This window comes from Euprymna scolopes, chromosome 3 (assembly GCF_053919585.1).
Source record: "Euprymna scolopes isolate OS-2025 chromosome 3, ASM5391958v1, whole genome shotgun sequence".
Classification (NCBI taxonomy): Eukaryota; Metazoa; Mollusca; class Cephalopoda; order Sepiida; family Sepiolidae; genus Euprymna; species Euprymna scolopes.
In genome coordinates this window covers 46,743,013-46,845,512 of record NC_136484.1, presented here as the reverse complement: position 1 = coordinate 46,845,512, position 102,500 = coordinate 46,743,013, and the positions used below count along the sequence as shown (strand labels likewise).

The 102,500-nt window shown below is 33.3% G+C and overlaps 1 protein-coding gene across 1 annotated transcript; it reads right to left on the bottom strand.

Moving 5' to 3' along the window:
* Positions 1 to 18,097: 18,097 nt before the first annotated feature.
* LOC145254720 (coiled-coil domain-containing protein 22 homolog) lies at positions 18,098 to 84,138 on the bottom strand. The gene is made up of 18 exons (XM_080113445.1): positions 84,114 to 84,138; positions 83,177 to 83,271; positions 61,198 to 61,369; positions 60,849 to 60,981; positions 59,886 to 60,016; positions 54,629 to 54,713; positions 51,513 to 51,682; positions 46,324 to 46,524; positions 45,036 to 45,098; positions 40,634 to 40,873; positions 36,126 to 36,242; positions 34,811 to 34,912; positions 31,567 to 31,674; positions 29,784 to 29,879; positions 28,202 to 28,261; positions 24,421 to 24,495; positions 20,859 to 21,009; positions 18,098 to 18,384 (listed from the first exon to the last, which is right to left on the bottom strand). The coding sequence occupies exons 2-17, from the start codon at positions 83,227 to 83,229 to the stop codon at positions 20,899 to 20,901; spliced, it is 1,917 nt and encodes a 638-aa protein (XP_079969571.1). The 5' UTR covers positions 83,230 to 83,271; positions 84,114 to 84,138; the 3' UTR covers positions 18,098 to 18,384; positions 20,859 to 20,898.
* Between the last annotated feature and the right edge of the window lie 18,362 nt (positions 84,139 to 102,500).

Below are 102,500 nucleotides of genomic sequence, written 5' to 3'. Positions count from 1 at the left end.
GTCGTTGGTGGTTCATGCAAGATAATGACCCAAAGCATTCGGCTAAACTGACTAAGAAATGGCTTGAGGACAATCATATTAATGTTTTGGAGTGGCCATCACAAAGCCCAGACCTTAATCCAATTGAAAATTTATGGAGAACATTAAAATTGAGGGTAATGCAAAGGAAGCCTAAGAATCTTATTCAATTGGAGGATTATTGTCAGGAAGAGTGGGCTAAAATTACTACTGAAGAGTGCAACAACTTGGTTGTAAACTATGAAAAGCGACTGAGGAAGGTAATCAAGGCCAAAGGCTATACAATTGATTATTAAATAAATCGTGCCAATAATTTTGAACAAGGGTTTTTTGCAATTATGTTTGTTGTTCCTTTGTTATTTATTTTTTCTAAAATCCGATTGCTGCATCGGAAAGGCCAGTTAAAAATACATAATATACTTTGTTATTTTCTTTAATTTAATCCCTTTTTTAGAATTTATTAGACAAAATTTAACTTTTATTTTACCGTACCAATAAATATGATCATCACTGTGTGTGTGTGTGTGTGTGTATATATATATATATATATATATATATATATATATATATATATATATATATATATATATATATAGAGAGAGAGAGAGAGAGAGAGAGAGAGAGAGAGAGAGAGAGATAATGGTTAAGAGTCTTGACTGTTGTACAGACGGTCGGGTTTCAATCATGGCTTGAGGTAGTTGCCTGTCTAGCCGCACTAATGAGCTGTGAAATAGCACCGTATGTGGATGACTATATATATATATATATATATATATATATATATATATATAACTACTTTATTTACTCACATAAATTAATATATGAAAGTATAAATTTATGCGTAAACTTTAAGTATTTACTTGAACGGTGCTCAATACGTAGGTAGAGTTTGTTAGTAAGTTTTAAAATATGTATGACAATTAAGCTACACTGAATATTCTTCAGGCTTACGCAAGAATTTTGTGGTTGTCATATACAAGCAACTACTTCAAGCCAGGATCGAAACCCGACCGCCCAAACGACAGTCGGAGCTTCTGTCGCGCTAAATGGCTGCTGCTATACGTTCAGTGAATTAACAATGTTTTGACATTTTCCAAATACCTAAGCTCAATTTGTTTACACAACGAGCATTGCTTAATATGCTAATGGTAATTTGTATATCACTTCCCAATATGCTCTAAGGCCGCCCGGCGTTGCCCAGTCGTGAAATATAGATAAATATTATATTTTAATTCATACGGAAACTGAGACATGTTCATGTGAGTACAGTAGAAGTCTGGATACGGTTGCCCTAGGATACAGTTTTTCAGGTTAGAATGTGGAATACGGTGTTTTTTCCGGCCCCTGTTTACAGTATTTGAGCCACCTTACGGTGTTATTTATAATGTTATTTGATTATATACATGTGTATTATATACTGTACTGTATTTTGTTACCAATTTTTAATGCCGTATCATGAGGTTCTACTGCATTGTTTTTCTAGATATTCACTTGTAGTAAGTAAAAAAAAATACTCGAGCTGAATCTGAAAACAGTGAGTGAAGTACGATAACCATTAGGCCAGCTTGGCAGGATCTTTAACATGTGTTTCCAAATCTACTTATTCTTAACATAAGGTATCTGATATGTGATCATTCATGCATGTGCATTTGTGAAACAGTTGGCAAACAGATAAAAATCTGATACCCCCACATACCAATCCGCTATCAGCCCTTTTTTTCTGGGTAAAAACTGATTAAAAAATTTTCCACGTATCTGAATACCCTATATACCAAATTTCAAGTCTGTAGATCAAAAATTCGTTTAGTATATAGGTTAAGTGTCTTCACACACACACACACACACATGCATTCTCACTCTTACATATTTTTGTGTAATGTGACATGGCCGTTACTTTTTAAGTGTCACTATAGTTCAAACCTCTCTCGGACGCCCACGCCATCTAGCACTGCCGCAAAGGAACAAATAAATAAAAAAGAAAAGAAACAAAATCCAGGTCGGCATTTTTTCTAAAGATGCAAACGAAATGCATTTATTCATGATTCTTCAAAAACAACACATTTCATTATTTTTCAAAAGCCTCTTCCCACACACACGTGATTTTCTTAAAAGTCTCCGTCACCGCTATCCAACGCCAGCGCTTTTTTGCACGTGCTGTCCTTTTTTTCCTTTTCTTGTGACGCTAGTTCGCACACACAAATTTGCATATGTACTTTAACAGCTGTTGTTGCTAATATTTTTTGCTAGATATCTATCCTTCGGCTGTTGCTAATATTTTTGATAGCTTTCTATCCTTCGGCTGTTGCTAATATTTTTGATAGCTTTCTATCCTTCGGTTGTTGCTAATATTTTCGATGGCTATCTATCCTTCGGTTGTTGCAAATATTTTCCAAAGCTATCTATCCTTCGGCTGTTGCTAATATTTTCACTAGCTATCTGTCCTTTGGCTGTTGCTAATATTTTCGATGGCTATCTATCCTTCGGCTGTTGCTAATATTTTTTGCTAGCTATCTATCCTTCGGCTGTTGGTAATATTTTCACTAGCTATCAATCCTTCGGCTGTTGGTAATATTTTCGCTAGCTATCTATCCTTCGGCTGTTACTAATATTTTCACTAGCTATCTGTCCTTTGGCTGTTGCTAATATTTTCGATGGCTATCTATCCTTCGGCTGTTGCTAATATTTTTGATAGCTATCTATCCTTCGGCTGTTGGTAATATTTTCACTAGCTATCAATCCTTCGGCTGTTGGTAATATTTTCGCTAGCTATCTATCCTTCGGCTGTTACTAATATTTTCACTAGCTATCTGTCCTTTGGCTGTTGCTAATATTTTTGATAGCTATCTATCCTTCGGCTGTTGCTAATATTTTTGATAGCTATCTGTCCTTCGGCTGTTGCTAATATTTTTTGCTAGCTATCTATCCTTCGGCTGTTGGTAATATTTTTGATAGCTTTCTATCCTTCGGTTGTTGCTAATATTTTCGATGCCTATTTATCCTTCGGCTGTTGCTAATATTTTTTGCTAGCTATCTATCCTTCGGCTGTTGGTAATATTTTTGATAGCTTTCTATCCTTCGGTTGTTGCTAATATTTTCGATGCCTATTTATCCTTCGGCTGTTGCTAATATTTTTTGCTAGCTATCTATCCTTCGGCTGTTGCTAATATTTTTGATAGCTATCTGTCCTTCGGCTGTTGCTAATATTTTTTGCTAGCTATCTATCCTTCGGCTGTTGGTAATATTTTTGATAGCTTTCTATCCTTCGGTTGTTGCTAATATTTTCGATGCCTATTTATCCTTCGGCTGTTGCTAATATTTTTTGCTAGCTATCTATCCTTCGGCTGTTGCTAATATTTTTGATAGCTATCTATCCTTCGGCTGTTGCTAATATTTTTGATAGCTTTCTATCCTTCGGTTGTTGCTAATATTTTCGATGCCTATTTATCCTTCGGCTGTTGCTAATATTTTTTGCTAGCTATCTATCCTTCGGCTGTTGCTAATATTTTTGATAGCTATCTGTCCTTCGGCTGTTGCTAATATTTTTTGCTAGCTATCTATCCTTCGGCTGTTGGTAATATTTTCACTAGCTATCAATCCTTCGGCTGTTGGTAATATTTTCGCTAGCTATCTATCCTTCGGCTGTTACTAATATTTTCACTAGCTATCTGTCCTTTGGCTGTTGCTAATATTTTCGATGGCTATCTATCCTTCGGCTGTTGCTAATATTTTTGATAGCTATCTATCCTTCGGCTGTTGGTAATATTTTCACTAGCTATCAATCCTTCGGCTGTTGGTAATATTTTCGCTAGCTATCTATCCTTCGGCTGTTACTAATATTTTCACTAGCTATCTGTCCTTTGGCTGTTGCTAATATTTTCGATGGCTATCTATCCTTCGGCTGTTGCTAATATTTTTGATAGCTATCTATCCTTCGGCTGTTGCTAATATTTTTGATAGCTTTCTATCCTTCGGTTGTTGCTAATATTTTCGATGCCTATTTATCCTTCGGCTGTTGCTAATATTTTTTGCTAGCTATCTATCCTTCGGCTGTTGCTAATATTTTTGATAGCTATCTGTCCTTCGGCTGTTGCTAATATTTTTTGCTAGCTATCTATCCTTCGGCTGTTGGTAATATTTTCACTAGCTATCAATCCTTCGGCTGTTGGTAATATTTTCGCTAGCTATCTATCCTTCGGCTGTTACTAATATTTTCACTAGCTATCTGTCCTTTGGCTGTTGCTAATATTTTCGATGGCTATCTATCCTTCGGCTGTTGCTAATATTTTTGATAGCTATCTATCCTTCGGCTGTTGGTAATATTTTCACTAGCTATCAATCCTTCGGCTGTTGGTAATATTTTCGCTAGCTATCTATCCTTCGGCTGTTACTAATATTTTCACTAGCTATCTGTCCTTTGGCTGTTGCTAATATTTTCGATGGCTATCTATCCTTCGGCTGTTGCTAATATTTTTTGCTAGCTATCTATCCTTCGGCTGTTGGTAATATTTTCACTAGCTATCAATCCTTCGGCTGTTGGTAATATTTTCGCTAGCTATCTATCCTTCGGCTGTTACTAATATTTTCACTAGCTATCTGTCCTTTGGCTGTTGCTAATATTTTCGATGGCTATCTATCCTTCGGCTGTTGCTAATATTTTTTGCTAGCTATCTATCCTTCGGCTGTTGGTAATATTTTCACTAGCTATCAATCCTTCGGCTGTTGGTAATATTTTCGCTAGCTATCTATCCTTCGGCTGTTACTAATATTTTCACTAGCTATCTGTCCTTTGGCTGTTGCTAATATTTTTGATGGCTATCTATCCTTCGGCTGTTGCTAATATTTTTGATAGCTTTCTATCCTTCGGTTGTTGCTAATATTTTCGATGCCTATTTATCCTTCGGCTGTTGCTAATATTTTTTGCTAGCTATCTATCCTTCGGCTGTTGCTAATATTTTTGATAGCTATCTGTCCTTCGGCTGTTGCTAATATTTTTTGCTAGCTATCTATCCTTCGGCTGTTGGTAATATTTTCACTAGCTATCAATCCTTCGGCTGTTGGTAATATTTTCGCTAGCTATCTATCCTTCGGCTGTTACTAATATTTTCACTAGCTATCTGTCCTTTGGCTGTTGCTAATATTTTCGATGGCTATCTATCCTTCGGCTGTTGCTAATATTTTTGATAGCTATCTATCCTTCGGCTGTTGGTAATATTTTCACTAGCTATCAATCCTTCGGCTGTTGGTAATATTTTCGCTAGCTATCTATCCTTCGGCTGTTACTAATATTTTCACTAGCTATCTGTCCTTTGGCTGTTGCTAATATTTTCGATGGCTATCTATCCTTCGGCTGTTGCTAATATTTTTGATAGCTATCTATCCTTCGGCTGTTGGTAATATTTTCACTAGCTATCAATCCTTCGGCTGTTGGTAATATTTTCGCTAGCTATCTATCCTTCGGCTGTTACTAATATTTTCACTAGCTATCTGTCCTTTGGCTGTTACTAATATTTTCACTAGCTATCTATCCTTCGGCTGTTACTAATATTTTCACTAGCTATCTATCCTTCGGCTGTTGCTAATATTTTTGATGCCTATTTATCCTTCGGCTGTTGCTAATATTTTTTGCTAGCTATCTATCCTTCGGCTGTTGCTAATATTTTCGATGCCTATTTATCCTTCGGCTGTTGCTAATATTTTTTGCTAGCTATCTATCCTTCGGTTGTTGCTAATATTTTTGATGCCTATTTATCCTTCGGCTGTTGCTAATATTTTTTGCTAGTTATCTATCCTTCGGTTGTTGCTAATATTTTTGATGCCTATTTATCCTTCGGCTGTTGCTAATATTTTTTGCTAGCTATCTATCCTTCGGTTGTTGCTAATATTTTTGATGCCTATTTATCCTTCGGCTGTTGCTAATATTTTTTGCTAGTTATCTATCCTTCGGTTGTTGCTAATATTTTTGATGCCTATTTATCCTTCGGCTGTTGCTAATATTTTTTGCTAGCTATCTATCCTTCGGTTGTTGCTAATATTTTTGATGCCTATTTATCCTTCGGCTGTTGCTAATATTTTTTGCTAGTTATCTATCCTTCGGTTGTTGCTAATATTTTCGATGCCTATTTATCCTTCGGCTGTTGCTAATATTTTTTGCTAGCTATCTATCCTTCGGCTGTTGCTAATATTTTTGATAGCTATCTGTCCTTCGGCTGTTGCTAATATTTTCGCTAGTTATCTATCCTTCGGCTGTTGCTAGTATTTTCGATAGCTATCTATCCTTCGGCTGTTGCTAATATTTTTGATAGCTATCTATCCTTCGGCTGTTGCTAATATTTTCGCTAGTTATCTGTCCTTCGGCTGTTGCTAATATTTTCGCTAGCTATCTGTCCTTCGGCTGTTGCTAATATTTTCGCTAGCTATCTATCCTTCGGCTGTTGCTAATATTTTCGCTAGCTATCTATCCTTCGGCTGTTGCTAATATTTTCGCTAGCTATCTGTCCTTCGGCTGTTGCTAATATTTTCGCTAGCTATCTGTCCTTCGGCTGTTGCTAATATTTTCGCTAGCTATCTATCCTTCAGCTGTTGCTAATATTTTCGCTAGCTGTCTATCCTTCGGCTGTTGCGAATATTTTTGATAGCTATCTATCCTTCGGCTGTTGCTAATATTTTCGCTAGCTGTCTATCCTTCAGCTGTTGCTAATATTTTCGCTAGTTATCTATCCTTCGGCTGTTGCTAATATTTTCGCTAGTTATCTATCCTTCGGCTGTTGCTAATATTTTCGCTAGCTGTCTATCCTTCGGCTGTTGCTAATATTTTCGCTAGCTATCTATCCTTCAGCTGTTGCTAATATTTTCGCTAGTTAGCTATCCTTCGGCTGTTACTAATATTTTCACTAGCTATCTATCCTTCGGCTGTTGCTAATATTTTCGCTAGTTATCTATCCTTCGGCTGTTGCTAATATTTTCGCAAGCTATCTGTCCTTCGGTTGTTGCTAATATTTTCACTAGCTGTCTATCCTTCGGCTGTTGCTACTGCTTTTTTCACATTCACTCATATGCGCTTCGTTATTCCTTTCCCCCATTTGTGAATTATTTCACAGATTTCTGCCTTTTGGATTATTTTGAGCCATTTTCTAATTACGCGATTCCCTTGGATTTTACTTGTGGGAATGGAAACTTAACCAACTTTTTTGGATTTTGATTTTTGGTTTTTACCGTTATTGGATATTTTACCCTTCACCTGACTATCCATTCACATGAAATTACCTTTCCTTCACTATTTGTTACCAAGTAAGATCTATGACTTACTTGTAGTTTCATTAAATACTTTTGTAAGCAAAATCCGATCTTGCATTTTGCTAAATCCTACTCTCTGATGAGAAGGAAAGTATTTCTTCGAAACTCAGCAGATTAAGGACTATCTACTTATTTTGTGCTTCGTTTTTAAAATTAAATATGTTTTAACTCTTTTTCAAAGTGTTTTTTAACATGTTTTATTAACTACTTGTTCTTATATATATATATATATATATATATATATATATATATATATATATATATATATATATATTAAACTTACATATTAGTTGGATTTTGTTTTGTTTTGCAGAAAGAAAAATACCAATTTTGACAGAGTGCAATGTTTATTTGTTCAAAACAAAATTTCTTCTTGGCCGTAATGCAGCACCAGCGTATTCATGTTGAAATATTTGTAAAAAAAAAAAAAAAAAAAAAATTTTAAATAAATAAAAAAGTATGTACAAAAACAGGTTTCAATAATATACAACTATTCAGAATTGTCTCCAGCTAACGGGATGATAGCTGTAGCAAGATTGAATACAAATGTATTAAAATGTCAAAAACAGAATTTTCCAAAAAAACATTTAGATCAAGTGGAAATTGCATTAGAAGTTAAGCGAGCATTAAGCTACGTTTAAGGAGATATATATATATATATATATATATATATATATATATTCTCTTATGCATCCCAAGCAAGGTATATTGCAACTCGGTTCCAAATAGCAACCCCTTACATCCATGTCAATAGGGGCATTATGTAGGGAGTTGAGCAGCAACATGTCTGTTCATATTATATTTAAATTTCTGCATGATATTACAGTCAAGGAAGCAGGAAACAGGGAAGGAATTCCAAAGTCTAGCAATCTGAGAGAAGAAACTATTAAAAGTAGATGACTTTCCGGCCCTCTGCAGTAGGGAGGATTAAATAGTAACGGAGTGATATTTTGCTGCATGTCGGTTTAGTTGGGAGTATGTCCGTCGACGTGTATCAGTGCTATGAGTTCATCAGAGCACGTTCCATGAAAGTACTTATAAAACAGATACAGGGATGCACCGTTGCGGTGATGGGAGCTTGATTGATAGTTCAGGGTCTGGAGACTCTTTTTTTGGATCCTGTAAGAGGGAGAGATTAGGAGTAGATGCACAAGTCCAGATGTGGCAACAACACTCCATGCATGGAAGAATGGTGACTATATAGATATAGAATACATTTAAGGGTGAGTATTTTTTTTTTTATCCCAAACAGGAAATCGTCAGACACACATAGAGAAATAAGCTGATAACCTTTTTCTGAACAGCAAGAAAGCACTAGAGTTTTAAATAGTCGCCCTCTCTCCACAGTTAATACATTAGAAGTATTACGTACGTATACTGCAAAGTGGAACACTCCAAAAGCATTGTTGTTAAGGTGTGTTTGACTAATAATGGGAGTATGACACCAATGATTACGCCGATCGTTTTTATAATCACGCTTTTGACCATAAACCAATGAAAGGCTTCCAAACGTCATTATAAAAATATCGAATTTTGGATTCAATTCCAAAAGTAATTTTCCTAAGAAAAAGAATAATATTATCTGCTATAATTGTGGATGACAAAATTACAACAGTTTCCAATGTCGATATAAAAACTCAAAAATGGACTCCATCAAAAACGTTGAGAACTTTGAGGAAGAACATATATAACCCTATACGTCCTCTGAGCCGCATCCGTCAGATCCTGGTTCACGGGAGCATGCTTGTGATGTACCCCTGGCCGTGTTCATCGATCCTGGCTCACAGGACCATAGATGCAATCCAGCAAGGCTACACTCTTAAGTGTCTAGTGGGCCCTTCAAGGGTGACCAGACTTTCACTGGTCACCAGAAAATACTGCTCTGCTGCTCAGGGCACGCTAAGTCCATGTGGCAACACTGTCTATTTCAGCCATCACTTTGACTTTGTGCTGGATCTGGTCTACAAAGAGACGAATCGGATGCTCGAGGACAATAATAACTCTAGCAATATCATGAAGTTCAAAAATGCTTCTCACATCCTAATTACACATCTCACTGCAATGTTTTCCCTAAAAGAAATTTTCCCAAGAAAAAGAATAAAATTATCTGCTATAATTGTGGACGACCCAATCACAAGTTTCCAATGTCGATATAAAAGCTCAAAAATGGATTCCATAAAAAACGTTGAGAACTTTGATGAAGAACATACATTTCTATTCACATGTAACTTTGACAACACGAAAAACGGTAAAAATCTTCTTGTAGACTGTGGCGCTACAGCACATGTTATCACCAAGGAATCTGATTTTATTAATTTTGATTCAAACTTTAATCCACAAAGTCATTTTGTCGAACTTGCTGACGGTAGTCAAATAAATGATATAGTCTTGAAAAGAGGCGATGCTAAAATATCACTAAAAAATAACAAGGGCGAAATCTGTAACTGTATTCTTAAAAATACTCTTTTCATACCTACATTTAAGAAAGACATATTTTCCGTACAGGCTGCTATTAAACAAGGCGTGAATATAAAGCTTGGCCATAACAAGTCAAAATTGATGTATCCAAATGGAACTATTTGACATAAAAGAAAATGGCCGACTATATTATTTAAAAAGTATGGTTCGCTCAAAAACTGCCTGTCACGACTTGAAAAAATCCTGGGACACTGCAATACAACTGATATTAAAAAGTTACCAAATGTAGTCGAAGGCATGAAAATAATACCTTCAGACGATCTCCCAAATTGTGATCTTTGTGCACAGGGGAAAATGACAAAATATATAAGCAAAACACCAGACAAAAAGGCCATGAAATGAAAAATAAATCAACAAAAAAGATGAGGGAATAGAATGAACTACTGCTATGTGTCATCTATCCAACAAAACTATATGTTAGTGTGCTTCTTGGCAATATCCAGAGCTGCTATCGTCATCCAAAGCCAAGGATCATGCAATGACTCCATATTTTATTAATTTTTATCTTTTTTATTTCTTTTGTTTACTTTTTTTTTTATTAAGTACTAACAGTTCAGCCCGGCTGTGCTCAGACCGTATATAACTTTATGTGCATATGTATATGTGTGTATGTATATATATATATATATATATATATATATATATATATATATATATATATTAAAAAGTTTGACTCATGTCCAGGTAATCTACATCTAAAATTTCAAGTGTTCAGACCCAAACTTGGTGGAGGAGTTTGGTAGAGTCTGCAAAAGTCAACTCTTTCAACTTTGATCTCTTGGCAACGAAATTTTCATTTAAAAAATGATTAGAAAACTTGCTGCATGTCTAAATACCTTTTATGTGAAATTTCAAATATTTAGACTCAAAATTGGCTGAATATTTTGCTAGAGACCGCAAAGGTCAAATCTTTTGTATTTTGACTCCTTGGCAGCCAAATTTTCGGTCAAAAACCAATTAAAAAGTTTTCCCCATGTCTGAATACACTTTATGTAAAATTTCAAATGTTTAGACCAAAAATTAGCTGAGAGGTCAAATGTTTTTAAAATTTAACCCCACTTTTGACCCCTTAACATCATTGTTTTGGGCTCAAATTAAGTTAAAAAGTTTGATCCATGTCCAAGTAACCTATATCTAAAATTTCAAGTGTTTAGACCCAAAATTTGCGTAGGAGTTTGGTAAAGTTTTCAAAAGGTCAAATTGTTGAACTTTGACCCCTTGACAGCAAAATTTCTGGTCGAAAACTGACTAAAAAGATGTTCCCAAATCTCAATACTCCTTATGTCAAATCTGGAGTCTGTAGACTGAAAATTGACAGAATAATTGGGTAGGGAAATGTACACACACACACACACACACACACACACACAGAGACAATTTCACGTTTATTGTTATATAGGTAACACGTTTTAATAAAGGACCGGTTTCGTAAATTGCAATAACCCATCTTTATTCAAAAACAAAAAAAATATTCCTCCTTGATTTGTTTATATCGGCCATCTTTTTCCTGATTGACTTATTTTGTTTTTTGTTTTTTTTCTACCAATAGCGTGTACGATTACTGATTGTTATAAATTTTAAAGGTTTAATGTTATTTCTTTTATTAAAACATGATTTTATGTAAAAACTAGACCACCTGACTCGTCAGTATTTGTTGTATATATTAAATTAGGAATGTGCAATGGTGAAATCTGATAGGACTTGTGGTTTTCAAAGCTTATAATCTATTATAGTAAAGTCGTTTTCTTGATTGTTTGTTCACAATTTGATAAGCATATACAAAAGGTACATTGTTTCAAATTAATTTTCATACTAAAAACGGACTTTTATCCATTTTTATTCCTGCATGATTTCTATATACAGTGGCGTCCAAAACTAAGGGACAAAATTTTGAAACCTAATATTTGTTAGAAATAACTGTGAAAAGCTGAAATTTTGACAACTGGTAGTCGTTATCATCCATAATAACATACTAAAATTTGAATCATTTGCAAAGGATAGAAAAAGAATTATAACAATTTTTTTTTTTCACAATAGGAATGTCCAAAAGTAAGGGACAAAATTAAGGAAAACAATGTAAACAGCAAAAAACAATAAAAATACATGTAAAATCAATATTTAGTAAATGAGCCCTTTTGCTCTCAATGACAGCTGCACATCTTCGACTACAAGAACGAATCAGTTCTTGACAATCCTCGAATTTTAGACGATTCTTCTTGAACCTTCACCCACAAATCCTCCATGTTAGTGGGATTTCTTTCCATAACTTTCACTCCTAAGGTCTTCCAAAGATTTTCTATTGGATTTAATTCAGAACTTTGTGGTGGCCAATCCATAATTTCGAAATCTTGCTCGCTAAGGTAACTCATTACCACTTTTGCCTTGTGACATGGGGCATTATCTTGCATAAAGGTAGCCCTATTGAAACCTGAATTCTGTATGATTGGCACAACATGATCTTAAACAATGTTTTTATAGATCTGCGCGTTTACTCGAGTTTGTAACCGGACAAGAGGCGTTATACCTTGCTAGAAAACATTCCAAATACTATGACGCTTCCACCCCCAAACTTGACAGTTTTCTTACTACACTTTGCACTTAATCTTTCACCAATACGTCTCTTTACATTGTTTTTCCATCACTTCCAAATAAATTAAACGTGTTTTCACCACTGAATACTGTTGCCCAATTTTCATTTTATGTCCAAATTACATACCTGTTTCCAAACTCTAATCTCTTCTTATTCTTCGAACTAACAAGTGATTTCTTCCCTGAGGTTCGATTAAACAGCCCTATTTTTGCAGTCGTCTAGAAACAGTCTTTCTTGACACATTGACACATGGGGTACTATTCATAACCTTTTTAATTTCTGTGCAAGACTTAAAAAGGTCCTTTAATGACATACGCTGCATTATTCGATCTTCTCTTGCCGAAGTTTTGCGGGGTCTGTCGGTTATAAAAGCACTAACTATTTTGCCAGGATTTAACAACCCTGCCTACAACATTCTTGGAACGTTTCACTTTCTCTGAAATCTCTCTAATGGTGTGATTTTCCTTGTGTAGCTTCACAATAGCTTGTTTCACAGAGTAATCAAGTTTTTGACGTTTCACCATGGTGTGTCGGCTGATGCAACATTTACAAATGACAAAGTAAAACTTATTCTTTAGAAGAAATCAAAAAGTTTGAATAGAGCATACTGTTTACATTGTTTTACTCAATTTTGTCCCTTACTTTTGGACGTTTTGAAAATAAATAAATAATTGTTATAATTCTTCTTCTATCCTTTGCAAATGATTCAAATTTTAGTATATTATTATGGATGATAACGGTTACCAGTTGTCAAAATTTCTGCTTTTCACAGTTGTTATTTCTAACAAATATTAAGTTTCAAAATTTTGTCCCTTAGTTTTGGACGCTACTGTATACTATCTATTCAAAGGAAATCTACACTCAAGAGGAAATTACATTTAAAAAAGGAAATCTACACTCAAGAGGAAATTACATTTAAAAAAAAACTATTTTAATAATTAACTCTGTGTTATTAATTGCTTATTGTAATAGAATTATTTTAATTATTCTATTTAGAAATATTATTTAAAGTGGATTTATTTAATTTATTTTTAATTATTATTAACTGACACCAGTTGTGCTTAATAATGGAAGTAAGTTTATTTATTTAAGCTATGAGAGTTATTTCCTGTTTGATTTTCATAGACCAAAATGAGTGTGTTTTATGCTTCCATAAATCCAACATATGGTCCACTTTCAGGAAAATCACAGTTTTTAACTTGTTATATCTTAAATAGTATATGACCAATTAGTAAAATCTTGAGATACTGAATAAAAGAAAAAACACCTTGTTATCACTGTTTGGTGGTCTACACCGGTCTCATTCATTAGTTTTTGGAATGCAGGCAGAGAAGTACTGTCAACAAATGAAAGAAATGCATCAGAAACTTCGACAACACCCAGCAATTAATCAAAAAAAATTCTCTACGACAAAGCCCAACTGTGTGTTGCTATTGAAGTTGAACAAATTGGCCTACAAAACTCTGCCTCATCCGTCATACTCTCCAGACCTCTCACCTATCGACTACCACTTTTTCAAGAATCTCGACAACTTTCTGCATGAGAAATGCTTCAGAAACTTATGCGATATCAAAAACACCTTCAGCAACTTCATCGCCACTAGAATGCAAGATTTTTATGTCACTGGTATAAATAAACTTGTTTTGCGTTGGCAAAAGTGTGTTGATTCTGATGGTGCTTATTTCGATTAATAATTTTTTGTTTGAGCCAAGATATATCCATATGAATTTAAAAGTTAAAAACTGCAAGAACTTTCTTGTCAACCTGATTATATATATATATATATATATGACTACTTCTTTTAATCACAAATTAATACACGAAAGTATACATTTATCCGTAAACTTTAAATAATTACTTCAACAGTGCTCAACACGTAGGTAGAGCTAGGTAGTAAGTTATAAAATATATATGGCGATTAAGCTACACAGAATATTCCACGCTAGGATTCATCAGACTTATGAGCCTGATGAATCCTAGCGTGGATGAAACGCAGAATATTCTATGTAGCTTAATCGCCATATATATTTTATAACTTACTAATATATATATATAGTAGTGATTTCAAAAGTTTAAAATAAAAATGACAGGTGTGCCATCAGCTAAAATCAAAACTAAAATATTTAACGCTTCAGCCAGATGCCCTACCATTTGAGCTAACTCAACAAATAGATAAAAAAGATTTTAAATTACACCACTTCTAGTTATGCATGAATTTGTGCATGCATAAAACTAACAGAAATATGTTGGCAAATTGAAATGAACGTTTTGTATTTCAACTTGCCAACATATTTCTGTACACGTTATTCATCCAAACAAAGATTGTACTTATTAGAAACCATCTTCAGTGTATTATTACTATTTCCTGTTAATTTCAGGATTATGTGACCAGTAGTTTGAGAGTTTATCGGTAAAATATTTACACATACAGACAGCCGTTTTATTTATATGGAAAAAAAATTACAGATTAAAAAAAATACAAAACATTTCTGTTGTGAAAACATCGTTAGTTTTAGAAATTAATTTTTCTTTGATTTGTATCAATTTCATTAACATGGACTTTAGGGGCTTTTCTTCATCATATTCCTGAAATAATTATAAAAAATTTTTGTTAACTGTCTATGATGCTTTATTTTTCAAAAATAGCTAAAATAAATCCAGTAGTAAAACTTTCTTCACCACTTCCAAAAGCAAGTAAGTTTCTACAGGAAGGTGTTAATCTATATATATCTATAAAAGTGAACGTGCCTGTGTGTCTACATTTCCCAACACGATAACTGTCAATTTTTAGTCTACAGACTCGAAATTTGATATACAGGGTACTGAGATTTGGGAAAATCGATGTGATCGGTTTTGGGCCAGAAATTTGCCTATTAAGGGGTCAAAGTTCAACGATTTTACCTTTGAGAACTCTACCAAACTCCTCCGACAATTTTGGGTCTAGACACTTGAAATTTTAGATATAGGTTCCTTGGACATGGATCGAACTTAATAACTTGATTAGAGCCCAAAACAATAAATGTTAAGGGGTCATAATAGGGGTCAAAGTTAAAAAAATTAACCGTTTTTTTTGCTCAGCATACACCTCCAAACACCCGGGCAACGCCGGGCTGAAATACTAGTATATCTATAAAAGTGAACGTGTCTGTGTGTATTTCCCTACGAAATAACTGTCAATTTTTAGTCCACAGACTTGAGATTTAATATACATTGTACTGAGATTTGGGAAAATCTATTTGATCAGTTTTCGGCCAGAAATTTGCCTGTTAAGGGGTCAAAGTTCAACGATTTTTTTTTTTTTTTTTGCTCAGTATACACCTCCAAACACCCGGGCAACGCCAGGCACACATGCTAGTATATCTATAAAAGTGAAAAATGTCTGTCTGCGTATGTGTGTGTGTGTCTGCGTACATTTCCCTACCAAATAACTCAATTTTCGGTCTAGAGACTCGAGATTTGACATACAGGGTATTGAGATTTGGGAAAATCTTTTTTTTAATCGGTTTTCGGCCAGAAATTTGGCTGTCAAGGGCTCAAAGTTCAATGATTTGACCTTTGAAAACTCTACCAAACTCCTCCGGTAATTTTGGATCTAAACACTTGAAACTTTAGATACAGGTTACTTGGACATGGATATAACTTTTTAAGTTGATTTGAGCCCAAAACAATAAATGTTAAGGAGTCAAAATTGGAGTCAAAGTTTAAACAAATTTGATCTCTGCGGTCTCTAACAAATAAGTCAGCCAACTTTTGGTCTAAACATTTGAAATTTTACATAAAGTGTATTCAGACATAAGGCAAGCTTTTTAATCTTTTTTTTTTTTTTGCTGAAAATTTAGCTTCCTAGGGGTCAAAGTTCAAAAGATTTGACCTTTGTGGTCTCTAGCAAACTATTAAGCCAATTTTTGGTCTGAACATTTGAATTTTACATAAAGGGTATTCAGACTTTCAGCAAGCTTTTTAATCAGTTTTTGGCCGAAAATTTGGCTGCCAAGAGGTCAAAGTTCAATGATTTGACCTTTGCAGATTCTACAAAACTCCTCCACCAGTTTTGGATCTAAACACTTGAAATTTTAAATGTAGGTTACTTGGATATGGGTCAGACATTTTAATTTGATTTGAGTCCAAAACATTAAATGTTAACAGTCAAAATTAGGGTCAAAGTAAAAGAAATTTGACGTCTGCGGTCTCTAGCAACTTTTCTCTATGGTAGTTAAGGAAACCTATTATATAGAAAGGCATTACCATACATATGCATATAAAGTTATTAACAGTACATAAGGCCCAAGCAAAGTCGGCCTGAACTGCTAGTATTTCTTAAACAAGTTTGACGATTTTTTAATGAAACAAAGTTTATAACATTAGGTAAAAATGCTCTAGCAAACCAACTAAAGACTTGTCTTTTAAAAGTTGATTTTTAGAAGCATTCCACTTTTACCTAATGCTATAAACTTTCTTTCATTAAAAAGTCGTCGAACTTGTTTAAGAAATGTTTTTGTAATATTGTTTTGCATTGGTTTTAGCGTCTCAAATTCTCGTATGAGAAAATGAATTAAAAGTTTTAAACTAAAATGTATGTTTACAGAATCTAAAATTTAAATAATTTAAAAATAAACAGATAAATTAAAGTGTTTGCATGGAAAAACCTTCAAATGTCAGCCTCTTTTTGTTTGTTTCTTTTAACTAAAAATTAAAATGATTCTAAAAATAACTAAATAAAAATTAAAATGATTCTAAATATAACTAAATGAAAATTAAAATGATTCTAAATATAACTAAATGAAAATTAAAATGATTCTAAATATAACTAAATGAAAATGATTCTAAATATAACTAAATGAAAATTAAAATGATTCTAAATATAACTAAATTCAAAAAGTTATAAATTGTTCTAAAAAAAAAAAAAAAAAAAAAATGAAAATGAAAGAAAAACTAAATTTCTCATTTGTAACAAATGAGTTTCTCCAGTGTTTGCATTTATCCTTTTTGCACAGTGTTATCCTCATTTTCAGTTGTTATTGTTTCACCACATTTCAGCCAACTCATCCTCTGGCCTTCTTCAGATAATTAACTGCAAAGGGATAAGAACCTGTGGTACAGTGGATAGAGGCATTGAGTCTTTATACTTCCAGGTGAGCATTGTCTGATATAGCGATTTCAATCCTACCCAAGCAGGTCAGAGGATTAGCTGACCAAAATGCGGTGAGAAAACAACAACTATGGAAGGCAGTAATTACTGCGGATAAGTTACAAGACTCAGCATTCTTATCCCATTGCGGCTAATCACCTGAAGAAGGCCAAAGGATGAGTTGGTTGAAACAAGAACAGCTATAAAGACGAGGATAACAGTCTGCAAAAAGAATGAATGCACAAATTATGAAAGAATTCAAAAAATAAAAATAAATAAATAATGAGCTTCTTCAAGTTCATCTTTTCAAACGTGGAAACCTGATAGTCGAACTCAAGAATCTCGACTTAAACATAAAATTCCTAACATTTTAAGTGGAAGGCTTTATTGGCTGAAAAGTTGTGACTGTAACCAAGATGAGAATAGTAGTTCGAATAAGCCAAATTATCACTCCTCATCTAAAAAATTTCCATGGCATAAAATGTGTTCATTCGTTCTGCACTGAACAATACCAAATGTGTCATAGTTCTGCAATTGAGGATCTCTGCACCAAAACAAAACAAAACGTAGACAAGAAACACAAGGGTAAATAGTGTATAATATATTTCTTTATTCTTTTGTAAACAAACTCTACCCAGTCAGTCACGTGTACGTGCGCAAGTAAAATGTCTCTTCATCTGACATCCAACAACGCATGATTAGAAGAAAAAAAAAACTCGTTAAGTAGATTAGCAACTGTGAGTAGAAAATTTTTATCAAATTTTGGTCCATCGTTTCATATACTTTTGATTTGACTTGATGATAATACGTGATGATCGTCTTCAAACATTTCACAGCACATCTCACTTCATAAATACGTTTGGTCCTTTGGAAGCCACTGAAAATAATGAAAGTTTTAAAGTTTTTAAAAAAAATATATACAATTCAGTTAGAATCTTAACCCTTAGGCTATGCTGGCTGTTAATTTTTTAACACCTAGTTTTATTCTTACAAACAACTGCAACAATGGTGTCTTCAAGGACTATGGAATTCTTCTTTGCCCTAACTGCATTAATCAATGAATGAGATCCATGTTTGAATGTTTGTATTGTTTTTTGATAAAAAACAAAATATTATTTTTCAAAGACCTTAGACGTAGGCAAGAATGTGTAAAAATACCATCATAGCCCAAGAGTTAAATAAAGTAAAAACAAAATGGTTTTTGATTAAATTTTTACTTCTTTTTCTAAATTTTTGGTAAGGTGAAAGAGAAATACAATACAAAGGAGACTAATTATTTTTTGTTTTGTAATCTCATATTAAGAGAAAACATTACGGATTAAAATTTTTCTTGTAAATCAATTTTTTTATGCACACGTATTGACTATGAAAAAGAAAAGTGCCTTCCTGAAAGCGAGATGTCTATATATATACAAATATACATATAAATATATAAGGGTTGTTCCAATAGTAAAGCCTCCTTTTTTTTTTCTTTTTTTTTCACTCAAAAAGTTCAGCTATGAAGATGAGAGTAGTACCATCAAAACGAGCAACCTTTTCTACATAGTCACCATCATTCTCAATACACTTTTGCCAGGAATTTCATTAAACTGACCAATTTGAAACAACAGGATTAGTGAAAAAGGATATTAATTGCAGGTCGTTCGGCCACTTGACAGATCAAAGCAGCAGTAACAATTTGGAATCGAGATGACCAAGTTGGAGAGACATGTTAACAACTGCTCAGGGCGCTCCAGGTGATAATGAGAACATTGTAATTCATTTTGAACAAGATCAGAGATGAACTGCAAAATCCATGGCATCGTTAATGGATAATAGATAAAAGGTTGTGCTCATGCTTATATAAAAGTAGGCCTTCAAGAGGCACACAGTCAGTCAGAGAGACTGATTTAATGTTCTTTCTCTGACAAAACCCAGATCCACTGCTGCCAAGTGTCTTTAATTTATCGCCTGGGTTTAGACTTCATGTTTGCACCTCAAGTTACATTATCAAGAAAAACTTTTACTAATTATCGAATGAGTGTCGCATATGAACAACAGTGGCAAGATTTTATTATATACTAGCAGGTGGCCCGGTGTTGCTAAGGCATAAAATACACTTAATTATGATATTTTAATTTATGCAAATTTTGTATTTATTATTACAGAGCCAATACTCTATTGATTATTATATTGTACCCAATATATAGTAGCTATTTCAAGTTTTTAAAAAAAAATATGTGTTGGGTGCCAGCAGCTAGAATCAAAACCAAAATTCGCTACCATCTGATCTAAGAACACATGGATATAAAAACTTTCAAAATTAATGCAGTTACACATAGCTGTATATTTATGCATGCATAAAGGATACACATTAAGTTGACTTATGTTTGCCAAGTTCGAATTTTTACAATTTTGACCATATTGCAGCTATTTTTACCGACTAAAAACGAAATAGAATTTGTTCCGAACATTCAAATCCCTTATACATTATATATATATACAGTCATCGACAGATTGTTCCGCTGTATCACAGCTTTTCAGTGCAGCAAAACTAGCACTCATCCTGAACCAGGAATCGAACCTACAACCATCAAGTTAATAGTTGGCAGTTCTACCCTCTCGCCCATGGGGCCAGTGCTCACAAACGACATTATCAAATGTCTATTTATATAAACATTTGATCAACACTTTTTACAGTGCTCAATTTGTTTGTTTATTTACAAAGAGCTTTGCATTACGCTAAGAAAACAGTGAGTTAATACTTTTTGATTACATCTATGATGCCAACAATTTGAACTGTCTCTTCATTAGCCTTACAATCCTCACATGTCATCAAAACCTGCCACAAATCAAAAACACAACATGAGAGAACATGTGATTGATTGTCGACAGTCTTGGACCAGTCTTGGACCTTGACACTGAGATGTTTCCAGGACAAAGGTGACGCAATGAGAGATACAACATCATCTATATTATATTTCTCTTGGTCTGTTAGTCCGCTCCACTTTTCCCCGGAAACTACCGGGCGGATCTGGTTGAAATTTGTTATAAGGTGCAACTGACTAAGTGCTATGGTATCCATTCGATGCATGGATATAAATTCAAAGGATGCAAAAATGAGCACAAATTTAACGATATTCAACCATCAATTCGGCATAAAGCATTCATTCTAAGTCAATAGGCTATAACTTTTTGCCCGTTTTAACAGACTAAAAAATAATTCTGAAAAAAATGTATGTATGGTTCCTATGACAAGCTTTGAAATACACTACAGTATTTGTTACATTATTGTTTTTCCAAAATTTGTCACAATAATTATGAAATACAAGAGTAAAATAGAAGAAAAAAGAAAAAAAAAGTATTATTTACTCAGCAGTTTTGTTCAAAAAAATGAATCACGGATGAAACATCACTTTTTCAATTTTCCCATCAACACAGAATTTTCTTTCTTCATTTCTTGTAAATCATTTGTAATTTTTTCCAAGTTAGCCTCAATTTTTTTATTACTTTCATTTTCAATCTGAAAAAAAAAAGAAAAGAAAGAAAATGAGTATTTGTACAGATTAATATATACTTATGTGCAGCTCATAACTTAACTTTTATTCTGCTGGCCATAGAATTTAATTTTCGATTTATTTTTTTTCTTTAAATATGTTTATCATTGTAGACTACAAAAATAATTTTTACAGTTTATGTGAAAGCAATATATATGAACTACTGAAATCAAGTTAATTTAATGCAAATATGCGATAAAAATTGAATTTAGAATAAATTTATGAATTCTATACTACTTCAAAATTATATTCCGTTTAAGGAACAATGGTAGGAAAAAGGTTAATGGCTAAATTTAGACTTCAGTCATTTTTATGAACATTTTTTGATTCCATTTATTGTAATTAGTTATCTTTTCTTGTTGTGGTTAATGTCTAATACAAAGTGACCCACCAAAAATGCCATTCATAGAATCGTTAATAAAATTAACAATCCTTTCTGCAATCCAACAAAATTTTGTACAAATAAACTTCAGTAATATGCATGAATTGTCCATCAAGTTTCAGTCATAAATGTACAACAGTCTATGTTTTATCACTGTTTAGTGATATATGGAAGAAATATTATCAATGTTAGCATTTAAAAAATATTCATGTATCATAATGGAATTTTTTCAATTCTGTGAACAAATAAACAATTTTTATAAACAGACACAACAATATATTAGAGTTTTGTTTCATTCATCTACTGCTACTGCTGTTTGCATATGGAATAAACATGAAAGAACTCATTATCGATGTAACTTTCCTGAATAACTATGGCATAAATAGAACTTATAAAATACCAGGACATCAAGATTTACTTCAAAACATCATTATACTGATCGTGGTAGTGGTAACTAGTCAAAAAAAAAAAGAAAGACATCACTGCTTGTAATCTAAGCTGCTGTAAAGTTCAAATAGCAGGTCTAAGACAATGTAAATCTTTAAAAGAACCCTTGGATAGAAATGTAAATCCTAAAGAAATCAAGTTTTAATCCCAGGAAAAGGCTCTTTGATTTCTAAAAACTAATTGATCTGAAAAAAAAAAAAAAAATTTTTTAAATGCATTACAATTCAACTTTCAGTTCTCTAACTTCTTTTCTTTTAATGGATACATGTCATTTTTAAGGAATTGCAGCATATTATTAAACTATTAATTTAATTTAGCATATTATTAAACTATTTTTAAGGAATTGCAGTAGATTATTAAACTATTAATTTATTGAGATTTTCAGTGGCATATTCTGATTCCTTGCACAAAAAAATACACTTATATGGCAAATTTCATCGCTTGATCTTGTGTGTTAAAAATGATACAACATTTTAACTAAAAAAATAATGTAAAAAATGTGACAGAACACAGAGGGGAAAAATATCCAAACGTGTAAAACAAAAAGAGTCAGAACATTTTTTAAAAAATTTAACAGATTCTATCTTCGCTCATCAAGCTCTTTGTATGTATGCCATTATTGAGATATTTTATTCATCTGATGACTTTGGCTTGTTTGTTTATAAAGTCAATTAAATCATATGGAATAAACATGAAAGACATGACTGCTTGTAAACTAAGCTGCTGTGAAGTCCAAATAGCAGGTCTAAGACAGATAGTCGCAGGAAAGGGTTCTTGGATCTCTAAAAACTAATTGATCTGGAGAAAAAAAAAAATTATTTAGGATAAAATGCATTAATTCTTTTCATTTATCTATTTTTTTTCTTTTGGTTTTCAGCCTATTCTTATGCGAATCTGGAAAAATCCTCAAGGAATTCAAAGTTTTCTACGTGGAATCATTCTTTGTGCCTTTGGTTCATTTTTATTCGGTTGGCATGTGCATGAAAAGGCCATCCTGTTGATTTTAATTCCATTCACGTATGTAAGTGCTCGTTCATTTCAAGCAAAAGGTTAAGGTTCAAAGCTGGAGTTTGAGTAAATCTATTGCTTTAGGAGTTTGATTTACTCGGATATAAAAATTGTTTATACCAATGAGTATAAAAAGAACATTATATTTACAAATACATTTCTCATATTACGGGAATACGTTAAATAGATGTTGAGTCTCGATAGTAAAACAAATTCCAGTCCTAAAAAAAAAAAAATGCATTTCTTTTATCAAATTTGTTAAATCGGTTTTGAATTTTAAATGGTTTTTACAAAATCGGTGTCTCTTTGTTTATTTGCATACATTATACTCTTTGATCCGTCAAAGTATTTTTAAATGTAACCTCTTTAACATCTCTTTGTTAATTCATTAACTTTTTTATGTTTCCAAATGTGTAAAGATTCTTTTGTATGAAAGGTTTCGCTGCGAATTCTTATCTGATATGTAAAAATGAAAAGAAACCTCGCACAGTAAAGTGGATGGTGGTTACTCTCGCTTTTCTTCACTCATGATAGATGCATAGTCAGTATGTGTGGGTTTTTTGATACAGGTATGCATAAATAGCACTCCTCCTACAGTTCAATCTTTCTATGCCATTGTAGAGGCAGTAGAAACCGTGTCAGGGCTACTTGGATAACGAGGCTCTCGTGAAAATCCAGGATTCAATATCAGTATCAGTCAATCCTCTGGTCGTTTCTATGTCTTTGGAAAGCAAGGATATATCAATTGCAAAACTGCAAATTCATAGAGTAAGAATAACAACATTGCTTCCCTTGTATGTTCTTGGACCAAAACCTTCCCAGACTTTGTATGTAATCATTGGGCCTCTCTGTTGCAGGTATAACATATAGCATCAATCGATGTGGTAGATGTCATTAAGACTAGACAATCCTGAAGCATGATCGCCTTAAGAATTGTGCCAAAGTTTGATTTGCCCGACAACAAAGCATCAGCAGTGCCCCACCCTACTTGATGGTAGTGTCAGTTGCCCACCTAACAGGACTCTGGTGAAAATCCAGGAGGAGTCAGCATCAGGGTTCATCATACTCAGGTTGTCGCTGCCTCTGCATATGGCAAGTAAGACGTGTTAGGTGTGTAATCGCAAATCATTGGAGTGGAAGTAGCAATCAAAACTTCCCCCACTGACTTCACAATATTGTTGTACCATATTTGGTCAGAACAGATACTACACTTGGATGCTAGCTCAAAGGCCAAGAGAATGTATTTTAGTAAGAGTTTCATGTTCGACACCACACAGCATCAGATGATATTTAAATTTTTTTTTTTTTCTATTGCATCCTTGGTGATCAGCCAATATCATCTTTTAAAAAAACGGGGTAAAAGAGTGATAACATAAAAATAAAATTGCCATATCATATTATTATATAGACATTTTTTTATCTATACATTGTCTTATATTTGACGATGTTAAATTCTGTTTCATTAGGATAATTTCTTATGTAAACTTAAACAGTAACATGGTTTTTGATGCCAAAATATTTTATGTGTTTTAATATTTACCTGGTCTTCTAAGACTCTGATTTCTCTCATTATCACACCTGTGTCGTGGATGGTGGAAATTAAAGCTTCACAATTCTGAAAGAAAAAGAACACAGATATGATAAGCTGTTGAATAATGTAATTGATAAGTAAGATGGGTTGTCTGTCCTATCCACAACCAAGTCGAGGGAAGGTGACATCAGAGCTGGACGAGAGTAAAGTACTTTCACTTTTGGTCTTGCTCACTCTTGCTCTTCTCAGGGATTTTGTAGTAGTTGGATGTATTTGCTTATAGCTGGTATCTAGACTGCTGAGGAATGCCTCCATCCGCTTCCTGAAGGGCATAAAATAATTGCTTTCACTGCTTTTTTTTTTTTTCAGAGAACAAGAATAAATAACGTAACTGTTGTGATACAATATGCTTCCTGCTTGACAACATCACCGACTCCAATATTGTGTTTTGTGGATGATTTTAATTTTTCATCTTTTCTGGCCATGTTATTGTCTCTCACATTGGCGGCGGATACACAAGAATAAAAAAAAAATAAAAAATAAAAACTCTGACATATTCTGCAAATATGTTATAGGGGTGTGTGTGTGACACCATCGACCGTCTACACGCTAAGGCCCATATCTACATTCTGTCGTGTTCGTCAGTTGATGTCAGCTCATCTCAATCTGGTCCAAGTCACGTCCTGTCTTCAACTTTGTCCAACTTGCAACTCAAAAAGAAACCATCTTCAACCATTGTAAACCTAAGACTTTATTTATTTGCAGACTGTTATCCTCATCTTCATAGTTGCTATTTCAAAATGTTTCGGCCAACTATTCCTCTGACCTTTGGGACCCGTGGCACAGTGAATAAAGGTGTTGAATCTTTATGGTTCCAGGTGAGCATTGTCTGAAGATAGCGGTTTCAATCCTACCCAAAGTCGGCCAGAGGATTAGTTGACCAAAACATGGTAAGACGACAACAACTATGGAAGGCAGTAATTACTGAGGATTCAATTAAGAGACTCAGCATTTCTATCCTGTTGTGATTAACCACACGAGTAAGGCCAGAGGAATAGTTGGCCAAAATGCTGTGAAATAACAACAATGAAGATGAGGATAACAGTCCGAAAATAAATAAATAAAAATACAAATTACTCATCTCAAAAGATTCCAATAATAAAATAATAAAGCTAAGATTGTCCATAAACAGTCCCCAACCGTCATAAACTGTCACATAACTCATCACCACTATTAAAACTAACTCTACAATACCCCTTGTTCCCGTTACTGCCACACCTTGATTAACAATCCTATCTTAGCCTTCTTTTGTGTTTCTTTATGAACAACTTCCTATACCTTTATTCTGTGGATAAACTCATTTAGTCTTTTTTTCTTTTTCTTTTTTTTTTTTTAATTTCAAACATTTTTGAGAAAGATGAATGATGATAATATCACAGCATGATAACATGTTGTTGATTACTTAAAAGCAGTTACAAGTCGACCAGCACATTTCAAATCCGAGATGGTTGATTGGAAGAAGCAGATTACTTTAACCTTCAACATCATTGCCGGTGTGATACTTACTCATCATCAGGTAAGAAGCAAGTCACAGCATGGCACCAATTACAGTTGGCATCCATTCTTCAGTGATGGAACAAAAATATTTTTTTTTTTCAAAAAAAATTAAAAATTTTAATATAATAGTACCTACTTACATCTTATCTGATAATTGCTTATACGCCAAAATATACAGTATATATATGAACTGGCGAGTTACATTCCAATGACCAAAGTAAAAAATCAGTCCACAATCATTTTTATTATTATACTTATAATATAGATAAATGTCTATACTTTTTCCATATATGTCTTACACATGTTTTATTATACTGATAAATATTTGATACTCGATCAATGCTGAGTAAATCTGCTAGTTATATATATATAAATTAAATAAGATACGTATTATATACGTTTGAAGCCAAAACAACGCATTGTTACAAAATAAACAGATATTTATTTTGTTTGAAATTTATGTTAAAGTTCACAAATATATTTCGAAGGAAACCTTCATCTTCAGTATGTTTTTTTTTTTTTTGCCACGTTGTTGTTGGAGCAGAGAATTAGCTGTTTGTTGTTTCTACTGTAGTTTTTTTAAGTCTCGGAACAGTGCGTTTGGTCACGCGAGATTCACATTCTAAGGAACAAAATCTTAACATATATAATATATATATACTAGCAGGGAGACCTGACATTGCCCTGGATTGAATGATGATCAACAAATGTTTCACACTCCTATATTTTTATTGTTATTGAAATCAATGAAATCAACTATTTTTCAATCACATCGATTGAGTGCCTGCTCTAGTTGGGAGGAAGGTTCACAAGCCTCCCCATATTGACTTAGTTCATAATACATAATAATAGTCTACATTGCACTGTAGAGAACCTACTGTTGATTTTATAAAATTATTTTTAGCTTAAATTAAAATTCAAAATGCAAAAGTCAAGTATCAAGCTTCAATTGTGCTCTAAGCAGAAACATTCATTTCAGAAAGGCCAGTTATATCAAAGAACCTACTGTTGATTTTATATGCTTGGCCTTACTGCTTGTGCAGTGATAATGGCTTGGATTCAAGTTTAAAATGAAAAAGTCAAGTATCATGGTTCAATTGTGCTTTAAACAGAAACATTCATTTCAAACATGCTCCTGTCAGATTAAAGAACCTACTGTTGATTTTATGTCAGGCCATTCAGCTTGTGTGGTAATAAAACTTCTCAAATGGGCTTGTGATGTTAGGCTGTGTAAGGTGTTAACTTTAGTCAAAATCATCTGTTCTTTCTTTCAACAAATTATTTCGACTATCGATTATTGATACTTATCGAAAACATTCTGATACAAACCCTATCTAAGAACACTGCTAGGCACATAAAGTATGTGAAATTTAATAAAAAATCGTCCCAGCTTTTTTCGAGTCCATAGGGAACGAACTCACATGCATAAAGTTCCTTTTATATAATAGTAGATATAACTAGCAGATTTATTCAGCATTGATTATCAAATTTTTAAACATAAAAAAAACTTGGAGGTTAGAAATCCTGTCAATAGTACAATCTACAAATAAGAAAAAGAAAAACAGGTATTTTAAGGAATTGTGAAATATTTAATTCAATTTGATCACTTTATTGATACTGTGGCACTTGTACAAGACATTAAAAAATGAAAATATCGAAAAAAAGATTATATTGTATGTATCCGTTTTGGACTGAAGATCTCCAAGAAAAAATTTCACTTAATTTGATCGAGTAGTTTTTTTTTTAGTTTTTTTACAGCGAAAAAAAAAAACACGTTTTTATGACAGCACATTGAAGGCAGACATCTTCGAATTTTTTGAACACGCCACAGGAAGATAACTCAATTTAAAGTGCCGACACTCCCTTCCCACCTTTAATACTAGCTTTTCTTCCTAAAAATCAAACCTTTTGCTTGGTATCGTAACATATTGTTTTTTCGCTGTAAAAAAAAATAAAGAGAAGAAAAACTACTTAAATTAAGCGAAATTTTTTTTTGGAGAACTTCATTCCATAACAGATACATACAATTTAAACTTTTTTCAATATTTTCATTTTTTTATGTCTTGATTAAACTGTACAAGTACCGATACTGTATTATGTAAATGTTCTTTGCAATGATATTTTTTAAAAAGGGTTGACTTGTGAATCACCAGAAATGCATGAAGAGACATGACAAACAAATAACATTTTTACGTCATTAAAAAAGTAGATTTCAATTGCAATATAAACTCACCTCATGTAGAGCTGCTAAATGTTTATAGGATTTACGAACAGATTCATCTTTCTTGGCATCCTAAGGAAAAAACACAAAAATCAGAAAATTAAAATTATTTAAAAAAAACAAAAAAAAAACGATTGATTATATGAAAACTGTGCCAATAAAAAGTATATCAATCTCCCAGTCTACAAATTGACCTTTAAAATATGCCTCTCACTTTGAATAAGAATTCTCAGTGCAAGTCTACAGTTCAACCTAAATAAAAAAAAATTGAAATACAAGAAAACCTTTATGATCTACATACCTGTCATGTAACAAAAATGGTATATTCGAAAAATCATGCAAATTCATCAAGTAGTTTTATTTTAAGAAAATTAAATTTTTATGAGTAAGCAAAAAGGGATTGTCTCGTGTCGTCATTAAAAAAAAAACAAGGGCAGATAACTCCACAATAATTAAAGCTTGCAAAATCAGCCTTGTAATGCTAATGATTTCACATTAAACTTAAAATTCTTTAAAAATGATTTTCTTCACAAAAAAAATAATAAACTACTTGATCAGGTTACATGATTTTTAAAATATGACATTTTCGTTCCGTGACAGGTACGTACGTACATCATAAAAATTTTCTGTATTTTTTTTTTTTTTTTTTTTTTTTTATTTAGGTCCAACTATGGAATTGCACAAATTTCTCAAATTTTGATACACTAATAAGTAAAGCCAGTCTCACAGACAAATTTACCAAGGGTTAAGTTAAATTTCTTTTTTTTTTACTATTGAGATTGTTCTTACCCTAATAATGAAATCATTGTGCAAAGTGTTCAGGTGCACTACAACCCATCAAAAGTGCACATGTGTATGGAAGTGGAACATCGGGTGTAATTTGAGTGAATGCAGCCAATAACTGATGCAGACAGTTTTTCTCCATAGTTCAGCAATTCTGTGATAAAAATGCTTCCAAAAGTCATGACACTGTTTTCTGACTTATGCAAACATATATTTACTCTGTTGCATGCCCACGTATGTTAGACACAATGGTGCTCAGGGTTACTATTGGCATGATCTTTAATAATCTTACAAAGTCAGTTGCTAGACATCTGAACTTAATGAATTTAAGGAAACAAGGTATTCAGAGATGAATGATGGAAGCTATTCACTAGATTACACATCTCAATTATTTTAAACAGTCAATTTCTTGAGATGGGGATTCTGGACTGATGATGCGAATTCTAAGTATCATGAGATACAAAGGACAGGGCAGAATCTGTCCTTTGTATCTCATGATGCCAACAATAATCTATTTGGAATGTCATAGAAAAGCAAAAATAGTAATTTGAATAAATTTCTCCTTCGCCTGTTTTGATATTTTTGATTTAGCAACATTAAACGTGGCCTTGACTTACACACCAACTGCAAACGGCAGGCAAACTTAGACCAGCGGCAGACAAACAGCACATAGTAGCTACTTTTTTATGCTTGAGTTTGAAACCCGTGCTCTGCATTTTTTTAGTGTTTGAATATAAATGAACAAGAGCCACACTTGAATGCACGTTGATCATAGAAAGTTGCCTCGTTAAGTTTGTCAGAATAAACTTACTTTAAAAACAAGTTCATCTGTCACAGTAAATGTTCTGTCCAACTTTCCAGTGAGGGAATTAATTTCTTTCTGTAAAGTTTTTGTATCTGTGAGGACCTGTGAAACAATAAAATAATGAAATCAGGTATTAAAAAAAAAAATTATAGAAAAATGGGTGCTAATGCACTTACTGATCCGTGCTGTTTTTTAAATCGTATTTCCAAGTTTAATTAAAGTTTTATGATATGTTTTTTATTCAATTGTAAGGTTAAAGTATAGAATAGGTACAAAACACCTTCCCTTCCCCATGTTAAGAATGGCTTTTTAAATAATAACGTTATTATTTCAGCACGGATCAATAAGTGCACTAGTACCGAAAAATGAAACTGAATCATTTTTTTGCATTCTTAAAAAAAAACAAATTAAAAACAAAAAAAAAAACAATGCTGCTGTTGTATATGTTGAGTGTTTGAGATATGAAAACTAATTTTACATTACACTTTAAACTTGGGACTAATCATTTCTACTTGTTTAAACTTTCTAAGAGACAATTCTTCACTACAGAATTTCAACCTTAACATTTTATGTAAGAATATTTACGTAGGTTATGTAAAATAGGGTTGGAAAATAGAATTTACAGGATTGAGGAATAAACAGTAACATAAACAATAACAAACAATAGCATAACATAACAAAAACATAAACAATAAAATAACAAACAATAACATAGCAATAACATAATATAAACAATAACAAACAATAATATAAACAATAACAATAACAAACAGTAAAATAACAAACAATAACATAATCAGTAAAATAACAAACAATAACATAAACAGTAACATAATATAAACATAAACAGTAGCATAATATAAACAACATAAACAGTAACAATATAAACAATAACAAAACAAATAATAACATAATATAAACAATAACATAACATAAACAGAAATTACTTTCACAATAGTTGAGCCATTATGAATGCAACAATGACCACGATGAGAATAACTGAAATATGGGAAGTAAAAAATTCTCATCTGTGAAACATGTTGGCACAAGACTGCTTTCCTGGTGGCTGCAACATATTCCTCTTCGAGTCTATTATTGATAAATATTTGTTATAAACTGTCCTCAGAAGTCATTGACCTTTATCCTCAAGTGGCTCTTATCCTTGATAAGTAATGAATCATCAGTAAAAAAATTTTTTTTATTAAATATAAGGGCCGTTCCAAAAGTAATGCCTCCTTTTTTATTCCATCCGAATGGATGAGAGGGAATTGCAAATTGCTTTCTTCTGATGACTGAACTTGATGCATTTGTGACCTGAACGTTACATCTCTCTGTTGAAGATACTGATGATATGAGACTCTCAGAAAGCAATCACTGTCACTAACGTGCGTCAGAAACAGATATGCGTCATTGAATTCCTTTATGCAGAAACATTAAACCAATCAACATTCACCGGTGCCTGTTGAACATTCATTAAACTGATGCAGTTGATGTCAGCACAGTTAAATGGATCCGCCAATTTCAGAGTGGCGACAGAGATATAAGTGACAATGCATGCTCGGGATGCTCGTGCACTACCACCACCCCATCGCTGGCAAAAATGCATTGAGAATGGTGATGACTATGTAAAAAAAATATATATTCTGGAGCACACAAGATCGCTCGTTTTAATGATACCACTCTTGTCTTTATAGCTCTTCAAATTCAGATTTGCTACATTAATAATAAAGCAAAAACAAAATAAGAAAACAAGATGATAAATTGAGATAAAAATGATATACAAACTTACATTCTCAATCTCATTATTTTGTTTCTTTATATTCGATACAATTTCTAAGATCCGACGAGTGTAAGCGGATCGGTTGACATCTTTGGTCATATTCTCAAACATGGTAACCTGAAAACAAGAAAAGAACATACAAAAAAAAAACTAGCAGGTTGACCCAGCATTGCCTGGGTATTAAATGTAGTGAACATAACTAATAAAACATGAGAAACATATGAACCCCTTCATTCTGTCCATTTATCAGGTTTAATAACGCAGTTATTTTTGTTTCTGAATTTTGGAGATGAGGTTTTATTATTCATATTTGAATTCTTTGGACTACTGTTTTCATCTTGAGTGTTATTTTTACAATGTTTCGGTCGATCCACAGGAACTTATGATATAGTGAATACAGTGCTTGGTGAAATTCAGTTATAAGTGACACTCTTCTGGAGGTTGAAGGTCCAATTATCAGTGCAGATGATACTCAAAATACAATTGCAAATTACTTAAGACTTCTACCCTGTCATTTATGAGGGAACGAGAGCATGTTACCCCTATGGATTAAATAAAAGGTTATGTTCAGATTTTCAAGTTGGACAGGATATACCCGAAGAAGGTTGGAGGTTACATCAACCGAAATATTGTAAGAGTAACACTCAAGAGGATAGCAGTAGTTTGAAGAATCCAAATAATATGGATTCAATTATCGTTCTTCTAATAATCCGTTTACAAAAACAAAACATTTTAGGAAATTGATTCCCCAAATGAAATGACCTCAAAGGTCAATATGTTATTAAACAAAAGGATATCATTTTTTCTGATACACTAACTGTACCTAGCGAGCGTTGGGTGAGAATCTTTACTTGGCTATTTTGTTACACTTTTTTTATTTTAAGTAGGATTTTTGAAAGCTTAATATTGTAATATTGTGACCCTTTGGCTGTGATCATAGCTCAATATGTGTTAACTGCGGCAGGCAGTGCCAAGGGTCAAAACATTATTATTATTAATTGATTCAAGTAATGTGGGGTCACTGGATCGAATATTATCATTAGGAAAAAAAACAATTAGATTGGAAAAGTGTGAGTGACAGCTGCAATAAAAAAATCCTACAATGGAAGGTTACTTGGAAAATAAAGTTTTAGAGGAATTTTAGTTTACGGAAATTAAATAACTAGATCTAGGCTTACATTAGCATTAGGGTTTTGGACATGTGATGATGATGATATGATGATACGTAGATTTGAGTAGATTTTAATCAGTCATTAGTTGGACACAGGAAAACAGAAAACCTAATAGTGAGTTGATCTCTCCTGATGATGCAAAGAACAAAGTTTTCCAAGACAGTCAAGATGTGAAGATATAATCTCTAAAGATGCCAGATGGAATCGAGAGATTAAATGATTTATATATAAATCAGGTATGTGTTGTGTTGGTCTACAACCGTTCAAACAAACCATTTGGTCTACAACCGTTCAAACAAACCATTTGGTCTACAACCGTTCAAACAAACTATTTTGTTTACAACTGTTCAAACAAACCATTTGGTCTACAACTGTTGAAACAAACCATTTGGTCTACAACCGTTCAAACAAACCATTTGGTCTACAACCGTTCAAACAAACCATTTGGTCTACAACCGTTCAAACAAACTATTTTGTTTACAACTGTTCAAACAAACCATTTGGTTTACAACCGTTCAAACAAACCATTTGGTCTACAACCGTTCAAACAAACTATTTTGTTTACAACTGTTCAAACAAACCATTTGGTCTACAACTGTTGAAATAAACTATTTGGTCTACAACTGTTTTGATACATTCATGTCAATCATTTCATGTTAGAACTGTTGTATAAATGAAAAGCAAAATGAAAACATAGATATGATTAAATATGTAATCAATTAAACTAGTTGGAAATAAAATTTATTTTTAAGAACATGACTGCTACTTACCATAAATAACTGGCAAAAGTATGTACTTTATATTAAAAATAATCTATTAAACATATGACCTCCTAGGCTGGCTCTACTTTATATATAAGACTATGATGATAATAAAAAAAACACTTTAATCATTTTATTATAAACACTCATGGGAACCTGCTGATTTCAAAATCAGAATTTCACTAATAGAGATCAACCATTAACAACTGATGGATGGACAGACGTGTAGATATGTTTCTTTTATATATAGAAAAAGAGCATCACTTTATGTTATCAAATTTAGTTTTTATGTTAAGAACACATTTCTGAAAAATGTAATTCTCAATGTTAGATTTTTAAACCATTAAGAATAAGGCAATAAAATTTTAATTGGCAGTAACAGGTGGCTTGGCATCACCTACTTATAAAATTCAACTCTGAAACTCTATTTAAGCTCTATTAATTTATTGCATTTTGATAATTGCCCTACTTGGCACAGACCTACAAAGCCTTTCTCTCAGGCAGTACACACTCCACCACCCCTAATTTTACAAAGGACGAAGGGCAAGTTCATTGCGTACAGTTTGAAGCAATCTTGCTTGCCAGAGAATACTGAAAGAACTGCAGATATTTTTGTAATTGGTGTTCAGTGGTGTTAAAGGCTAGTCAGTTTTCATAACAGCCAAGATTCACCTCTGTAATCTATCCAATATACCAAGAGCTGCTGCGATGGCTCCAAGGCGTTTTCTGTCGAGATTAAATATAATTTGGCTCAGTTCTAAGAGGTGCATCCTCGAGAAGAGATTGGTGTATTGTTGATTGCCTGAGATGTTTCTATTCTTGTAGAGTTGTAGTGCTCTCTCAGTAGTATTGGCTCCCCCATCACACACACTCTTTTTTGCTTCATGACACATCTTCCTTCAATCGAAAAAAAATAAATCTAATCATTTTGACATTCTAAAGCATCTAACCCTTTTTTACAAGGATGAGATATGGTTCAAGCTTGATTTTAGGAGGTGCACTCCCAAGCATTATCTCTTCCTTGAGGAGGAGTGGGAAGAAGGTTATTGAGAGTTGCCTGAACTGACTAAACTTGGAAATTCTTGAATATTTTTACATCCTTCCACAGTGTTCTTTTAAGGGAGCTACTCTCCCCCTTACACACACACAAAACTGACTTCATCTCTAACCTTGTTGCAATAGAAAGTGGGTAAACAGTGGTAATCGCAAAAAAAAAAAAAAAAAAAAAAATGATTTGGCGAAATAAGAAACGCTATTAATTTGTGATTATTTTACACATCATTTTTAAAATATGAATAAAAAATGAAGAATTCTTCTAACCAGTTGTTTATGAAGTTCTTCTTTTGCGCGCGTCTCTGCTGCAATTTCTTTCATTTTCTCTCTGAATGTCTTCATCTCCTCCAACTTCTTCTCTGCTTCAACCTAAAGAAAAATAACAATAAAAAGACAACCACAGTAGAAAAATCGCTTCTTAACAGAATTCATTCTGAGTAAACAATGAATAACGAACTGAAAGTGTCATGAAATGGAGGTTTATTATAACACTAGCAGGGATACCTGGTGTTGTCCGGGTGTATGAATAACAAAATAGAAGAGTTTAAGAATGTGTGTGTGCAATATCTTTTTTTAAAAACTTTTACCTCGCTCGTTATTAGTTCAATATAAAAGACAGGCAGAAAGAAAAGTGACTTAGTTTCAGTCTTATTCTTTAAACAAGTAAGAATGATAGTGTAACAGACATGCATATGGCAGCAGCAACAGCAGCAGTTGAATGCAAACCACAAAGCCATGTGTGAGGTGATGTCACAACGAGGAAAGAAAAAGATTATAAAAAAAAGAAAAATGTGACCAAGAAGGACAGAGAAGAGGACGTGTTACACAGATAGACGGAATACAAGAAAACTTTTGAACAAGAGACAAGGTGTTAGTTTGGAAAGTACCTGTGAATAAATGTCTGCTGTTTCAACTGAAAAAGGGAGTTAAATTCTTTCCTTGTCTTTACGACTACCTGCATACAATGTGTGGGGCCCGAGTGTTGACATGTAACTACTACGTTACAATAGGTTTCTGAATTTTTGAGATGAGAATTGATGTTCGTATTATTTGAATTCTTCAGACTACTGTTCTCATCTTGAGTGTCATTTTTCACAATGTAATATCCAACCTTCTTCAGATGTACAAGTGCTAATTACTCAGTACCAAATCATGGCTGATGGAACGAGAGCATGCCACCCCTGTTGATTAAGTAAACGGTTCCATTCGAAATTCTGCATAGATTTCAGAGTTTGACAGAAAGATTCCCAAGTATGACAAGATATACCTGAAAGAGGCTGGAGGTTGCATCAATCAAAACGTTGTGAAAATAACAATTAAGAGGACAGTAGTCTGAAGAATCTAAATAATACAAAGAATGAAAAATGTAATTTTTTTTACCTCATGCATTTTTGTCCCTTGTGACCACAAACATATGAACATCACACTATTTTTTTTTTTACCATATCAAGATCATGCTGAATCTGAGGATGCAAGGTTTTTAATTATATCTTGTGTAGTTTTTAACTTTTAGCTCAATGAACACTCGCATGAAATTACAATTTTCCTTTGAGTAATAGATAAGAAATATTTCCATTTTTACCTCTCTCAGAGTGTTCAATTCCTTAAGTTCTCTGTATTCTTTGATGAGTGGAGCCCTGTGATCTTCCCACTGCGTTGCTAAACTCACAAGTCGTTGTGCACTGTTATCAACAACTGACTGAAAATTAAAGACAAAAACAAGGCACAATTAAAATCACAAGCTGAAAAATGATTTTGAGAAATGGTTATTTAAATGCTAATTATATATTTGTAACACTGTTGCATGTGCTGGGCAATACCAACTCACCTTGCTTATGGGCTAAGGATTAGGTGGGGTGTTTGACCCAAGGTTTAAGATCGACCAAATTGTGGAGAAAAGAATGAATATGCTTTTATTGCTGATATAGTAGAAAAAAAAAAAGTAATTTCCCAGCAAAGTAAAGTCGACATTGGCGTCAAGATATCAGCAGTAGACCATGTGTTTTATAGGTGATAAGAATTAACTTGAAAGATAGAAAGATCTCCAGCAAAGTTGATGATAAAATTTCTTTGGAGTGGAGGAGGGGAGAGAAAAAAAATAAGGGGATTTAAGAGAAAGAAAAGAGATTCAGAAGAATAATGAAAAGAGATTCAGAAGAAGAATGAAAAGAGATTCAGAAGAAGAATGAAAAGAGACTCAGAAGAATAATGAAAAGAGATTCAGAAGAATAATGAAAAGAGAAGAGAAAGACAATAAAAGGCAAAGGGTAATCTCCAAATGATAGAGGAGGAAATGCTAATCTTAAAGACATAGTAGTTGGAATTAGAGTTCCATAAAAAACATTAGGGTTTGGTAAATGAAGATAGAACTTGCCTGCTGGCCATCGCTGAGTACACATTTCAGCTTTGGGCTCTCGCCCAGGGCTAGATAACCTCCCCAAAAGAGCTAAGTTGAAAAGCTCTTCCTCGTCTGACTGAGAAGCTGTTTGAACAAATCTAACTGAAAACATCCTACATCTTGAAACTGCTAAGAACCCGAAGAATTAACTTTCTTTTGCACAAAATGTACCCTGAAATATCTTATGAATAATTATTCTTGTTTATAAGAAAATGATCTCCGAATTATTATTGAATTGCTTTGATTTGAAAACCCAGTTATTTACAGCGCTGACACCACAACCAACCTAAGACTGTACTAAGAGAAATGATATACCAGCCATTCACCAAAGCACCTACGAGAAGAACTTAAGCCACAGCAACTGACAACAAACAACCAGCCAGCATACTAAAGGTATTGCCACACAAACTTAGGGGCATACATGTTTTGCGCACTCTGAGTATTAGAGCAGTAGCTTCAGTGACAAGCAAGTGTCTGCTTACATTTTGAAGGATCCATTACTAGACAAAGATAAAGGTGTAGCCACGAGGACTAAGGATTAGTGACTGTGTTTAGGGACTGGAGACGGCCTTGTTACACCAATTAGTCCCATGAAGCAGGATTGAGTACTGGGGTACATATTGTGTATTATATTCTCTTTAAGTTTTACAACACTAAATAATTCCTTCCCTTGTAATAAGCTATTCTTATTCAAGTAGTGACAGACTCTACTAGGTCACATGGTAACAACAGCAGTAAATGAAAGTGAATCTGTCTTTAAATTTCCTTTTCGTAAGAATTTTTTCTTAAATGAACGTAAAGTGAATCCACCAGACTTGACAGGAATTGAACTTGAATTCTCAAGTTTCCCCAATCCATATTTGTAACATCACAGTTCTTACTAAAAAAAAGTGATATATGAAATAACATAAGAAAATAGATATAAAATAAACAAATATTATATATATAATGACATATCTTCGGTGAGGATCTCTTTTATTTCTGTCAAAGTTGGAAATATTTTCAAATTTTCACCAGTTATTGACAAATAGCTCCACTGCCTTATGGATGCTTTTGGAAAGGCAACGGCTAAGGAAGTAAATTCCCACAAAAAAATCCAGTTCGGAATTCCAATAGACGGATGGTGAAGCATTGTAACATTTTTCTGCCAACTTTTGCAGCTGTGCTCGCTTAAACCGTATTGGCTTGCCTTTCTGTTGGACTTTGTATGCAACGCCGTAAAGGAGTACCCTAGTAACTGGGGTAACCTAGGTCTCCTTACCACTTGCCAGGCCTGCGTCTGGAGAGCCAATTCCAGTTTCGAACTGTATAACAACAGCAGATGCTACATTGCACGAGATTAAATGTAGAATGGCATTGCCTTATTAATCAGAAGGTTGTCATCCAAAAAAAAATTATATATAAATAAAAACAGTAGATGTATGTATGTGTGTGTGTGTGTGTAACTGTAAATATTTAATCAATAAACTCTTAAACTCTGTTCACACAGCACTAAAATTAACAGGAAATAGTAATCATACACCAAGGATGGTTTATAACGAGTAAAATATTTGTTTGCATGGATGAATAACGCGTACAGAAATATATCGGCAAGTTGAAATGCATAATGTCCTGAAATGGACTTGCCGACATATTTCTATTACTTTTGCGCATGCCCAAATTAAATTTAATTCATTTGAGTCGTTAAGTTAGTATATAATAACATTGTGATATCTGAGTTTTGAAGAAAACTTCTATAACCATGTATATATTATTAACACATTAGCAATGGTATTTGGATACATATATTTCATTTGGATCAAAGAGAGTGTAAAATTATTGTGGTTTCTGCATTTGTATACATATGCAGCATAATCATGTTGACACACCGGTTTTCGTTGGATTACAAAAATCTTTCTTTTTTATACACAGGAATCACCACTTATCAAGGCCCGGAGGCCACTCGAGGATAAGGACTAATGAGTATACATTAGTCAATGTGATTATAGTGTAGTAAACTAAGTAGTGGGAATTTTGTAAATTAGATTACTTAGGGGGACAGTTCATCAAGAACTTGTTTACGTTGAACTTGAAGACAATCAGATTGTAGTCAGCTGGAAAGCGGGCAATCGGAAGAGAGTTCCACACACGTGCAGTTCTAAGAAAGAAGCTTTTTTGTGGAATCTACATTTAGGCTTAGGCACAGTTTAAGAGTGTGGAAAATTATTGATAGTGGTTTCAGCCAGACAAGTGTTTTTCGTGAAAGTTTGGCGAGGGGGGACCATATAGATTGAAGCTCAGAAAATTAAACAACGTTGAGCCTAGTTAGTACCAGATGGATGACCATTTTGAAATATCAGGTGCTATATGTAGGAAAACAGACACTGTCCTGCAAAAACATGTTGCCATCTCCCCTAACCAGAACATACATGTGACTGGGGAATGTGTGTGAATTTGATATTCCCTAGACACTTCCTTCTTTGGGAGAAGCTGGTTCAACCCGCCTAGGGTTAATACCATGGCTCTATTTACATTTGACATTCATAAAAAAATGAAATACAATGCTTTACTCGATTCATAAAATAAAAAAATTAATGAATTAGAATAGAAATGTTAATTCGGAGGTTCAGCAATTCTCTTGAGTTCTTGAGGATTTCAGAGAAATGCTGGGTGTGTCTCAAAGGAGGCTAAAGATTACAAATATAACAAAATTCATTTCAATTAATATCACTTTATTTTAGACTTCTTCCTCCCCAATCAATGCTGAGTACATCCATGGGCCCTACACCAAAAATTGAATATTATCAAATGTAACAAATATGAATAAAAAAGGTAATACGATTCAATATGTTGTAAGATTTTCATCTACATTTTCCACTTCAGCTAAAACCGAGAAAGTAAAATAAAAAATTAATTACTTCAGAGGATATATGCAAGTTGATTCGACAATGACAATGTCAGGCTTGCACTAGCAAAATTAAAAATGCTAAAAGAATATATATATATATATATATTCTTTATGTGTGTGTGTGTGATTTAAATCTTTTAATAATCGACTGTGAACTCTCTGAGAGGAGTCATACAGATGTTTAGCAAATAGGTGCAAAAAAAAATTTGAACATTTACAAAAGGTTTGCTAAGAGAATATATCAATTTCATGTGTAGCCATCCTTACAGGGGTTATCCATTGTCTTTCAAGACTGAACAGGAGCCACAATTGCAGCTATAAGAAAAGATACAGAAAAATCACTGCTATTACATTACTATGATCATCTTTACAACTAGATCAGACTATGCACTCTGCCTGTAGAGTGTTCGAAGTCAAGGTTAATAGACAACCATTTTAGGAACACCTTTACCATCAGGGTGATTGCTAGGAAAATGCAATTCATCTAAATGTACTTGGCATTAAATTGCTGCAAAAAGTAAAGTATATACCAGAGCAAATGGTGGAGTAATTTGTGGTTCTTTTTAATTGAGGAAAAGATCAACATCTCTATGATTAGTACTACTACAGAGAGACCTAACTATCCATTAATCCAACTAATTATGTGTCAACGAGAGACTCAGCTGTTTTCTGGCAATGCGAAGATTACAGACCATTTGGTGGGATTGACAAACTTCCGATACATTGTGACATTGGTAGACAAAAAAAAAATATATTTTTAAATAAAAAAGCAAACACCCTAAATAGAATTTTGCTGTTAACTCACCTGAAGTTTGACAATGTTGTTATCAGCATCAGGTAATAAATCCAATGTTCTTTTCTTAACAAGGTATTTCTCTTCTTTCTCAAGATTTTCGCGTTTCTTCACTTCAGTTTCTTCATTCATTTTCTGAATTGACGCGGCAAATTTTTTCATGTCCGTGTCAATGATATCAATCTGCGTTAAGTTTTCATTTATTTCATCTTGTAACATTTGAATTTCGCTCTCCCGTTTAGTTTGTTGGTCCTGAAATAAGCAAAGTTGTTGCTTTAGTTTAAACAACATACAAACAAAATGAAAACGTTTTTGTTAAATATTGTGCAAGTACATCCACTAGTATATAAAACAGTTAATTAAGATAAACTGGAAATGAAGGTTCAGTCGGGGTCAACATGCTCAGAGAGAGGTTAAGATTACTAGACTGTGGGAATTAATAGAAACAGATATGGCATCATATGGCTCAAAGAGAGAGAAGTAGTTAGTTCCTGAAAAGTGATTTTGAACAAAGATCAAGTCAAATAGACCTCCTCTATCTTCAATCAGTTTTGTTAACTTTTGGAAAGTATATAAAAAAAAAACAAAAAAAACATTGATTTTTGAATGACAAGCCCTCAGTCTGGTAGGATTATAGAAGGGCATACAATAACAATCAGCTGACAAGGTGTGAATAATAATTATAAAGTTTCACAAGTTTTTGCAACAATGATGGCAATGACTTAGCTTTCTGCATATGGTGTGTGGGTTTGAAATGCAATATTTTAACCAAATGTATTCTATAAAGTTGGAATATTTGATACTCACTTCATTTTTTGTTGTAATGTTTTAAGTACAATATTATTTTTCTCTGCACATGTTTATCATTGTATTGAAGACTGCAACACACGTCAAAAAGAACATTTGTTGACAATCACATTTTATTTATTTACAATTCTAATACAGTTGAAGCACAAAAAGGAGCTGGTGCAATTGCAACAGTTAGGAGTTGATGAAGTTTATGGAATTTCTACTGTAACATTGTATGTTACATACTTACATGGACCTACGCGTTGCATGCAGAGATAATTGCAAAAGAAACAACAAAAAAAAAGGAAAGAAATCTGACTCAGTTTTTTTCAGTTGAAATAAAAGGTATTTATTCATGGTACTTTCCAGCAATGCATTGCATCTTGTTTTAAAAGTGCCTTAGTTCGTCATGTAGTTGATAAAACTGTGTCAGACACATGCTTTAAAAGTTTCTCTCACCACCACATGTTCACATCTCATGCTGGCATGCCTTGTCTGTCCTCTCACCAAGCAGTGCATTTTTCTTCCTCTTTTTTTTCTTTTTTTCTTCCTCTTTTTTTTTTCTCCTCCGCTCTAACATCACATTACACACTGGCTTAGTCATTTGTATACGTATCATGCAGCTGCTGCTGCTGTTAACACACATCAGTGGCTCTGTTACCCTGCTATTACTACCCAGCAGAAAGTTACTGCTATCAATGAAGAGAAGAGTCTATTAGGCAGGTGTACACAGTATGATAATACGAGGTGCCTTCAATAAGTTTCTGGACTTTTTTTACAGGCATTTAAAATAGTTGTAGACTTAAAAATTCAGTATGTTATCGCTATACATCATATGAGATGACTGACCAATTTTTATGATTTTGTGTTCAAATGAACAGTTACAGCAGGAATTGGAATACACCCTGCTAAAGCCTGATGTCACAGCTGATGAATTTAAAAAATGCAATGTGGACGTGAGGATGCTTTAGAAGAATGATATGCAATAAAAGTCTGTATTAAACTTGGAAAAAAATGCCACAGAAACATATGGAATGCTTCAGACTGCTTTTTGGACAATCTTGCATGAATTGTACATCAGTTTTTGAATGGCATAAGAAATTCAAGGAAGGCACAGAGTCTGTGAGAGAATGATGAGATGTGGGAGGATTAAGGAAGTCAGAAGAACAGAGTTGATTGGCCAAATAAAGAATTTCATGGATAAGGACCGTTGTGTGTCTATGGAGACAATAAGTGCACAGTTTGATGTCAGTGTGGGAACTGTACACACAATTATTTGCAAGGAACTGAACATGCGAAAGATTTGTGCAAAGTGTATCACTCCATTATTGTCACAGACTATTTGACTAAAATGGGCATCAAGACAGTTTCTCATCCTCCCTATAGTCCAAACCTTGCTCCCTGTGACTTTTGGTTATTCCCTAGACGTGAGGAAAAGCCTTAGAGGCTGTCGTTATGAAACAATTGAATAGATGAAAGAGGCTGTGACAAGAGTCATTGACAGGCTCACACAAGAGGACTTCCATGTGGCCTTCCAGAAGTTTTTTAGAATGGTGCAAGTGCATTGCAGCCAGAGGAGATTACTTGGAAGGGAACTAAAGTTTCATGTGTGTACTTTTAATAAAAGTGCCCATACAAAAAAAGTCTGGAAACTTATTGAAGGCACCTCGTCTTTGAAAGTGAGACCTGACCAAAGAGCAGTGAGGATATATATTGTGTGGTCACATTGAAAGAATGAATGAGAGCACCTGGGTTAGTAGATGTAGAACAGTTGAGGTCACAGGGTCAGTTGGCAGCAGAAGGAAAACATGTAAGGAAATAATAATAATGAACTTGAGAGAAAGAGGGTTAAAAATGGTTCTGGCCAGAGATAGGTTAGTTTAGAAATGAGTTTTCAAAAGCCGTCCAAAACATGCCAATCATGTAAAACAGATGTCAAATAGAATATGATGATGAGCCAAGGGTAAATTGCAGGTTCATGACTTTCCCAACAATGCATAAATTACCAAAAATAGATCCACATGGATTTTAAACTCTACATAGTTGAATCCATACGCCATGACTATATATGTTAAGCTAATTGCTCATCTTCAGTAAAAAAAAAAAAAAAAAAAAAAAAAATCATGGTGCTTATTTAGAATTAAACCTATTCTTAAAACAAAAATATAGAAAATTCTAAATACTTTATGACATACGTACTCCTCACAGAATGAAGATGTCATATTCCAAAAATCACATAAATTGATCAAGTAGTTTGTTTTAACTAAGAAAATGATATTTTATGACGAAGCTAGACATTAGGTTTTGATCCACCATGTTTTATAAGAGAGAGATAACTCAATTAGAACTACAGAGATCAAAATCAGCCTTATAATAGATACAATTTTCTATCAAAATCGCTAAAAAAAAAAAAAAAAAAAATCAAATTTTCTATACAAAACAAACTGATCATGCGAAGTCCCCTTCCTTAACAAGTGAAAAATTTACTTTCACTATGAATAATGTTTGTGCAAAATTTTTTTTTAAATTCAAGTCTTTGTCTTTATTGAGAAAAGTGTGAACAAATAGACGAATGATTTGGGGGTAATTTTACCCAAAAAATATCCCCTAGGGAGGGGGGGGACAACTAGAGTCATCCAATTCTTCCTTTGTTGGAGGACTAAAAATCACTTTATCAATTCACGTGATTTTTGGAATATAACATTTTCATTCTGTAATGGGTACATACATACGCCAAAAAGATTTTTCCTCCAATTTAGTTTTTTCAAATAGGTTTAATTCTAACTAAGCACTAAAATCACCAACACAGATTGCAATGAATCAAGTTTTTTTTTTGTTTTTTTTAAATAGTCACAAATCAAATAGGGACCAACTGTGACATGAATGATTTTGTTATGATACCACTAACTGTCACAATTCATAGTGGAACTGACTATAACACGAGTCGCTTCAAATCATTTTGTAATGACATCACCAGCCGTCATTAGGAATCTAAAAACAAAAGAACACATTTTAAAAGGAAATCCGTTTGTTATCCATCCAAAACTTTTCATCTCTCTCCCTCTCTCACATCTCTCTCGTATAACTTATGATCCATCTCAAAACAGAACAGACAAACTTTTTCTTTATGAATATAAACTGTTATATGTTGGTTACATATATTTTCTCTTGGTAAAATTTGAATGACATAAGACTATTTCACTTAGTTATATATTTATTTTTTCTTTAATTGAATTGAATTTTATTTAGTTTTATATGAATAAAAGTTTGTTAATTTTTCATCAGTATTTGTCCTCGCTATTTCCTATATGATTTCGTTGTCCAGTATATTTTATTCTCTTCAAGACGGATTTCCCTTCCCAATACCAATGCATTACCAAGAAACCTAGGAAATTTCTTTTTTTTTTCTATCTCAATACATCACCCATTTCATTACATCACCCATCTCTACTGTCCCCTGTAGGGTTGCAATATGGCGTAACAATTTATATTGGACTTAATCTTTTAAAAAAGGAAATGTAAAAGTGCCAGCAAAAATTATCAGCCCTGGTTGTTTCTCTGACACTCATAATGATGCATGCATGCTAACGACAGTCTTTTATTTTTTTGACACATAATTTCTTACCTCTTCTGTATCTCCTGCCATGGATGCAGCTGCCTCAGATATTTGAGCAATTTTCTCTTCTTCCTAAATTAAGTATTAAAAAAAAAAAAAAAAGATCTTGAAATTGAGAAAATATTTTATTCAAAGGTTGTAAATTATCAAAACATTGTTGCTAATATTTGTGATATTTTTTTAACAAAAGGCACAATACAAGAAATGTGTAATGGTTTTGTTTGATCATGTAAACAGTTATCGTAATTGAGACAAATTGTAAGACCCATCAGCAGCAATAGATGATTTGGGATACACAAGGAAAAACAAATTTTTAAGTAAAGAAAAGTGAAAATAAAAATCAGAAATTGGGTCAAGAAGAGGCCATAGGAGCTGGTTCATGATTGGATAAGTCATAAGACAGTGGCCTTTTTAAACTCCAATCTCTACTATTTTTTTTTTTTTTTTTTTTTTTTTTTTTTTTTACACAGTGATCACCACTTATCAAGGCCCGGAAGCCACTCAGGGATAAGGGTTATTGCAAGTACATTACGTTAGTGTGGAGATTTGATGAAGTGTTTACTTAAGGGGGCGGTTCATTAGGAATTTGTTAACATTGGACTTGAAGACATCCAAGTTGTAGTCCGGTGGGAAGCAGGCAGGCAAAACAGAGTTCCACAGGCGTGCAGTTCTAAGAAAGAAGCTTTGTTCATGGAATCCGCGTTTTGATTTAGGCACAGCTATAGAGTGGAGGAAATTTTTCACAGTGGATTCAGCTAGACGGGTGTTTTTCGTGAAAGATTGGCGAGGGGGGACCAGAGATTGGAGTTCAGACGAGCACCTGCCATGGAAATAACGATAAAACAAGGATAGGCTCGCAACGTCTCTTCTGTGGGAGAGAGGTTGCAGGGTAGAGATAGCTGATAGGGATTATCAAATTAAAGTTATTTTTAGAAGTGATCAAAAAATAAAAGCAAATAAGATTTTGGGGGGTTTGTAAAAGAAGCAGACATGTTTCAGAAGTCTTCTTACTCCTTCTACCCCTATGGAATGGAAGACTAATACTGTGTAATACTGTAAAGTAAAATAAAGCAACCTGAAAAAAATTGTTAAACCACAGTGATAATGAGTGTTGTTTTCCTTACTATGACAACTATTACAACTTCTGCTACAAAGAAAGAGACTGACATCTCTACAGTCACTGCTACTACGTATTATATTCTACTGCTGCTCAACACATTTGTTTGCATGGTGGAGATTCATCTGTAATGTTACAATAACAAAATAAATAGAAATATTATAAATGAAACAGACTTACTTTTGTAAACTGTAATTTCTCGGTATGCGTGAATCGAGATCCTTTGACTTTTGGAACATCTGCAGTCGAAATAGAATTGAGAATTTGTTTTAGATCTTGTGATCCTTGAGTCTCTGCTTGTATATTACTATGTTCGATTCCTTGACGAATTTGATCCAACACGCGCTTTCGGATCTTTTCTTGCTTTTTATGACGATATTCCTGCAAGTGACAAAAATACAATACATATAAAAGAACAAGAAAAATTTTTTTTTAAATATATTTTTAGTGGATCAAAATTTTTTCTTTTCTTTACAAGTAAATAGATTAAATAATCATAGTTACATAAAAAGATTTTTAGGTATTTTTTTTACAATAGATAAAATACTGGTAGAAACTGGCCTTATAAATGTTACCATGACATTTATTGGGTATGTTGCTACCAGTATTTTGTTTAATTTTTTATTTTTGAGTGATTATTGAGACTTGAATAATGTGATTGTCACATGTCCACTATTTTTTTTCTTGTTCTAACACAATCCTTGATACTACTTGTTTTTTATTTAACTGAACAAATGCTTTAAAATAAGTTAAAACACTAAAAACTTATCCATCTAGGTAGAAGTGATACTTATCTTGCCTTTGATAACATCTTGGTAATATTTGTTGTATACTTGCCTTTTTGACCACTTTTTCATTCTGTTGTCTATTGTGGAAAAATGCTCAGATTTGTTTTAATTAAAAATGTTTCTGAATAATGAAAATAATATTGAAATTAAAATATATTCTTGAAGTAGAAGAATTTGAAAAACTTAGAATAAAAACAAAAAACCTATTTTCAAACGATATCAAAAAGTTTTGCCAATTTTTTTTCATTTATATTTTTGTTTGATATTCCATCGCAAACATGACAGTGCCACTTGGATGTAGGGGACTACTATTTGGGACAAAATTTGCAGGGACACTGTATAGGGAGTTGAGCAGCAAGATGTTTGTTCACATTCATGTTAATACAGTCAGGAAAGCAGGAACCTGGGAGGGATTTCCAAACTTTAGCAGTTTGAGTGAAGAAACTATTAGATTAAAAAGCTTTCCAGCATCTAGGGATCTCTAATGTGTAGGGGCAGGATTTTGTCTTGTGTCACATTTGTTGGGGGTAATTATGTCGGGTGGGTACAAGTGCTTGGAATTTGTCAGAGCACTTTCCATTAGTACCAAATACGATTTTATAATTAAAATAGGATATTACATCTATAATATAAATCTCACCTGTCTGTTTGAATGTATGTATGTATGTATGTTTGTATATCTGCCTAAAATTTTTGACAGAGGCAACGGTTGGTTGGTTGTTTTTGTTTTACGGCATATCAACCCTTTTCGGGTTATTTAATGCCGAATCCAAAGATTTTGAAGAAAAATTTTTTTAATAGAGTATATTTGTTGTTTTCACGTCGGTTTCTATTTAACCCATAGTTGGGACCCTAACAGGTACTACCACTCCGGGTCAGAGTGGACCTGGGAGCAATGGTAATTAAAGAGTGGCTCCACACTCCCCAAAGCCCACAAGCTGAGACCTCACCACTGGATATAGTTTAAGGTCATATCCAGGACCCCCATTGAGGGATTTTACCCTCTGCAGGGGGGCAGTCGGCGTATTCTAATGCCCCACCGACAGGGCCAACAGAGGCAACAGATTTCACAAGATTGGTATCATTTTGAAGCTCGACCCTTCGGACGACAAATATTGAAAAACTGGCTAAAAACATTAATTCTTTCACCCGGGAGGGGTAGCAAAAAAAAAATTGCTCCTTCATGACAATTTAGCCAAACATGCATGCGCAAAAAACGTTCTTTCTTGAATTAGTTTAAATATAAAAAAAAAAGAAGCAACCTAATTTTGCTCACGTGGTCATAGACCAGTCGTTATAGTAGCAGTGTCGTTATCTTAAGATTGCACGTTTGAGCCGAGATATCAGATATTTTTTTTTCGATTTTTAAAGTTTTAATATTGAAACAGGGTTATTTATGCCATTTTTTTGTTGTTTTTTTTTTTCATAATGTTCGCTGTTTTTTTTTTGTTTTTTTGATTTTTTTTTTTAAAAGAAGTTTAAAATCGTTCGCTTATTCTTTATTTTGCATCACGTTCGCTGTTTTTTGGGGTTTTTTTTTTTCAATTTAAAAAAAAAAAAAAAAGTTATATTCAAACAGGGTTATTACATTCGCTTATTCTTTATTTTCCATTTTGTTTCGATTTACCTCTCCCTCCACGCCTGGGCAACGCCGGGTACCCCCGCTAGTTAAATATAAATGCAATAAATTAATTGGTTAAAATAAACATTTTTAATTAATTTAAATTTGTAATTATCTATAATATGTTACTTGATTTACCTCCTCTTCAGTAGATTAGACACAAGGTCAGGTATGGGGTTTGATGAAAGTGTTTCCCTGGAACAAACTAGATCCGAAGCTATTACACTCAAGTTTTCAGTGTCATTAACCACTTAGCTACAGTCACTCCACATTGTCTCTAATATGTTCATATTATAGTTCGATATCTCTGTGTACATAAATATTACTCTTTCATGTATATACACATTATCTATATATTTATATATCTATAAAAGTGAAAATGCATGTGTGTGTGTGAGGACAACTCTCAACCTATATACGCAACAAATTTTTGATCTACAGACTTGAAACTTGGTATATGGGGTATTCAGACATGTAGAAAACTTTTTAATTGGTTTTCATCCAGAAAAAAAAGGGCTGCTAAGGGGTACAAATTGAAAAATTGATACTTGGGGGGTCATCAGATTTTTATCTGTTTGTCAATTGTTTCATGACTGCACATGCGCGAATCGTTCATATGACAGCTTCCTTATGTTCTTATTTACTTGCCTCCCCACGTGGACAAAGTTAGACACAAGGTTGGTTTTTTAATGTGGGGAAAATCCAGCTCCCCAAAAAGGGGCACTCTGGATAACACTCTTAAATATTGTGACAAGCTGACCTAATGGTTATCGTACTTGATTCACTGTCTTTAGGTTTTGGTTTCAAGCTCAGCTTGAGTGTTTTTTTTGTTTTGTCTTCTTACAAGAAGTGAACTGTTTAGAAAAAACATAATACTCACATGCACATGTCTCAGTTTCTTTCTTTTTTTAAAGGAATTTAACATTACATTTAATACCGGACAATGCCAGGTACATCTGCTAGTAGCATTATAAAATAAAATAATATATTATGTATCTTTTCAGTATTTACTGCAACAGTGCTCAGTACCTAAGTTTAGTAATAGCATGAAAATGATTTCTTCCAGGAATGTTTCTTGTCAGTTACTTGCCATAAATATAGTTTCATACTACCTTATATAAATAGATATTTCTCTGCATGTAAAGGTAAGGAAAGTTGCAAGATATTAAGTAAATTCAACTCCAAAGGATGTAAAACACTCTTGGCAGAGACCTATCCAGAAAATCAACTTGTTTCTAAGACCTTCATAATGGAACCACAGCAACTCTAAACCTCTAACAGGATATTGAAACAATTAATATAGAAAGAAGTGCCAGACAATGCAGCAACAGCTCAGTAAACGTTTTTACATCCTGACAGTAAGATTTAGTGACGAATAAAATTGACTGGAAAGGTAGAAATATTAATATAAATGGATAATATCTAGCTTATCTAAAATTTGCCGACGATATCATTGTTATAAGAATTAGAAGCAATTCTTAATGATATTCACGATGCTAGGCATATAGTTGGCCTTAAAATGCATACTGGAAAAACTAAGAACATTTTTAATAAATATGCTAAATAAAAAAGGCCCCCATCATGGTGAAAGGTAAACATTTTGAAGAAGCTGACAATTACATCTACCTAAAGGAAAATGGTGAGAAGTGACTCTGATATCAAGCCTGAAATTAAACAAGGAATTGAGTTTGGATGGACAAGTATACAAGATTATGAAAAGTAGAAAGTCTTTCTGAACATTAAATAGAAAGTGTTAAACAAATATATCATGCTTTTTTCTTTTTTTTTTTGAGATGAGGATTGGTTATTCGGATTATTTGGATTCATCAGACTACTGTTCTCATCTTGAATGTGAGTTTCACAACCTTTCAGTCCTTGCGCAAGGACCTGTGGCACAGTGGTTGGAGTACTTGGAAAAAATCAACTGTAAAGGTGATATTCTCCTGAAGGTTGAATGTTCAATTCTCAGTGTGGCTGATCGAAAAATACAATTGCGAATTACTTAGGAGCTCTATCTCGTCATGGCTGACGGAACAAGAGCATGCTATTCCTGTGAAGTAAAAGGGTTTCCATTCGAAATTCTGTCCAACTTCCAGAGTTCAACAGAAACATTCCCATGTTCTACAAGATACACTTGAAGAAGGTTGGAGGTTATATCGACTGAAACGTTGTGAAAATCACACTCAAGATGTGAGAACAATGGTCCGGTTAATCCAAATAACACGTACAACATGTTTGTGAGTATATATGGTAGCAAAAGATGTACACTTAATAATGCAGCGACAGAAAAGCTAAGAATGGCACAATCCCAAATGGAAAGTATTTTGCTTAGAATCGATCTATGTGAAAGAAAAAGAAACACCTGGACCAGACAGCAAACTTGAGTATATTACATCATCACCACCATACGAACAGTAAAACATAAATGTACAGGTCACCTTTCGAGATATACAGACAACAAATGGAGCCCAAGGGAATGGAAAAGACTTAGAGGAAGGAAAAAAAAAACAGGTGGAGAGATGATTTCAACAGCCAACTGGGTCCTATTCGACAATGCTCAGCCAGGGACAAAACAAGATGGAAGGAAAGCAAGAAGGGGTTCCACCTTCAGAAGCCCTAATGATGAAATATATTTATATAAATATAAAAAATAAAATCTTGCTACATGTATCTGTTTACCAAGCGACATCAGCAGCTAACATGAAGTATCAGTATTATTTCAAATGAAGACGACAACTGTTATAGATAAGCTGAAAAATCAACGGAAAGATATAACCTTGTTTTTGCGACACAAGCACAATAGTTAATAATAACATTTTTATTATTTTTTTCTATTTAATTACCAGAATTCATTTTAAAAGAAGTGCGTAAGATTTCATATAAAATAGTGAACATCTGCCAGTCACACTTATATACCACCAAATACGGTACTTGGGTGTCAATAAGTTGAAGTCGGTTACCTGCTCTGAAACACGGGATGTAAGTGCAGCTTTACTAAGTTCATTTTCCCATTCTTGTTGGGCAGTCAGATCAGCAGCATGAGCTTCGAGTAGAGAAGCAGGCACGTCTTGGGGTCGTTTCGTTTGTTGACTCACCACAGGCAGTAAACTTTGATAATAATTACGCAGTTCTGCAACAGATAGAAACAGATTTAAAATATATACACTTGTCGGATTCTACAAGGTGACCAAAATTAAATGCCATCCATGCAATTGTTAATAAAATTTTAAATCTTTTCAGCAATCCAACCATATTTAATCTCTGTTTGAATTGTCCATCAAGTTTCATTTATGAATATCCAACAGTCTTTTATTTATCACTGTTCAATGATATGCTCATGTGCATTCTTGCATTGCAAGTATACCTGGATATGACATCTTTTAGCTGTGATGGCTCACATTAGCTCAAGAATAGTTTGGGTATAGACATTATTTGAGATAATACAGCAAATAAAAATCTGGGAAATTATAATCCAATGAATGTGAAGCACATTTAGAATCAGATTTAGTATAAATGAGATAATAAGCAATGTGTGTAATAAAACAAAAACTATTAGACATTTATAACAAATTTGGCGTGCAACAGAGTGCAGATGTGCGTATGGTGTGACAACACGTGTGACTCCCAATGACCGCCAACCTCCAATGTCATGTGTTGCAGATTTTTTGTTCAACTATTCTTCTTATGGCTGGATCATCATTTTCTTGCTGGTGACTGTCGATAGGAACACGTGTGGGTCCACAAAGTAAAAGAATAGAGTAAAGCAAACAGGAAAAACACAAACGCCAATGTTTCACATATATTTGACGGTAGGACTTGTGAGTGTGTGTGTGTGTGTGTCTTCTTCCCATTCTATCGATGTTACGTTCGTCTGTCAGTCGCAATTCATCTATCTGTTCCGCAGTCAGCTCTAAAACCTATCCAACCATCATCGCTACCAGCTCCCATCCATCGCAACCGGCAGCTTGATGTCAATTTAGTCGGTATCTGTGCCCCCACCCCACCCCAGCTACCGAAAGCTGCCCTTCCATGTTTTATCTGTTCTGTAGGTTTCTATTGTCATTGTCAAATCTAAAAGGCTCAATCTAAAAATGCCTACAGATTCATTGTTTGCTGCTTCCCATCTCTTTGTTTATTGTAAAACACTTTCTATTCCTTTGTCTATTGCCAACACCCTCTCTCAGCACTTAGTGACTTAGGTCCACTTTATAGTATCACAATGGCGGCTGTATGAAAAATGCTGAACTGTGTGCAAAATCATGTCACAGAAAGGAAAAAGAAAAAAGACTGTAAAAAGAACATGTGCACAGACCAATGATCACGTTAGAGATGTGGCTGATGTCACAGCCATAACGAGAAGTCACGCGTGGCAGGAGAATGAGAAATAAGGGTCTTTTCTTAAATCCTGAAACAACGTGTTCAAGTTCTATTCCTTTTCTTATGTTCCTCGCGACATGTTAACATATTAATGAAAACGTTACAGGCAGACAAGACAGACAGACTGAAGTTTATTTGTACCAAATATGGTTGGGTTGCAAAAATAATTGTGAATTTTATTAATGATTCCATGAGTGGAAAATTGTCGATCACCCTGTATATATGTAAAGCAAAGGTCTATGCATCAGTTGTAAATGGTTGATTTGCAAGCAACATTAAAAGCGCATTTGGAATCAGCAGGTTCTTGTAACTGTTTTAACCTGGTAATATATAATAACGGATTAGTTTATTTTTGTTTAATGGCATTTTATAATGATTTAATTCCTAAAACCATTATTCTAAGCAAGTTTTGCATTTTTTTTTTTTTTACCAAACTGCAAGAAGAGCAGTAAGTGTAATATTTTAACTCATAAATGGACATAATGAAAGGTTTTATACATTTTGTAAGTTTTATTATATATTTTAAACATGTTTGATATTGACGCTGCGTAAATCTGCTCACAAATAAGGAATATTCTTATGATGTGTTGATTTCATCTATGCATTTAGTGATGAAAATGTGATTTCAAACTTAAGCATGGCAGGACAGACCCTTTTATCAAGATGCATGGACAGATTTTAAATATGCGATTTCAGACTTAAGCATGGTAGATCAATTTTTATGCTTCACATTCTTTAAAATGAAATGTTTTATTTTTATTAAAAAAAAAAAAAAAAAAAAAAAAAATGGATAAATGTAAATACCGTGGCAAAGTTTGGATGTAGAAAACAAAATTATTTTAATTTATGTATATGATTTTTATGCTTATTTTTGCATAAGATCAAAGTGTAGGATATTTGTGATGGGTGTATAAAAATAGTGTTAAAAACAGGAACTTGTACTTAAGGATAGAAAACGTAAAACAAAAAAATAAAAAAGGAATTTTCCGTTAGATGATAAGTTAGAGGTCAAGCTAACATGTACTAGTAGTTGTGTTACCAGAGAAAAATCCTTGGGTGTTTGACAACAAGGCAAAAGACATCTGTTTTTAATGTATTTCCATCCCTACAGGGGTTAATCCTGGAAAAATGCAGGAAGGAAGGTGAGTTCTTACTGCGAATATCTTATAAGGATGAACTCGACATTGGAGCTCAGTCGAGCACCTTTCATGGAAATAACGATAGAGAAAGACTAGCAATGTCTCTCATGTGAGAAAGAAGCTGTAAATAACATAGATCCTCCTCCACTATATTGTGAAGTCAATTTTCTACTCTCTCAAGGCTAAAAAGAGTGCTCTGAGTGGCACCTCACCAGATGTGACAAAAGTACTCCATCTTAGAACATATGTGACTGATTTTTTTTTTTTACAAGAATCAGGTACTTTCTGGAACACTCTGTTCTGTTATTGTTCAGAGGAAAAGAAATCCTTCCCAATTGGGCTAATTTTTATTTTTTGTCCCATTCAGAGTGTTTCAATTTGGGGAGTTGAGTAAAGCTACCTTGTGCCGAATTTTATCCTCATGGGGAATTGAGTAAATTGGGATTGTTAAATGATTAATGTAGCCATTTGGCTTTTAACATTTGAAAGAAATCGTCAAATGAATTCAAACAGATTTAGTCAACTGAAATGACATAAATTTTTTTCAAATACAAACTCACCTTTAGGAATTTTCTTGGATAAATTAGTTGTTCCAATCGGCCATTGCAAAGGATAAGCATGAAAACCAACTGCATCTGAGACACCCTACAAACAACATCATAGAAGAAATAAAGTCACACTCCAGAAAAAAGTCACACTCCAGAAAAATCTCACACTCCAGAAAAATCTCACACTCCAGAAAAATCTCACACTCCAGAAAAATCTCACACTCCAGAAAAATCTCACACTCCAGAAAAATCTCACACTCCAGAAAAATCTCACACTCCAGAAAAATCTCACACTCCAGAAAAATCTCACACTATAGAAAAATCTCACATTGTTTTGGCTCTCTTATACAAAGCTTTTCTTTAAAAAAATTATCAAAATTAATATTTCTCTTTGGGTGAAACTCTAGTCATTTATCTTTGTTATTACGATAGAAAAATGCAAGCATGAGAAGTAATATGGTTAAGCTTAAACATGGAAAAGTAAAGAACTAGTTGTTAAAACTGGAAAAGAAAAGGACAAGATATTCTAGTAAAAAATATAGTAAACTTATAACTTGAAATATTGCAGTATTAAGAATTGATTATATAATGTCATAAATCGAATTTTAAAAAATCTTAATGCTGCAATATTTCAAGTTATAAGTTTACTATATTTTTTACTAGAATATCTTGTCCTTTTCTTTTCCAGTTTTAACAACTAGTCCTATACTTTTCCATGTTTAAGCTTAACCGTACTACTTATCATGCTCGCATTTTTCTATTGTAATCCATGATTTTTGCAGGCTTCCAATAAATTCACTTGCTCAATTTTATTCTTATTTTTTTTTTTGCCCCCATAAATATAACATACACATGTAATAACAATGTACGGCACTCGTGTGCTTTCAATAAAATCCCCCCCCCCAATTATTTCTCTTTTATTCTTTCATTCTCTCTGTTACTTCTCTTTTCGAATTAGTAGCAACAGTACTCACTGAAGCAACGTAGTTGCTCTAGAAACCAATCATAAAAAGCGTTACTCACCTCCTTACATATTTTTACGATTTTGAACACCAGAAAATTCATCATAACTTTTGTTTTACTGAACAAAAATTGAATTTTTTTTTTTCACAATATAGTTGAGAAGGTGATCTATAAACTGTAATAATTGTTTGAAATTTAGTCGCAAAATGAGTGAGCGGTGAAGCTTTAAAGCAGTTCTAAATAACTAAAACTGTCACTTAACCATATATTCAAACACGATAGCATTTGAATGATAGAAAAATAATTATGTTTTTGTCGTAGTATTATAATTATTATACATTATTACTAGAATAGGCAGTCAGCATTGTTTGGGAATAAATATGATTTTTTTGCTTACCACTCTGAACCCTGTATTACCATTTTTATACTTATTTTTAAATGAAATGAAGTAAAATATTGTACTTGATGTTTATGAATATCCAGTATAAACACAGATCCCACAATACTATTTTTCAAACAATATGCATATTTATATATAATAATAATGAAATCATTGTGTATGGTGTTCACCTGCACTACAACTCATCAAAATTACATGTATAGTTCTAGAAACAAATGAACAGATAAAAAAGTGATGAATAGAATAAAAATAAATAAACAAAACTTGTTAATAGGAAAATGAAGTCGCCACCAGAAAAGAAAAACCAACCATAAAAACCTAAGATAGAGAAGTAGCGATGATAAGAGTATAAACTTCAGATCAAAGCGAAAACTAAGACCAATAAACATCTTCCAAATTAAAAGAATACTAACACTTCCCCATTACAACAGCTTAACCATGCAAAATCGTACTCCCCCCCTCCTCCCCACTCCTACTCCCTTCTTTCACTACACCTCCCTTCAAAACCCCTACTGCTCACATTCACAAAGTATACACCCCACTTTCTTCCAGAACATAAACCACACCCTAGTATCTTATAAAATCTAGTGTAATTTTGACTCCCGTTTCAATATCGATTCTTTTTTGGTCTGATGAAGTGTTTTCTCTGAATTGGGATTCCACTGAAACATGTATGCACATATGTAACTAATAATGTTTGTATAATAAACTATATACCAGCTCTGTACTCTTTAATAATCACACGAGTTTCATTAGATTTACATCTAGGAAACCAATTAATACAACCATTATATGTATACGCATATATACAATTGTCATGATATGCATGTAGATGGAGGGGGAATATCAGGTATAGTTTTGCTAAATTCTGGGAAGTATAAAGGATGCAGTGTCTTAGCAGTCAACAATTAATGTAGACAGTTTGCTCCATGTTTCAGCAATTCTGAGTATGCAAAAAAAATTTTCCGAAAGTCGTATTTTCTCATTTTGTAGACATGTCCACGTGCGTTAGAGACATAGAGACCAAAACCGGGTTCTAGATTGTTGGTTAATAGTTTTGTGTGTGTTTAGTAAGTTGGTTGGTAAACATTGGAGTTTCAATGAATTCAAGCTCAAAGAAACAAGGCATTTAGATGTTTGATGGAAGGTATTTGTTTGGTTACACATCTCTGAACAGTTTCCAGGCAATCAATGTTCTGAACAAGATAAGGGTCCGGGACTTATGATACAAATTCTACGAATTCTCACACTATAGTTGTATATAGTTTTAAATTGATTGGAGAGCAACTAAAAAAAAAAAAAAGATATGCTCAGCCTTCTTGACAATTCCAGAGATGTGCTTTGTCCAACACAAATCACTGTTGACAGTAATACCCAGGTCACATTCACAGGAAAGAGTCTCAAATCTATTAGACTTGGCACTATCAACCAAACTCCAACCTCTGTCCCATCACCACAATGTTGCATCCCTGTGACTATTTTACAAGTATTTTAATGAAATGTGCTTGGATGAACTCTTAGCACTTGGGCCCCCTCAACATACACACTCCTGACTAACCTACCAATCATCAAAATCTCACTCATTCTTGATATTAATGCTGTGAAAAGAGTATGTGAACATTGGATTTTTCCTCTCAAAATGCAGTTTCAGATGCCAGTCTGATGCACTGTGTTGAAACCTGACTGCAAAAAAGATTTATAGAATTGAGAATCTGTCCTTTTTATCTCAAGGAATGGCATCAAATCATCTGTATATTTCAGTACTGTGACATTTTTTTTTTTAAAGTTGAGATCTATGTCATTAATATATGCAAGAAGCAGATTTGTGATGTAAACGGTGCTAATTTATAACTCCACCCCCCCCCCCCCAAAAAAAAACAAAAGCAAAAATGAAGAAAAATGTTTATGATGTGCGTATCCGTGACAGAAAGAAAATATTGTACATCAAATATCACTAAATTGATCAAGTAGTTTTATTTTTATAAAGAAAATCATTTTTAAGTGATTAATGGGAATTCATACACACAAGGCTGATTTTTAACTAAGAGTGTTTTAAGAGGAAGTTAACCAATGATGAATTTGAGCTTTTTCAATGACCCCAACCCCAACCCATGTTAAGAATGGCTTTTTAAAATAAGTTTGAATTATTTACAATAAAAGAACCTGATCAATTTATGTGATTTTTTTGTGTACAATATTGTCTTTCCGTCACGGAATGTATGTGAAGATTTTTTCTTTATTTTGTTTTTTTCCGAAAGATGAGTGGCGGGGGAGTTATGGACTTGCACCATGTAAACTCATCTGGCACTGAAAGAAGACCTCCCAGCAGACTCTGAACTCCCCTGGAAAGAGTGGGGAACATTCAACTGAGCCCATGAATCAACGTGGACAAGTGTACTATCACACACATTCTCGCAGACTGTCCCCTAAGCAAAGCATGTTCCAATGTGGACTTGAGGGATGCCTTAGACACTGCTCAACAATGGACCTCAAGATGGAGTGAAACACGATCATGTTGATGACCATGTAAACTCCTAATGAGTTATAAACATAAGGGTAGATTGCAATTTTTGTTTGGAGTTTTTTTTTTTTTTACTTTGTTATTAAATATTGTTTGAAATAAATGCAGAGTTTGAAAAAGAAAATGCAGATGGTGAAAAGTTGATTTTGTTCAGAGTGTAACATTTTCAATAACAAGACAAAAGTAGTTCTATATATATGGGATTTATATGTGACTATTTTATCATAGCTTCTTTATGCAGAAAGTAATACGAAACGTTTGCTAAGTTTTCTTCAAGGTTTTATTTGGAGTAAATGGACGTAGGAGCAAGAGAGACTTATGTTATCTTAGCTAATTATTTACTTCTAAACTTTTTAACTGAAATGAGTGACATGCACTGACAGAGCATTGGGGCAACATTCCGTTTAGATTATTTCTACATTATTGGCAGTTTCTCATTTACACAGCTTCCATAGAGAGACTGATTTGAAAATCTTTGTTTCTCCCTGCTTGAAAAATGTGACGTCATTTCTCGTATCTACATATTTCTGTTTTATCTACCATTTTGACACAATTCCCTCTACTTCAACTGTACATCACTCATCTCTGGGAACAATTTCATCCTACAGATCTGATTTATCATCATGCACTCAGGGTGACTCATGTTAAAATTCACACTAGCTGACTTAATCACAATTGATGTAGGGTCCTTGATATGCAACAATAGTACAACAATCATTTTTTGTGTTAAGACTCACTTCTTTTTATATAAGACTAGTGGGGGAGCGTAGTTGTTTGGTCATAAAATGTGGTTAAAAAAAACAGCCGGGTGCCATAAGCCAGAAACAAACCCGAAAGCAAAATTTTGTAAGCAAAAAAAAAAAAAAAAAAAAAAAAAGAAAAAAAAGAAAAAAAAAAAATGCTGCATGGTGGACGTGAACTTGCAACAGTTAAGTTATTGATCGGACCACAATGACACAAATGTTTTGACTTTATAAATTTAGCTTTTTAAAATGAAAGAATGACACAGTCGTTCGCACATGCACTATTAACAAACAGCATCAGAACAAACTTTCTTACCTGAGCCCCCTCCAAACAAAACAACATTTTTACATAAAATAATTGACAATTTTTTCTAAATTTTTGTGTGTCCAAGAGATCACTCTTTCTAACGATACCACGTTCATTTGGATGACAAAACGGACATACAAACGCATAAACATACACACAGACGGCTGAGATTCATATAATAGATTGCTGATTAAAATAAGAGATGTGAAAAGAGGCATAATAAATGTCTGTCGCATGATTTTATACAAGTTGCATATTTGTAAATTGTGAAAAGTTAAAAAAAAAAAAAAAAATACTAATCAAATGGGAACATACAAAATAAAAAAGACACTCACTTGATGATATAATGCTGATGGATTTCTTTTCCATAGTGCACTTGGCCGTCGCATATAAGGAGGAAGCCAGGGTGATTTCAACTGGGACGCCAACTTAGCAGCAATAGCACGTTGCAACACAACTGTGGCGCCTAGAAAATAAACATTATAATTAAATAACTAAGGGAAGTAATTCTTTCTGTAAAATAATTGAGTTATCTGTCCTTGATAAAGATGTGCAACATTAGCGTTCTAAAATCACAAATAAATTGTTTGTTTTTCCTCACATGCATTGTTTCTTATTTGTGTGTTGCTAGAAAAGGTAAAAATAGCATATCAACTATTCTTATCTCATCCTGATGTATAAATCTGTCTATTACATATAAAAATTTGAACATAAAAACCTATGAAATAGTATCCATATTTGTTTTTTGTATTGTACTAAAAACAGCAACTGCTTACAAAAATGGTGGTTTTTAAATATTTTTATTTTGTTCACAAAAATCCCTTAATAAAAATGTGGGAATAGAATTCTAAAATTATCATTTTAAACAAAATGCCATTTATTCAATAAAGGTACAGAATAGTTAACACTCAAGAACTCGTGAACAAAAAAGAAAAAATAAATTATATCAAATGCATTAGAATTAAATTCTCTATCAAACTAGGTTAGTATTAACATGTGGAAACGATTTATAAATTTATTTTACTGTTTAAAAATATCTTACAAATAGTTTCTACACTTAAAAAAAAAAAAAAGATGATGCTTTTTACCATTTGTTTTAGTTCACGAGTTATCAAGTGTTCATTATTTTTCGGTTAATTTACTATTTAAATCTTTCCACAGGTTAAAATTATCCAGATTTAGTAGACTTTCATTATGATGCGTTTTACATTTTTTTTTAACAAGTTCTTGTGTGTTAAGTATTCTGGAGTTTTACTATTTATTATTTGATAAAACACCACTGAGAATGTGAAACTTACTGAGAGGCTCATCTCTAGTTTCAGTCGTTTCTTTAGGCACTTTCTCAATGAGGAACATAAAAATCTTTCGGATATCATTTTCATTTGAGTAGAGAAATGTTTGGTATCCAATCTCTCCAGAGTAACCCACTTCCTGTGAAGAGATAATAAACAGAAAATAAGTTGCTTTCAACCATCTAAAACTTGCTTTTAAATACAATTAAGAGAAATGTACTTAACTTTCTGACAGGACAACGCATCCATCCTCCAATGTTGGCCAAAATAATCCAAGGGAGATAACTCAGATAATTATAAGCCAACTCTAATCATGCAATCTAAAGAACTCTTCCAACAAAGTGATAAAACAAACCTTGATGTGATGTGCCAGAGATGTTCCAATGCGATATCTGGCTGACATGCCTGCTGGCAATTTACTAGGAACGTCCAAATCATTGTTGATTGCTTTGAGGCACTTGGCAGCAGCGAGGACAATCAAATCAGCAGAAAATTGCTTCAAACTCTTCACATCGTCTTCAATTTCACTAAATATACAAAAAAATTAAAATAAAATAAAAATATTTTTCAATATTTTATTTAATAAAAAACATAAAAGAAAAAGCTAAACTACCACTGAGAAGAAATATAAAAATAACATTTCCTAATTTCCATCTCTATATATAAAGCAAATATATCCGTTTGTCTGTTCATGCAGCAGTTGCCAAAGGTTGATATTTGGATAGAATCAGGGCACTGTTTTACAATTTGTCAGTGTGCTGAGTGTGACAACTCTTTTACCAAGAAATTCGTTCACGTTTTCATCTTATAATTTTGGACGCTCAACCCAACGATACTTTATTAAATTAAAACATTAAAAAAAGAAAGCTGCGACAAATTTTTGTAATGTAACAAAGTCGATAACAATAATAATACAAAATGTGGTCTTTACGCAACTATTAAGAGAATCATTTCTGTTTTCCTATAATAATTTATGAAACTAAAACCAACGAACCAATATTTTCATTAGATGAAAAGATATTTAAAAAAGATGCTGTGGCAACTTTTTTCTACATTTTTTATGACTACTTTTTTAAATTAAAAAGTAAATGTTATGTTAAGGTTTTTAAAAAATAGTCTTTAACCTTAAAAAATACAAAAGAATGAAACTCTTTAATAAAACAAGGATGAAACTTTTAAAGCTGCGGCAACTTTTTTTTTTTTTTTTTGCTGTAACAAAGCTTATAATATTAATAATACCAACATCTATTTTTTAACATTGCAAAAAAAGAAAATGCAATGATAGTTGTAGAGGAATTGTAATTTTGATTAAACAAAAACTGCAATTTATTATTTATATTAAAAACTAGATGTTGGTATTATTAATATTATAAGCTTTGTTACAGTTAAAAAAAAAAAAAAAAAAAAAAAAAAAAAAAAGCCGCCACAGCCTTTTTTCATATTTTCATCTTTATTTTATTAAAAAGTTTTGTTTGAAAAAAATTATAATTTCCTATCGTCGCATTTTTGCGATGTTAAAGACTAATGTTTAAAAAAACCTTTCACTTTTTGATTGAAAAAAAAGTAGTTATAAAAAATGTACAAACAAGTTGCCGCATCTTCTTTTTTAAATATTTTTATCTAATGAAAATATTGTTGCTTCGTTGGTTTTAGCGTTGTAAATTATGATATGAAAACAGAAACGAGTCTCTTAATTCTTCTCAGCCTTTTTCTTTGATGAGTGCTTCTCTGCATACTTGGAAAATCTGTACATGCCTTCGCCCTTTTCCAGTGTAGGTATCTGTATTTCTATGTATATACGTATATGCATTTCGGCTTTTAACCATAGTGTATATATTTTCAGGGGTTTGTCCTTTTCTACTACGTTGGAAAATCTGTAGGTGCATTTGCACTTCTCCGGTGTAGATATCTGTATTTATGCAAATACAATTTTGTGTATTTTGGCTTTTAATCAAAGCATAGGCATTTTCAGGGATCTGCCGATCTCTGTTACATATGAATATCTATGTACGACTTCACCATTTTCCTTTGCAGTTATCTCCATTGGGCTGATTTGGATGCATTACATATTTATTTATTTATTTAGCTATGGATTCAAGTCCTGGTTTGATTAGCGAGATATGTCCTTTTTAGGGTGATAAACTTTGTCCTCTCTCAAAGTAAATAATGCTGCTAGCTTTTTTTCACTCAAAAAATCCTTGTAATGGTCCCTTTTTTCCTATCATCCGGCTTAGGGTATGGAGGTGCTGTAAGGCCCCTTAATGTCATGTGGGATTACAAAGCAATGTTAGAACATTTTGTCCCAACAGCAGCATCAATCCAAAAGGCTTTATAAATCTTGTTTTCGCCTCTCTTCCTTGATTTTCCCGCCAGACCTTTTTTCTTCTCCTTCCTCTTTTGGCTGACCAATCACGTGTCTTCCCTTATTTGTTACTGACTGCTATGCGATCTCTTTTTTCTCACGTAGTAGAGGCAGGTGAAAGAGAGAGTGTGTGTGAAAGGTCAAAGGGGGTTCTCACTGACGGTATGTTGCCCCCAGTGGCTGTCCAGTCAAGTGTGTGTGTGTGTGTGTGTGTGTGAGGGGGAGAGTTGATGTTGGCTACAAAATGTTTAAGTTTGATGTGGAAAGACGGGGGGGGGGGGGTCGCTGTTCGTGTTAATCCTTAATTTTTTTTTTAAATAAACCTTTCGCTCCTTTTATTTCAACCCAAATCATTACAATATATATACATATATACATACTAGCAAGCTGCCCAGCATTGCGCGGTCGTAAAATACACATAATTTTTTTTTTATTATTGCAGATTTCTTATAAACAGAAACACCATAGGTATTAAACAGAACAGTAAATTCTTTAAGAAAATAAAGTAAAAAAAAAAAAAAAAAAAACTGAGACATATGCATGCGAGTATTATGTTTTTCTAAACAGTTTACTTCTTGTAAGTAAAAAAAAAAAAAAAAATACTCAAGCTGAGATCGCAACCAAAACCTAAAGACAGTGAGTCAAGTATGATAACCATTAGACCAGCTTGATAGGATTTTAAATGCGTTTTCAAACCTACATAACCTTAACATAAGGAAGCCGTCATGTTTCTCAACTGCGCATGCACAGTCGTGAAACAGTTGACAAACAGATAAAAATCCGACAACCCCTATACTTATCGACGACATTCTGATACAGAGCCTATCTAAGAACACTGCCAGGTACATTAAGTACCTTTGTGTGAAATTTCATGAAATTGGCCCAGCCGTTTTCGAGTCTATAGGGAACAGACACTCACACACACAAAAATAATGTTCCTTTTATATAATAGTAGAGATATAATAATAATTGCTTTTCACAGAAACAAACTGTCTTTTATTTAAAAAAAGGTTGTTTCTGCGGAAAAACAATTATTATTAAGCAAGTGTGAAATTTTTTGGCATATTCAATTCTCTACTTTAAAAAAAAAAAAAAAAAAAAAAGGAAAAAATTTGCACACGCCCAATTCTCCAGACTGACTCTTATAGAATGGCCACAGTGAAACAAAGGCTTGTTTTTGTTCTCTTTTTCCTATCACATATTCTGATTCTCCTATTCTTTTCCTCTCAATTTCATTTTTTCTCTCTCACTCATCAAAATAAAATAAAGTAATGACATTTTTAAAATAGCTTTTTGACATGACCAGCAAGAATTTGGAAATATTCACTCAAAATGGAATCGGGTCATTCTTTTAGTTTAAAAGAAAACCAGACATTTTATATATATACTAGCACGGAGACCAGACGTTGCCCGGGATTGAATGATGATCAACGAATATTTCACACTATTTTTATTGTCACTGAAATCCATGAAATCGTCCGCTACATTCCCCCATGCAGTAACTTAGTCCAAAATATATGTTATTCTACATTGCACTTTGGAGAACCTACTGTTTCTTTTATAAAATTATTTTATATAAACTTCTTTCCAGTTAAAAAAAAAAAAAAAAACATTAAGAAATTTACGTGCGGAGTTTGAACCTGCAGACCACGTCATGCAAAAAAAAAAAAAAAAAAAAAGAAAAAAAACACACTATCAACTTACCTACAATAGAATTCTCATGGCCCGTTGTTCTATCATTGTTGCTAAGCAACAACATGGAAAAAATGGCTTTACTGATGATAGATAAATCCTTTACCGATGATAGATAAATAATGGTTTCGATTATCGGTAATTATCGGGGGTATTCTGAGACAAAACTTAACTAAGATCACTCCCAGACTTATACACTAAAGCTCTGTAAATTTTAAAGAAAATTTGTTCAACTTTTTTGGAGTTTATAAGAAACTAGCAAGGGGTACCCGGCGTTGCCTGGGTGTTTGGAGGTGTGTGTGAAAACTCCGGTTGGGGGGGGGGGGGGGGTAAAATAAAAAAAAAAATGTTTTGGTAGGTAAGTATGAGGATCGAACTCGAACCGTTGAGGCAAAGTTGTAAATTAAAGTGTGAAAAAAAAAAAAAAAAAGTGTGACGGTTTTAACCATTGAACCACCGCGAGATGCTAACGGAAACACGTTTGAATTTATTTAATTACTTGGATTTGGCAGGTGCACATTTTAATGACTTAATGAGGTCAAGTTTGACTGCGGGATAGTATTTCATTTACTGCGGGAACGCTTTTTTTATTTTTATTTTCCCAAGATGTTATAGGAAATGCGGTGAGTGACAAATGTTGAATATTTATCTTCCCGAAGTCGAGCAAATTAAATAGACAGGCGAGCTCCGTTGTTAACTCTGAGATATTACGATTTATATGTGATATAAAAAGTTTTAAGTTGTGAATCGACCGACCGCTTCTCTGAAAAAAGCCTTTTGTAGTCATACAGAAAAAGCGAACACACATTTTCGCTTTTATATTTATAGAAGACGAGCTCTCACACACACACAAAGTTGCATTTATATATATATATATATATATATATATATATATATATATATACGAGAGTCGTTCCAAAAGTAATGCCTCCTATTTTTTATTTCACCTGAAGGGAATTGCAAATTGCATTGTTATGATGACTGAACTTATGCATTCGTGACCTGAAATTTTCATCTCTCTCTTGCAGATATTAATGGTTGGAGATTCTTAAAAAAGCAACTCCTGTCATGAACGTGTGTCAGAAGCAGAGATTCGTCGTTGAATTGCTGGCAAAAGTACATTGAGAATTATGATGACTATGTAGAAAAATAAATTCTAAAGCAGGAAAGGTCGCTCGTTTTAATGGTGGCTCTACTGTCTTTGTAGCTCTTCAACTTTTTGAGTAAAAAAAATAGAAGGCTTTACTTTTGGAACTACCCTCTTACAAATGGTATTGAATAAAAATTTCTTCTTGACATGAAAAGTGCTACAAAACATAAATAAGATTCTATTTCTTTTTTTTTTTTCACTGTAAACAAGGCATATGCCACTTGGATGTAAAGGTTTACTATTTGGGATCATGTCGAACAGGAGATTGAGTAAAAATGTCTGCTCACATTACATTTAAACTTCTGCATATCAGCACAGTCAGGGAAGCAGGAAACAGGAAGGAAATTCCAAAGTCCAGCAGTTCAAGGGAAGAACTATTAGAGTAGAAGTGTTTCAGTATCTAGGGATTTCAGCAGTGCTGCTTGCCAGGTTAGTCAAAAGTATGTACATCGGGGGAGCACAAGTGCTAAAAGTTCATCAGAGCACATTCCATTAAAATACTTGTAAAACAGGCAGAGGGGTGCAACATTGCGGCAATGGGACAGGGGTTGGAGCTTGGTTAGTAGTGCGGGACCTATTAGATTTGAGACTACTTTTTGGAGCTTGTCTAAAAGGGAGAGACTAGTGGTACATGTACCAGCACAGATGTGGCAACAATAATTCATGCATAGGCGAATGGTGGTTTTCTAGCAGCACAGGATACTTTCAGGTGCGAGTTATTTTCTTGCAGTCATGACAAATATTATTCCAAGTTTTGATGGAAAACAAGTATTTTGTTTTTTTAAGATTTTCAAATTTCCCAAGCTTTCCAAGAACATGTTTGGATTACAACCATTTTTGCTGTCATATGATCCATTTACACATGGTAAAGCTGAGTTTGGGGTTTCAATCAATACCTATGAATTATTAGGTGAAACCTAACATAGTGCCTTGACCCAGATTGTAGCATTCTCAAATGGTACCCAGAACATAGGATTAATGTTGGGGTTAATAAAAGGTCAGGTTTTGTTGTCCTTTTTGTCCAAGTAATTTTGAGAAAGAGAAGAAAACTTGTTTAATTGGTATTCTTATTGAGATGAGTAATTTGTATTATTTATTCATTTATTTATTGTGGACTATTATCTTCATCTTTTTGTTGTTGCTGTTTTACAACGTTTCGGCCAACTATTCCTCTGGCCTTCATCAGGTGGTTACTGCGACGAGATAGGAATACCAAATCTCCTAACTGCATTCTCAACAATTAATGCCTTTCGACGATAAACAACTATGGAAGGCAGTAATTGCTGAGGTTTCAGTTAGAAGATTCAACGTTCCTATCTCGTCGTGGTTAACCACCTGACGAAGACCACAGGAATAGTTGGCCGAAATGTCATGAAAGCGACAACTAGAGAATGAGGATAATAGTCTGCAATAAATAAATGAAGAAAACTTGTGATACGATGAAATCAGGATTTCAAAAGTTGAAAGAATTTTAAAAATCTTAAAACAAAAACTAAACATTTACTACTTTTAAGTTTCAAAAATTTAGAGATGAAGATTGACAATTTTGATTATTCAGACTACTATTCTCCTCTTGATAATTATCTTTACAAATCATGCAATCTTTAACCTTTTTCAGGTGAATCTTTGCAAACTCGGGACTCTTTATGCCATACTCTTGAGCCTATACAGAATTTTAACCTGAGCTCTTTATTTAATCCATAAAGGTGTATTGTTCGTGTTTTGTCAACCATGACAAATTAGAAGTATTAATCATTGCTATTCTTAGTTATTATTGTCTGTAGTTAGAATTGCAACTTTAAACTTCCAAAAAACTTTCACTTAGAACTGATTGTTAATCGTCTTTAACTTATGTTATGGTTCCACAGCTGATGGAAGAAGAACAATCTACCATCATTTTAAAATGATGGAATTTTGAAATTCCATATAGATTCCAGAGTTCAACAAAAATTCTTAACTTTAAAAGGATGCAGCTGAAGAAAGTCAGGATCAAACCATAATAATATGAAAATGATTGAAATAATACAAAGTAACTTATTTTTTCACTAAAATCTTAAACATTTGCTTACAAAATAAGTTTGCTTGACATAAAATTAGAAATTTATTTTAAACTTTTATCAGGGATTGTAACGTCAAAAGATGATTTTTGGAATATGAATGACAAAGAATCAACTTTAAGTTTACCATGTTTATATATTACTAAACCATCTGCGGTTAAATTTTTCCAGCCAAAATTTAATTTTCATGTTTCACATGTATGCTAAAACTTGTTATAACTTGAAGGTTTTAATGTTATTTGTGTCTAGTAGACCTTAAATTATGCAAACTTGTTATTAATAAAAAAAAAAACAAAGCAAAGACACAAAGAAAACAGAAAATAAAAAGGGAGGGGGTGCAATGTTTTTCTAAATTCGGCCAGACAGATAAATGATGCAGAGTTTCGAATGAATGAGGAGGAAGAGGATGATAAAATAATAAATATTTATAGATTTCAACTTCCAGTAAAACTAAAATCCATAGATCACCACCCACGAGTGTGTTTTTACATTTGAGAAAATATGTACACATTTAACATGTGTTTCTTATGGTAATCGTGGAAAAAATAACTCTATAATTAAATATTTAGAGATTTATAAAGAATCGAAATTGGTAATTCAGTACCGTATCGAGAATTTAGTAAGGAATCTGAAGAAAATATTGGAATCATCCCATCACCAGCCAAAACATTTTTTTTTTTTTTTAATTTTCATTGGAAATATATTATTAGATAGAGAAACACATTTCTCTCATTGGAATTTAAAAGATGCATAAATTGGCATGACCTTCATAATATATACAAAGGTCACAAAATTGGTCAATATTGCTGTGGTCACTTGTCCCCTTAAGGGTGGAATATTAACCAAAAGGTAAACCCAACTACTGCTCACTTAGGGTTCATGTGAACCAGCCTATATTGCCCAAAGAAGCAGCAACGGTAGATGTTGCTTTCATTTATAGACTCTTGATGGTACAAAAACGAGAATCAGTAGTTCCTTTTAATCAAGCACAGCAGAAGTAATATTCAGTCCCAAAATCTTGCACATGAAATAAACACTTAAACATACAATTTTCTTCATCTATTTTTTGTTCTTCTTTCAGAGACAACAAATGTGTGCATGACAGAATCCAGCCAAGCTTCTTTGGAGTAAAAGGCCCTCAGCAATAGCACACACATGACAAGAGATACTTACAAACTATTGTAAGCCCAGCAAAGCACATACACATGCCAATCACCAAACGCAAATACATAAATTCATACATATATTTTTTACTTGCAAAACAAGCACACTATATTCACACACACATACATCTTAATGCTATTTACACTTTCTATTTACACTCACATAAATGTACATGGCACCAGCCAAAATGTACATGTTTATTCAATTCCTTTATTAAACATAATACAACTTTTTCACATGAAATGTTCTTTGGACTTATTGAACTCTCATTCATTGTCAACACTTTATTTTGTATTGTCTTACGAAATTATCAATAAAAAATAATTATTTTGTAATTTTGCATAAATAGACTTTGTTATTCTTTATGATATTATGTTTCCCTCTACAATATAAACTTAGGGTTCTTTTCTTTTCTTTTTTTCTTGCTTCCACGAAGCAAGGAACACCCTCTTGGAAACATGCACTAGGCTGCATATTTTAGTGGTGCATATAAATCGCAGACGTTGCAGATGATAGGCGAAAGGAAAAAGATTGGGGGGGGGGGCACAGAGAATTTAAAATATCTCTGGTTGAAGTCCGGTCACCCAACCAATGTTTTTTTTGTTTAAAATAAAATAAGTACCTCATTAAATGGGGACTCATGCCGAGACCAAATTTGAGAATATTAATGTCTAAGATTATTTGCAGGTAAGACTATTGAGTGGAGACTGTTTAGCTGTTATCTTTAGTTAGCTTCTGGGTGGTCAAACAAAGGCCAGAATCTGGTCAGGGGTAAAAAAAAATTCAGGAGATGGAGCTTTTAGCTAAAAGGTTATGTTGATTGGACTTATATTTTGGTTTGGTAAGGTAAAAATTTCATTTTGTGAGTCTGCTGTTCAACCTAGAAAAACGAGTAGCATTTTAACTTCAATAAAAAAATAAAAATAAACCTCTGTTGATTATTTTTAAACTGGAGTTGTGGGTTTTGTTTGGAAGAATTCCTTTATTGACTGAATCAAACAACTATGGATGATCACATGTAGGATGATCATGGCCTGTGCAGTGAACGAATCAATGCATGTTCATATTCTTCTTCATTCAACACTCTTTCTGCAAACTCCCTCCTGAATATCTCCTTAACTTTGTGTCCTTCATCAGACCACGATTAGAGTATGGTGTCTAGGCCTCTACTCCATATCAAATACATTATATTCAACATCTGGAGAGAGCTCAATGACTGGCTACTCGAATGATGCAAGGTCTATGGGACCTGTGCTATGAAGGTTGACTCAAGAAGCTTAATTTTTCTTCCTTGAGTATCAACATCTATGAGGTAATCTTATTTTGGCCTACAATCTTCTCAATGGGCATTATGATATACCTCACTGACACCAGAAAGAGGTCTACAAAGATATGTTTCACTGTCAGTTTCACTTGAACCGAAGGAGAGATGCTTTCTCAATCAGGATCTCTGGACCTCAGAATGGACTTCCAATAGAACGATTCAGCAATTCAAGGTGAATTTGAACAGGTGCAGAGCTACTGTATCCCTTTCTGTGTAAATTTCTACGTCTCTTTCCCTATATCGCAACTGAAGTATACTTGGTTTATGTTTTGACAAATTTACTGAATTGAATAATATGGTTCTACAACATCAAGCTAGAAATGGTTGTCACAAGAGTATCCTTCCTCCTATAACAAAACAGCCAACAACTACTACGACTACTACTGCACACTAAGTCTTGAAACTTAGAGCATATTTTAAAAGCACACTTCTTCAAGACATAAGTCTATGAAAGAAGGAGTTTGAAAACCCTTTTTTGGTATATTTACATTTTACCATTTATACCTACCATTTTGTATATCATATTTTATTACTTAAATTGTTTGATTAATATGCAATCGTTGTTTCCTTTTATATTCAAAGGTTGTCGTCCCAATTTAACTTTGGTACTTATCTACAAGCAAATATCCTGTTTTCTTCAGGTTTGAACTGAACTTTCTTCCCACAGTCTGTGTGTTCAGCTAAAAATCAGAAACTTCCACAGATACATTTACAAAGATTACATATTTCAATTCAGTATGGCTTCAAGCTGGTTATGATTAAAAAGAAAAATCGCTTTGAGACACCAGGGACAAAATTAGTGCATGAGCTTATAAAAAATAAAATACTTTATTCTTACTGGTAATTATTCAAAAAATAATACTCAGTTGGCTTGCATTCTTTCATTCATATTAAAGCAGTTGAGGAAAAGAAGTTTAATAATAATCCATGTTATGCACATTCTTTTTTTAACTTTATATTTTTTTTACCATGCCAAGAAGCAATGTTGGATAGTCCAGATAGTAATATGTACAGTTTTTTTTTATTTGACTTCTTGCTTTTCCTTAGATAGCCTCTTTTTAAATTTGTTCTTTTTATAATGATGGTGACTATATAATCAATGACATTTGTTATAATTTAGTGTTTTTAATGTCTTTTTTTTTCTAAATAAAACATGTTTTAAGTAAAAATAAGTTGTTTGGGAGCAAATATTGAAACCCATTTAACTCTAAATAATTTACATGGCTGAAATAGGAATTAGCCTTTATTTTTAATACATTTGGATATTTGTAACACTTATAATTAATCAAATACATAGAAACACATTTCTTTATAATATCTATTAAATAAGGAGTCGTCCGTGTGCATGTCTGTCACAGACTAGAGGGTGTTCCTAAAATAAATAAGTTTATATACATGTAGAATTTTCCCAAGAATGATGGGATGAGTCCTGCCACTCTATGGACCCCTTTTAAGGAAGTTATAACCTCTTTTCCAACATTTTGCACATAAAAAATAGAAATATAATAGGGAGTAATATTTTAAAAAGATGACTTAAATACTCCAATCACTCAGTTGGAAGAGACTCAGACAGACAACCTCAAGTGGGCTGATTCAATCCTGCCGTCAGATTGCTCTTTTTCATTAATAAAAACAAAGAATATTCTTTTTGCTTTTTTTGTTTTTTTTTTAAATATAATAAAATATAAGTGAAAAACATCTTCGCTTTTGACATATTAGTATCTACGAGCTTTGTCTGTCAGTCTCTTTCTCTCTATATATTTGGATTTTATGTAATAAAGGAGAACATCTGTCTGCCTTTTTTTTTTCTTTTAATTTTTTGATCATTTTGTTCTAGCTGTTGATGGAGCATCCTATTGGATGCTAGACATCTACCTGCTATCTCATATATTTCAACCAAGAGACCTTTTTAAGGTTCTAACCGTCATTTTAAGTAAGGCGTGACCTAAGCTGCTGGAATATTCCGAACGCCAATCAAATTAAAAAATGCTAGGAAACAGAAAATAACATTCATTGGATACTAATTAAATTTTTTTTAAGCTGGAAAATCAATAAATTAAATACAACCTACTGTAAGCTCCATGAATAAATATTGTTTTATTTTTGTGTAAGTAGAAACATTTTTGTTTCACATTATTATGGTTTTGTTTGTGGGTTAAAGTTTAGGTTCAGGGTTTAGGATTTGCTCCGGCATCTGTAATATTTTAGCCATGCTGATTAAATCTATTGTTATGACTGATTAAAATTAAATTACTTAATTTTTTTTCTTCCAATTTATCAAAAGTCGTCTACATCGCTCTATATTGGCTAATGGCATTTCTCATCATTTTCTGATTGGCTAATCAGCAACTTAACCAGCGCTCGGCATATTCCAGCAGTTTGTATAAGTTTCTGATCTAGTCCTACCGGACATTTACAAGAAATCCAATTCATAATAGGCACCAGTACTGAAAAATGTCAACTATCAGCTAGGCATGTTTTTTAGATGGGAGAGATCGTTACAAACTGTTTCTTAATCAAAAATGCAATCCGATGCAATTCTCTACCTGTATAATAGCCAGGTATCTTCTAAAAATACTGTTGCCTGGACAGGAACAGGAGTACCCTATCCTGTCTTGTGTTTTCAAAACCGGCTTCGAAACCTAGTAGATGATGCCCTATTCTCTTCGCTGCAACCTCTTTCCCACAGAAGAGATTTGCGAGCATGCCTCTGCTCTATCGTTATTTTCATAGCAAGTGCTCATCTGGATTTCAATCTATGATCCCACCTTGCCAAACTTTCACAAAAAAAAACAAAAAAACAAACAAGACTAGCTACAACCACTATGAATAATTTCTCCACTTTCGATCTGTGCCTAAATCTAAACACAGATTCTATAAACAAATCTTTCCTGGAACTGGCCACTTATAGAACTTTGTTCCACTGGCCTACTTTCCAATTGACTACAATATGGTCGTCTTTAAGTCCAATGTAAACAAGTTGTTGTTAAGTCGTTCCCTTAAATAATCAAACTATACCCAATTTCCATTGCTAGCAATTTCTATGCAGTTGTCCCGATGACCACCGTACACTCATTAACCCTTATCCTCGAGTGGCCTTTGGGCCTTGATAAGTGGTGACTCGCTTGTAACAAAAAATAAAAATAAATAAAAATAAGAATTGGAAACTAGCTGTATTTACACGGCATTGTTTTCTTTTTACTTTTTTTTCCAAAATTTTTTTAAATAGGAATTTGAAAGTAAAATGTAATTATTACAATATCTTTTGTTCATTAAATTATGAAGTGAGGTGCTAGCAGTGTCAGAAAATTGCCATTAAAATGCGTGATGAAAACTTGAATATTTACACTTACTATCTTTCGAAGCTTATAACTACTTGAAAAATGTAATTCAAACCCTAATTTTTTTTTTCAATAAATGGAGCAAAGACCAAATTTTAAAATGATATCAGGTTTAATGGCAAAATATGCAATATTTATTTTTTTAATCAGTTTTCTTTAAAAAAGATTTCAAGAAAATCAACAAATGTTAACTTACTTCGAATATATATATATATATATATAAATTCCAAAAAATCACTTACCTATAAAAAAATACTAATCAATGGGTACTTCCATTCTTCATTGTTAGGAATTTATCCATATTTATATTTTACTAGCAGGAAGACCCGATGTTGCTCGGGATTGAATGGTGATCAATGGATGTTTCACACTCCCATTGTTATCGAAACCGGTAAAATCACCCATTTTTCAATCTAATCGATTAGTTGCTATTTCTAATTGGGGACGCGTCGCTGTGTATTCGAAAGAACCTTTACAGGTTTCCCCGCAGTGACTTAGTCCAAGTACATTGTAGTCTACATTGAACTGTACAGAACTTACTGTTTATTTTATAAATTACTTTTCTATAACAGATTAAAAAGCTTGCCCTATCTCTGAATACACTTTATGTAAAATTTCAAATGTTTAGACCAGAAATTGTCTGAGTAATTTGGTATAGACCGCAGACGTCAATTTTTTAAAAATTTGACCCCTATTATGACCCCTTAAAATTTATAGTTTCGGGCTCAAATCACTTTATTAAGTTAGATCCAGGTTCAAGGAACCTATATCTAAAATTTCAAGTGTCTAGACCCAAAATTGTCGGAGGAGTTTGGTAGAGTTCTTAAAGGTCAAATCGTTGAAATTTGACCCCTTAACAGCCAAATTTCTGGCTGACACCCGTCACATCGATTTTCCCAAATCTCAATACCCGGTATTTCAAATTTCGAGTCTATAGACTAAAAATTGACAGAGTTATTGCGTAGGGAAATGTACACAGACAGACAGACATACAGACACACAGACAGACACGTTCACTTTTATAGATATATAGATATTCCATGTCCTTTTTAAATAAAATACTTTTTTAAGAGAGTATTAAAAAATAGTGTGAAATCAGATGTTTCAGAAGTGTAATAAAGGGAGACAAATGTCTCCTTTTATTCGAGTTAACTACAGTGGCCTGTAAGGGCAAGAATTAATCTCCCTTTCTATTGCTGGCTGTAAACAAAAGTTAGTCAATATGGGCCATCGTATTTGAAAAAGGATCTCATTTCACTTATCAGTTTTTGCGAATAAAAAAATTCCACTCGACAAATTTTTGATTTTTTTTTATTCTCTTAAAGAAATACATGAGTTTTTTATTTAATATTTTTTTTCGTCCTTATGGAGAGATTTTTTTTTTTTAATCTAAAAAAACATTGAATGAAGTAGAAAAAATTGTAGGTATTCAATCTTTTCAGGACAAAATTTAAAAAATGTGAGGTTTCACTTAAAAAAAAAAAAAAAAAAAATCAATGTGGTTTTTTAAAAACAAAAGGTTTTAAACTTTTGACTTTACAGGTAAATTTGCACAAAACTATTCTTTTTTTTGTTTTAATTAAATTATTTTATTTATTGATCTTTTATCTTCAATTTGTGAGATATAAATCTGAGGTGAGAAAATTAATTATCTTCATTTTAATAGACATTTCAAAATGGGGGGTTGAATTTAAAAAAAAACGTTTGTCTAGAATATTATATTCTATTTATTGGAAAGAGCATAAAATTTCACATTAAACTTGCAAATATTGTCAAAATTGAACCAATAGAAAAATTTTGATAGATTTTTAAATTGAAAAAATTGAAAAAAAAATTTAACTTTTAAAATTCAATTCATTTTATTACTGTTGGTGACACCCCTCCATGGGATTAATGGACTATCTCATGACGTCACTTCCTCTAGTAATGTCACTTCCGGCATCAAAACCAGTGCCCGGCAGTCTGAGGTTGGTATGTGACCAAGCTGGATGTGTGCAAACGTCCTACCGTCGAGCAATGGTATTCTCAACTCGACTTTGCCTGTAATATATGTGAATACATATTTCGTTTCTACAAATCCTGTGTTCCTTCGTTTATTACCATTTAACCCCATAACAACTGGCGACAAGGATTCGACTTTCGCACACGCTAATTCCACAAAAAAGGAAAAAGAATGAAATTCTAATTGGCTTAAAAAGAACTGCAAATTTACAAGCTAAGAATTCGGCTGGCAATTATGTTAAAAAAAAAAAAAAAAACGGAAACGAACACATGGCAAAGTATCAACTCAAATGTAAGTTAACCTTTTTGCCTCTATATTTAAATTGAAAAGAACTGGGTGAAACGCATTTTGTTAATGCTTAAAAATTAATTTGTTGGATTGTTGAAAGAAGAAAGAAAAAAAAGAAAAGAGAAAAATGCTGACTTAATTTTCACCGCGTGAACAATTCTATCGTAAAATGTCGACTGTTTAGGCATATGCAAATTTGACATTTTTTTTTCAAATGAAATGAAAAGGTTTTTTTTACCTTTGTTTTTGCTGCTAACTTATGCATATTTTAACGAGAGAGAAATGTTTCTTTTCTTTTTTCACTTTTCGTTTTACTTGGACGAAAAGAAAAATACTTTTTTTTCATTAAGTGGAATTTTCTGAAATATTCTATTTTTAACTGTCGGTTCTAAAGTGAAAACTTTTTTTCTCTGCCGTGTGGGGACAATTCACCCACCCACACACACACACACATGACAAAAATAAATAAAAACTAGCCATTTTGGTTAACTGCCAGACAATTCCACAATTATTTTTATTCTTTTGCAACCGTATGGTATCACAGTATACATTTTTTTTGTTTCGCAAGTAAAATTTATTTTTTGTCCACCCTCATATTAGGTTATCTCTAAGGTTTTTACCAAGAAGTAAGGGACATATTGCTCCCTCTTCATACGCACACACTTAAAGAAAGGACATTTTCTTTTTTTATTATTATTTTATCTCTCTTCTTCAGTCAAAAACAGAAATAAATTTTTTTTTATGCATTTGGAAAAGCCATTAAAAGATGGAAGACATTAAAGCAGTATTAATACAGCTAATCAAAGCTCAAATGGATCAGCAACAGAAAGCTGAGGAAAATTTAAAAGAACGTGATAAACAGCTCCAGTTACAATTTCAAGAGAGGCATCAAGCGTTGGAGGAGAGAATGCTACTTCACAAAAGAGACAAGAAGAGATATTGTTAAAAATATTTGATAGAACAGAACACAGAGACGACAGTTTTGCTTTTTCCCAAAGTACAATATGGAACACTATAGAAACGTTCAACTACCAAACAGAGTTGGATGGGACGTTTGACGCTTTCTATCGGAGATATGAGGACCTATTCACCGTGAATTGTCAAGAGTGGAGCAACGCTAAGAAAGTTCGCCTACTTTTGAGGAAATTTGGGACCACAGAACATAGCAAGTTTGTGGATTATATTCTCCCTAGGAAGACAAGTGAATTGGAATTTTCTGAAGCAGTCAAACTTTTATCCGAACAGTTCAGCCCGAATTCTATGCTCTTTCATAGAAGATGGAAGTGCTTGAACCTGCAAAACAGCGACGATGACTATTACCTAACCTTCACATCCGTGGTAAATAAACACTGCGATGATTTCCATCTATCTGACTCATCAGCAGATGATTTCAAGTGTTTAATTTTTGCGCAGTGTCTAGTCTCATCCAAAAACACTTAAATTAGACATGTTCTTTTGAGACTTGAGAGCGAACAGGGCCTCACCCTCCAGATTTTCAACAGGTAGTCTGCGTAAGGAACAACTCGAGACACGTTGAGGAGTCAGGCGCACCATGCATTAGAAGGACGACCTTCAGACCGGAAAAATACTCACCCCGAAAAAGCAAAGCTGGAAGTAAAAAAACTCAGGTTACATCTAATAAGTACCACCCAGTCACAAGACCTGGATCCCCTACAAGTCCGTGCTATCGCTGCGGCGGGAAACATTGGTCGAGTCAATGTTTTTACAAATATAAGTACTGCAACAAATGTGGCAGGAAGGGCCACAAAGCGATCCAGTGCAGGAAAAATAAAGTCAAGAATAGCGTCCAACAGACTAGATTCGGATAAGAACCGGTGTAAATAAGTCACAGTTAACATGGCAAATAAAACTGTGTATCTACAATTAGATTCCGGATCAGACCTGTCCATCATTAACCTTAAGACATGGAAAAGGCTAAGGAAACCAATCATGTGGAAGACGAACAGATCAGCTGTGACAAGCGATAAAGGGGAATTTGAGGGAGAGCTCACACTCCCGGTGACCTTAAATGGTGTTACTAAAAAAGTGAAAGTGTATGTACATAGGACATCCGAAAATCTGTTCGGTACTGATTGGATGGAGCGATTCGAATGGTGGGACCAACCTAGGGTAGAAAACTCATGTTTTCTTTTAATTCGAATCTAGCTATAGCCTTTGTACATTTTCCTAGTCCTGGACTTTCACCTAGGCGGCCCGGGTTTGATTCCCGGTGTGGGAATGTTACCTTTAGGTCCTGGATATGACCTTAAACTATATCCAATGGTGAGGCTCCAGCTTGCAGGCCTTAGGGAGTGTGGAGCCACCCTTTAATTGCCATTGCTCCCAGGTCCACTCTGACCCGGAGTGGTAGCACCTGTTAGGGTCCCAACTATGGGTTAAATAGAGTACGACTTAAAAAACAAATATACTATATTAAAAATTCGTTCTTCAAAATCACCAGATTCGCCATTAAATAACCTGAAAACGGTTGATATGCCGTAAAACAAAACAACCAAACAACCAACCTAGTCCTGGTGAGAATACTTCTGAAAATTCCTCTTTTAACTCGTCCTTCAGTTGTTGCTCCTCCGTAGATGAGATTTCCCATTCTCATGCTCGTTTTCAAGAAGAAACAAAACGTCCCATTCACAGCAATAGAGAAAATCAACAAGGAATTGGATCGGCTAGAAAAGGCCGGAATACTATCAAAAGTAAGCAGTAGTGATTGGGAAACCCCTACCATATTTGTGACCAAGAAAACAAACCAGATTCGTGTATGTGCGGATTTTTCCACGGGTCTGAACACAGCCCTCAAAGATTACCACTATCCACTCCCCACACCAGAGGAGATATGCAACAAATTAAACAGTGTACCACTGTTTAAGGTGGATTTGAGCAACGCATATTTGTAGATCCCCGTCGAGGCTGAATGTTCAAAACTACTCTGTATAAATACACACAGGGGACTCTACAAGTTTGAAAGGTTAGCTTTTGGAGTCAAGGTTGCACCTGCGATTTTCCAGCAGGTCATGGACACTATGCTGGGTGGCCTCGATTTAACCTAGGCCTATTTGGATGATATTGTCATAGCCAGTATATCCACAGATGAGCACCGAAAACACATATATGAAGTTTTTGAAAGAATTCAAAGTTTTGGTTTGAAAGTAAAAGAAGCAAAGTGTGACTTCCTGATGAAGAGAATACGTTACTTAGGTCACATTATTGATGAAAATGGTAAACACCCCGATCCTGAGAGGGCAGAAGCCATAAAGAACATGTCGGCTCCCAATAACGTGCAAACACTACAAAGCCTTCTGGGCCTGGCTAATTTCTATCAAGTCTTCATCAAGAATATGCATGATTTGTGCGCCCCATTAAATGAACTGCTGAAGAAAGAGAAAGCCTGGGACTGGACGCCAGAAAACGTTTGAGAAGATCAAAGAAACGTTAACTTCAGATCTTTTTGACACGATATGATCCGAGGTTGAGAATAATAGTAGCGTGTGACATAAGCTCATTTGGTGTGGGAGCTGGCATACTTCATATAATGACTGATGGTACCAGGAAACCGATTGCACATGCATCTAGAATGCTACTAAAGGCCGAAAAACAGTACTCTCAAATTGAAAAAGAAGCCTTGAGTATTATATTCACTGTGACAAAGCTTCATAGATATTTACACGGCAGAAAATTTAGATTAAAGAGGGATCATAAACTGTTACTCACGATTTTTGGTTCCAAAAAAGACTTACCGACATATATGGCTAATAGATTAAGATGGGCTACATTACTGAATTACGATTTCACCCTGGAGTACTTGTCTTTGAAACAAATTTGCCATGCAGATAGCCCATCTAGGCTGATACCATTGAAAAGGGATCCGTTTGAAGATTCCATCACTGCCACTCTTCGGCTAGACGGACGGAGAAATAAAAATGATGATGGGCAGCACAATCAGAGAACTCCCGGTGTCTCTACCGGATATTAAAAGGGAAGTAGAGAAGGATGACTTCATCTGTGACATAAAAAATAAGATCGCCACAAAGGGCGATGTTCCGGAAGTATTTTCGCTTTGCGATGAGGTTTTACTATATGGCAAAAGAGTGGTAATTCCCAAATGTCTCCCAAAATTAATTCAGTGGGATTTTCACACAGGGCATCCTGGAAAAAAATCGTATGAAGAGTTTGATGAGGAGCTATGTCTACTGGCCTAATATGGGCAAGGACATCAATGAGAGGATAGACTCGTGCACAGGCTGTGCCCTTGCACCTAAATCACCACCGATTACGTTTAAACCTTGGCTGAAAACTGACCAGCCATGGTCTAAGGTGCACATCGATTTTGCGGGTCCGCTCGAGGACAATTATTACTTAATCGTAGTCAATAGTTTCACCAAGTGGCCTGAGGTATTGCGGTGCAGAAGACCAAGAACTGAAACGACTATAAATTTCTTACATGAACTGTTCGCACATTTCAGTGTAGTTGATTGCATCGTAAGTGATAATAGAACCCAGTTTGTGTCTGCTGAATTCAAAAGTTTTTGTGATACGTTCCAAATTAATCATATCACCACTCCCCAATACCATCCCAAATTAAATGGGCAAGTGGAACGCTTCGTGGACACCCTTAAAAGAGCACTGAAGAAGGCTCAAGGGACCCCAACAGATGAAGCACTTCAACAATTTCTACACGTGTATAGGATTACACCCAACCCGAACACACCAACAGCAGTCTCACCTGTTTGCGCAGAAAGTGAGATCCGTTTTTGACAAGCTCTTACCCAAACAGTCAAGGCCACAAGTGACCATTTATGTACCCAGTAAACGTTTCATACCAGGTGAAAGGATGTTTTTCAAAAGTTATAAAAACAACACATCATTCTGGGAGGTGAGTACAATTACTAAGAGAGTCGATGACATGGTATATATCATCCAAGGACCAACATATACCCACAAACGTCACCAGAACCAACTAAGATGTCGATCAGTTGAAACCAGCGACAGGTCACCATTGGAAGATGCGCCGATAGACACTGTCTTCAAAACTTTTGATCTTGAACCTCCTCAACCAACATCTGAACTACGGCGGTCGTTCCATAAGAGAAAGGTTACCGAGCCATTCATGGTAAACCCTAAAAGGAAGAGGTACTGACAGCTTTTACGAACAAAAAGCTTGGAAGGGGAGTGTTGGAGACGCCCCTCCATGGGATTAATGAACTATCTCATGACGTCACTTCCGGTATCGAGACCGGTGCCTGGCAGTCTGAGATTGGCACGTGGCCAAGCAGGTCGGGTGCACACGGCCAACCATTGAGGAATGGTATTGCTCAACTCACTTTGCCTGTAATTATGTGAATACATATTTTGTTCCTACAAATCCTGTGTTCCTTCGTTTATTACCATTTAACCCCATAACAATTACGTAAAATAAATGGCTGCATGAGCGCGCAAGCACTTTGTAAAAACTGTTTTTTAAAAAATAAAAAGATTATTTCTATTATTTTTCAAAAAAATTTAATAGTTTATTTTGGAAGTATATTCCATAAAGAAATTAAACAAACCACTTTAAAAAGAGAAATCATGAGTTTTGTATATTTTATTCGTAGTTTTGTGTTAAGGGTGTCAAAAATTCCTAAAACATTCTGATACACCTAGTGAGGTGCTTGTTAGAGCCAACAGATCGTATTTTTAAATGTGTCCTTGTGACCCAAAAATATTACTTACTAAATTGTTGTGTCAACAATAATAACAAAATTTTATCGAGTAGAAAAACTACATTTTTGGTAAAAAAAAAAAAAAAAAAGTTTATCGATGCAGGCTAAAACGTTGGTAATGGTCGTCATTCAAAGGTGGCCAGCATTTTAGCCTATGAGTTATGTCTCCCGTATTTGAAATCTTACCGTCTATGTTAAAACGTCTACGAAAATGCAATTTTCTCCCATTTTTCGTAAAAATTACTTTAAACTATAAATAACATCCTACTCGACTAATTTCCGTAATATTTCTATTTTTGATATGGCAATTAAATAAGTAATATTATTTTTACTTACAAGGACATATTTAAAAAAAATCGTTCTGTCGACTATTTTAACAAGCACCTGAATTGGGGCCAACTGTTATAAAATTACGTTCCACACGTTTCATCTGACCGCATCTAGTCGGTGATCACTAGGGCTAGGACAACAGCATATTCTTTTCAGTGTTTTGACTCTCGAGTGTGTATCCCTTGATATCTTATATGCTTTTATATAAAGTGATGTGGTTGGTTCTCGGTTTATTAACTGTGTCAGATATATACTTGAGAGTCAAAACAATGAAAAGAATATGCTGTTGTCATAGCCCTATAGATCACCATTAGCCTCTTAGATGGTAAATTAAATAACAACCAAGACGAGAATAATAATGCGAATAATCCAGATAATACAAAATATATTGTTTAATTTGTTTATTTTCTCCAGAATACTGTTATTACTAGTGATATTAAGGTACTTACGCAGAATACGGACCGTGCTGAAATAATGATATTATTTAGAAACCCATTTTTAACCTGGGGAGGGGATTTTTGTAACTATTCTGTACTTTCCTAGAACACAAGTTAATGACCAAAAGATACGATAAAAATTGAATTTAACTTAAAAATCCTATCCAAAACAAATAGCACGGTCCGTATTCTGCATAAGTACCTAATATTAATAAAAATGTTACTAAATTATTTGAAACCATAAATAATGAAAATGAAATCACCACCCACTAAAAAAAAACAAAAAAAAAACAATCACACGAACTGTTCGTTCACTGCTCTAAATAGATACAATTATTAGAATAGAAAAAAAATATCTATATATATATATATATATATATATATATACATATAAATAATACTTCATATAAATATTACATTTAAATGACAGTTGGGTAGGAAAAGGTTGCGTTAGAATAAACAAATACGTTTACCATTGAAGATTAGTCCGTAGCGAGTGGATGATGATTTCATCCACCTCCTCCATCTTTGCAGACGATCATGTGGTTTCCGGTATCACAGCTCCGCACTAAATATTTAATACTGCAGTTAATATATATATATATATATATATATATATATATATATATATATATATATATATATATATATATATATATATATAATTAATAATAATTATTATCTATTTAAAAAATAAAAAAAGTAAACTCAAATACAGGCAAAATAGTTTGTAATAAAATAATAAAAATTATATTTTCTATTTAAATATGTATATGAATAAGTTAATTTATGCGTTTATTTTTGTGCAATTGTTTTTAAACGCACGAAAATATGAATTGGAAAAAATCGGCTTTCATTCATAAAGATAAAGCGTATAATAACTGATTTGAGGGGGGGGGGTTCTAATGCGCAAAAATAAATAAATAATACAGCAAGCATGTAATATTTACACACATTTTCAAGTTTAATACGTTTTTTGTTTTTTCCTTTTTAATCGAGCTTGATAAATAAAAAGCACTAAGGTATTATTGGAACACTAATTCACTCCTCCCTCAATAAAATAATATGTTTTGATGCGATTAAAAAGTTGGCGGTACAAAAAATAAAAAACAATTTTTGGCGCTTCTTTGGTATTAGAACAAAAATCGAAATATTGAATTTCAGTTAAAACCAATGGTATATCATAATTATCTGTCGAAATGAGTAAGATACCCCAAAATTATGAAAAATAATTAAGTTAAATTGATTATTAATGAAAATAATTTTCAAAGAAATTGCAAGTTCTTAAATAATAAACACAATAAACAGGGGAGGTAACTGAAGCCTTGTTTGTCTTCCAGTATTGATTGTCAACTCGTAAAAGTTAAAAAGTACATTTAATAATGAATGCAATAATATTTAACTACTTACGACATGGCAATTAAGTAGATAACATTGCTTTTAGTTGAAATTTGTAAATTGTTTTTTAATGGAAATTTTGCGGCTTCCGCTTTTCCTTCGATTTTCGCCCAATTGGTGCAATTTTTACAATTTATTTTCGAATATAAATTTAACGTAAAATGATCGCTCACTTTCAAACTATCCGACTAGATAACGTTTTCAAAGACCTGTAACCTATTTTACTTGACTTTGCATTTTAAACTTTAATTCAAGTCATTATGTATTTAAAAAAAAATTGGTACTCCTTGGGCGTTGAGTTCCATAGTGACCAGCATAAAAAAAAATAAGCGTTGCTTCCTTCCTGGCTCATGCGCACGAAACATTTTTTATTTACTGACGTTGTTTCCAAGTCTAACGTAAACAAGTTTTTGATGAGCCGTTTCATATAAGTTAACAAATTTACCGAATCTCCATTACTAATTGTCCAATTTCTACTGTACACTCTTTAACCCTTATCCTCGAGTGGCCTCTTGGCCTTGATAAGTGGTGATGCCTATATAAAATTAAAAAAAAGTGAATATGTTCGGTTCTTAAGTACAGAGGACTGAAATACTAAATTTAGTGTACAGATAGCACGTATTAAAAAGACATAAATTATGTCCCTTCAAGGCGCCGGAATATAAAGGCGAATAAAATCAGACTGTCTCCCTATATTTGAACAGTTAAAAAAACAAGGTGAGTTCGTGTATGTTTTTAATCCTTGTTTTAAAAAGTATTTTATTTAAAAAGGACATGGAATATAAGTATAAATATGGATAAATTCTTAACAATGAACAATTGAACTACTCATCGAATACTAGTTTTTATAGGTAAGTAATTTTTTGGAATGTATATATATTTTTTATAATCGAAGGAAGTAAAGTTTCGTTTTTTTTTTTTAAATCTTTTGAAAAAAACAAATATTGCATAATTTGCTATTAAACCTGTTATTTTTTTTTTTTTTTTAATTTTAGTCTTTGCTCTTTTAATTATAAAAAAATTAGGGTTTGAATTACATTTTTCAAGAAGTTATAAACTTCGAAAGACAGTAAGTCTAAATATTCCAGTGTTTACCACAAATTTTTACTGACGATTTCTGACACTGCTACTGGTGCACAGTTATGAGTCCTCAACTAGAATAGGCTATCAATCGATTTGATTGAAAAAAATTGGAGATTGCAGCGATTTCAATGACAATAAAAATATGGGAATGTGAAACATTTGTTGTATTGGAATTTCATTCCTGTTTAATCTTTCTTCCTCTCTTTTTCATCTTCTTCTTTCTTACTCTTTTATCTATTTCTGATGTGATGATGATGATTGCTGTATCATGTGACTGTATTGACTTGCTGATTGGTTTGGGAAGTTCCTGCTTGTTTTTTGAAGATTTACGTTATTTTTCCAGTCGAGGTTTCGGCACCCACTGGTGCAGGACCTGTGAACATTGTCTTCATAAAAAAGACGTAAAAATTATAAATAGTCTTAACTGAACTTTAAAATAGTTGGTACAATTTAACCAAGTGAAGGTTATGTTTAGCCAAATGTCGTGCCTAGACTATAAAAACTCAAAGGAGAAGACATGTCAGTAAAGACATAAAAATCAGTAACGTCAGTGCATCAGACGGTAAAAGATAGAATATTTCTTCAAGGAATGAAGTTGTTTAATGGCACACATGAAGTCGAAATGCTGCAAGGCTAAGGTTAGCCGGATTACAGATGGAAAGTTGACTTTGACATGCACGATAAAGGAAATTTTGCTGAGTGAGGTGGTGGAAACTGAGCTACAGAAGAGACGAAATTACAAGAATTGCCAGATGAACTTTAATTGAACATGCATGGTTTTATTTTCGTCATCCACAAGGAATTAACATGGGTTTATTTACCCAAAGTTAAAAAGAGACATTGCGACGATTAAGGTGAAGTAACTTATGTTGACTTATTTTCGTCCACATGTAAAAAGATAATATGGTCGTCCATTGTAAAAAGCATTTCAGTAAATGACTTCTTTCTATCTATCTTTCTGTTCTTCCTTCTTCGATTCCTCACTCACTCTACTGTTTTTTTTTTTTTTTTTATATATATATAGTTATGTAAGATTTGTTGGATCTTGCTAACGGGACAAATTTGACAGTTGCAGATGCAAGTAAACATTTTACATTTTCTTATTTTTTAATAATTTTTTATTTTTTACCTTTTTTTTTCCAATAAATTATTTTATCTTCAAGACGATCGTTTTTTGCTTCTTGCTTGTTTTTATTGCTGCATTTTTTAAGTACCTTGGTAACTTTGACTTATGGGATTGGACATAGCAGCAAATTTTCTGCACAGTTGATCATCATACAATCCCGGATATTGTTGGATCTTCCAACTAGATTGTGTGTGTGCATATATATATATATATATATATATATATATATATATATATGTAGTAATGTGATTGATAATTTAAAATTCAAATTAGAATTAAAAATTAAAAATCTGTTTCATAAGAAAGAACAACAACAAAGTCAATAATTTGTACAATCGTTTCGGAAACTATTTTTTTATTGTGATAGACATTAAGCCACGGACAATAATTTTGACATATAGTTTTTTTCAAACAAAGTCTCCTCATCAGCAAAAGTACATTTTCGTACATTTATAAGCTACAAGCAACATCTAAATGAATGCTTTGACGATAATTACGGTTTTCAAAAGGCGAACAATTAAAAGATACATCTGCCTTACTTAAAAATTGCTAGGTTTATTTATGGTGTCTTTTACATATATAAAAAAACCCACCCCAATACTTTTGCTGATGAGGAGACTTTGTTTATAAAAAACTATATGTCAAAATTATTGTCCGTGGCTTAATGTCTATCACAATAAAAACATCGTTTCCGAAACGATCGTACAAGAATATTGACTTTGTTGTTGTTCCTTCTTATGAAACAGATTTTTAATTTTTAATTCTAATTTGAATTTTAAATTATCAATCACATTACTAAATATTAAAGTAGCTCTAGGATATTTGCCTATCGAGCTTATTATATATCTGAATTACAACGAGCACTGTTCTTTTCTTGTATTTTAATTAAATTAGTAATTTTACTATCACATTAAAATACACTCTGCTCTTTAGACTACTGTTCTAACTCCCGTTAAATTATATATACACACACACACACACACACACAAACCCTTATCCTCGAGTGGTCTCTGGGCCTTGATAAGTGGTTATGCCTATGTAAAAAAAAATATTATATCATATATATATATATATATATATATATATATATATATATATTTAAATTAAAATACATCACAGAAAAATGTTTTAATCATACAAATATGTGGTTTATTCAAAAGATTAATTTTTTGTATTTATAGTTTAAATAAAATTTCCGCCATATTGGTTGTGCGCATATAGCGCAATTTAGAGTTCAATTTTCACAAGCTCTACACATTAAATTGGTTGCAAGATCTCACACACTTTCAAAACTTTCACCAAAAACTGCGAGAGCTACTTTCCTGAACGGCACCACAAGAAATAAATGACCACTGGAACTTGCTCAATACTGCCATCACAGCATCATGCAAGAAAATCCTGGGCTTTCAAACCGAGAAACATTAGGACTGATGAAGAGATTAGGTGACTCATCAACGATAAAAGAAAAAGTTTCCACTCCCGTTTGAACCACCTGTGGTCAACTGCAAAAAGACAATGGTATTGGGAATGCAAGGCCACCATCCATGAAGCCACATGCACTCTTAAGAATAATTGGTGGAGGAACAAAGCAAGCGAGATCCAACAACTTGCAGACCTGCACAACACTTGCAGTTTCTTCAATGCCACACAGCCATCTATGGACCCCTAACACAGAGTCAAGCTCTCCTCAAAAGCAAGGAGGGATCAACATTGCTCAAGAGTACCTCAGCTATCAACTCCAGATGGAAGGAACAATTTGAAGAACTGCTGCACCAAGGCAGGCTGTACAACAACAATGCCTTGAATGCCATTCCTCAAGCACCCATCAACGCATCTCTTGGCAGAATCTCAAGCCTCCAGGAAGTCAAGGAGGAGGTCAAATCCTTGAAGAATAACAAGGTTCCTGAACTTGATCATATCCCAGCTAAAGTCTACAAAACTCCTGACTCAACTGCATAAACTAAAATCATCAAAATCTGAGAAAACCAAAGAGTTCCAATAGACTTCGAAGATCTATTACAGGAAAGATGACCAGTCAGAATGCAGGAACTACAAGGCCATCTCTCTCCTGGAAAGGTCCTTGCTTGTGTGCTAAACGGTTTCCTCTGTCTACTCACTGAAAGTCCTCCCAGAAACACAAGCTTGTTTTTGCCCGAATAAGCCCGGGGACAGGGCAGATGTGCTGCTCCTTCCCTCACCATCGGGTCAGTGGTATTTCCACCAGGACAATGAACAAGTTCACAACTCCATCCTTGCCACAGACTATTTGACCAAGATGGACATCAAGACAGTTATTCCCTAAGCTTAAGGAAAATCTTAGAGGCTGTTGTTATGAGACAAAAAGATGAAAGAGGCTGTGATGAGGGTCATTGACATGCTCACACAAGAGGACTTCCACAGGACCTCCCAGAAGTTGTTGGAATGGAACAACAAGTGCATTGCAGCCAGAGGAGATTACTTCGAAGAGGAACTAGAGTTTCATGTGTGTACTATCAATAAAAGTGCCCATACAAAAAAGTTTGTAAACTTATTGAAGTCACCTCATACTTATCATTGTCTAGTTTTTGACTTTGAAGTGGTATTTATTTTAGCTCCTTACATTAAGTGGCTTCATGTTTCGTGTAAAAGTGATTTTAAAAAAAATTACACTGAGGTCCACTTTGATTTAGGTAGAGTAGTATCTGTCAGGGTTCTGTCTATTGGTTAAATCAGATTATGTCTTTGGCACGACACAAAACTTCATCCGGTGATATATACAAATCTTTTGCCCGGTTTGCTTGTGTGAAAAAAAATGAACAAGTTTTGACAAAATCAACAAACACAGGTTTCCTCAACTAATTTTAGTTTTTGCATGCTATTTTTTTTTTTTTGTGCCATGATGCAGATTCATTCTAGATTTGCAAAAGCATATGCCACATAGACATATGACCTATAGAGAGAACTTGAATACCTACTAGCTATTGTTCTCCAGTGTCTAAGGCCTCTCTATACAATAATGGCCCAAATAAGATCTCCTCAATATAGCTAACCCACACTGGCTTATATGGTACACCATCTTCAAGTAATGTTGTCTATAGTAACATCACTAAACTGGAGGCTCCACCAGACTAGATGCATTCTTGTCCTAGAATCTAGTAAGTCCAAGAAACCACAAGAAAATATACTATAACATATTTAACTGATCAATCGGGGAAAGAAAATTAATACTTTTAACTTATTAACTAACTCAACATTTGAGACGTAAAGGATATTTAATATAAGATTCAAATATCTATCTCATATAGAAATCAAGTGTTACCTTCAAGGAAGGGATTCCTTTGATTTTTGAAAACTTCAACGGAAAATGAAACCAAAGTGAATGGTTATGTAACACAGCACATATGGGCATGTGTAAGGAAACATTAGCAGCAGCAGTCATTAAACCACGTATGCAAATTAGCAAATGTGCACAAACTTGTGTCATAAGAAAAGCAGACAAAAATACTTCACGTGTTGAGAAGATAGACGCGTAAATATGAGGGCGAGAAAGCGCTGGCTAGCAGCCAGCATGGGGTGGCAAGGAAACAGACTTTTTAAAAGCACATGGGTGTGTGAAAAAATTTTGGAAATTGTTGTGGGAGAATCACCCTCCAAATGGACTAATCCATCGTCCATATAAACTATAACTCATGGTGATCCGGAGGAAGGAACTAATTCCAGAGCGACCCTCGCATGCTCGGTGAATTACCAACACTTTCCATTTATAACCTTTCCATTGTTTTCATGTAATATATGTTTTAAACTGTTATCCATTATTCCGTTCTTCTTGTGGCTATTTGCGAGCCATAACAGAAATATAATAAAATGCGTTGTTTTGGAAGAACCACAAATAAATGTATTTCATTTGCATTTTAAAAAATGCAGAGTCGGACTTTTATTTCTTTCCTTTGTTTGTTTGTTTCTTTGCGGCGGTGCTGGACAGCATGTGGGTCCAAGAGGTTTGAACTGTAGCACACAAAGTTAAAAACTAATGACCATGTTAAAATAGAAAGCATTAACAATAAGAACTAAGTGAAACTCTTCTGGATATTGATGGTTCCATCCTTACTGCAAGTGATGAAAAAACTAATACTATAAATTTATACTTCATGCTTGACAGAACAAGAAGAATATACCTCTGTGACTCAGATAGTGTTTGGAATGCAGTACAAGTTTCTGAGTTCAAAAAGATGCAAATGAAGGTCAGGGTTACATTTACATTGCATCCAATGTAACAACCAAATTGGTAATAGAAATAGCTGGAATATCATTTATTGTGCATTCAATTCCAAGACAAAATATCTTACAATTTACATACGACCAGACAAATTTCGAAAATTGAAATTAAAATAAAATTAAAAATTCAATTTTACTATGGTTGGCACATAAAATAAGTAATGCAAAAAAAAAAAAAAAAAAAAAAAAAAAAAAAAAGAGTAAAAACAAACATAAATGATAAAGAAAATTCCATGGTTGGATATTTTATTCCCGGGTAAAATAATAATAGAAAAAAAAATCTATTCAACATATACAATGAGCTTGAAAATACAAATTTTTATATGAATGACGTGCAAAGTTGATGAATACTCATGCAGGCACATGTTCCGATACGCACACACACACACATACATACATACACCTTTTCATAGTATGTTTAACATACAGGAATAATCTCTACAATCAGAGAAAACTGGAAATATTAAGTAGTTGACAGGAAATAGGAGGGTTGCATCTCTTCCTCTTATGTATTCACAAATGCATACATACGCACACTAACATATATATATACATACATGGCCCACACAAAAGGTTGAATAGACAAAATTGTAAGAACCTCATACATCAAAATCAACGGGAGAGTCCAGGATATATATATATATATATATATTATACATACATACATACATACATACATACATACATACATATATTATACATACGTACATATATATATATTACACATGCATACACATATATATATATATTACACATGCATACATATATATATATTACACATGCATACATATATGTATATTACACATGCATACATATATGTATATTACACATGCATACATATATCATACAAACATATATTATACATACATACATGCATGCATATATTATACATACATGCGCAAATACATGTAACACACATACACACATATGCGCATACACACATGCACATATGATAGGTTATCGGTATTATTAATAGAAATACAAAATATTAAAATCGTTAAAACTTGTTTACTGGTTGATAAAGCTAATATTTTTCAGCAAATGGAAACTTCCTTTGGGCATATAGTATGATGGAAAATATACAAATGTGAAAATTATTTGCTTCCTCATAAACTGCATCACATTACAATGTTATTCTTTGTGGAAGGTCTCATTGACTGAAACATTAATAATGAGTTAATAAGTTTTAGCAATTTAGAAAATTTTTAATTCATATACACACACCCACTTTACTTTTGTTTACCTGATATAAGCAATTTATTTTATTACATTTTCACCCCAAACAAGGCACATTGCCACTTTGGTGTAGAGGGCTACTATCAGGGGCAACAACTACTGGGGTACTATGTAGGGATTTGGGCAGCAAGATGTTGGTTCACGTTGCACTTGAACTTCTGCATGTCAGTACAGTTAGGGAACCAGTGACCTGGAATGGAATTCCAAAGTCTAGCGGTTCTGGGGAAGAAACTACTGGAGTAGAAAGATCTTTTACATCTAGGGATCTCTACAGTGTGGGGGTGGGATTTTGCAGCTTGTCGGGTCTGTCGAGGGTGTTCACGTCGTGGGAGCACAAGTGCTTGCAGTTCATCAGAGCATTCACCATTAAAATACTTGTAGAACAGGCAGAGGGATGCAACGTTTCGTCGATGGGACAGAGGCTGAAGCTTAGATGCCAGTTTAGGGCCTATCAGATTTGCGACTCTCTTTTGAACTTTGTCAAGGAGCGAGAGACTAGTAGCCGACATGATTTGACATGACTGATAATCGATTTGCACTCTTTAATAAAGTTATAGTAATTTCTTGCAGAATAGAGTTTTGAAGCATAACGAATATGAAAAAAATGTGTATACTTTTGTTGCTGGTATTCAAACGGTCATACTGCTTCTTAAACAGCCACTAATATCACGAGAGCATATCAGAAGTCTGCAGGCGATAAGGTAACATAAAGATGGTTCCAGAAAGGCAATGAGAACCTAGGTAGAATTATGCCATGCACTCCTGACAATGAATATTTGAAAGCAATTGTTGAACAAAGCCCATCATAAAGTGTCAGAGAAATTATCTAAGGCATTTCAACAGTGTTTGATTTGAAGTAAATTGGTATAGTGAAAAAAACTTTAGTTTTGCATGAGGTCACGAAACGTCTATTTCCCCTCTCATTTTGTTTTTATCCAACCACTGTAATACTTAATGCCTATGAAAATTTAGAAAAAGCATACACTTTTTTTTGATGTTGCTATCTAATTTACATATGGTTGTCTTTATCACAAACATGTAAATTAGATGCCAAAATAAGTTTCTTCACATTTATATAATATAGAATTAAAAAGCCTTATTCTTAGTTAGGCAAAAAAATAATGCCTTAAAATATATGTAAGGGTGCATAATTTTTTTTAAATGCAATCAAAATATTAAATAAGTGTAGTGGTTGTTGATAGCAGTTTATGAATATATATATACATATATATATATATTAGATTGGTGCAAAAATAATGTTGTTTTTATCGGATATATGCATCAAAAGACATCATTATTTTTGCATCAACCTAATATATATATATATATATATAGGTTTAAATGTTAAAATCCAGTCAATATTATCTATATATATATATATATATATATATATATATATATATAGACAAAATGGCTGCACGCATTTTTGTATGTCCAACAAAGGCTTTTTTTTCGGGGAGGGGGGGGGGTACTATTCTTTAGAACTTTTTATATATTCCCTAGATTGTAATATCTACAATTTGTGAACAGAGATCGTCTATATCTTTTATTTGAATGACTCACAAAATTCATGCTATTTTGTTGTGTCGCGTGTTTGTTCAGCTTTTCCGTATAAATAAAGCGAAAGTCACTGATGCGAAGGTGTTCAGCGGCCTTTCGTGCCAAGACATCTTGAAAGCAATAAGCTTTGATCAATTGAGGAAAACCCTTCATATCAGACAATTGCTATTCATTTGAGAGTTCCCCTTTTTTGAGGGGGAAAAAAATCATCAAAAAGCGTTAATTTCTGGTTCTGTGTGAAAACCCATTCACTTACTTTCACTTTCTTTTTCGCTTTCGTGTCACAGGTTCGAGCCTGCCTGCCTACTAAGACTTTTTTTCTCAACACCCACCAACACTCGGGCAATGCCAGGTACCCTGGCTAGTATATATCTCTTTATTAGAGTGGTAAAATTTTAATATAAGTAAAAAAAGATGGACCATATTCAGGAGATGTTTAATCGACTAAAATACAAATAGAATAAAGAGAGAAAAAAAACATTACTGTTAGAATTATTTACCTAGACACATTGGGTTAGGTTATATATATATATATATATATACAACAGACTTGTTTGGTGAGGAGGGCGGCTAGTCTCCCTGAAGGATTAAAAACAAGACCTTTCAAAGGGCGAATGAACCCTTTTTCTGGGTCAATGGCCAACTAAGTACCGTGTATATTTGTGTGTGTGTATATGTGTGTTGGGGTGGAGAGGGCTCCCGTAAGCTGTGGTGAAGACAACCTTTCTAGAAGAAGCAAACCTCTGATTTAAAAACACCATAAAGCGGGAGACCAGTACCCGCATTAAGCTGGTCTGCAGTTTAACTTGTTGCTGGCTATCTTGCTCTTGCTTGTTGCTGGATCTCAACATTTTGAACCGAGAGAGAGACTTAGCTGTCGTACAAAGCTAAGACTCTGTAACATCATCTGTGTATAGATACTCCCTCAGGCATTTGTCTATTAAAATGGTCCTATGGCGATGGAAGTAATTTTTGGGCTCGTGGACTTTAAGTATCTGAGAGAGTGGCAATCGTCTGACAAGAAGTTGCAATCATTATCATATACATATATGTATATATACAAGTTGCAATCATCATCATATATATATATATATATATATATATATAATATTTTTCTGTTTTTTCCCCCCTTCATTCTATTCATATTTTAAAATCCAGTTTAAAGTTAAGCTTTCAACGTCATATCATAAGATCTTTAAGCCATGCTATATGTTAGTAAATTATATATATATATATATATATATATAATTTTCCTATTTTTTGTTCCCTCTTTATTTTATTCATATTTTAGTTGATTAAATATCTAAACAGGGTCCATTTTTTTCTTATATATATATATATAAGAACAAAGAATTAATAAAACATGTTAAAAACACTTTAAGAAGAGTTAAAAACATTTAATTGTCAAAAAGGAAAAACAAATTAAGGGGATTGTCCTTAATCCATGGAGTTTCGAAAGAAATACTTTCCTTCTCATCATAGGGTAGGAATTAGCAAAATGCGGAATCGGATTTTGCTTGCAAAGCGTTTAATGAATCTACAAGTAAGCCATAGAGCTTACTTGGTCAGGATTACTTTATGAATATTAATTCTTTAATATTTATAAGATATTTTAAGTTTGCTATTTTGGATTATTTTTGTAAACTTAATTGTAATTTTTTTTTTTTTTTTTTTTTTTACAGTTATCACCACTTATCAAGGCCCGGAAGCCACTCAGGGATAAGGGTTATTGCAAGTACATTATGTTAGTGTGGAGATTTGATGAAGTGTTTAATTAAGGGGGCGGTTCATTAGGAATTTGTTAACATTGGACTTGAAGACATCCAAGTTGTAGTCCGGAGGGAAGCAGGCAGACGGAACAGAGTTCCACAGGCGTGCAGTTCTAAGAAAGAAGCTTTGTTCATAGAATCCGCGTTTTGATTTAGGCACAGATATAGAGTGGGGGAAATTTTTCACAGTGGATTCAGCTAGACGGGTGTAATTCTTATTTCATTTATAATTTATATATATATATATATATATATATATATATATATATATATTTATATAGTGAATGTAATTACATTGAGTTTCTTAAATAAGGATTGGTATATATTATAAGAAAATATATTTCCATATATATATAAATATATATAGCCTTTGGATTATTATGGACCATCTTCTTCCAATTACGGGATGTCTTTGGATTTTACTTGTACAAATGGAAATTCTTTTAACTTTCTTGAAGTTTTGCATTTGGATTTTTTATCTTCCACCAGACTATCCATTCATGTGTAATCACCTTTTTTTTTTACCATATTCCCTCTGCTTAACTTATTTTGTTTTCAAGTAAGATCTTTGACTTACTTGTTGTTTCATCAAATACTTCTGCATGCAAAATCCAATCCCGCATTTTGCTAATTCCTACCCTCTGATGAGGAGAGTATTTCTTCGAAACTCCGCGGATTAAGGACTATCCATTTATCTAGTGTTTCCTTCTCAGATTAAATTTGTTTTTAACTCATTTCAAAGTGTTTTTTAACATATTTTATTAACTGTTTGCTCATATATATTTCATTTTTCAAAGTTTGGTATGCGTTTTATAAAGCACTCAATATTTAAAAACGTTAATTTCTAAATCAGAGCAAAACAATAAATCATAAATAAATATTGTCATAAATATTATTTATTCCTATCAGAAATTTGCATAAGGCATGAAACAGGTAAACAATATGTGTGTTGGCTGGATTTTAAAATTTAATTTTCATTTGTTATTGTTATACCATGTTATTAGTAATAAATTGCTCGAAACAATAGTCATTAGAAACATACGGTACATATGCACGGGTTTTTTTGCTTATATTGTAAAATTGAGATTTTAGTCTGTATGACTTCCTAAGAGCAAATACGCTATTTAATAATAGTTGGATAGTGCCATCTCTGGGGAGGTTGCAAAAATTGAAACTTCAATTTCTTGATTTAAGCTAAACAACCATAATATATATATATATATATATACTTGTTTATTGTTATATAAACATGCTCACATCCCGCTGCTACAAATAGCCACTTGTTTCAATCAAACAACAGATATCATCAGGCAGCGACTTGACTATTCAAAAGTTCAATGAACTTTTGAATAGTCAAGTAGCGGGATGTGAGCATGTTTATATAACAATAAACAAGTATTATCAGCTCTTTTTATTGAGCACTATCTAACAACCTCGTTGAATTCATTAGTCCATTACTTTTGAATATAAAAAAACCCGAGTATATATATATATATATATATATATATATTCCAGGTTGAAAATATTCAAAACATGGTCATTGATAGTGCTCAATCAAAGAGAGAAAACTTATGATTTTTATTTCCTTTAAGTAAATACAGTCATATCTTGCTATGATGTGCAAGCCGTTTCGATCATTATTGATCTCATCAGGCAAGAAAAAATTCTGAAAACTAAAAAAAGTTAAAAAGGTTAAAGTTAAATTTTCAACTTCCTATTCTAAAATTTTTAAACCATGCTATAAGTTAGTTTTTCAACTTTTTTTAGTCTTTTAATTTTCAGAATTTTTTCTTGCCTGACGAGATCAATAATGGTTGAAATGGTTTGAACATCATAGCAAGATATGACTGTATTTACTTAAAGGAAATAAAAATTTACACACACACATATATATATATATATATATATATGTAGTCATTGATATACAGTACTGTTTCACTGTATCACAGCTCATCAGTGCAGCTAGACAGGCAACTACCTCAAGCCAGAATCAAAACCCAATCACCCTTACGACAGTCAAGGCTTTCAACCATTACGCGAATTGGCAAGCATATATATATAAAATGGTAAGATATAAACATACATGTTTCTATCAGAATAAAAAAATTACAAGTGAAAAAAATAACAAAGAGAAAAGAACTTATTTCAACACTCATTTCATTCTTCATTGAAGGTGATAATATTGTCGAAAAATTTCAATCCCTACTGAAATAAGGTAAAATATACCTATACTTGCTCCTGCATCCCCAACCACAGGCTGAACTGAAACTAAATCAACATAAGAACGGGTTACGTATTCGATTTTCTTGTATGCCGATTCTACATGAGTGAGAGAGATTACATACAACTTTAATGGATATAACTTGTCATACATACTTACTTTCAGTCTAAATGCATTAAAAATGCACAAAATATTTCTCAAATGTTCATGAGCAAATGATCGTAAACATTTTTTTTTTTTTAAATGTCTGGTATTTTTACCTTTTGTTATTTAATAAACGTTAACATATTTGATAACAGGTGATTATTGTTGACGAGCAGACAAACAACTTTTGATGCTCCTGGCATTAATTGGACCGAAGTTGACAAGAATAAGATTAATCTGTGCATATTATGCGATAAAAATATTAAGTGCTGGGTGAAATAATATAAGACGTATTTTTCTATTCGCCATGTTTGTTTGGTTGTTAAGACAAAAGAAAGAAAAAAAAAAAGATGATTTAAAATTATAATAATTTTATAATTATTTTATACAAGTGGCATATCGAAGTGGATAAAGATGCAGACTGTGCTCTTGTCATGTCAAGTTTGTGTTTTGTCAGTATTACCGGATCAGTTTCACTAATACCCTTTTTTCTTAAAATTTCATTTTCACCCCAAACAAGGCACAGTGCCACTTTGATGTAGGGGACTACTATCAGAGACAGTACTTGCAGAGATCGGAGACAATAGTTGCAGGGATACTATGTAGAGAGTCAAGCAGCATGATGTTTATTCACATTACACTTGAACTTCTGCATATCAGTACAGTTTGGAAATGTACGAATCCATATATCTTTCTTTCAGATTTGAATTAAATAGTAAAATAGATTCTCAATCTTTGATTGTGCAACCACTAAAGGAGAAGAAAAGTTCTGAAATAACACTGGTCCTTTGTCTGCTTATGCAAATATGGTTTCTAGTCAATGAACTCAAGCAATGTTCATTTAGAAGACATGTTGTTGACGATTGCAAAAATCATTATATTATTGTAGTCTTTCTGTATAGGTACCCTTACTAAATACCAGTTTTAATCTTCCTCTGAGATCAACAGATTTAAGCATCGTTTTTCAAACTCACATTACACATCTATCATGTCATTCTTATAGCATTTATTTCCATATTCCATATTACACTTGCCCTTAACTCTCACATCCATACATCATCACACTGTGCACACATGCATGATAAACTATAAATATTTTTTATTTATTTTTTACCTTCTCTCACCAAGTGGTTTCATGCCTTGTTTCAAACGATTTCTATTACAAAAAATATCTATATCATCAAAAATGTTGGATATAGCTGGGAAAAGAATATTGTTCATATCTCAGTGACAAAGCAATTAGATTATTAGTCATACAAGTAGTATTTTTATCTCCTTACATCAACTTTCATGTACATGCTGTACATGGTTGACGTCTATTTAAAAGTAAGATATATACTCTATATATCTATAAAAGTGGAAATGTGTGTGTGTGTGTGTGTGTGTGAAAGGACACTTCTCAACCTATATACTCAATAATTTTTTTTTAACTACAAACTTGAAATTTGGTATATAGAGTATTCAGACATGTGGAAAACTTTTTAATTGATTTTCATCCAGAGAAAAGAAATGCTAAGGAGTAAAAATTGAAAAATTGATATGTGCAGGTCATTGGATTTTTGTCTGTTTGTCAACTGTTTCACAAATGCGCTTGCGTGAATCATTCACATGACAGATTACTTATGTTAAGAATAAGTAGGTCTGAAAATACTTTTTAAAGATCATGTCAAGCTGACCAAATGGTTATTATACTTGACTCAATGTCTTTAGGTTTTAGTTTCGATCTCAGCTTGAGTATTTTTCTTCTTTTTTTTTGTTTTTTTTTTACTTACAAGAAGTGAACTGTTTAGAAAAAACATAATACTCGCATGTACATGTCTCAGTTTCTTTCCGGTTTTTTTTTTTTTTGCTTTATTTTTTTTTTTTAAAGGAATTTAACATTACATTTAATACCTATAGTATTTCTGTTTATAATACATAAGAATTCTGCATTAATTAAAATATAATATTCATGCATATGTTATGACTGGGCAACTCCAGGCGACCTGCTAGTTTATTATATAAAGGGCAGTATGTGTGTGTGTATGTGGGTATGTTCAGCTAAAAACTACAAAACAAATCGCCACAAAGTTAGTATATTCTTGATTAGCATTGCCCTGGATAAATAATAATATCTAAAGTTTAGAAAAAAAAATTATTCATTTTGGATCCTAAACTGATGCAGATTTTGTCAGGAGAGATTTTTTTTTTTAGCCACTTGGAGGTGACGGTGGTTTAGTGTCCCAAGTTTTGTTCCACGAAAATCACTTTCACTTGGGATGTTCCAACCTTCATGTGGTCCCTCCCATAGAATGCTGTCAGAAGTAGAAGAATGATTTTATCACATGAAATGCAAAGATTCACTTTTTTTTTTTTTTTTTTTAATCTTGGGTTCAATCAAAACTAGAAGCACACACTGGCTTTCACTCAATCATTTCAGAGGAAGAGATACAAGATATGAGACAAACTCACTTTTTCTTTCATATATTCATTTTGTTAAGGCTCAATGGTCTGAGTCTTGTTTTTTTTTCTTCTTCTTTTTTTTTTTTTTTTTGCAGCAGACACATTCAATACATTTTTTTAAACCCGGAACTAAAACTAAACAGCAAAATATTATTAATTATTGTATAAAGATGAGAAACAGTTTGTTTTTTTTGTGTCTCCAAAAAAAAAAAAAAAAAAAAACGGGCACATTATATTAGTTTTTGTATATCACATGGAGTATGAGATACTCAAATGAGAGAATGTGCATTTTTTAGATGTGTTCATTCAACCTGTGCGCGTTTACTGATGAAAAGGTTCTTATCCAGAATTCCTAAAGTACAGAAACATTTTTATGATGTATAGACCTATCATGGAACAAAGATATCATGTTCCAAAAATTACATAGATTGATCAAGTAGTTTTATTTTTAACTAAGAAAATCAAATTTTATGAGTAAGAAAAACAAGGGACCGTATCATCGCCATCTTGGGGAAAAAAAAAAAAAAAAAAAACAAGAGCCAATAATTCAAACTTGCAAGTTAAGTCTTGCAATGCTAATGATTACACATTAATCACTTAAAATCGTTTAAAAATGATTTTCTTTATAAAAAAATAAAAACTACTAATTGCTAAAAATCAAACAAAAAATTATTTTAAAAAAACATTTGATCAATTTATGTGATTTTTGGAAAGTGGCATTTTCGTTTTGTAACACGTACATACATTATAAAGATTTTTCTGTATTTCTATTTTTGTTTTATGTAGGTTGAACTATGGACTTGCACCAATGAAAATGTTATTTCAAACGTAAGCGTGACAGATTGACAAACAGATGGTTCCTCTTCTAGAGAGGCAAGGATGCATCTTAAAAATTTGATGTTTTTTTTTTAAATTTTTTTTTTTTGAGAAGAGATGACCAATAATACAATGATGTATGGTGCTGCCCATTTTCTAGTTTCTGTAGATAACAGTTTGATGTTGGCTACTGGATGGAATAGTTCTGGCAGAACTCGTTACAAAGCTGAATATTACTAGGAAAGCAGTAGACAAGAAAGAATATACAGTAAAACAAGATAAGATGGAAAACTTTAGCACCAAAGCAGAGACTTTTGTTTTTGTCAGGACTTCATCAAAAGGCAAAAATGGAGAAAAATTTTGTTGTTCAAAATAATTTTTTTTTTTTGAAGACTAATTAACAGCTATGTATGAAGTGCTCAGAGCCAATGAAAGGTTACAAAATGAGAAGAGTGTTTGTCAGATGTTCCTCATCACAAAGGAAACAGGGTGATAAAGAGGGATGGAAGTAGCAAGAAGAAAAATGTAGAAGGAAGAGAAAGAAAAAGTGGTGGTGAAAAGAAGAAAAGTGACATGTGATGAGAAAAATCTTTACAGGAATGAGAAAAAAAAAACTTCAATCTGGTTACTATTGTTATCATCTATAATATAAATCTCACCTGTCTGTTTAAATGTATGTATGTATGTTTATATGTCTGCCTAAAACTTTTGACAGAGGCGACAGATTTTCACGAGATTGGTATCGTTAGGAAGCTTGACCCTTCGGACGACAAATATTGAAAAATTGGCTAAAAACATTAATTCCTTCATCCGCAACTGGGTACTTTTTTACAAGGAGGGGGTTGCTTTTTTTGGTGATATTTTCGAAAGTCATCCCCTCTTTTCGATTGACTAGCGTTAATTTAAACCTATGTCACTTCCGGTTTGGCGATGGGCGCAACAGCAAAGATGTCATGTTTTTTTTTTCACATTCTTTTCCTACTTCGTGCTACGGGTTCGAGCCTACCTACTACCACTTTTTTTTTTTGTTCGACACACACCTCTAAACACCCAGGCAATGCCGGGCACCCAGCTAGTATACATATTATATACATAAAAGGCATACCCATGGATATGCATGTTTCTAGCTTCCAGCCGTCATGCGCATGAGTTATAGCAAGGATCAAACTCATGGCACCAGCATCTACAGTCCGATTTTCTATCTGAGCTATGATGGTTCTTTCACCTTTTATTGATACCAATCTTTAATTTATGGAGCTCAATGTAATTACAGAGCATATAACAAATAAATGACAAAAGTCTATATTCCAAGTTACATGATGTTGACCATCTTACAATTTATTCCTTTAAGTGCATTGCCATTCACAATTCTTGACTGTACTAGTTTCGTAGCATAAAATCATTCATTTAATTATAATATCAATCAATGAATCTATTTTGCCTTTAACTTAGAAGAAGAAATAGCACCGATCAAAAGAAAAGAAAATGCATATATATATGACTGCAAAATCTTAAAATTGGAAGATTAGTTGCAATTACCTTTTATTTTTTATTTTATTGTACCAGTTTGAATTTTCTAAAATTTTAAATGGCGCAATAAATAAAAGAAAAAAGAAAAGGTAATTGCAATTTCTCTGCCAATTTTCAGATTTTGCAGTCATGTACATATGCATTTTATTTTATTTTGATTGGTTGATAGGTGCTGTTTCTTCTGAAGAGCTAAGGGCAAAAAAAAACTCTTGCTGTCT

Excerpts from the sequence above, each read along its gene's own strand:
- LOC145254720 (XM_080113445.1), bottom strand. The coding sequence starts at position 83,229 with ATGGAGGAGGTGGATGAAATCATCATCCACTCGCTACGGACTAATCTT. Across the intron at positions 51,683-54,628 it reads ATCCAAGAAAATTCCTAAAG|AACTGCGTAATTATTATCAA; the intron begins GTGAGTTTGTAT and ends TATCTGTTGCAG. Across the intron at positions 28,262-29,783 it reads CAGATGAACTTGTTTTTAAA|GATGCCAAGAAAGATGAATC; the intron begins GTAAGTTTATTC and ends TTTTTTCCTTAG.